At 45.6% G+C, this 131441-nt stretch overlaps 6 protein-coding genes and 1 non-coding gene across 12 annotated transcripts in view; 6 read left to right on the top strand and 1 right to left on the bottom strand.

The window, feature by feature from the left end:
• The first annotated feature begins 10492 nt into the window (after positions 1–10492).
• LOC137786461 (protein shisa-6) lies at positions 10493–72442 on the top strand. 5 transcript variants are annotated; one of them, XM_068578364.1, is made up of 9 exons: positions 10493–10528; positions 11013–11912; positions 17302–17459; positions 23817–23912; positions 24335–24403; positions 59697–59759; positions 61494–61514; positions 63035–63163; positions 69449–72442. In XM_068578364.1, exons 2-9 carry the CDS (start codon positions 11341–11343, stop codon positions 70114–70116), a joined length of 1776 nt encoding a protein of 591 aa, XP_068434465.1. In that variant the 5' UTR covers positions 10493–10528; positions 11013–11340; the 3' UTR covers positions 70117–72442. The 5 variants fall into 5 exon arrangements, with proteins under 5 accessions (XP_068434465.1, XP_068434463.1, XP_068434466.1 ...); XM_068578362.1 differs by having other exon boundaries at positions 63035–63193; XM_068578365.1 differs by lacking the exon at positions 61494–61514.
• A 24462-nt stretch (positions 72443–96904) lies between these two features.
• Positions 96905–98773, top strand: LOC137786986 (phosphoinositide-interacting protein-like). The gene is made up of 2 exons (XM_068579151.1): positions 96905–97114; positions 98279–98773. Exon 2 carries the CDS (start codon positions 98295–98297, stop codon positions 98694–98696), a length of 402 nt encoding a protein of 133 aa, XP_068435252.1. The 5' UTR covers positions 96905–97114; positions 98279–98294; the 3' UTR covers positions 98697–98773.
• Positions 98774–101974: 3201 nt separating this feature from the next.
• Positions 101975–102949, top strand: LOC137787174 (transmembrane protein 238-like). Its single transcript, XM_068579468.1, has one exon. It carries the CDS (start codon positions 101975–101977, stop codon positions 102488–102490), a length of 516 nt encoding a protein of 171 aa, XP_068435569.1. The 3' UTR covers positions 102491–102949.
• Positions 102950–111132: 8183 nt separating this feature from the next.
• Positions 111133–123698, top strand: LOC137786769 (forkhead box protein K2-like). Its single transcript, XM_068578863.1, has 9 exons — positions 111133–111739; positions 117172–117366; positions 118914–119067; positions 119153–119299; positions 119687–119880; positions 120239–120444; positions 120941–121183; positions 121260–121454; positions 121850–123698. Exons 1-9 carry the CDS (start codon positions 111444–111446, stop codon positions 122053–122055), a joined length of 1836 nt encoding a protein of 611 aa, XP_068434964.1. The 5' UTR covers positions 111133–111443; the 3' UTR covers positions 122056–123698.
• Positions 123699–124823: 1125 nt separating this feature from the next.
• On the top strand, positions 124824–126829 carry LOC137786749 (C-reactive protein-like). Its single transcript, XM_068578827.1, has 4 exons — positions 124824–124843; positions 125497–125557; positions 125964–126171; positions 126313–126829. The coding sequence occupies exons 2-4, from the start codon at positions 125512–125514 to the stop codon at positions 126716–126718; spliced, it is 660 nt and encodes a 219-aa protein (XP_068434928.1). The 5' UTR covers positions 124824–124843; positions 125497–125511; the 3' UTR covers positions 126719–126829.
• A 277-nt stretch (positions 126830–127106) lies between these two features.
• On the bottom strand, positions 127107–127178 carry trnat-cgu (transfer RNA threonine (anticodon CGU)). Its single transcript has one exon. It is a non-coding gene; the product is annotated as a tRNA-Thr (tRNA).
• A 3578-nt stretch (positions 127179–130756) lies between these two features.
• Positions 130757–131441, top strand: part of LOC137786605 (polycomb protein suz12-B-like) — a 10084-nt gene continuing 9399 nt past the window's right edge. For both annotated transcript variants that reach the window (XR_011077586.1, XM_068578596.1), the window contains exon 1: positions 130757–131441. This exon is cut by the window's right edge and continues 8 nt beyond it. Coding sequence is in view for 1 of the 2 variants with exons in the window: in XM_068578596.1 (XP_068434697.1) it covers positions 131257–131441 (185 nt within the window). In the remaining variant the exon portion in view is untranslated.

Raw genomic sequence — 131441 nt, 5'->3', positions numbered from 1 at the left:
GGCCCCTAAGAGGCCTTTATCTCTGTCCGAGTCAGAAACAATCTGCTCTGAACTGACCTCCCGCTCGTTAAATAAAGGTTACGGAGGAAATCAAAGAAAATGAAATGCAAAAAAAATAATGAAAGTGCTCAAGGTTGTTCTCTGGAGGCTGGACCGGAGCCAGAGAGACGAGGCCTCCAGGTCCAACTGGTCTGATGAGAGGGTCCCTGAAGGCAGCGCAGTGACTACATGGAGGGATGGAGGGATGGAGGGATGAAGTGATGGAGGGATGAAGGGATGGAGGGATGAAGGGATGGAGGGATGGAGGGATGGAGGCCGACTGGCGGGGCGTCTCCAGCCAGCCGGGTGCTCGGTCCTGGACTTCCTCCTCCGTGAGCAGCGAGATGCCACCGGATCGGTCCTGATGCTGCGGAGCAGACCGACGCCACGTGATGAAGAAAGAGCTTCACGCTCTCCTCCTCCGCCTTTCATCCCTCCTTCTTTTTCATTCCGCTGGTGTGTGTTCACGCTGCCGGACCCAGCGCCCTGCAATATGCACAATTCAATATTTGTACTATATATATATATATATATATATATATATATATATATATATATATATATATATATATATATATATATATACAGTAAGCCAATTAGATGTAATCTTCTTGTGTGTAAACACGGACAAGTGGAAATTCGGTTTAAAAACAATAACTGGTGAGAGAGGAGAAGCTCTGCAGGGCGAGTTTATAACTGAGTTAACGAAGCAGAGAACAGCAAGCTGCTCTTCTTCTTCTTCTTCTTCTTCTTCTTCTCTCGTCACCACGAAGAGGAAGAGGAGGAGGAGGAGGACAGCTTAAGAGATCTCTCTCCTCATAATACACGTCAAGTCCTTATTGCCTCCAGGTTATTAAAAGTAAATGCTATATTGACATTTCAATCACTCGGCCTTATTGCTTTCTGCGCGTGGCTGCTGCTCGTGGAGAGGACACTTCCTCTGGACTGACACTGTTTCAGCGCTCACGCTGCCAGAAGCTCGTCCAGAGGATCTTCACTGTCTTTGCTCTTCATAATGGTGTTGAGGTGTGTCGCTGCACACCTCAACACCTCAACACCTCAACACCTCAACATCTGACGAGGGCCGAGGCCGCTCGTCCTGGTTCCTCCTGCACGTCCAGGTGAAGGATGATGTTTTGATTGGAGATCTTTCTTGTTTAACGGCAGGAACGTGTTGACGAACCCTTCAGCATCCATCCTGAATGAAGCGGCTTCCTCTCGGCCCGGTGACAGTTTCCCAAAGCTGTGACATTTATTTCCAAATGGTAATTGATTCAGAGGAAGCTGTTAGTATGCAGCAGCAATTTAACAAGCGTCCTCTCGCTGGAGGGGAAGATTCATTTATTTTGTTTTGCTGTTTTCTGTGTTTTAGGTTCAGACCCTCGATATGGGAGAACAGATTAGAGGAAGACACACACACACACACACACACACACACACACACACACACACACACACACACACACACATACACACACACACACACACTGCGTTATAACAGACGAGGATCAGGACGACACACACGTGTATTCAGGTTGTTTGTGATAACGGGACTGTCGGTGAAAAAGCGAGGGGTGCTTAGTTGTGTGTGTGTGTGTGTGTGTGTGTGTGTGTGTGTGTGTGTGTGTGTGTGTGTGTGTGTGTATGTGTGAGTGTGTGTGTGTGTGTGCAGCGTGTCCTCACAGAGTCGGCATGTATTCAGGTTTAAGGTCCTCATAATCCGGCCGCACCAACGCACACACACTTATACACACACATACACTAAGACACACACACGATGACACACACACACACACACACTAAGACATACACACACACTCACACTCACTCACACACACATCCACACACACTCGCACACTCACACACACTCACACTGACACACACACACACACTGCAGAGGGCCTCTGTCACTATGGACTCTATCTCAGGCTGCTGTGTTTACTGGAGCGTTCTACCTGCCAACAACAACAACAACAACAACAACAACAACAACAACAACACGGTGGACTGACACTCATCAGTAATCTTCTCCCGGACGCCGTCGGGTCGGCTGGACAGAAATACCGGCGTCGCATGCCGGCGTGTCGACCGCGTGAAGACCCCCGGAACGATGTCCAGGGTTGTCACTCAGGATTAGCGCTCGCGGCGCGCGGCGGTCGCGACACACTGGAGGAGAACAAACGAAGCGCTGATTGGCCGCATGGCGTGACCTCTGGCTGCCACCGTCAGGGCGTCGCTGTGCGTCCTCACGACGAGGTTTTCTCCTCCAGCAGCTGCTCACGCCGCCGCCGCCGCCGCCGCCGCCGCCGCCGCCGCTAACCACTTAGCATGAAAGGCGCCATTAAGAAAGACCCGGCAGAAGGAGGAGAAGAAGAAAAGAGCAATCGCTGCTCTCTGACTCCAACATTCTCCCCGTTGTGTAATGTTGTAGTTGTGTAATGTTGTACTTGTGTTGTACTGGTGTTGTGTTGCAGGGGGTGAGATTTGTTTAGCGCCACAATCTCAAAGCTAAACAAGACAAATGTTCTGTTTTCTGCAGTTCGCTCCCTGTAATCGAGTCTCTTCCCCGACATCATTAGTGTGGCCAAGTGATGAAACGCGCTCTGAGATGTTCGGCCTCCCGCTTCACTGAAACACGGTGAAGCGTCTGCACGAGGCGAGTGGGAACTTCAAAATAAGAGCAAACTTCCGGTGAATGCAAACTGTATTCTAAAATCATTTTATTGTGTGAATACTTATGTAATACTAATACTGACAGCATGCCACCTTGGAAGGTATCTCTCCAACATCCGGACATTCTGATTTTGAATTTCAAAATAAGAGCTTGAGAGTCACATTCATGTGTCTATGTTCAGATGAATGAGCTGTTCCATAGTTACAAACTAAATCCCCTTCAGAGGAGCAGCAGACCTCCAGATGTCGCTCAGTAACTCGTCTCGTGAACTGATTTGAAGTTAGACCACAAAGAAAATTTTTGAAGGGCTTTTATTTTGAAATTCAACCTCAGAATGTTTTGATTGTCTCTGATGGACATCTTGAGCTGGTCTCCTGTGAATCTGGAGTGAAACTGGTTTGTGGCTCATTTCCTTCCACATCTAACCAGAAATTAGAGACACATTGGCTCATGAATGTCATTTTGTAGGGCTTTTATTTTGAAAGTCAAAATCGAAACGTCCTGATATTGGGAGAGGTACCTTTCAAGGTGGCATGTTGTCAGTATTAGTATTATAAAAGTGTTCACACAACAGAAACACAAAATGTTCTTGTAAAACAGTTTGCCTTCACCGGAAGTTTGCTCTTATTTTGAAGTTCTTGCACACTCGTACCATAATGCCAGTACACACACACACACACACACACACACACCTGGGCTTCTGTTTTAATATTTACTTTGCGATCATTGATCTCCTCTGAGAGGACTCTCTCCTCCATTCTTCTCTCCTCCTCTTCCTCTTCCTCTTTTCCTCAGAAACAGACGTTTGAACAAACAGATGTTTTACTTTCCCTCGGTCCTCCTTTTGGAACTCATCACGTATTCGTTCTTTAAGGTGCGACTGATCCGGTCACTGAGGTCCAAATTATGAATGTATTTCATAACCAGAGAGCAGTGAGGCGTGTCTCTTTGTTGTAAAGACGAGTGAAGTGTTGTTCCTCTTCTGGTCTGAGGGCTCTGATCCCTTCACACTGATCATCTTTAAGATGTTTATTATAACATAAAGTTTTTATATTTCATCCCTTTAATTGAAGTTTGTCCACATCATGAAAGAAAACTATTAACCCGAACATTGCAAGAATTATTACAAGTTCTGTGAAACTAAACCGGGAACAAACTAACAAAGACTGAGCATGTGTCATTTAGAAAAATAACCCACAATGCATTGCACAATACGGAGGTAAAAACACATGTGAACCTGTATCTTTTCAGCTTTGTGGCCTTCCAACATTGTAATGTGTCCTTTGGGCCCAAAGTCATTGCAATGATCAAAATTCCTAAAATTTATAAAATTCCTAAAATTTGTAAAATTCCTAAAATTTGTAAAAATTCCGAAAATTTGTAAAATTCCGAAAATTTGTAAGAAATTAATGAAATTGATGAAGTTCCTAAAATTTATGAAATCCCAAAAAATCAAAAAAAAATTCAAAAAGTTAAAAAAAAAAAAAGTTGAGAAAAAACAAAATTTGTGAAACATAAAAACAAACGTAAAATTTGTGAAATTTGTTAAAATCATGAAATTTGTAAAATTGTCAGCCAGTTCCTCCCTGAAGACACTGATCGGTTGTTCACACAAAGTTACAGAAAAGTAGGTTTGTTCTCAACGTAAAACAAATTCCCTTTTTTTCGCGAAGGAGGTTTAATGAGCTAACGTTGAGCTAACGTTGACTTGGACAAACGCAGCCGTCACCCGGGTGAAAGTCCTGTGTTTGTTTGAAACGACCCGGATGGGTTTTACATTGGAGGTAAACTGAAAGCCAAGCGCATACATTCTTTTTTAATTTTACGATGTAAAAGGTGAAGATGGATCATGAGAAGAACAGGTAAACAACAACAACAACAACAACAACAACAGGAGTATTGTCAGCAGTGTTTTGTGCACTGGACTGTGAAGCTCTTTACCCGTCGTCATATGTTCCAGCCCTCACATGTGGTCATGAGCTTTGGGTGGAGATCAAAAGAAAGAAAATGTATATTTGTGTACTGTAGTAAAAACAGCACATGCTTCATTTTCATGTTGATGCAGCACGAATGTGTGTATTTATGCATCGATACTAGAAAACTTCACCATTAGTTTCCTCAAACTCACATATTCCTCTCGGGTGTGAAGATCACTCTCCGTGAAAAAAAAGAGGCAACAAATCTGTGATTTTCCTCATTTCCATAACATTTGCTAAATAATTCATCAGCCATCATCTCCTCCACATGGGAATGGATCTGTGGTGACAGGTGAGCTGGGAGAGTTGAACAAGCGCAGTCAGAGTGCACTGGCGCCCTGTTATCACTTTACATTTCATCTACTCACTGAAATATTTAGTTCTGCCTCAAGAGAGTCTTGTAATTAATAAATAACATTTTGCAAGTAAAATTTGTCAATCAAAACCTTTTTTTTGCTCTAACGCCACTGAATAAAAAGATGTTGTAACTCTTGAATATTTCATGGAAGAATCCATCACTGAAATGTGTTCACAGGCCATTTTTACTGTAGAAAATAAATATAATGCAAATAATAAGTTGTGTGAAATTTAAGAAATATTTGAAAGTCATGTCAAGTTTTATTTATTTTTTATACTTTTCATTTGAAATAATTTCATAATGTCATGTTTTATGTCAAGTTTTACTCACTCTTCAAGTTGGACCCGCCCTCCTACCTCTCAGCCAATCACACGCTCCGTATGAGATAGCATGTGCAACAACTGCTACAAAATTTAGCTCGTTAGCTCTTATTACCCACAATGCTAAACATCCACTGAATGAACAAACTGTAAATAAACACAGCACACAAACACGGGAAGTAAACTTTAACTTTTAATCTGTTAGCTTAACAACGCTACCTACCGTTAGCCGGCTAACTAGCGAGGCCAGTGGGTAGAATGTTTAAAGCACACTGAACTGAACATTAGCTTAGCTTGACCTTCTACAAGCTGCAATCCTTTGGCCCTGTGCTTCATGGAAGTGTCTTGAGAAGTGGAGAAGCTTCACTTCTTCTGGCTGATTTTTATTTAAAACAGCTCTCAAAAACTTGAAGTTGACCCCAATAGACATTGATATGAACGGACAGTCCACATCAGCGCAGCACTAGTGCAGTTAATGCTAATAAGATGTGTTAGAAAACACCAGACTGACATTGTTTTAATGATTTGCATCACTTTGACCTTGAAATAGCTCATTTTAAAATAATTTTGACGTAATTTGAGTAAAACGTCTTCTTATCCGGTTCTCCCAAACATTTCGAAAGCTCTTATTAGAAGTGATGCATCTTGGGAGGAATCCAAAACCATCAATAATCTGACTGACTGGCAGAATTTCAGCCATCAGCAAAATAACTGCCTGGGACTCATTAGAAAAGTCAAATCAGATGTTTGCAAAATAACTCTTTGGAGTTTTGGAAAATCATCAAAACTCTGTCTTCCATATCAGCCAAAAAAAATCTAATGTGCGTGAAGCGTTTAATCATCATTTAATTTCAGTTCACTACTACTTTAAGTGCTGGCTGCCCATCTGCTGCTTCTGAAGCAAATATTTATCCCTCTGGAGAAACGATCTCCTTCAGCTGACGGGAGGCAGCAGTCAAGTGATCAATGAGGAGACGATATCTCTAAAATACAGTTATCTCTCATTTCATAATGTGAGGACTGCTATATCCTTTTCCTGTCAATGGTTATTTTCTTGTTATATGTACAATATGACACACATGAGACCAAATAATAAGTTGTTTTGGGAAGAAAAAGCTTCAACTTTGTTGTCAGAAACTAAACTTACGTTTGGTTTTGAGATGACCGATTAATTGTGACCTCGGGAAACTTTTTCATAATTGAAAAAGCTTTAAAAAAAGAAAAAGTACCTTAAATGATTACAAACAGTCCATCGTCGCATCTTTACTTGAATAAAAAGTAACCCAATTATGTGGAAAACCAGGACGCAGCGTGTGATTGTGTGGATTAAAAAGTGATATTACGAAAAACAAAGTGGAATAAATACAGTTTATTCAAGAGTTGTTATATTAACTGAGTTATTTACACTTTTGGGCTGCATGCCGTTCATCTTCCTCACTGCACATCCTCTTCATCCGCTCACACTTTCAACATCACAGTGTGCTTCACATCACTTTGTCTTCACGTCAAGATTTAAATGTTCCCATTGGAAGTCAACGGGGCCCTGAATGCATCGTCAGGGTCGACATGAGCGGCGTGGCCACTTCAGGGACTCCAGCTCCTCCGTCGCATGTGAGTGTGCAGCTCTTCTTGCAGCGCGAGCGCCTGGCTCATTAACAGAGGCGCCGGAGCGGACCCTGCGACCGGGCCGGTGTCAGAGGAGAGCTATTCCCCTCTGCGCCGGAACTGGGGCAGACATTTTGGTTGGAGCTCTGAGCTCAGCCCGATCCAGACCCACATAAAAACATCCCTGATTGAAACGACGAAATGTGGACCAGCGAGATGCTGGAGAGAGAGAATGTGGGGCAAAGACCCACGTTGCTAATCAACCTGACAATTACCAGGCGAGTGCTTGGGAGCGCTTCCCGCAGCGCGCGCAAAGCGCCGCATTACTTTTCCCCGTGTTATTGTTGCGCGCCGAAAACCCGCCTCCGCTCGGCGTGGTTCATTATTTCATTCCCCCGTCTCATTATTCCGTCGACTCCGTCGTCACCTGTCAGCGGCTTTTTGCTGAGGCCGGCTGTCTGCGCGCGCTCGGCGCCGCTAAGCGCTAACGGACCATCGCTCTTCCGCTTTGTGCTCGACGCGCCGGCCGACGTGTCGCTTTGACTGGCGAGAGGAACCGAGGGCCAATTTGCAAACGCTGACTTCCAGAGCGTCAGGCGTGGAAAGACATTCATCAAGGAAGGCGTCGCCGGCCTTTCTCTTTCTCTCCTTGTCTGCTTGTCATATTATCTGTACAGCGCTGTCAGCGGGCGGCGAGCAGCTGATCTCACTTTACTTCTAAGAGGCCGGGCCAGTGCGTCGTTAAAATGTGACGAAATACTACTTTTGACAATTACGCTTATTATGGAGAGAGAAGCAGGAAGCTGGCCATCATTGTGTAATAGTGTGTGTGTATATTGTGTTGTGTGATGTGTCAAGCTACTTGGACCTTGAATTTCCCTTTGGGGATCAATAAAGTAATTATCTATCAATCTATCATGGAGAGGGATTGGGGGGGGGGGGGGAGATGGGGTCAACATTTTGTAAAATAGCACATTCATAAAAGTCATAAAATTTATAAAATTCATTAAATCGTAAAAAAAAAAAAAATATTAAAATTTGTAAAAAAAAAAAAAAAAAAAATCGTAAAAATTTTCAAAATGTGAAAATTCGTGAAATTTGTAAAAATTTGTGAAATTTGTGAAAAATCATGAAATTTGCTGAAAATTGTGAAAAATTAGGAAATTTGTAAAAATTTGGGAAATTTGTAAAAAAATTGTGAAAATTCAAGAAATTTGTAAAAAAAAATCATGAAAATTCGTGAAATTTGTGGAAATTTGTGAAATTCATAAAATTTGCTAAATTTGTAAAATTAATCAAATTCATGGACTCCGTAAAATTTGTAATTTTTTTGGAAAGTTTTTCCTGGAGGACATTAAAGTCCACTTCCTCTCCAGTCGTTGGTGTTGAATTAGCAGCGCTGAGAAAAAGACTAGAAGTAAAAGTTTGAATTATTTCAAATGACTTTTGAATCCTCCTAAATAATGAAGAGCGACCGAGTGGCAGGAGAAACTGAAACAACATGTAACCGGACACGCTTTGCTTCAGACTCCATGTTGCACTCATGTTGGTCCCACATGGGACACGAGGGCCGGTCTCCTGGGTCAAAGTCCCAAACAACCAGAACTCCAGTATTGTGTCTCCAGTATTAGACGTGCAGAGACGCTTTGAGAAGGTGACTCTTTAACACAAAACAATGCGTATAAAATATGGTATTTTATGGATTGTTTTAATGGTTTCAGGGACCAGAGGAGCTGAAATGTGTTTTTGTCCTTTTCTTCTTTTCTAATTTATTCATCATCCACATGATTCATTTTTGTTGCACCTCTATCGTCTCGACTGTCGCCATCATCATCATCATCATCACCGTCCTCATCGTCGCCCGTCATCGCTGATATAAAAAAAAGCAGAACCGTCGTCTTTTATTCGAGCTCTTGAACGCACCTCGTTAGCAAATGAAGCCGCTCCATCTGGAGGCGTGGAGCTTCCTCTCCGGATAACAGGTGGTTGTTAAAGGGAATCAAACACGGTGTTTGCCATCAGGTTTAATATTTATCTTTGAAGCAGCAGGATACTCCTCTGCAGACAACCTGCTGGAGGGGAGAAGGAAAAAAGCCAGAATAAAAGGTGTGCTCTGAATCCTGACATCCTTCTGAATTATGGTGCAGATAAGAAAAAATGTCAGGCTCATTTTCTGTGTCTGAGACGACGCACGAGGCGTGTCGAACACGCCGGAAAGAAGCAGCCGTGAAAGAAACATGAAGTCTCCGTTTGAGTCTTTGGCTTTGTGTAAACATCACGGGCTGAAAGCAGATAAAACTGAATATATTTCATAGTTTCACGCAGTGGGGAGTTGAGAGAAAGATGTTTTTAACGCCTGTAAAAGCACCGGAGGGCAGACTGTTCCTGCTTCAGTGTGTTCAGGTGTCAAGCGGTGATGTCACTTCTTTTTTCTTTCGGCCAATCAGCGCTCGGCCTCTGGACTGAGCTCCAAAAGATAAAAACGATTAAAAGAAAGGTCGTTTGACTGGAAGGAGCAGCCGCCAGATAAAACTTTAAAATAAAGGACGAGAACCATAAACTAACGGAAATGTTCATTAAAGGTTTTGCAGTGTTGTTGTTATTGTGCAGATGTTTCCTGAATTATTACAAACAGCTTCAACAAAGTCATCACTCAAAGTTCTGCAGAGAAACATTTTACTGTTTTTATTCTTTTCTATTTAAAAAAATGAAATGTTAATGTAAGTATTATGCTAAAAAAATAACAGTTAGGTTGTGAATTTAGTTTTTTATATAATTGGAAAAAAAGTATCTACAGTTATTTTCTGTAAAATTAGGATTTTAGCAGTTAACCGCTAACTGCTAACAGTCTGTATCTGCAGTCTGCAGCATTGCGCTCTTTAAATAGACTGAACAGTTATTTACTGCAACAATTATGTTCTGCATGTTGTGTACACACACACACACACACACACACACACACACACACACACACACACACACACACACACACACACACACATCTCGTTTCATCCAGTAATAACACATTTCACTTCAGAAGTCAGAATAACAGCACGTTGTTCCTCCTCCTCGGCTCTCGGTGGCATTTCATTTATAATAAAGTAAACCAGCTCGGGCAGGTTTTCACATCTCCCTGAACACACACACACACACACACACACACACACACACACACACACACACACACACACACACACACACAGGACGTGACTGGTGACTTGTGAGTGGATGCAGCTTGTGTGCGCACTGATGCATGAATGTACACCAACAGCACCAACAGACAACTTCTGCACTCTTATCTTCCTCCTCCTCCTTCTCCTCTTCCTCCTTCTCCTCCTCATCATCTTCCTCCTCCTCTTATCGAGTGAAGCCTGGAGGCATAAGACTCAAGCAGAGGGAGAAGAGAGAGAGAGAGAGAGAGAGAGAGAGAGAGAGAGAGAGAGAGAGAGAGAGAGGGAGGCGGGCCTGAGAGGAGAGCGAGGTCTCGGTCTTGTCTCTCTGGCTCTTTGATTCAGTGGCAGAGAGAGAGACCTCGTCACCGGCCACCGTTTCCCCGGTAAGTCCTCCTCCTCCTCCTCTTCCTCCTTCTCCTCCTCTTCTCTCTGTCTCTTTATTCATTTTTAAATCCGTGTTCATTCATTCTCAGAGGAAAGTGAATGCTCCGTTTCCACAAGTCAGATGAAAGAAACTTAAAACAGAAGCGAACGAAGCCAAAAAAAACAAAAAAAAAACCTCGTTCATTCCTCTCAGGAACTCGCGTTGTGTCACTTCTGGAGTGAAAGATCCCGTGTTCGTGTTTAAGTGAAGTGTAAAGTGAATGTGCAGCAGAACCAGGTGCAGCAGGACCAGGTGCAGCAGAACCAGGTGCAGCAGGACCAGGTGCAGCAGGACCAGGTGCAGCAGGGCGCTGTCCGCGGTGCTGGAGCTCTCCTCGGGTCCTCGCAGAGCTCCAGAGCCGCTTCAGTCCTCATGCTTCGGGTTTCTCGTGGATACTGACGCGCAGCCACAGACCCGCTAACTCGCTGTGCTCCTCCTCACAGCTCCAGCACCTCCCTGGAGGACGCCGCGTGTCTGCACTCGGCACTAAAGAGGACATCAGTTGGGTCGAAAAGCAGAACTTTTTCTGAGAAGAAGAAAAAAGCCACAGTCGGAAGATGCGTCGCGTGTCCGCGGAGCGCCACACCTGCCTGCCACAGTCCGCCAGTGAGAGCCCGGCGCGCGCACAGGAGGAGCCTTCACCTGCCATGAGGAACCCCGCACGGAGCTCCACGCGGTGAAGAAGTGGAAGAGAGAGAGAGAGAAAGAGAGAGGGGGAACAAGTCAGACCGGAAGAGAGAAAAGGAACCAACAGAAGCAGCGCGTCCTCAAATGATGGGGATAAAGCACCTTCTGCTTCTCTTCATGTACTTCGACCCGCTGAACGTCCTGTGCGCCGCCGCCAACAGCACCAAGAAGAGCCGGAACCCGCCGCGCAGGAACCCGAAGCTGAAGGAGGTCAACGGCAGCAGCAGCACCGCGGACCCGCCGGCCGCCGCCGCCGTCCCGGGGAAGATCACCCAGCTGCCGGCCCCCGCGGTCCACCAGCACGACACGTGCCTGGGCTACTACGACGTGAGCGGCCAGTACGACAAAGAGTTCAGCTGCAACAACACGGACCACCGCTTCTGCTGCGGCAGCTGCTTCCTGCGCTTCTGCTGCGCGGACCGGGGGAAGCGGCTGGAGCAGCGCGGCTGCACCAACTACAACACGCCGGACTGGATCAAGACGCAGCCGCCGTCGCCGGCGCCCACCGGGGACACGTACGACCCGGAGCTGGACCAGACCAACGCCACCGTGTACATCAGCTGCGGGGTCGTGGCGCTCGTCATCGCCATCGGGATTTCTGTGAAAGTCGCTTACGACAAAGCGACCAAGCCGCCGCAGGAGATGAACGTGCACAGGTGAGGAACGTGTGTGTGTGCGTGTGTGTGTGTGTGTGTGCGTGTGTGTGTGTGTGTGTGTGTGTGTGTGTCAGAGTTAGCCTCGCGGAGCCCTGTTTCAGAAAACCAGAATAATACGCCTGCTTCATAAACCCGGATTAGATTCAGATTATCTCCTCAACCATGAGGGATATTTGAATAAGTTAAAAAGCTAAAATATGAAGAAACCTCTTGGGAACATAGCTGATAAGTTCATACATGTGTTACTGGGGTATTGGTTTATGATAATGCACAAAAAAGGAAAAAAATCAATACATTTTGCAAAATTAACATATAAAAGTTGTATTTTCTTTTCTTAACTATATTTGCTATATAATATTTAACACATAACATCTATGTTCAGAGTATCTGTGCAAAGTTTGTCTTTGACTGAGTGAAGTTGAGTGTTTTTAATCATTAAAGGGACAGTTCACCCCGTGATAGAGATTACTTCCTCTCATAAAATGTCTGGATTATCTCCGGTAACGAGGTCATGGCTTCTGGAAACAGATATTTTTATCAAACCTACTTACAAGCCGAGTGTTAAGGCACAGAGGGGCAGTTATCTGCTCACGCCAACACATAGACTGATGACATCACTTCAGGTAAGAACAGGGGTGTCCTGTCCCTTTAAGAGTCACGTGGAAGTGATCTCCAGTTTTCCCTGAAGCAGACGGTACAAGGTTCACAGGTATCCACCGGTCGGCTCTTTTCGGAGCATCGTGTCGAACGCGTAAAGTATAAAATATCAAATCTCGACCGACTCTACTGGCTCTTTACCGCGCAGCCTCCATGTGTTCAAACAAACCCGTGACCTTTAACACGCTACACGCTACACGCTACACGCCTCCCCGGAGCTTCCTCATGGCGCGAAAGAATAAAAATGTCAAGATTGTGTACTTCCCTGCGCTACACATGCCGCTCCGCGTCGCTCTCTGGAGACGAGCGAGCGGCTGGCGTCGGTCCGCTGGACCCCAGGGGCCCCACGGTGAATGTCACTGGAAACCATTAAGACGGGGTTCATCCTGATGGGAGCCGGTTCTCCTCCAGTCCCCGAGGCCCCGAACGGCTCCATGAGCGCTTTCAAACATCTCAACCTGTAGCTATAAATATATGTATAAACACTTTTATATGATATTTATTTAACCTCCCAGAGAGCCTTGTGGGTTTTTAATGAAGTCTCAATAGATTCACTTTGTTTCCCTCATGAAACGACTGAAATGATGAAGTCATGGGTTGTTTTTTCCATCTGAGAGCCTCCTGAGCTTCAGTCAGCTGAAGCAGACGTCGCTCATCGTTCCCTCGCGTTCATTTTCTTGTCGGCGTGAAATATTTGTGACGATCAAAGAGTCTTTTCGGACCTTCTGGCTGTCGGTTTGACCGACACCAACGTGAGCAAACAACCCGTGAACCCATTCTGATTGGTGCGCGGACGCGTGTGACATCATCCTTTCTGTCCCGCCGAGCCCCGCCCACTTTAAAGCAGCATTGTGTGCGTCCAGGGCCTTCAGGAGGGGTGAGTCCTGTGACTGCAGCCGAGAGGATTCAGGGGTTAATTGATCAGCCGTCATCCTGCCACCTGATCGTCCTCTCCGACATGAAGCCCTGACGCGTGCGCTCATCTTTCTGTGTCGGGAGCCGAATGCGTTTGTGTTGCCAGACGGCTCACGAGCCACCGGCGCTGCGTCGCTGTCCGTTGAGGGAAAGCTCTCCCAGCCGATGAAGAAAATACAAAAGAATGATTGTTCGCAGCTCAGCGTCGGCCACAGAGTCGTGTTGGTGGATTGTGAGGTTTTTAAACCCACAGTTCAAAGACATCCAGCTGCCTCTCGATGGCGTTCACTGCTTTATACACGCGCCCAGGCTGTATTGTATGTGATGCATGCTGGGATACGCTGCAGCCACACTGACATCAGGCGTAGAAAATCTATTTAAGATGAAAAAAGGAGTAGAAATGGGGTTTTAATTGGGGTTTGCATCTGACTAAAATTGCATGTTTTCCACCCACTCAATGAGAATGAAAAGCACTCAGTTCTTATTCTGAAGAGTCCCTCAAGTCACATGACGCCAAGCAGAGTCACATGACACCAAGCAGAGTCACATGACACCAAGCAGAGTCACATGACACCAAGTAGAGTCACATGACACCGATCAGTCACATGACACCAAGCAGAGTCACATGACACCAAAGCAGAGTCACATGACACCAAGCAGAGTCACATGACACCAAGTAGAGTCACATGACACCAAGCAGAGTCACATGACACCAAGCAGAGTCACATGACACCAAGTAGAGTCACATGACACCAAGCAGAGTCACATGACACCAAGTAGAGTCACATGACACCAAGCAGAGTCACATGACACCAAAGTAGAGTCACATGACACCGAGCAGAGTCACATGACACCGAGCAGAGTCACATGACACCAAAGCAGAGTCACATGACGCCAAGCAGAGTCACATAACACCAAGTAGAGTCACATGACGCCAAAGTAGAGTCACATGACACCAAGCAGAGTCACATGACACCAAGCAGAGTCACATGACACCGATCAGAGTCACATGACACCGATCAGAGTCACATGACACCGAGCAGAGTCACATGACACCGATCAGAGTCACATTGTGTAGACAGTTGACCATTGTTATCGCTCGCTGGTGAAACTTTGGCTCCCGCTGCTCAGAAGAAGGTCAAAGAGGATGAGTCAGCGTTCTGAAGGAACACAAAGTGAGAACTTCTTATTGACATACAAACAGGAAAAGTTCTCTCTGACAACAACACAAAGGAGCTCTGTTATAGATTAAAGTCAAGCTCCAGTGATTGCTGTAAGTGTCTTTTCAAAAAAAAGTTGGCACAGTCAGCTTTCTAATATCCAGATGGACTCGTGAGACTTTAGGATACAGCGTTTCATTTCAAACAACAAGGAAAAGAACAACAAAGCTCATGGCGCGCCCCCCCCCCCCCCTCCACCCTCCTCCACCCCCCCTCCCTTCCACCCCTCTCCCCTCCTCTCTGCTCGGAGTAGTGATGGCGATGGTGGGAGTCTGCGTCTCCTCGCGGCGCTTCCGTCCTCGCTGTCGAGTGGATCTGCTTAATGCCGCCACTCCAGCGTAAGCAGGCGCCGTGAGGGTGGAGAGAGAGAGAGCGGTGGATCCAATGAGCGGCCCTGCCCGGCGCTCAATGGCCTCATCTTCTTCTTTTTTTTTTTGTTTATGGTTTTATGATTTGTTTATTTCCACCGAGCGCTTGGCACGCGGCGGCGGCGGCGGCGGCGTAGTGACGTCTGCTGGAACGGACCCTCGGAGGCTGGCAGCAAGACGTTCACGCCACGACAGCCGTGACCGGAGAGAAGCGGTGGAACACGGGATTAGCTGCATATATTTGGCGCTGCTAAAAAAAAAGTGGGCGCTTTTCTGTAATGCAATTCGGTCTGTTACCTCTGCGACCGAGGCAGCAGGACTGTGAGCAGAATACTGAGCCGCTGGCAGACCTTTGCTGTTCGGCCCGTGACCTTCAACGAAACACAATAAATGCAGAGTGAGAGCTTAAAGCCATGTGGTCTGAACGGGCGGTATTGATCACATTCTGCAGGCTGAGCCGAGGCGCGGTGCAATGCACGCCGGCCCCGGTGGTGGGAATAAAAGACCCGAGCTGAAAGGGAAGACGACCGAATGGGCAGAAATAGCCGCAGGTGACTGGAAGTTCAATGCAAAAAGGGTCAAAGTGAAGTGTGAGGAGTCCGACCTGAGGATCGATCAGCCCACGCGTGAGCTTTATCACAGAAATACTGGCGTCAGCAAATATGCTGCACCGCGATAAATCTCATGAGATTGCAGAGCGACGTGTTCGAGACCGTCAACGGGCTTCAGTAGTCCGTCCACGAGAGAGAACGATGACATTTCTGTTCTGCCTCCGAGTAGATGGAGCGCTCTGCTCGGCCTTTTCTGGAAATAGTAATGCTGGAGGTGTTCACATCTCAAGGAAAGAACAAAACCATCAACGTGTCAGTCGAGTCCCTCAGGCTCCGACTGGAGATCTAAGTCTTTACAATGTGATTGATATGTTTAGTTTTTAGCCCACATTTGGTGCTCGAGTGAGTTTTTGTGGTCAAAATGGTGGTGAAGAAACCAAGTGAAGCAACATTGTGGCTCATTGACGAGTTCTTTATGGAGCTCTTATGGAGACTTTTGGCTTTGGAAGCACTCAGTACTTTGTTAGCTGGGTCACCTCGTTGCTAACTTTGGGTCTTTTCATTGCTTTGTTGAGCGCATGGAGACTGTTTCATGGTACTGCTTCAGCACTGCTGTGTGTTCATAGCTCTCAGAGGACAGAACTTGATGTTTTCTATCTCAGACTTCTGTTTCTCTGTGAATCTGTTAAATTGTGGCGTTCCCCAGGGGCCCGTTTTGGGCCCACTGGTGTTTTCGGCACAAAAAAAAAACAGGTTTTTTTACACACTTTTATTTTAAAGTGTGTAAAATAAAATAAAGTGGCTGTTATCGTTAACAGACGTTTTGAACTCCCAAATATTGATATTGGTATAAAACCCCCAAAATGCAGTATTGATCCGGCTCCATTCGGATTACCGCCACAGCGTTTCTGATCCATTCTGCTGCAGATTCCATGCGACATAAAAACAATCAAAAGTGTCTTTTCTAGAACAAACATGTTTATCTTTCTCATGAAAAACATTAAAAGTTCGTGCCGTTCTGCAAACTGCTGAAGCTCCGGCTGCACACGACACACAGCCGCCAACTGGGACAAACGCAAAATCAGGTCGCCTCTGTCTGCGAGAAAGAAACGGCTAAAGTGTTCTCATCCTGGAAGCGAAATGCTATTAATATACGATATATCTCTCTCTCTCTCCCAAAGTCACAGAGTTGTGGGAAAAGTGGAATGCGCGGTCGCTTTCGGTTGACATTGACACACTTAAATTGCCCTTTTCATTTCCTTTAAGGAGGGAAAAAGAAAGAGCCGGCGTTCCATCTCACCAGCTGCCAGCGCCTCCAAAAGTTGGAAATGGTGTTGGTGAAATATTGCTTTTTATTGTGCGACTTCAAAGAAGAGACACTGGCTTCCAACGCCTCATAAAATGTGCCTTGAGCTCGAGTCCGGCCAGTATAATAGGACTCGTCTGTACCTTGTGTTCCGCGCTATTGAAAATCCAACTCCCTTGTGACTGTGGGTGTAATTAGGATTTCCTCTCTGCCTTTGCCCCCCCCCCCCCAGTACCTCTATGATTCAGATTGGAGCGGTGGCTAAATAAATTAGGAAGACCTTCAGGGGGATGACGAGGAGCAAAGAAGGAGAAAAAAAGAAAAGAGAAAGCTGGTAATTGCTCTTTTCTCATGTGTGTGATTTCTTTGCAGAGCCCTGGCCGACATCCTGAGGCAGCAAGGACCGGTGCCCATATCTCAGTACGAGCACGAAAACATCGCGGCCATCGACGGATCGCCCAAAGACGACACGCCGGTCAGAACCTCCAAGAACCACTACACGCCCGTCCACGCCAAGCCGTCCAACCACGGTAGGCGACGCCCCCGCTCGGCTTTCACGGCGATCGATGGCTCTCGCTGTGAGAGCTTCTGCTTTGAAAGGCCAAATGATTTGTCTCGTGCAGCCTCCTGCTGCTAGATCATTAAAAAAATCCATCTTTGTGTTATTACGACGGTGAAGCTTAAGCACATCGTAAAGAAAGACCCTTCCTCGCTTTCGCGTCCCTTAATCTGCCGCAACATTCTTTGATTGACATCCACGGAAATAGACGGAACTTGAATCTTAAGCTTTTTCCCTCCTCAATCATTTTTTTCTAAAGACGAAACACGTAAGGAAATATATATAGAGAGAGAGTTAAAACCTTTACGCTGCGTCTCCCATAAGCCGACTCAGCACGGGCTGGAAATTGAGATGCAAATTATCGTCTTCTGCCGAAGAGACGCAAGCTTTTTTCCTCTCGTCCAGAGATAATTCGGCCGGCCCTCCTACTGTCACCCGGTCGGCCTCCAGATCCCGGCTCCGGGGGATCAGCTCGTTTGCTAAGTGCCCCGGTACGCTGTCCCACATTCACCAGTGTTGTGTTTCACTCCGGTGTCGCCCTCCTCCACCCTCCTCCACCATCCTCCACCATCCTCCACCCTCCTCCACCCTCCTCCACCATCCTCCACCATCCTCCACCCTCCTCTCCACCGACGTGGAGGCGACGTGTCACAAGAGAGCCGATACAGGACGTGAGCGGCGCTGTTTTCTTGTTTCGACCAAAGACGAGTAGATTACTCCACGCCTGGGCACCAATCCGGTTTTAAATAATCTGCTCTTTGTGTAATGTCTGCAGGAGTGTCATCATCTCCATGTGAACCACGTCTGCATTTCTACTCTTCATTAGTAGATCGGATGTTTTCAGACTTTGAACTTTGCACAACTGGGAGGACATTTTAGAAAACGTCTTCATCTTCAACAAACCACAGCGTCTCCATGAAGGTTCAGGTCACTTTTGGCATAAATCCATCACTCTTTCATACAATAGTAATCTAGCCTTGAATATATTCAGTGTTTATGGGATTAAAGATCAGGACTCCAGGAAGTTCATGTCTGTTTGCAGTGAACAGAAAGTAAATTGCTTTGTTTGGTGATCCTGCATGCGCCACTACAGCTCGTTCTACATTTAAATGATACGCGACAGCTGCAGTCATACTTGTTGTTGAGGTCATTAATGATTTGAAACGGACACACCGAGTGGAAATTGTGCGTCTTTCTAAATACGACGAGGTAACTCTCATCGGAAATGATGCAAAACTTCATCGAAATTCCAATATGGCGTCCTGGAATGTTCAAATCCCGTGAGTGCATCGACAGGTTTTATGTTTTAAACTCATCACGTGGCCGTTTTGATTTGTGTTCATCGAGCTTTGACCTGCTGATGTCGCCGTGAGCGTTACACACATCTCTGTGAGTCACAAAGCCGCCGGGTTATCGTCCTCGTAGCGCCACAGGAAAGACGTCTGGCGTGTCCAACCCGTCACGTCGGCAGGCCGCCGCCGCTCGCTGAGTGCGTCTGCATGGCGTCTGAATGCCGTCTGCGTGGGGTCTCTATGGCGTCTGCGTGGCGTCTGCATGGCGTCTGCGTGGCGTCTGCATGGCGTCTGCAAGACGTCTGCATGGCATCTGGATGGCGTCTGGATGGCGTCTGCATGGCGTCTGCATGGCGTCTGCGTGGTGTCTGCGTGGCATCTGCATGGCGTCTGCAAGACGTCTGCATGGCATCTGGATGGCGTCTGGATGGCGTCTGCATGGCGTCTGCGTGCCGTCTGCATGAGGTCTGCATGGCGTCTGCGTGGCGTCTGCGTGGCGTCTGCATGGCGTCTGCAAGGAGTCTGAATGGTGTCTGCATGGCGTCTGCATGGCGTCTGCATGGCGTCTGCGTGCCGTCTGCATGGCGTCTGCGTGGCGTCTGCATGGCGTCTGCATGGCGTCCGTCCTGCAGGGAAGACGTGACTCAGATTCTCGACACATCCGTGACAGTGATGCGAGTTTAAAAACAGACGGTGGCGGCTTTGTTCTTTTTCCAGCGTGGAAGTGGTCAAAGCTCATTATATTTTTAGTGCTACCTCGGGGTGTGCTTTATCTTTAGCTCATTGATGAGCTTCTCTTTTGTAGATTGTACTTCTGTCATGTTCCAGTAGGAACAAAGTGCGACTGTCAAAGAGCCGTGAGTGTGAATGTAAAGCTGCATGTGTGTTCCTCAAAGCTCTGGATTTATGAATTGTCGTATATTACAAGGTCGAGGATTTTGTCAAGTTCTGACTGCTTTAAACGATGTTGGAGGGGTTAAATGTTGGGTTTGGGGTTAAGGTTAGAATAGAGTCGAGGTTAAGGTTTAAAGTTGATGATAATTAAACAAAAAACAAGGTTTTTATCACACAGAAACATTCTATACTCAACCATCACAAGGAGTGACAATATGCAGATGATGGCTCAGTTTTTGTTGTAAAGCAGAAGAAAAAAGATGATTCGACAAATTTACACTTTTTTTGATTAAGTGCAAACCTTTTCTACTTTATTGTACTTGTTTATATAAAATATATTTAGTTTTCAGCTGACACACTATGAGCACAACATGGCAGCTGTACGTTATATAATCTATTAACTCCACACAACACTCACATGTTTAAGATTTAAAGCCTGAGATTAAACAGATTCAGTCCACATTAAAACAATAGATGACTATTTTGTTAACAAAACAGTTGAAAGTGTTGAAGTTAAATGTAGTTTTTCTCATTTCTGTGACACTTTCTGCTGATGAAGACATGAAACTCTGACTTTGTAGTGTGACTTGTTAATTGTAGGTTAATTCGAGGTTTCACCGGATTTCAATAAATACAAAGGTTAGCTCAGTGAAAGAGGTTACAACACGTTCAGATCAATAATGCATGTTCAATCTATTTGCGAGTTCTCTGCACTGGAAACAACTCGTGTTTTCTGCACAAAACCTCCTTTCATGATGTTCTTCCACGGCGCCGAGAGAGAGCGAGTCTCTCATCCTCTTCTGATTTATGAGAAGGTCTTTATGAGCGAAGACAGCAGCTGCAGAGGTTCTTTGGTCTGAAACCATCTCCTGGGTCACACTTCAGAGTTAATGGGTGAAGAAGATAATGATGGATTTGAATAGACTTTCTTTTTTTCTGTCCGTGTAGCAGCATTAATAAGGAGTATAAATAATTGGTGCTGTCAGAAGCCTCACTCAGCTGATGTGTCCTACATAATGTGTAGCTCGCTCCCTCTCTTACATCCTTCTCATCACTGTTTTTATACATGCACGCCTTTAGTAATAACACATTACTCCACACTTTTATGGCATTTCCTCCAAATGGGACGGCGTGAACCTGAAGGGGGAACAATAAAGAGAAGCCGATGACAATACAACAATGGATCTCTGGGTTTAATATCGAAAACATGAGCAATATACGACGTGAACTTCCACCGCTTGGTGTTCCAGTAAAGTTATTATCGGGAGATGAGACGCCGAGCGTCTCCGGGTGTCGATGGTGCTTCTCCGGGTCTGCCCTTGAGTGGGCATTATCACTTCAATTTCCCAGAGTTCTGTTCTCTCATTTTTTTTATGTTGTTCTGTTCTGCTCTAAAGTTTCTACGGTTGCTGTGAAAAATAGGCGACAAATGTCTTCCACACTTTGCAGACAGAAGGGACTCGTCTCCGTCGGACACTCGCAGCAGCAGCCGGGTTCATTTTGGAGGTTTATTACACTATAACATGACACCAGACAAACTGTGGAATGATATTTCATATTCATGATGACAGTGAGTCTGGATGAAGTGAGAAAGGTCCGTCGGTTTTGGGGTTAGGGTTTGGTTTTGGAAAGCAAACAGAAATAACAATAAAGAAAGTGAAGAAATATTCAAAAACAAAACAATAAAGCTGTGAAAACCATCTATTCATGAACGTGGCTTCATGCACGGATGCATTTACATATATTGAAACAGGAAAAGTATCTTCCCCCAAATTGTTGCCTCATTTTTGCACAGATGATGCATCGCAAACATTTGTTCACAGTCAGTAAACCTGAAGTTAACCTTCAAGTAATTCAGGATTAACCCACGATGAACACATGCAATGTGCACGCTTGAGTCACTGACTGACAATAGTTGTTCATTTTTCTCTAAATGCCAAGTCTATATATATATATATATATATATATATATATATATATATATATATATATATATATATATATATATATATGGGTTCATAAATTTCCCTTTCATAAATGTGTGATGAAAACTTAAATAAAACAGTTATTCCTGAGCAGAAAAGGTGAGCTCAGTTCTCATTATGCAGGATGGAAAAAGGCAATTTTGAGGAACATTTCCAGAGATAATAAGAGGCTATAGGTTTGCGCTGCCACACGGGAGCGATTCACATCTCAGCGTCTCCATCCTCCTGACTCCAGCTTCGCGGCGCCGTCCTTGGAGCATATGGAGGTTATGAATCATCAGCGCTTCACCCTGCAGGGCGACGACACAGATATATACTGCGGTGTATCGTCGGCGTAGAGGCGGACATTGAGGAAAGAACGACAAGACGCAGGGAAATGCATTCGTTCCTTCTCCTCTCCTGTTTTTGTATTTCTTCCGCCATTAGCAGGGAGCGCGTCGGCAACCAGTTAATAGTCTTCCTCCGGGTCGGAAAGAAAAGAAACCAACGAGCCGCGGCGTCTCGGCCTTGAGTGCCGAACGCCGGTGTGATGAAGGCCGGGCCTGAAGGTCCCAGGTGTTTCTTTTCATTATGATAATTTGAAATGCCGTTCGATATCGGCTTCCCGAAGGCGCAAAGGTCTGAGTGATGTTATTGACTTTGAAGTGGTTCCCTTTGGAGAAGGAGGCATTTAACTGCTCGCCAGTTAATGTAGAAAAAGGGGGAGGGGGGAGGGAAGAGAGGTTTGATGAAGCAACCCTTTTTTTTTTTGTCGGTAGGTTTTTTTTTCCGTTCTTGTTTGGCGTTTCCGTCGACACGCCACCTCCTTTTATTTCCTTCTCAGGACTTGTCTGTGATTGACGGGACAATTGAACGTTGTCGGTGTGCTAGCAGACGCTCGTCTGGCTGCTTCCTGTTCAGGCCGGACTCTCAATTACAGCACCGGAGCGGAGCAGAGTTACCGGCGCCGTGGCACAAATTGCATTACGGAGTGGTCTTTTAACACATGGGAAATCCAAAACAGGCTGTATGTACCTGAGGTGTGTCGGTAAATCCCTTCTAAAATCCAACTGTATCCAACGCCAATCATCCAGCTTTGCAGGTTTATTGTTCGATTAAATGTAAAGTTCCCTCACAGCGTTCTAGACGTGCAGAAGTGAATCTTTGGCATCTTTATTGACGAGCTGATGATCCACCCGAGAGTTGCTGTTTGTTTTTTTGTCAGTCGTGCCATTTCAGCCCTGTTTAGTATTCCCGTCATCGACAGCTCGTCCGTTATGAAATGGCAGATATATTTCTGGGGGATTGAGTAGAGATACTTGTCAGTATTAAGGCGACGATCGATGGACTCGCTCGAACGGAACGGCGCCCACGAACATCCATCTTCTCACAACGCGGTCGCTGCAATGAAACGAAACCGCAGATACGTTGAATAACCTCAAAGTTTCTGAACCAGAAGTCACATCAACATCTGAATGTATCGGTGATAAATCAAAGAGAAAAATAATCTGTCTGACTTTAACTTGAGTTCATCTTTGACTGTCTGAGTTGTTTGCTCTTTTTGTTTGAGCCCAATTCTCTGTTTCCATTCCGGGTTTTCCTTCAAACGATGTCCTAAACATGACCTCACATGGGAACACTGAACTTTTCCAGGTCATTATCTCATCACGTGCGATGGCAAATCAGTTACTTTCCTTCTTGAGGAAACCTGTTTTGTCCGTTATCTGAACACCATCATTAATGTGAAGAAAACGCCCAGAACCCAGAATCCAAAATCTAAATATTTTAAGCTGCGCGTCAAACCGCTTTTTTTTTTGATTTTTTTTTTTTCAACCGCCACAAAGCGTTGACTCACCGTTAGCTAAATGTCAAAGAATTTTAAACTCAGTGACTGGATGTGTTTGATCTGCTGAAATGCACCTTGGGAGTTGTAGTTAACATCTGGGAATAAACAGAGTTTCAAGGTTTTTCTGACGAATTAGCACCGACATGTTTTTATGTTGCTAGCTTGTTCGCCGTTAGCTCGCTAGCTAACGTCGTTCAGTGACCAGCCCCAGCGGTTGTTCTTTCTAGCAGCACCTATACTGAGGATGAATTTCAATGCACCACTTTCTAAACGTGACCTTCAGCCTCACTTCCTGCTGAAATATAAATGTGTGCCCGCCTTCTGCCCTCCAGGTCACTACGGGAAAGAAAACCTCCGCGGCGGAGGCCCGGACATGCACAACTTCATCTCTTCTGGGTTCGTGACGCTCGGGCGAGGCCACCTGAAAGGTAAAGTCCGTCCTCGTTGTCGACGCGCCGCCGTTCCCTTTCAGTTCAGAACAACAATCCTTTCACCCACAAGGCCGCTGTGTCATGCTGTCGCTCGCCTTCTGCCCGATAACAAAAGCGACTTTTGTTTCAGCTCGGCGGAAGTTGGACATGACAACACATAATTGGCTTGAAGTGACATCTTGCAAAAAGTCCACACACACACACACACACACACACACATTTATTATCTGTGATTAAATCCACACTTCCAATGACAAAGTAACACTTCCCGTCAGTGTGAACGCAGCACGGCACAGTAGTAGCTTTCCCGGCCATTGTCCTCCTTTTTCCAGAGTTTTAATGAATCCGACGCGACGTTGGGGCCAGAATGAGCTGTAAACAAGCGGCCTCGTTGTTGTTGTCGTTGTTGTTTTTTACAGCGCAGCACTCCATAGACGAATCGGGGCAGATGTCCTGGCAGGGAGATCTGGACATCCCCCTCTCCTACGGTACGTTCCACAAAATGTTCCGCTTCCAGAGAGCGGAGAACCGGCTCTCTGCTCGCACCTGATAGCAGAAGTCACTCACAGTCCAGCACACACGGCCGCCGCGTGTCCTCGGCTGATAACCGCAGAGCCGGCACGTGCTGCCAAACTGCACACAACATATATATATTTATATAGCTGAAATATTTCAGCTGGTGGTGCAGGTTTGCATGAGGGCTGTTAGTCTGTGTCGACGTGTCAGCTGCCTTCATGGACGACGTTAGCGCTCCATAGCGGTGTGAATCTTTGGCTGTTGATGAACTTTCATTTTGTCTCAAAGGTAAGTTGAACGTTTGATTTAAACACGACTTGACGCACAAAACTCTGATTGAGTGACCTTTTCATTATTTATTCATTCTGTGTTTTTGCACAAAAGCATCAATCACAGCGTCAGCGTGACGTCGATGTCTTTTCCCTGATGATACCTGATGAGCCCGAGACTAAAACTAGAACTCTTCTCTCTCGTCAGCCAGTTAGGATCTAATTTATGTAAAGTGTTAAAGTACTTTAACCCGTGTGAGAAGACACGTGACCGTTTACTTTCTTCTTCTTTTTTAAAGATTGTTATATTTGAATTATTCCGTAAGATCCTCAACATGACTAAGCGATTATAACGTTTCACAAAATCTCTCATTTAGGACTCCGAACAACAACGGATTTCACTTAAAGTACTGTGGTTGTAACCCAAAGAGAGCACTGTGGGTCTTCTATACAACCAGAGGAGTCGCCCCCTTGTGGTCAGGAGAGAGAATGCAGCTTTAACACATGAAGCATAGACTTCTATACAACCAGAGGAGTCGCCCCCTGGTGGTCAGGAGAGAGAATGCAGCTTTAACACATGAAGCATAGACTTCTATACAACCAGAGGAGTCGCCCCCTGGTGGTCAGGAGAGAGAATGCAGCTTTAACACATGAAGCATAGACTTCTATACAACCAGAGGAGTCGCCCCCTGGTGGTCAGGAGAGAGAATGCAGCTTTAACACATGAAGCATAGACTTCTATACAACCAGAGGAGTCGCCCCCTGGTGGTCAGGAGAGAGAATGCAGCTATTCATGTATTTTCTTCCGCGTGATAGAAAGTTTATAACCAGAGTACCGAAAATAAAATAAAAGATCACGCATCAAGGAAGAGGAGGGTGTGTTGTTAACTTTGTGTAATTAAGCGTTTGTGTAGCTGTGCCGTCGCTAAGTGGCCCTCTGAGGCTCATGAGAGGACACATCCTCCTAAAAATACTCTGCTGCTGCTGCCGGTGATGAGTTGACTGACATTTGCTGTTGATGTTAAAGTGACTCAACGCCTGCAGATGAAGTGACGATGTCGCTCTGAAGAACGGCAGCATTGCATCTCACCCGCTGAAAACGTTTACGCTGAGCGCACACAGCAGCTCTTCTGCCACTTCCAGGGTTTTTTTAAATGGCCGTGTTGTCGTCGCTGTGGTGAGAGTTGTGTGGCGGCGCGTTGTCGCGAGGACGAACCGGGGGTTCAAATCCGCCGCCGGCAAAGACAAACGTTTCAAAAAAGGCGCCCGAGGCGGCGACCCGCTCTTCTGACGGCGCCCGTCACCCTCGCTGCACCCGCTGGGTGTCACGCCTCAGAGGCTGACGGCTGTCACTGCAGAGAGGAGGTGCTGTCAGGGGCACGGGGCACACACACAGACACACACACAGACACACACAGACACACACACAAACATATTTCTCTTCTTCTCTTTTGTTCTTCCTTCATTCCTTTGAAATGGAATTTCGCTGCAGTTATCTGACGGACAATAACTTCCCATCTCGCATTCTTCCTTCCCATGCGTCCTCCTTTCCTTCCTTTGCATCCTCCTTTCCTTCCTTTGCGTCCTCCTTTCCTTCCTTTGCATCCTCCTTTCCTTCCTTTGCATCCTCCTTCCCTCCTTCGCGTCCTCCTTTCCTGCATCCCTTCTTCCTTCTGTCTCCCCTCACCCTCCTGCACGCTTCCTTCTATCTTTTCCTCCCTTCTTCTTTTTCCTGACATACTTTCCTTATTTTGTCTCTGCATTCCTCCTTCCCTTCCTTTCATCCTTCCTCCCTCCTGTCCTCTCCGCTTTCTTTATTGTCTTTCTTTCCTTTTTTCTTCTTCATCTGCTCAAAAGAATCCCCTCAACTGAAGATGTGCTTTCTTCTTCTTTTGTAACAGCGTAACCAGACTAAACTCTGAATAAATCAGCTCTTTAATTTGCAGCCGAAGTGCCTTTCACTTCTGACATTTGTTGATTAAATATTGGAATTCATGACCTGGATTTGTAAGAAGTGTATTTACATATCGAGCAACGCGTACGTACATTAAAAGCTGCTCTTATTTGCATTTTCAGAGGTTTGTGCCGCTTTAGACAAACAAAACATTTTCGCAATAACTCCTTGAAAAAAAAGCTTTAACCCCCTGGTGGTCAGGAGAGAGAATGCAGCTTTAACACATGAAGCATAGACTTCTATACAACCAGAGGAGTCGCCCCCTGGTGGTCAGGAGAGAGAATGCAGCTTTAACACATGAAGCATAGACTTCTATACAACCAGAGGAGTCGCCCCCTGGTGGTCAGGAGAGAGAATGGAGCTTTAACACATGAAGCATAGACTTCTATACAACCAGAGGAGTCGCCCCCTGGTGGTCAGGAGAGAGAATGCAGCTTTAACACATGAAGCATAGACTTCTATACAACCAGAGGAGTCGCCCCCTGGTGGTCAGGAGAGAGAATGCAGCTTTAACACATGAAGCATAGACTTCTATACAACCAGAGGAGTTGCCCCCTGGTGGTCAGGAGAGAGAATGCAGCTTTAACACATGAAGCATAGACTTCTATACAACCAGAGGAGTCGCCCCCTGGTGGTCAGGAGAGAGAATGCAGCTTTAACACATGAAGCATAGACTTCTATACAACCAGAGGAGTCGCCCCCTGGTGGTCAGGAGAGAGAATGCAGCTTTAACACATGAAGCATAGACTTCTATACAACCAGAGGAGTTGCCCCCTGGTGGTCAGGAGAGAGAATGGAGCTTTAACACATGAAGCATAGACTTCTATACAACCCAGAGTCATTTTCTTACAGACACTCTGACCTGCTCTACATTTCGTGAGAGGAAAACCAATAACTCACATTTCATATTTTGATATTGTGATATCAAAATATTGATGAGGGAACACGTCTTCGAGGTTACTCGATCCCGTTGTGCGTTTAGTGAACAACAACGCCCAGATTCCCACATAAATTGTGTGCAAACAAACAAACACCCCCCCCCCCCCCCTCCCTCGGGGGTTTACTCCCCCCTCCCCTCCCCCGCCTGTGGCCTCCACTGATGTGCATCCTGCTTAATTACTTTTTTCACGAGTTGCTTCATGTTTTTTATCCTGAGGGAATTGCCCCCCCACCCCCCCATCCCCTCTCCCTTCTCCTCCTCCCCCTCCTCTTCCTCCCCCTTCATCCCAATTCACTTAAGGTGACCTTGCCTTTTTTGGGACACATTGCTGCAGTGCTCCCGCCTCCCCGCAGGCCCTTAGTGAGTGTGTGTGTGTGTGTGTGTGTGTGTGTGTGTGTGTGTGTGTGTGTGTGTGTGTACGGCTGCGTAGCTGAGCGAGAGTGCAAATGGAGAGGGAGTCACAGCGCCAAGGAGGTATCACTCGCCCGGTTGGCCTCCATTACCGAGTCCTTATGTGCCCCCCCCCCCCTCCCCCCAGCCCCGCCCCCCCCCCCTCCCCCTAGCCCCGCCCCCCCTCTTGTTTTTTAAAAGTGTCTCTGAGCTCCAGCGGCCGCTAACTGGGAACTCAATGAAAGCGATGCGATGTGACATCACCGGCACGCCGCACGCTCGCGCTGCCCGAGCGGCGCTGTGACGCTTTCTATCGACTCCGAGAGGAATCGAGCTTCTCCTCTTTCCTGCTGATGAGATTTAAATATTCCTTTCATTGTCTCCTCCTCACATTGTCGCGCTTTAGTCTGAGTTCAGGTTCAGTTTGTAGTCCAGTTATCTCCGGTCCAGAGGAAATAAACTGTTTTACAGGAACGTGACCGGGTCAGTTTGCGTTAGCTAGTGAGGCTACGTGCTGCTAACTACAGGAACGTGACCGGGTCAGTTTAGGTTAGCTAGTGAGGCTACGTGCTGCTAGCTACAGGAACGTGACCGGGTCAGTTTAGGTTAGCTAGTGAGGCTACGTGCTGCTGGCTACAGGAACGTGACCGGGTCAGTTTAGGTTAGCTAGTGAGGCTACGTGCTGCTAGCTACAGGAACGTGACCGGGTCAGTTTGCGTTAGCTAGTGAGGCTATGTGCTGCTAGCTACAGGAACGTGACCGGGTCAGTTTGCGTTAGCTAGTGAGGCTACGTGCTGGTAGACCACGACGGGAAGTCTTCTAAAGCAGAGTTGTGAGGTTGCTGGAGGCGTGTCCTATTTAGAAAGCCCAGTTTCCTCCTGCAGCACAACAACAACAACAACAACAACAACAACTGAAAACAGCACGGAGACGTCTTCACGTCTGTTCTTTAGACGATCAAAGCGTCGTCGCGGCTCAACGTCAGACTGAGGGAACCGGCGGTGAAGGCTTCCCCCTCAGCGTGAACTCCTCATCCCGGTGATCTGTGTGACGGCTGGAAAGCTCGTCTCCGCCCACGCCGCCGCCAGACTCACAACGCCGCCGCCAGACTCACAACGCCGCCACCAGACTCACAACGCCGCCGCCAGACTCACAACGCCGCCGCCAGACTCACAACGCCGCCAGACTCACAACGCCGCCGCCAGACTCACAACGCCGCCGCCAGACTCACAACGCCGCCGCCAGACTCACAACGCCGCCAGACTCACAACGCCGCCGCCAGACTCACAACGCCGCCGCCAGACTCACAACGCCGCCGCCAGACTCACAACGCCGCCGCCAGACTCACAACGCCGCCGCCAGACTCACAACGCCGCCGCCAGACTCACAACGCCGCTACAAGACTCATGAATCTTGGAAAGCTGCAGCGTTCTGACCCAAAACGTGACGGCACTTTGCGACTTGAAGGGTTTCTCTCTCAAAGAAAAGAATCAGGAGGAGGAGGAAGAAGAGGAGGAAAAGGAGGAGGAAGAAGACGAGGAGGAGGAGGAGGAGGAGGTGACTCAGAGGTTAAACAAACCACTTTTTCAGCCTCTTTTACTAAAATCAATGTATATTTATTCCAAACGCTAATTGGCGGATTTGCATGAAGTTTTTCGGAGCAAACATGGAATCACATTTGCATAAAATAAAGCCATTAAAACAACATTCCTCTCTGAATTAGCGGCATTGAACCCGCGGCGCCGACGTTTAGCCAGAAAACGCTTTTTCAAAATTACATTTTCACAATCTTTCGTTTTATTCCGGAAGATATTTTAGTCTCCGTCGTCTTCTGTAGAGAAAAACAGTGAAGTTAAAAAAAAAAATGTTTTTGTTTGTTGATTAAAAACGTTTTAACATTTTTCTTTTTTCTTAATTTAGTTTTAGTTTAAAATGTCAAATGTCCTTTTAAATCAGATTATATTGAAGGTTTCAGTCGATGGAGTCTAAAAACAATCATGTTGTCATTAAAACCAACTTACTTGTATCTTAATATATAAAACACGGATGTTGAACATATTTTATCGTTTTCATTAACACCTTCATACGTTCATGGCCTCACACACCTGCACAGGTGTTCCCAGTTGCTGCGGCTGATTGGAGGTTTTCTTGTTCACAAACAGCTGTGAGGGTCGAACCGACGACGCGCTTTGAACACGAACATGTGAAGAAACACACACGAGGTGAAACCTTCAAAGAGAGAAGCTGGATTTGATTTTTTAACCATCAGGAGGCAAAAAGCATCTTTTCTTTATTTTTTAAAAGAGATTATTCTGATCCTGTACGATCGTTGTGTTAATATTTATGATTCCTGTGTTATGCATCAGACGGTGAAGACAAAACATTCGCTTTGTCTGATCCCTGGGAGATGGAAACCTTTCCCTTGTTGCCGGGCAGGTTCTAGTTCCCGGGCCGCACGCAGCCTCTGATTGGTCTTCATCAGGTCATTCTGAGTCAGCGCGGCGTTCGCTGCCGTGGTCATTTCCTGCTTCCTTCCTCAATAAGCGTGATTCAGAGCAGCGGGAGGGGAGGGGGGGGGCGGGGGAAGGAGAGGGGGTAAACGGGGGGGGGGGGGCTCCGATCGGCGGCCGCCAAATGCACAATATGAATTGATTCCTCTCCGTATCTCGCCCGTCCGTTAAATAGGAGGCTAATGAAGCTGATGAGGCTGGCGAGCTGCAGCTCACACACACACACACACACACACACACACACACACACACACACACACACACACACACACACACACACACGGCCTCCTCATGCATTATGGAGTGCGTGTTTGTACGCTGACATCACATCTGAGCGTCGGCCGGCGCTGTCCCGTCTCTTTAAAGCCCAACGTCCTTTATCTCAAATTGGAAATAAATCTCTCGCCCTGCTTCCATTTTCATATCTGGTCCAACCCCCATAAATACATTTTAATACACAGACACACTCTCTGTGTATATTTGCGTCAGCTGATTTGAATCTGGAAAAAAAAAAAAGAAATCCCGCTAAAATCCGTTTATGCGTTTTGAGATCTGGAGCGCGGAGCAGCATCCACGTGGTTTAGATCGCTTTAAAAAGATTTTTTTTACGTCCACGAGCCGGTGGAGAGGACAGGAAGTGGAGACGGTCACTAGATCTGATGGAGGCCGGAGACACAAGTTGACTCAGAGGAGTCGTAGTAGAAAGAGAAGCTACGTGGACTCAGCTAACTGAGCTAACTGAGCTAACTGAGCTAGCATTAGCGTGCTGCTTTGGTACCAGGCAGTAAACGTGTATTTCTGCACGACTACTAATGTCTGCAGGGAGTGAAGAGAAGAGAGAGAGGAGGCTTCCTCCCTCTAGAGCGAGGTGTGATGAGAAGGAGAGAATAATGCACGAAGAAGAAGAGGAAGAAGAAGAAGAAGAAGATGACGCCCAAGGACGAGGAAAGAAGAAGAAGAAGAAGAAGAAGAGGAAGAGGAAGAAGAAGAAGAAGATGACGCCCAAGGACGAGGAAAGAAGAAGAAGAAGAAGAAGAAGCCTTAGAGAGGAGCGTGAAGGACGAGCCGCTCATTTAGAAAGAAAAGGAGACGCAGAAGAGTCGATGATCGTTAGTGAGAGAAAGGTTACGACACGAGGAAGAGGAGGAGGAGGAGGAGGAGGAGGAGAAGAAGAAGAAGAAGAAGAAGAAGAAGAAGAAGAAGCAGCAAACGTTTTTTTGCTTTTGCCAAAATGTAGCTTTTTTGTTGGACGGACACACACAGACACACACACACACACACACACACACACAGACACACACACTCGTTCATAAAGCCCAGACGTGAACCGCCACAGCGCTCTGCGGTCCGGACGGCGTTCGCGGCGCTGTGAGCGAGACGTCGGTGTGAAGGCTGACGAGCACCTTCCCTCGTGAGTCGTCTCTCTAAAAGCTCCCAGCATGCATTGCGCCGCCTGACGGAGTGGCAAACAAGAGGCGGCGGTTGCGTTGTGAGCTTTTGGATCTTGTGATTCTCTCCTCCGGCCCGTGAAGCGCAGCATCCATCAGAGACGTTTCAACGAGCCGCGCGGCCGACGCTCCTCCGGCGCTCATTACGAGTCGACACCAGCTGAGCGCCCGCAGCAATGCATGATGGGTCATTAGAATATTTACTCGCCGTGCGCTCGTTCATCAGCGCTGTGCAGAGCGCCAGCAGCAGCAGCAGCAGCACGGCATCATGGGAGCTTCCCGTGCTCTTTCTGGGTTTCCTCTCCTGTGCTGTAGCTTCGGAGACGCCGGCCCACAATGCACCCTGCTGACCCGCCCGCTGCAGGCTGCCGGCTGCCGGCTGCCGGCTGCGGGCTGCCGGCTGCGGGCTGCCGGCTGCAGGCTGCAGGCTGCCGGCTGCAGGCTGCAGGCTGCAGCCTGCATGGTCATCAGGAAGGACAGAAGCAGTCGGACATGAATACCACACCTAATTATATTTAAAATCCTGAAATGCTAATTTAATCTGGTGAAATAAATTGCTTAAAGGAGCGAAACATGGAATCAGCGAAGAGAGGAACAATATGAATTATGATTAATCATATTGTCTAAATGTATCCAGACTGATCCTGGTGGTTTAAAGTCGGCTTTGTTGTGTTTTTCTTCATTTGTCGTCTCTTTTTGTGAGCTCACGTTGTGTTTGTGACGTGAATGATTGAAGCATTCAGTTAAAATCTGTAACAAGTAGAAACTCAGAGGTTCAATACGACAACTAGAGTGAAAAAGGTAAAAACAGAGATGAATACTTCGGTACGAGTGTGTTTGCTCACAGAGATCTTCATGTTTTGATGGTCATTGTAGCGATGACACGCCCTCAGGCTCCTCCCCCTCAGGCTCCTCCCCCTCAGGCTCCTCCCCCTCACCAGGTGCAGAGCGATCAGACCTCACACCTGCAGGAAGTTGTAATCAGAAGGAGAAGAAACACGTCGCGTCACAGCGAGCGGTGACGTCAGACAGGAAGCTGAGGCTGCAGGAGCAGCTCGTTTTTCACTGTTTTCATGTATCTGAACGTCTCGCAGCTGAAGTCCGGCCGAGAGAGAGGACGTGTCTACCACCGAACACTTTACAAAGTACACTATAACACAGAGCACTATAACACAAAGCACTAACACATGAAGTGCTCTGTGTCGCTGATCAGCGCTGCATCACATGGAACACTTACGTTAACCACTTGGAGGAAGTGACGTCCGCAAATCTGCTCGCGAAACTAAAACTGACAAAATGAACGCACTTCTCACCCTCTTCTAGTCCCTCGTGTTCCTCTTTCTCTATCCCATGTGGAAACTGCGACGCCTCCACAATCGCGGCAGGAGGATATAAATCAATTAATAAAAAGCTGGTGAAATGGCTCCTCTTCCGCTTCGGAGCCAAGATGGCGTCCGTTCAGTGCGAGTAGTGTCCATCGCTCTACACTACATTCTTTGACTGTTTGCAGAGCGTCATCCGGTTCTTTCAGAGCTCTGAATCCTGCTGGTTTCGTCAGAGCTCAGAGCTCAGTAGCGACACATCTTCAGTCTGCAGCCGCGCCGAGGCCGGACTTTGATTTATTGTCATTGGAGCCGATGCTGTTGTGGCAAAATGACGAGGAGAGACGCTGATCTGGAGTTGCAACCCAGCGGCAAGTGTTTTAATGTCAACGAGACCAGAGACCAGACCTTCCAGCAGCAGCTCTGCAGCGTAGTCCAGCTCTCCCAGGTCCCTCTGCATAGAGCGACCAGCAGGTTGAAACACAAAGAGCAGCAGGCTTTCAAGGCGCCGTGTTGTTTGTGTGTGACCTGCAGTCAGGGTCACACACACCCTGTACAAATGCAGTCTCAAGTCCGACGAAGACAAACTCAAGTCACAAGTCACAAGCCAAGTCCAATGAAGACTCAAGTCTTGTCCAGAAAAGTCTGAATCAAGTCTCAAGTCCTTAAAGAGGAGGAACAGACTCGAGTCTCGAGTCGAGTCTCGAGTCGAGTCCATTAAAACATTTGAACATTTTGCTTGTGAAGCTTTTGCAAACATCGACCAGTCAAAACTAAAATCTGACATTTAAACACACGAGTCTGACTCGACTTCGAGTCCTCCCCCTTTGACAGAGAGTCAAAGTATCTGGATGTTTAATTCCAACTCTTTGTCGTTGGAGACATCACAACCTTTCCATAAAACAAAACCTGCCTCTCCGTGGCGGCGCGTGATGGCCGCCCGCTCGCCGCCCGCTCGCCGCCCGCTCGCCGTAATCAATTAGCGGCGTGAGCTTTTAAGCTCATTCCTCTGGATGTGTGTGTGATACGCATCATAATGACCTCGTTACCGCGGGCGGACGCGTCGTGATGGAGGAGATTGGATGCAAACACACTGTGTGTGTGTGTGTGTGTTGTGTGTTTATCATTTGTAATGCATCCTTCAGAGGGCTGGAGGCCGCTGCAGAAACCCGTCGCCTCCGGACTCGAACACCCGGACCTGGAACCGTCTGCCAGCCGGAGACGGAAAAGTCACTTTTTCTTTTTTCTTTTCTGGTATAAAAACACGTTTCTGTCAAAGCCGGAGAGGAGAAAGAGAAAGCATGACCTTTGTTTGAGAGAGAGAGAGAGAGAGAGAGAGAGAGAAAGAGAGAGAGAGAGGTTTCCATTGTTTTGGCGTTCGGTCTCGAGCAGAACCTTCAACAGAAAGCGCAAAGAGCTTTTTCCTCTTTTGTTTGTTATTTTATTTGAGGAAAGCATCCAGATGTCGGCTTAATGATTCAAAGAAATCTGAATATTTTCATTACATAATGAGCTCCGTGTGTCATGAAATAATTACTTTTGTAAATCTATAGAGGGGGGAAGAGGCATTTTTTTCAGATAAATAATTCATGATTTGTTTCTCGTGCCAACCGAGCGTCTGAATGTCAAACAGGGTGTGAAAAGAGAACAGAGAGGAGGAGGAAGAGGAGGATAACTCTTCATCTTCACTTCACTTCAGTCCTCAAGCTGAAGAATAATGTTCAGACGTTGAAGTGTCCTGATGCGCAGCCGTGATTATTTAAGAGGAAAACACATGGTGATGACGAGTCGCTGTGTTTTTACCCCACAATGAACATTTTGTGGCTTAATTAGTGAGGAAGTGTCTTTATGGATGAAACGATGTTCACACTGATTACAACACACACACACACACACACACACACACACACACACACACACACACGCACACACATCAGAGGATGGATCACATGAAACACATCTTATATATTTATAGATGTATCAGAAAGTATAAGTTGTACTTTGTAATCTCCTCGTGAGGAAGATGTAAACAGACGCACATGCGGCGACAACAGGGATAGTTTGCATTGATTAACATGCAAATCACCTGTTTTCTTTCATAAAGAGTTGCAGTTAAAGCGACTTTTCATCTTGTTGTTTGAAGGTTTTCTGCATGATTTCTTTCCCGTGATCCGTCTCCATCGTTTCATCATCGTTTGACGCCTTTCTGTCGTTTCTGAGTCTGGATCCAGAACATTAGTCCCTCCTGAAGATGCTCTGGAGGAGGAAGTGGGCGCTTTGCGTTAAAAAGGTTGTGTTGTTTTTCATGTCTGCCGGGTCGACGTGTGGCTTCATGTTCTTCTCGTCGGGTCGTCGGCCTCCTCAGACGGTTATTCTGGGCGTTCATATTAATATGTCCACACAGGCCGAGTGGATTCTCTCTCTCTGTGATGTTTGTGTCCTGTCGCTCGCTGTGAACTCCAACGATGCCGCTCATAAACACTAGATACACAACAGGGTCCTCATACGTTCTCATGGAGAACCTGGAACCGTCATGCAGGTTTAAAATGGCCGTTCATGACCTTTATTTATGCTGAGTTATAAATAATGAATCTGCTTTTAAAAGAAAGAGTTTCAAAACATCAGCAGCATACATACAGACATCTATATAATGTTTATTCTTTTAATAAACTATTGTCTCTCATTCATTTGAGTCATTTAAGGTTTACTGTATGCTTTGAATCCTCATTGTTAGTTTAAATACTACATTTTATCACTTTGTACTGTTCACACACACATTTCACACAATGTTTGCTCATGAACATTTGGTTTAAAGTCATGAAAATATGGTTCAAAGTTATGGAAATTTGGTCAAAACTCATGAAAATTTGGTTAAAGGTCATTTAAATGTGGTCAGAAGTCGTGAAAATTTAGTTAAGTCATGAAAATTTGGTCAAAAGTCATTAAAATTTGGTTAAATGTCATGAAAATATGGTTCAACGTTATGAAAATTTGCTTAAGTCATGAAAATTTGGTCAAAAGTCATGAAAATTTGGTTAAAAGTCATTAAAATGTGGTTAAAAGTCATGAAAATATGGTTCAAAGTTATGACAATTTGGTTAAAAGTCATGAAAATTTGGTCAAAAGTCATTAAAATATGGTTAAAGGTCCTGACATCCTGGTCACACTGCATCATGTGTTCTCGCTCCAGGTCTTCCAGGTGCATCATGTGTTCTCGCTCCAGGTCTTCCAGGTGCATCATGTGTTCTCGCTCCAGGTCTTCCAGGTGCATCATGTGTTCTCGCTCCAGGTCTTCCAGGTGCAGCGGGTAGACTTTTGCGTCCTGGATGTTTGAACCGTGCGACGCGTCGCTCCAGCAGCTCTTTGTCGGCGTTTCCCTGGAAGAGCAGAACATAAAAGTCGCCGAGAGCAGAACTCAAACCAGCTGCTCGTATTTATGAACGTTCATTTGTCATCAGGCCTCTTCATCTATTTCCTGCACGTTGTTTTTTAAAGAAACACATTATTGTTGCGAGACAACGCGATCAATCCTGAAAGCTTTTCTGACACATTCCTGATGAAACTAATTTATCTAGAAAGCGTCCAGCAGCACATTAAATCAGATTTTCTTCAACAGCATAAATTACACCTTTAATATCTCAATCTGATGTGAAAAAATACCCTTTTAGTCTTTTGGTGTACCTTATTAAAAAAAAAAAAAAAGTTGCCTTGAGGAAAAGTACGAGTACGAGCTCCGCGGCGGCCATTTTTAAACTGCTGAACTACAGCAAAGCATTGTGGGAAGAGTTCTATCCCAACAGACCAGATTAAACTCACCGTAACGTTCCACTAGATGGTTAATAAATACTTACTGTGACGCTACGAGCTGGTAGGAGTCTCATGAAGTATGATGGATCCTTGTGGGTTGTATATAAGTACCATGTTGTATATAAATACCTGAAAGATCCAAATGCAAACGGACAGTTTTTTTCCCTCCTCTCCTTCGACTCTACGGGCGTCCGTCATCAGAGGATGTTTCATAAAACGCGTCACACGTCTTAAGCAGAAGTTTATGCGAATAATAATACCCAGCATGCCCTACGCCGAGCAGGTTTAGTCATAAACGTTATAACTTTTACATTTTTGAACCAAACGACACAGTTTTTTGACTGAAGCTGCTCAGCAACAGACCAAGTCTTTGTTTTATCGTGATTCTTTAGGTCTTGACCTCAACAAAGAGTCTGACAGATCTGCAGGTTGTTCAGGTCTTGAACCATCAAGCTGGAAAAACTAGGCGCGGCTCGAAAAGACATTTTTGGGAAATCTTGCTCAGGTCATGCTGGAAGTTCATAGTTATGATCAGGATAAGGTATAAAACAAGCAAAAAATGAAAAATCATTTGGGTTCCTGCGTCTACCTGAACCGCCTCACTGAGTGTAAAGACGAAATATCTCGAGGATCTTTCTTTCCGATCGCAGCAGAAACCCGACGAGCTCGACCGCTGAGCACAGATGTGTTTCCTCTCCTCGCTCATCAGGGATCCTTGTTCGCCTGAAACGAGTCAAACACACGAGTTCCACCTGCAGCCGGACGCGTTGGATCCTCTTCAGCGGAGGAGCTGAGAATAGAGGACTGATGAGGGCTGACGAGTTGGACCGCCGCCAACGCCGAGTTAAAACTATTATCACTGCTGCTGAACACTGAGGCCTGAACCCAAAACAATCGCGCTAATGAAGGCGATTTATGCGAGATTATCTTTCAGAAACTCGCCCGTCGGTTTGTGGACTGAAGATATGAAGCCTTGAGTTCCTCGATCTCACAGTCGCCATTTTGTTTTTTTGCAACCACCAATGAAGTGGCCGCATACGTCTCTCGTGGCAACCTGTCAATCAACTCTTAGCCCCGCCCCTAAAGTGTCCCCTGCTTTATGGTCTGTTTGACTCTAAATGACCACAAATTACTAAATTTAACACATGAAGCATAGACTTCTATACAACCAGAGGAGTCAGGAGAGAATGCAGCTTTAACACATGAAGGATATACTTCTATACAACCAGAGGAGTCAGGAGAGATAATGCAGCTTTAACACATGAAGCATAGACTTCTATACAACCAGAGGAGTCAGGAGAGAATGCAGCTTTAACACATGAAGCATAGACTTCTATACAGCCACAGGAGTCAGGAGAGAGAATGCAGCTTTATTACATGAAGGATATACTTCTATACAGCCACAGGAGTCAGGAGAGAGAATGCATCTTTATTACAAAAGCAAAGACTTCTATACAACCAGAGGAGTCACCCCCTGGTGGTCAGGAGAGAAAATGCAGCTTTAACACATGAAGCATAGACTTCTATACAGCCACAGGAGCCAGGAGAGAGAATGCAGCTTTATGACATGAAGGATAAACTTCTATACAGCCACAGGAGCCAGGAGAGAGAATGCAGCTTTATGACATGAAGGATAGACTTCTATACAGCCACAGGAGCCAGGAGAGAGGATGCAGCTTTATTACATGAAGCAAAGACTTCTATACAGCCACAGCAGAGAGGATGCATAGCCCTGACACTGAGCCCCTGAAGTGCCAGGTTTCCATTTTCAGTTATTAATCCATGAACTCACCAGATTTCTATGAAATGTGAAGTGACTTCCCTCTTTGTGATCACAGTATTTAAAAATATGAATTATACATTTTTTTTTATTTATCAGAGGTTTCTCTGAGAGATGCAGGAGCCGTGTTCATGGAGGGAAATGCAATTAGTGGAGGCAGTCAGCGGGGATCTGGAAGAAAAAAGTCACATTTTGTGATGAGTTCATTAGATTTCAGGGGGAGGAGGAACCGCTCGACAAACAACCGGCGTCGATGCAGCTTAACAAAACAAAACTGGCTCTTGAGTGATTAAAACATGTTGGAAGAGGGATTAGAGAAGGTTAACAGATGCTGCGCTGGCTTTCACAAGAGCCGCCAAACGCTTTGTCTTAAGAGACTCAGACGGGAGGAAAAAAAGTTTTTAATTTGGCTTTTGTTGTTTTGAGGACAAAAACTCTGCTGCTGTGACGTCACCACTCATTAATATTGAGTCTGCAGATGAGAGAGAATGCAGCTTCAACACATGAAGCATAGACTTCTATACAACCAGAGGAGTCGCCCCCTGGTGGTCAGGAGAGAGAATGCAGCTTCAACACATGAAGCATAGACTTCTATACAACCAGAGGAGTCGCCCCCTGGTGGTCAGGAGAGAGAATGCAGCTTCAACACATGAAGCATAGACTTCTATACAACCAGAGGAGTCGCCCCCTGGTGGTCAGGAGAGAGAATGCAGCTTCAACACATGAAGCATAGACTTCTATACAACCAGAGGAGTCGCCCCCTGGTGGTCAGGAGAGAGAATGCAGCTTTAACACATGGAGCATGGACTTCTATACAACCAGAGTCTCTTAGTGTGTAGGGGAGGGGCTGAATGAGCAAAAGCAGCTTTCTACTTACTCTTGGTGGTCTTCTGTATGCGGTAACCATGGCAACACAGCCTCTTTTTTTTTTTTTTTTGCAAGCGGCGCTGCCTGCAGCGTGCACGGCTGCATGGAGGTGAGATACGATGCACACACACACACACACACACACACACACACACACACACAGACTCTGGAGCCTCGTACTCGCTGCGCATGTCAATGTCCTCGCCGCCCGGCTGGAGACGGCGAGCCGGCCCCTCGGGCGCTTCTCACGACGGTCGGTTGACGAGCTTCCTGTCGGGAGGAGCGGCTGTCAGAGTCCTACAACGCCAAAGGGTGAGGGAGGGGGGGCGGGGGGGGGGGGGGGGGGGGAGGAAGGAAAATAAACAAAAACAAGAGGGAGGAGAAAATAAATCCTTCACGGTTCAGCTGGATTCACCTGAAGCGAGATATCACATGAAGAAATCAAATCTCTGAATCGCTGAGCGAGCGCCGTCCTCTGAGGAGCGAGCGGCGGCCGCAGAGCGCTCTCATTACATCGGAGGTTAAACGATGTCGACTTTTAAGACCCGAGTGCGTTTGATTTGGGCGCCGCGCCGGTGACGAATGACCGAAGAAAAGATCTGAAGCTGATCCGTATCTGGATGATGAAACCGGCTCGGACCCGGTGTGGCGCCGGTGGATAGCGGCTCCACGTGGCGTTTGGGTTATTATAAACAAATTACAGACCAGAAGGTCAACCACACGATGACCCTCAACCTCCAAAAAGTTCCCGAGCGTGAAGCTTCAGTGGAGCTCCCAGAGGGCTGCATGAGACGTGTGCAGCAGCTGTGGGCGCCATCTTGTTTTTGTGTAGCCTGTGTTTGTGCATGTTGCTGTGTAAGGAAGCAGCTAGTAGCTCTCAGCAGTGTACTCATGAATGTCCAGACAAAATATCACCAGAGTGAAAAAAAAACAAGTTCAGAAGTCACGTGGATCAAGCTCGGTCCTCACTCGGAGAACCTGAGGTTACAATGTAACCAGCCTAACGTCCTTTGATATAAATTTAACCTTTTTGAACCGAACGACTCAGTTTTTTGACTGAAACTCCTTCCTAACAGGACAAGACTTTGTTTTATTGTGATTTTTGTTGCAGGTTCTGATTCTTTAGGTCCTAATCTTTCCATAAAGGTGTCTTATTGACGCTCCAGGAGGCTTTTTTGGGAATCTGGTTCACATCATGCTGAATGTTCATAGTTACCATCAAAGTGATTTCTTTTTTTTGCAGATTGCATTTTTTTCCCAAGACTTTGCTGAACAAATACACACAATAAACACAAGTATTGGGACTAATGCAATGACTCAAACAGGGAAAAAGAGGTTTACTGTTGGAATAACGAGAAAATCGAGAGTTTAAAAGAAGTTAATTGCAGGCTAAGCTAATAGACATGAACACTGTTTGGTTTCCGTTGGCTGAACGAGGCTGTTGGCGGCTTTGGCGGCGGTTTCAGTTACTGGGAGAGAGAGAGAGAGAGAGAGAGAGAGAGAGAGAGAGAGAGAGAGAGAGAGAGAACATTTCCATTTAAAGTCTCCAGTTAGTTGAATTGATTCCACGTTAAGCTCAGTCACCAGAGACCGTCACACAAACAGGAAGTGGGGTCGGGGGTAGTGTGTAAATATTTGAGCTCGGTCAAACTCCAACTGCAACTATTGCCGGTGAACTGAATCCCATCGCAATCAAGTTTGTTTTTTTTGTGTGTATTGTTAAAAACCTTTTTTGCATTTTCACTCTGGAAGCAATATTGCCTCCAACACGAGGAGCGCGGCGGCGGCGGCGGCGGCGGCGGCGGCGGCGGCGGCGGCGGCGGTGGAGAATAGCTGGTGTTGCATTGTGCAACACAGACCATTACAGGAGCCGCGGAGACTATCATGACTCGCATTAGATTAGACCCGGCCTCCTCTCGCCGTCCCCGGGGCCACATTCGTCTTGTGGCAGTCACCAAATATTGACCGTAATGGTGACAAATGCGCTCTGCATAGTGCGACACTTTCCAGCGTACATATATTGTGCTTTCCCTCTCTTCCTGTACGCGGCCAGTTCATTACTGGAATTCATTATATGTGCAGGACGGCCTGCGGGGGGGGGGGGGGGGGTGACGCCGTGAGAATTGAAAGGCACCAATTTACTTTTAACAATATGCAAGGCTCCCCTAATCCCTCGCCGTGGACCTCATCAGTGAAAGGGATGGCTGCGTGAATATGCAGCCCATGAATCTTTAACCCAGCCGGCGCTCCACTTCCACTTCGCTCGTTTAAATAGAAGAGACCCACAAAAAAAAACAAAAAAACGCACCCACAGTTGTAGAAGTTTCTTCTTCTTCTTTTTCTTCTTTTGTGCTGAAATTCAAAAAGTGATCGATCCTGAGAAAAGCAAAAGGTTACGCGAGCTGCTCCAGGTTAGCGTCCCGGAGGCGCCACATGGCGGTTTATGTAACTCGTGGGCGGGTTTTCGCCCGTGCGGCGCGCGACACCCCGAGCCTGGTGTGCTGCCCTAGTTTAAGGGGTATTTTAAGAGTTCCCACACGGCTTCCTTTGCCCTCGTCTCCTCCTCCAGTTCAGCCTTTTTTAATGTTTTTTCTCCTCCTCTTGTAAAGCTTCCTCTCTTCGGCGTCGGGCCGGAGAGAAGCGGGACGATTGTTACGCCAACAAGTCGTCAGACGACCTCTTTTAGCTCACGCCGGCCGCCCGAACTCCCGTTTGAGTGCGAATCCTTTGGACCCGGTCGACGCGCGACCTTTTTTACTTTTTTATTATTCTCATTTAGTGATGCAGTGAATCAACTGCGGAGAGTCTTCTGCACATTAAAACCGACAAAGTGCGTCACAGACGCACAAAAAATGACATTATCCTGGAAATGATGAGGTGAAACGCCAAAAGCGTGATAGATTTAAAAGTATAAACGCAATTAAGGTCGCAATCGCCAGTGAGACATTGACCTCACCGTCCTCGTTCTGGACGCCCCGTTATTTAAATGGCGAGGAGCGCATCTGGTCCCACGACCGTTTCAGACTGGACCGGATCCACACGGCCCAAGGTCGACCACCTGCCGGCCGCACATTCGCTGTGTTTTAATGGGTTTAGGGGACGTTCGATGCCAGTTTCGGAGACGGAGACGATGAAAAACGTGTGTGGAAAGCGGCAAAGCGGCACGCGGGGAGCTTTATGAGCCGATCAGAGCAACCGGCCTGGAATGAAGAGTCGGATGTGGAATGAGGAGCGGGTCAGCTGGATGGACGGGTCAAACGAACACAGGACTTTCACCCAGGACGCCGCCGGTCGAGTGCGAAACCAAGTTTTTTATCCCACTTTTGCGATGTAACTTGTGCACTTATGGCGACTTCGAGGATCTTTCACCTGGCGGTGGTTGTGGCGCCCCGTGTGGACTAACGCGGTAGTGCCTTCGAGCACCAGGGTCCTTTTAGAAAACCTCTCATTTCACCGTCTGACAAGACGAGCGCGAACGGACGCCAGAGCGAGCGCCGGTGAGGGTTTTGGGAGTGAGAAAGGTCTCAGACTGCCGGCCTGAAGGTCACATTGTGGTTCATACATGTCGATCGAGCCGGTACTCACTCGGAGAACCGAGGTTACAATGTAACCTCACGTCCTTCAAAGACTTAAAGACAATTTACTGGGAGAATAACGAGAAAATCGAGAGTTTAAAGAAGTTAATTGCAGTCTATATGTATGTATGTGTCTGTGATTGCGTGTGAAGTCACGTGTGAAGACCTTTCCGTGTGAAAGAAGTTCTCCCTTCAGTCCTCTGGAGGAGAAGCAGCGACTCGTTGGTTTAATGATGCGGCCCAGCGGCGGCTCGCGGTTAATGTTTCTGCTCCCGTCGCCATTTTTATCTTCTGATGTGATTTTCGATGAATGCAACATTTCAACGGCGTCACGACGAGCGCCGGAGTCATTTCAATGACTTCACGCACACGTTTCAATCTTATTTTGAAAGAGTCTTTTTATGTGTTGTTTCTTCTTCTCTCTGCGACCTGAAGGACGTTTGTTCTTCTTTCAAACGGCGATCTCCAGTCTGGTTTCATCCGGAGATGAGTTACACGTTGGAGATGTCTGAGCTGGATTGTTTTAATCGGACGTGGCGCTCGGTGTTTCGCTTCGTCAGCAGTGGAGGCGGCGAGCCGGCCGGTTCATGGCTTCAGACTCCTGATCAGCATTTCTGGGAGGGAAGTTAGCGGAGACCTTTTTTTTTTTCTTCTCTTTTGCAATTAAATTTTAAATCTCCTCCTCCTTTCAATTATTTGAAGAGCTTCCATCTTGATGACTCGTCAACCAGATAATTTCAAAAAGTTAATCTACGACCTCCATCGACCTCCACGAGCAAACTGATGAGAACGCTTCACCGGCGCAGACGCAGGAATTAACTGTTTGATCCACAAGTATTCAAGCAGAGACCATAAACATCCACCATCTGAATCATCTCTGACTCTTTACACCGTGGACACTCAACGTGTCTTCCACACGGACTCGAACCACCGACCCTCCCATTGAAAGACCGGCATGCTAACCGCTCCCCTCACTTCGCTAGCTTACCTGCAACTCCAGAGCGACAGTGTTTTGTGAAAACTGCCTTCGATCTGCAAAAGAAAGCTTTACCAGAATGATACGGGGAGTATTTCATATTTCTTATGTCTACTTTCAGTGATGTGGTTTATCTTTACGGCTGGAATAAAGTGGCGCCGCTCGCTCGCGGCGGCGGCCTCCATCAGCGGAGCAACGGGAACGGCACAGGGCTTCATTAGCAGCAGATACACTTATTTACGGTCTATATACTTCTGCTCTGTGAAGCGGCTCATTGCTGCCTCCTGTCCAATTTTACACCCCCCCAAAAAAAAAGCTCATCTTCAGATTCCCTCTTCGCAATCCTCAAAGCTCCTTGTTTTGACACCGCCGCCCGCCGGAACGCCAGACAGCGAGCTCGCGTCGCTACATGGATTCCAATCACGCGCCGCCCGCCAGGATCCTCATCTCCAAAGCCGCCGTAACCCCACGAACCCGCAGACGGATGCGTCTGGCACCCTAAAATGAACCGAGGCGGCGGGGAGGCGGGCGCGCCAGGCGCTCTGAGGGCTTGTTAGTGCATCACTCCGTCTTGTGGATGTTGTTTTTGCTCCAGCACATCGCAGAGGTGTGTGTGTGTGTGTGTGTGTTTTTGTTTTTTCAACTCCCTCGCACACCGATTCCTCCGGCATTTTCATCTCTCACTCTTTTTTTTTGGCTCGGGCTCAGTTTTTATTTAGTTTTCATCTATCAGATCCAAGAAGTGCAATTTCCTGCTTCTCTTTCTTCAATATATATATAAAGTGCCGTCTGCGCGTGTTCGCAGTGTGTAGATGCGCTGCGGAAATCTTCAGCTCCGGTTAAATGCAATATCTCTCACATTGAATAATGCATTTCTGGGGTTTAAGTAAAAAAAGAGCAGAACAGGAGAAGCGGCGCCGCCTCTCTTTCCTGCGTGGAATTAAAGAGCGAGACGTTTGGTTGGAGGAGCGACACGAAGGCGTGAGATGGAGACGGTGAACGGGCGCCGAGGCCGGCGGCGGGAGTCTCCACGAGGTCGCCGGCGCTTCATTGGCTCCACGCCGCGAGGCGCCGGCGTCCCCGGAGCGATCGCCACTCGTTTGGTTTCTCCCTGTGTTCATGCGTAGAGAAGCGAAAGCACGAGTTTGCTTTTTCTTTCTGGTGCAGCTTTTATTTAATATGAGGGGCCTTTGTGGTTCCTGCAGGATGCCCGATGCCGTGCGGCGGCGGCGGCGGCGGTGGAGGGGGGAGGGGGGAGGCGAGCAATCGAGAGGTGTTGTTTGGGCTTTTTAAAAGGCTGGAGCTTTTTGCCTTTGAAGCAACACATCAGGTGCTTAAGTGGGAGAAAGAAAGCAGCTTTTCTTTTTTTCCTCTGGAGGTGGTAGCAGGAGTTGGTTAATGGTGTTACAAATGTCATCACAGCAGGAGGTGTAAATGCTGCCCAGGAAGAAACAAGCCTTCAGAGAGAGAGTTTTGGTGCCTTTGATCGATGGCGCAACGTCGGCAGCGGCTAAAAATGGAAAAATTTCATGGAGGCGGGTTTAGAGCGAGTCGCAGTTTTGCATTTGTTTGAAAGGAACAAAAACGTAAACAAGTCGACCGAACATGTCATGAGGATCATGGATTCACTGAAAGTCCTTCAAAACAAAACACTTTTCTATCTCGAGTCTCGAGTCAAAGACGAGCGGCCCGTCGGTGTCATCTCGTGGGATCTGGAAATCATCGGTTGTTTTAGGATTAACTGCTGCGTTTGGATGTGTTGAACACCATAAGTAATGTACGAGTGAAGTATATGGTTTGGTACATGAGAAAACTTAAATAGCATTCAAATAGCCCCAATGAACCCCAATGGCCCTAACAGGCCCCAATGAACCTATTTGGCCCCAATGAACCTCAATGGCCCCAATGAGCCCCAATGAACCTCTTTGGCCCCAATGAACCTATTTGGCCCCAATGGCTCCAATGAACATTATTGGCCCCAATGAACCTCAATGGCCCCAATGGCCCCAATAAGCCTCTTTGGCCCAAAGGCCTCAATGAGCCCCAATGAACCTCATTGGCCCCAATGGCCCCAATGAGCCTCTTTGGCCCCAATGAACCTATTTGGCCCCAATGGCTCCAATGAACATTATTGGCCCCAATGAACCCCAATGGCCCCAATGGCCCCAATAAGCCTCTTTGGCCCCAATGAGCCTATTTGGCCCCAATGGCTCCAATAAGCCTCTTTGGCCCCAATGAGCCTATTTGGCCCCAATGGCCCCAATGAACCTCAATGGCCCCAATAAGCCTCTTTGGCCCCAATGAGCCTATTTGGCCCCAATGGCCCCAATGAACCTCAATGGCCCCAATGAGCCTATTTGGCCCCAATGAGTGTTTTTTTTCTGGTTGGACCTGAAACCTTTTCATTCCTTTCTGTGTAATCTTCATTTCCTCTGAACCAGAAACATGTAGACTGACATTTACACACCTGAACAACATCTCACATGTGTTTTAACGGCCCTAGTGGCTGCAGAGATTCACACTTTTTAGTTTCGAGGGTGACATTTTCGAGCAGAGGCCTAGAAAACTGGTTGTTTTTTAAAAACGCGAGGAGAGGTTTGAGGGTTTTCCTCTTTGCCGTCGCTCCGGTCAGACCACGTCTTTGCGACTCCTCACCTGTGTTCCTGTCTCTTTGTTTGGCCGCTGAGGGGTTTCTTGGTGCGGCGCAGCACCTTTTCCCGCCCTTATCTCTTGGCTGACCTCCTTTTGTTCGAACCAGACGGCTCTTCAAAAGCCTGCGCGCACAAAAAAAGCCCGACAATCATTTTTACTGTTTCATACACATTCCCATTCTCTTTCAGTCCTCTCTTTCATCTCCAGCCTCTCACCTGCTTCTTATCGCCGGCGTGTTCCCTTTGAATCAGAAAGCTTTGGATCAGATAGGGAGCAGCTATACACATTTGGGTTTTATTTTCTACATTCAGAAACGTTTCTCTCACTCGCTGTGATCAGAAACAATCCCCTTTCTTTCCCGTGGTGGTAATCTGATCTCACATCGCTTCTTTGCCGGCGGGCGACGGGAAACAACACCGGCACCGGATCCTTTCTCTCACATCTGTAACACACACCTTTGGCCCGGAGCCAATGTGGTATTTCAAGCAGAGGATTGTAGAAGAAGAAAGGAAGACTAATTAGTGGTCAGTGACAATGATGGGACACGCGAAGACCTGAGAAACAGGTCAATTAACTCGCTTCCTACTCGCTGCATAGCTTCCTGTCACCATGACTGTACTCATTGTTACCTTCAGTACGGTGTATAGTTTGTGTAACAGCCTCATGATGAGAGTTCTCATCCTCTGGTCTGTGGACGTCCCGTCAGCGTTGGAGGTGGATGTGATCCTTAGAGGTCGTTGGACTCCACACATCGTCAGAAAGCTGAGCCGTGCCGGCGGTGCATACGAGCCCCCGAGGGCGCCCGCCGGACACACATCTCCTCGCACGGATGATGATGATGATGATGATGTAACCGCTGCCTCTGCTGCATCTTCCTCTGTCGGTGCATTTTGAAAAGCGTAGCAAGGAACTTCCTCGTCTTTGAGCGCCGTCTGGAGCCTCCGGCCGCCTCGAGGCGGCGGCTACCAATCTGGACTGAACCAGAAGCGTTTCAGCTCTTCCTCGTTTCTTTTTTTATCCGACCGCATCACCGATAGTTATGCCGCTGGACGCAGGAAGAACGGTTTTTTGGTGTGTGTGTTGCAGCTGCTCGACGATCGCGGCAATCGCCTGGACGTCAGAACGAAACACACTCGGACGCGTACCAAGGTCATTTCAGCTTCACTGATGAATACGTAGCATGCAGTTGGTGAGTGGAGACGTACCGCTGAAGAGTCCATGCTCTAAACATCTCTCCAGGTCGTGCGTCCTCGTCCCGACGTCTTTGGGCACAAACCCAGATCGTCGATGACGTTTGTTAAAGCGTCGTTAGCGTCGTTAGCGTCGTCGCTCCCCGGTGCCTCCTGTAACAAGCAGCGAGAGTGGAAGTGTGTCGGGGTTGTAGCGGCGTGTCGAAGGCGACGGAGGAGCTCGACCACACGCCTCCGTGGCTCTCGCTCCGCAGCCGGCCGGCGCGGCGGCGGCACGTCACCGGCTCAAAAGGAGGCGCCCGGAGGCTCTTTTTGGGCTGGAAGCCAGCAGCTTTTTAATGAGCTGCCCCCGCGACCGCGTACCTGTCGAGGCGTAACCTCCCGCAGGCCGCGTCGTGACACCGGGCGACTCGCGCTGATCTCAACATCCTTCAGGCACGGACGGTTAGACATTAAGAAAGCACAGCGGGATGGAGGGAGGGGGACGGAACAAACGCTTGATTGTATTCAGATTTCCTGAATCCACAATGAAGACATGTGTTGTTGTTGTTTGGCGAAACCATTCGGAGGGTTCCAGCCTTGACATTTGCAAAAAGCCCCACTGCGTCTCGAATTTTTAAACGAGCCGCCCGAGTCGTGCGTCTGAGATTCTCTCACGGAGGAGATCGAGGACGACGACGGCTAATCAATTAGACGCCACTGTGAGGAGCAGATCTTACACTCGGCGTTATTAATCTTAAAGTCTGCTAACAAACACCATTAAGACGTCTCTCGCCGCGCGCCGCCTCTCGGCGCTCGAGCCGTCGTTAATTAGCGCCGATTGTTTACTCGTGGCGGATGATCATTTAATTAGGTAACTTCAGATGGAGGATCCAAATATTTATGGATGGATCGTAACGAGATGAGCAGCGAGCGGCTCCTGCAGCGGCTTAAGGAAGCTTAACTCCGTGGGACAAGTATCAATCACATTTATATGTAAATAGATGTAATTATCTGTTCTAATCATCGCGCATTACTCACGAGAGAGAGAGAGAGAGAGAGAGAGAGAGAGAGAGAGAGAGAGAGAGAGAGAGAGGCCTCGCTGCTTTGATTCTGTGAAAGAGGCAGAAAGTGTGAAGGAGACAAAGCCACTCGAGCCGGGACGCGTTCCAAACTGTAAAATAACACCCGCTTATTAGAAAGTCCTCCTGAGAGAAGAGCCACTAAATGGCGAGACGTTGATGCCGTTTTTCCTTCGAGGAACAGCAAGGTTAGTCTGTTGTTGTTGTTGTTTTCAAACCTCCTGCTCGGGTTTCATGAGCTCACCCGGCAGCTTTCTGGTGTCGCGTTTCCAGGGTTGTTGTCAGCCGTGTAACCGATCTCCACGCGAACACATCGCCTCAACGGGGCTTTTGGTCGTGATCTAAAGGCCCTTTTCGGGTTTTTAAAGGTGCAGTGATTCGGTTCATTGGCGGCATCTAGTGGTGAGCTGGCAGATTGCAGCCAACGTGAACTTCTCCAGCGTGTCAATAGAGACCCCCCCCCCCCCCCAAAAAAGGCGTGAAAATACTATATTATCCGTCTTTGCGTCTTTGTGTAGCCTGTCCGTGCTTTTGGTTTGTCCCTTCTGGGCTACGGTAGGACACACAAAGTCAATGAAAACACATTTTTTAGGTGAAGAAAACTTGCATATTCCATTTCTACCAATATATTACCGTAAGGCTACACATGTTTTTTTGTACCACTATATCTTGGAACGAACATTTTGTGTTTTTTGGGGATTCAACATTCGTCTAATTTCACATTTATCTGTAACTTCCAGTCCGCCTTTCTTCTTCCTGTCTCAAATTTTGAATTCAGCTGATTTCTGTTGGAAACTGTTTAAAATATGATTTCATTTTGCAGGCTGCTAAAACCTGCACAAACAGCACACGCCGTGTCATTCCACAAAGACTGAAACCACGTTCATGGTGACACACGTTCATTTCTATGCAGACGATCCTCATCGCAGAACTCAGTCGGCTCACCGCGGCGCCGCCGTCCGGCTCCTCAAACTCCTTCTGGTTCGGGACGCAGTGGCGGGAGGCAAAGACGGGATGAAAAATAAACGAATAAAGCTCCCGTGCATGTCCAATTAATGGAGAATAAGCTTATTACACAAACAAATAAACTGATAAATGTTTTTGCCCCCCCCCCCGCAGAAAAAAATGGCAAATTGCTCTCAGCTGCAAAATTGCACGGCCGTATTTGCGCCGTTAATCTCATTAGTGCAAAGCTTTCTGGGAATAAGACGGGGCCGATATAACGAGACCCTGCACGTGTTTCACTGGAGGATATAACCTCCACCCTCCGGTCACTGAAACCCACCGCGAAATAAAAGGAGCTTGAGCTTGATAACGTGGAGATTTCTCAACAAAAAAACCCACCCCCTGGCTCTTTTATCGCCGCTGCAGGAATGTGGAGTCACAAGGTCAGCCTGAAGGAGGAAGAGGAGGAGGAGGAGGAGGAGGAGGAGGAAGAGATGGTGGCTCAGCCTGAAGGAGGAGGAGGAGGAGGAAGAGGAGGAGGAGGAAGAGATGGTGGCTCAGCCTCCTTTTGACTGGAAAAAAAGAAAGAAAGGAAAACATGTCAGAAGTGCACGCTGCACTCAGGAGCTGCGACACACGATCCCCAATCGATGAAGGAGAAACGAAGATCCTCGGCCCCCAGGGGCCGCCCGGCCCGAGCGGGAAGCCGTCATGCCGAGCCGGCGGAGAGGAGGGACAGACACACACTGACCCGTCAGAATTATAGATGGCGCTGGAAAGGACGGCACAGACGTGGCCTCCTCTCTCGCTCTCCAGCGGCTCTCGAGGTGTTGAAGTGCCCACCGGAGGAGAGAAACCCAACGAGTGTCCTTCACTGGTTTGCTCAGGGTGACTTTGCGGCTCACTGCGAGTACTTCACGGCGCAATCAAGTCCGCGAACTCGCCGCGGACTCAAGATTCGCCTTCGTCTCGCCCCCGAAGACGCTCCTCGAGAATTGAAGGAAGAGATCGAGACAAAGATCTCCGTGACAAAGCCAAGTCCGCCTCCGTTGAATCGTCTCCTCGGCGGTCGCTTTGTGCCAAACTCCGAAAACCTGGAGCGCGATTACGGAAAAATAACGTAGGTTCTAATTAATTTTGTTGAAATACTCCGCTGCCGTTTTCCTTTAAAAACCAAAACCTGATAAGAAAGTTTTGACTTAATTACTTCTGGCTCGTGTTATTGTCTCGTGTTTGTGCCACAAAACTCAGGAAAGTGTTTCAACCGAGAGGAAGTACAGAAGCTGAGAGCTAATTCCTCTCTCGCGCCGCGTCGGCGAAACCAAAAGAAAAGAAGCCGAATGACTTGAAGAAGCTCTGGAACTTGTCGCGCAGCAGCCGTACAGTTTATTTTACTAAAACATGGATTAATATGCAGGCAGGGAGGTCGATTCTGACTTCTACGCACCAATTTACGACGGAAATATCTTTATTTGTGAAAAGAAAAAACTAAAGATATTACATAACATGTCATGTTATTGCTGCTGAGGCCAACACACACACACACACACACACACACACACACACACACACACACACACACACAGCTGACTTTGAACTCCTCTTTGTTTTGATTAAATGTGCATGTGGCAACTATTCATTAATCTATTTTTAATTAAATTATAAACCGCTGGACTTTAATACATTTCTGCAATAATGTGTTTAATTTGTTTCAGCCGCTCACCTTCAAATCTTTCTGCACAGCGAGTTCTCTCGTTAAAGTTCAGGATGGAAGTCAAAATATTCAGAGAATAAAGATGTAATTTAAATGAGATTAAAGTCAGATTTTGAGTAAGACGTTTCTGGAATGTTACTAAAACAATTCACTAGCGTTCAAAGGTTTGGGGTCACTAAGAAAAGTCTTTTTTTTGTCAATGAAGATATTAAATGAATCATAAATACTCTCTTTACATTGTTAATGTGGTAAAAGACTATTCGAGGTGAAACGTCTGGTTCTTAATGAAATACCTACATCGTGTATAGAGGCTCATTTCCAGCAGCTATTGTGTTTGAGCATCGCCTTAGAAGACAAATGGATGAGGAGAAAACCCTTTAAAACTTTTGAAATCCCTTAAAAACATTTTTTCCAACCTTGAAAAGCCTTTTAAAACCTTGAAAATCATTGAAAACCTTTTTTTAAACCTTTAAAACCCCTTTTAAAAAACCTTTAAAATCCCTTAAAAACTTAAAATCCCTTAAAAAAAAAATTCCAACCTTGAAAAGCCTTTTTAACCTTGAAAACTCTTTAAAAAATATGGTTTCTAACCTTGAAAACCCTTGAAAAACATTTTTTTTAACTAAACCTTGAAACCCCTTAAAAACACTTTAAACCCATTTTTTTTAACCTTGAAAATCCTTGAAAAATATATTTTTTAAAACCCTTGAAAACATTTTTTTAAACCTTGAAAACCCTTAAAATGCTCTCAAAATGGCCAGAAAGAGAACTTTCATGTGAAACTCTCCAGTCTGCTCTGGTTAGAAATGGAGGATATTCTATGATAAAAAATATGTCCGAGTGACCCCAAACTTTTGAAAAAGTAGTGTAAATATAAATAAAAGTATATCGTAGGAACCATAAGGAAAGAAAATGGACTCCTCCTTTTATTTCAATACATGTTCAGCCTTTGTTGGGTCCGGGCCTCCAGTCCATCAGGTGTGTGACGTCCTAACAGCGGTCCATGTTGCAGCGCCAGCATCCAGACTGTGCATGTGCATATTTGTGTCATGTGTTGTGCAGGTTTCTCCCCTTCAGGAACCCACGGAGTCCCGTATTCCTCGGCAAGGATAACGGCAGCTTTGTATGATGTTACTTCTGACATATCGGAGAAGACATCAGATAAATCTGTGCTTATCCTTGTCAGTAAGTCACAGACTCCCTCCTCCCCACCTCCCCCCTCCCTCCCCCCACGACCCCCGGGGACGCCGGCGGTCCGGCTCGCCACACCGTGAGGGTAAGACATCGAGCAGCGAGGCGGCGGCGGCCGTCCGTCTGCAGCTTGTGAGAACCGGTTCATCAAAATAAGTTCACCTGTGGACAGAATCAAGACGCATTCAAGTGCAGAAAGAAAACACCAGAATTAGGTCGAGTGCACAAAGTGGAAGATGTTGTTTCATTGATGAAAACGAGGGCAGATGTGGTACCAGATGCGGTTGAAGACGAGCAGATGAAAGCACGAGCCGCATGCGTCACATACGCTCGCTTCTCTTTTGGTTTCGCTTCAGCACTGGAGCTTTTTGCAACAACACAATCTGCACTGAACAGCAGTGGAAATACAGAGAACTCTGGAAAAGACTGTAACCACATGAGACAAACATTAGAAACGATGCACTGCTAATAAAGTGTTTATTAGTTTGAGGTTTGGCTCGTCTTCCTCTGCAAACAGTTAACTGGAGGACTGGCTCCTCCCACATCTTTAGCTCCTCCCACTCCCATAACAGCCCAAAAGATTCACATTTTATATTTGCAGATTATCTAAAAAATTGTGCTTATCTTTGCATTAGAAACCTGGCTATAGATTGAGAGTTTGTGTCCGATTTCAGCAATACAATAAAAAAAAACCTCAATCACTTCTATAATGTTATGTATAATTACCGTAATGTTATGTATAATTACCGTAATGTTATGTATAATCACCATTTTGTTTCATTTCATTCATTAAAGCCAAGACGAGTCTGTTTCTACATCTTATCAAAACTTTTTTTCATAGATGTAACTTTAGTTGTTGTTTTTTTTGTTTTTATTTTAACAAAGATGACTTTCCTGTTCTCAATTCTGTGTGAACAAATACGACGTTAATCCATTTGAATAAAAGACAATGAAGCTTAAACCGGCGCCGGCCGTGACCGGAGGCGTCACGTCTTCCAGTTCGTCCATTCGCGTGATCGTGAACGAACGCCTGCGGGGAATTCTCTTCAAAAAATTTGGTACAAACGTCCACTTTGACCATCAAGCTAAATGCTAATGTAGCGTAACTAACTCATATGCTAATTGTGACATTTTGGACCGACGCAAATGTAACGAGGCGGACAGCTGCGAGGCGCTCATGCTTCCTCTAAACTATTTACCCTTGAGCTTGTAATGTCTCTTGTTTGTATTCACTGTGAGGAAGTTACTCATCAATGAGCTGAAAGGATCATCAACTGTGATGTTGGAAAGGAAAAAAACGTCCGGAGCAAAAAAACAACATGGCGGGTTCGTCCAAAAGTGAGAGGAGAATATTCTGCAACACCAGAAACGAGCAAAAAAAGACAAACTAACGAGTGAATTAGACAAAATACTGTAAAAGTTGGGTGACAAGCCGCTACTAACCTTTGATGGTTGTCACTGCTAGCTCCCCGCTGTAGTAAGCTAGCGCTGCTGCTAGCAGGAGAGCTAGCTGGCTGTAACCCAACTTTTCAATACACAAGAAACCAATTAAATCAAAGGACACGTGTGGACGGACTCGATAGCGAGCTGGAAGCTACACAACTTCTTTCTCATGTCCTGTTGTGTGCTTCCTCGCTTCCTCACTTCCTCAATTCCTCGCTCCTCCGACTTTGAGACCCTTGAAATTGACCTCGGCGCTCCGTCATGAAGGACGTCCCGATTCCTAAAAGGCGACGGCGAGGAGCGAGGAAACACCGGCGGATCCCTTTTGAGGAACCTAAACAGATAAAGGACTCAAGGAAAGGACTTAAGGAGGCACAAAATTAGAAAGACCCCCCCTCCCCTCTCCCAGGAACACAGCGAGGCCGACGAGACAAATGATGCTGGTTAAAAATGGATGGAAGACCACAAAGACAGGAAGTGAAACAAACAGGACCCGCAAGGCCGAGAACTACACAAAACCCGAGGTCATGACAACGTTTAGCAGATTAAACGGCCTCTTTGTCAGATAGCGACAACATTTCTTTCCATCTTTTGGATTCAGATTCTTTTGTAAACGTCTCCGTCGGAGGTTAAAGTTCTGAGTACCTGGAAGGTAAAAAACTGTCTTTTTCACAACCGCACATAATGTGCAGAAGGGCAAAGCGAGGTGATCCGACCCACCAGGTCCACATGGCGTCTCTCTCTCTCTCTCTCTCTCTCTCTCTCTCTCTCTCTCTCTCTCTCTCTCTTTCTCTCTCTCTCTCTCTCTCGCAGCCGGCATCTGTCCGTCAGCTTCCCCCAGAGCGAGCCGTTTAAAATGGATCTGGGTCACAGCGGGATCCCCCTCCGTCCGCCCGCTGGGACCCGGAGGCGCTCGCTTCGCTTGTGACGGCGCCGCCGGCGCCGCTACGGCCGATCCGTGTGACACACTTCAGCCAGAGCGCTGCTGCGTTACGTATTAAATGTGAGCCGGTTTACGTCCTCTGCACACCTCGCTCATGGAGAGGAGGAATGAATCCTCCACGACGTCTGTTCCACTTCGCTCGGACTTTAGCTCCAGATGAGTCTTCTTTTTTTTAACATTCGTCTCGTACTGGATGATGATTTTTTATTTAAAGATGGCAACATTTAGATTCCACCGGAAAGTTTAAAACACCATTAAAAACACATCAGTGCTTCATCACCATGGACACACTTGGTTGTATAGAAGTCTATGCTTCATGTGTTAAAGCTGCATTCTTTTTAATGACCTCTGGTTGTATAGAAGTCTATGCTTCATGTGTTAAAGCTGCATTCTCTTTCCTGACCACCAGAGGGCGACTCCTCTGGTTGTATAGAAGTCTATGCTTCATGTGTTAAAGCTGAATTCTCTCTCCTGACCACCAGGGGGCGACTCCTTTGGTTGTATAGAAGTCTATGCTTCATGTGTCAAAGCTGCATTCTCTCTCCTGACCAGAAGGGGCGACGCCTTTGGTTGTATAGAAGTCTATGCTTCATGTCTTAAAGCTGCATTCTCTCTCCTGACCACCAGAGGGCGACTCCTCTGGTTGTATAGAAGTCTATATAAATGACTCTCTTGATGTATGTGTGTGCTACAAGGTGATTGACAGGTCCATAGAGACATAGTTTCTCCAGGTCGCTGCATGTCAGTCCTCCCTCCCCCGTCCCTGTGTGCCTCTCTTCTGTCAACCAATAAAAGGTGAAAATAGCACCATAAAAAAAAAGAGAAATACACATTTTTCAGCCTGAAATTGCTTGGCTTGCCCAGAGCTCAACCCAATCCAACACCTCTGGGATGAACTGCATCGCCCACTGAGAGCCAGAGACCCGATCGGCCAGCGTCAGTGTTGGACCTCGCTGGCTCTTCTCTCGTCTCTCTTTGGCTGAACGGGAAAGCCAAAACATCTGGTGGAGGAGAACAATGAAAGCAGCAAAGCAGAACCTTTTGGTTCTGGAACCGATCAACGACGGCCGTGAGCTTTCAGTTTGTCAACGCCGTTGAAAACGTTGGTCAGAATGTTTGCACACGTCACGCGTGTTCGGAGAGAAATAAAAGACTGAATGTCATGAACTGAAACCAAATCATTTCTGCTGGAAGAGGAAGTCAGAACAGATCACATTCTGGTGCCGGAGACATTCGGACATTTCCTTTTTCTCGGCAGTTATAATCCTGATATTGCAGTTGAAGCATCAGCAATAACAGCGACTGGTCGCAGCAGTCAGATGGGTGAGGGATAAAAAGCCTCATACCCTCCCTCATAAACAAAATAAAACATCCTTTTATACAATGTGTGCTCAGTTTAGAGGCAGAGTTGCTGCACAATAGTAGCAATAACAGTGGTATTCCTCATAAAGGGGGATAATTGGATCGCGCACGTGTGAAAGCCCGAGCTGGAGATTATCTCGAAGAAAAAATAAACATCCTCGCCGGGTGATAAACTCTTGAACCTTGCTCAAACACTCGCTGTACATTTTAATGTGCGGGATTTTAATGTGGCAGCTTCTCAGCTGTGAAAAATAAATAGAGAGAGAGAAAAAAAAGAGAGAGTTTCTGCAATTACACAGATAGTAAAAAGGTTGTTATTTATTTGGTGCCGCTTTCATTTCATAGCAGAGTAAATTAGCTGAGCCTTTCGTTAGCCGCTATAATTGGTCCCTTGATCAAACCTGTGTGATTGGAACGAACAGCTGCGGGGGGAAAACGGACCAAAGCCGTGTTTTATAATTACGGTACAAGGCTACTTAAATCCATTTAACCAGCCTGTTACAATCCTCCTTTTTTCCCCCCCCGAACTGAGTATCGCTTTCAGTCGAGATCGGCAAACAATTTTAAAACTAGAATATTTGTCTTGACGCTGGCTTTGCGTCTCAGCAAAAGTCGGATAGCATTTGTCAGAAATGTCACATCCGCTCTGCCGGGAGTCTTTTATCACTGAAACACAGACGCTGATCTTTAACAGAGGCAAAACACAACCCTGTAGTCAGTTGAAAAGCTCGCTAAAGAGCTTGTGTGTAGGTTTAAGCTATCAGAGATGTTTTATTTATTTTTTTATCATCTTTAGCTCCCTCATCGGATGATAAATGATCATATTTAAATGCAAATAAGCCACGGCTATATCGCATATCCGTGTTTTGTTTGCTCCGCTTGTTCAGAAACACAAAAAGCTTAATTGAATTAAGGCAATATTTTCACTGTGGAAATTATTCAAACTCCCGGAGCTGCGTGGCGTCTCTTTGTTCTTTAACCACTCAAAACAACGGGTAACGATATTAGCGCAGCATCAAATGACTCACTTAAGAGCCCAAAGATGGATCACCGCGAGGACTCGTGTGTTACCGGATAAGGAGGCCGTGATCAATCACTTTGGGGGGTAGAAGCGGCGGCGGCGCTCTGTGGATTCTGTCAAATGAAGAAACGCTTGGCGATGCCACAACTGAGCCGTGACAGGTTTACCCGCTCACTCGAGACGCTCGCGGCCAATTAAATATCTCGTATCTGGCAAAAAACACCGACACCGACTGGACGGAGAAGCCTCTTGACTCGCACGTCAGACTGCTTGTTGACGAGATTTTTACTGGAGGAAAAAAAAAAAAGGTTCTATACAGCCCCAGAAAAAAAGGTGTTAAAGTCACGGCACGTCCGTTATATAACGCACATATTGCACCACCCAGCAACAGCGCATCGATCGCAGAATCGGCGCTCACGTGCCGACGTGTCCTTGGCCAAGACATGTATGTATGTCTCAGTGCATGAACGGCTGTGTGCATGGCGTGTGTTGTGAGAGCGTGTTGCGTGGTTTAAGACTAGAAAAGCGTTACACAAGTACAAATCTCCATTTGTTGTGCTAAAGTCCTTTGAAAAGGTCTTTTTTTTTTTTATCAAATCCCAGAATGTGTTTTTCTTGACACTGTATCTGGATCATCGGGCGTCTGACCTCCTTCATTAAAGATTCCTACAAAGAGTGAAAAACAGCTTGGGGGAAGGTTGAAGCGTTCATATTTATCCTTGTAACCTGCAAACGTTACAACATATATCCCATTTTCAAGCCAGGAAGAATCTAGCAGTCCGGTTTCAGACGCCCTTAAATTGAATAGGATGGTCCCAATGTTAAAGACGTATTGTATTCCCCAATGAAACAGAGATACAAGAGGGATTAGAATAAAACCCTTAGCATTTGATTGGACCACTAGAAAGCGGGGGGCTTAGGAGCTACAAAGGGCCGTTTGACCGTTTCCTCGAATGAATTAAACCCGCAGTCACATTGTTTTGGAACTATGGAAATAAAAAACCGTTTGTCTCCTGATGTCCAACCACACGTCTTCCTCATTTCGCTCCGTCTAGCTCACACGAACGATTTGTGTCGAGCTCGTCGCCCCAAAGTCTCATTTGACTGAATGACTTCCTCGTGAACGCCTCTCGGAGCAGAAAGACTCGTCACACGTTTGGCGAATAAAAAGAGATGAATGAACACTTAACACAGGGACGCAGGATTAAAAAGTGGAAATTGTATTTTTCATTTCACTGCGACTCGACCTTGGTGTCGGATGAAGTGGCGCCCAAACAATGGAGACGATGCACTTCAACTACGGCGTTACCTTCAGAGTTCCTGAACGCAATTTCATTCATCATCGTCTCCAGACAGAAGACCTCCGGTCGAACAAGCAAAGTGCCGCAGGATGGTTGAGGCCTTTCTCGTTAGCTAGTCAGTACAGGGTCCATACACATTTTGACCAATGGATTTCCAGGACTTTAGACCAGATGTCCATGACCAAACCATGAAAAATAGGGAAAATTGTAGCATTTAAACTGACAACGAGAATTTCAAAGCGTACAGTGACTTTTCCAGATTTTACATGACCGTAAGAACCTAGTTTGGATACATCCTTGTTTCCTTTCCTCACAAGGAAAGAGGAGTCAAGGCAACTGCCTCTCTTTTGCATCACAGCAGCCTCCTCATTCCTTGAGATGCATTTTCTTTTGAAAAGGGGAAACCTTTTAAGATCAATCGACGATGAAATCTTAAAGACAAATGGTTAGCTAACGGAGAAGTTAAAGGTGCAAAATATATACTTTTCTCATTATATTTTCTTCGGCATCAACCACAGTCTGATGACACAGCTGATTGTCTTCTCGTCACCTGAAACCATTGTCTTAAAGTGAAGTATTAACTCTGTTCTTCTTCTCACAATAGGAAACCATCACCACGAGTACCAGCACAGCCACCTGGACCTGACGGCGCTCACACCTAAACTGGGTAAGAAACCGTGTCGTCGACATGTTGCTGCGTAGACCTGAAATAACAGAAACGGTGTGGGACGCATGTGGAAAAGTTTTAAATGCTAAAAATAAAACTCCTGGATACCTGTGAGTCCGTAATTAGGGGACCCTAGGGCGCACATGACCTTGATATGAATACCAGACCCTATTGTCCTTGGTCTCTAAAGAATCCACAACTCCTTGCCTTTACAAAAAATATATATGTAATTTTACTTATTTTTTGCATGAATATGATTAAAAGTTAAGAGTCTGAGCAAGAAATGACTCCTCGATCGCTCCCAGAGTTTTTTAATTGTTTTGTTCGGTGCCTTCCCATCGTGGTACAGAGTAACACTGCACATCTTTAGAAAGATTACGACCTCAGGCATACAAATCTGCAATAAACACAAGTAATGACAAGCATTTTCAAAAAAGTTTCAGTTCAGAAATAAAAAATAAAATGACCTTCGAGCTTTTCCTTGGTTCCAACATGACAAACAACTTCCATAACTGACCGTCTCCTTCGGCGTGTGTCATGTGACGAGCTCTCAGACGAGTCTGAGGACCAATGAGATCGCAGAACCTTGAAAACTTACTCTGGTTTAAACGTACGTGTATCTTCTCACGAGGGTTTCAGTACTTTAGTACTTTAAATCAATTAGATTGGAACGGTGGATGATGAGATAGAAGAGTTTTAGTTTTGAAAAAGCACACTTCCTCATGTGAGGATATGGCAGAGATTGACCCGACTTCACTTTTCCCCAAATGACTCGAAGTGAAAGTGAGCCAAACAATTGTTTTGATAAACTTTAGTTTTCCCCAATTTCAAGGACATAAAGTATATATTTCACGGGGAAATTAAAATCTAAAGGAGCTGATAAAGAAGTCCTGGTGTTTGGGGGGGGAAATGAAAAGCTAAACGTATTTGATAATCAAAGGATCGTCTGCACGATTTGCTGCAGTTATTGAAAACTCAATTACTGTTATTGCGTCCCATCTATTTCTCTGAATGTGATTTTGTGTGAAGGGGAGATCGGCTTTCAGTGCGACGCCACCGAACGCCGCCGCACCCAAATGAACCGCAGGAAGAAAAGAGGGAGTCTGGCGTGACTTCATATTCAGTATTCATACATTTAAAGATCTTCCTTTGTGATATTCTAAAAAAAAAAACAACGCAGAGGCCGTTGAGTCACAAGAGCAACTTTTTCCCCGCCGTTAATGGAGCGTCCACTTCCTGCCTCTTAAAACATCGCGCGCCCCTTTCACAGAGAAAATGGGTTTCAAAAGTACTTTCAGCTCCAAATAAAACTCTTCAAACCGCACTTTTGAAGTCTCTCTTAGCTCCTGATGAGAGACGGTCGCTTGTTCTGCATAATTTAAAATTTTTGCTGGTTTTGGACTCGTGTGTTTTAAGTTTGAACCCTCGCCAACGTTGGCTTTGAACCTCCGGTACACGGGCGGTTGAGGTTGAACCTCCGGTACACGGGCAGTTTAGATTCAACCTCCGGTACGCGGGCGGTTTAGCTTGAACCTCCGGTACACGGGCAGTTTAGATTCAACCTCCGGTACACGGGCAGTTTAGGCTGAACCTCCGGTACACGGGCAGTTTAGGCTGAACCTCCGGTACACGGGTAGTTTAGATTCAACCTCCGGTACACGGGCGGTTGAGCTTGAACCTTTGTGTGCAAAGTGATTGTTTTTGATCCTTTCTTTTCTCACTTGGATTTGTTAGCCCACCGACAAATGAGACACGGTAAGTAATACACATACGCACAGTGTTTATGTGTATTTTCTTTTTTTTTCATTAGACATATATATATATATATATCGTAGAGATAAAACATATTAAAAAAAAGTCTTAACCTGCCACACTGGGGTTCTTTTTTTCTTGTTTTTATTCTCTGTTTAAGTGCATGTGTATCTTGTGTATCTTATTGTCGCTGTCACAACAATTCACGCTGCTCCCATGACCTTTTTAGTCCGATGTCAAATAACCTTCACACAGTCTTTACTCTTTCACTCCGACTAACCTCTCCATCTTCCACGCACGGACACACACACAGACAGACACACACGGACAGACACATGGACAGACACACACGGACAGACACACACTGACATGCTCAGTGGACGTCTCCCCTCTGCACCATATGTTCCTCGGTGTTGTGTGTCCCTGTCCTCCTTGCTGTCGTCACCCTCCTCGTCCTATTTTTAAATCCAGCACCAGAGTCCCGGCCCGTTTCCCTCCCTCCTACCTCCGAAACCCGCTACCCCTCCTGACCCGCCACACGGCTGGGCGTCCCACATAACCACCGGCGCCCGAACACAACGCTTAAACAGCACGACGGACCAGAATCGAGCCGCTCAAGACGCCGTGAACGGTCGCAGCTTCCAGCTCAGAACGCGTGAAGGCAAAGAGATTAGCGGGTTTTATTGACGCAGCGACTCGGGACACTTTCAGCCGACAACAACCTTGAAGCGCTCAAAGGTCCCCGACCCTTTCAGAAATGAAAGGGTTTAGTTTTCCTGACGAGGAGAAAGCCGACACAGCTTCTAAAACGCGTGTTTGTAAGCGGTTCTCTCCTCCTTCACCGCGTCACGCTGCCTTTCATTTATCATCCTGTAAAAGCGGTTAACAGGCGGCCGGCCGACCTGAAGCCGTACATCTCGTCCTTTACTGGCTTGTTGAACATTACAGGTTGTTGAAAGGAGCGCACATCACACAAAGTACATGGCGTGTTATCATGCAAAATGACTTCTTTTTGTGCAGTATAAGCTTTTGTCTACTCGGAGTGAAACTGCTTGAAGATAGCGAAGTAAAAAAGGACGGCGTCTGCAGGAAAGTGGCAGGAAAAACAAGATGTCCCTATTTTGTTTAAGTACTTAAAGGAGTCACAGATTGTAGCGTACAGTCACTGCTACGCTCAGCCAGCGTCTGGTGTGAGAGCAGGAAAGCGAGGCTTGACCTCCCCTTCGCGTCCGGCTCTGAAAGAACCTTTTTAAAAGCGAACGCAGACAATACCGAGAGCCTGCCGACCTTTCGGCCGTCGCGCAATTACCCGACTGCTGAGCTAACGGCGCTAACAGGGACGAGATCAAAAGCCGTCGTTTCCCCAATTCCCCCCCCCCAAAAAAAAGCACAAGTCCTTCCCGACCCCATCACACTTCGCCCTCCGCCTCCTGTTCCTGTCCTTCCTCCCCAGTGTGTGACCCATCTCTCTGACTGACTGCTCTGACGGCGGCGCGCCGCTTCCTCCCTCCTGTCCCCTGTAGAGAGACCCCAGCGGATGAACAACATCCTGACCTCGGCCACGGAGCCCTACGACCTGTCCCTGTCCAGATCCTTCCAGAACCTCAGCCATCTGCCGCCCTCCTACGAGCTGGCCCTCAAGTCTGACTTAAGTAAATACTCCTCCTCTCTGCACAGATTAAGTAGGTGGTCCTTCATTCGTCCTTCGTCGCCGTGTTTTTCTTTTTTTTTTTTGCTTGATGCACACACTGTTTATTTTGGAAGCAGACGGGGGAATGACGTCACCCTCGTGCCCCCCCCCCTCCCGCCTCCACCTACGTAGCATCAAAGGGTCGCCACATTCTCCGGTCTGGCTCGACAGAACAACCATCTGAATGTCCATTTACGGAGACGCGTCTCCAGATGTTCGGCAAGGCATCGTCATGCGGATCATCTTCCCACCTATTTTTTAAAGGGAAAATCAACTCCTTTAAAATGCATGACGGAGCCTCCGCTCTCATTCCCATCCACTCATCTATCGGCCCATCCACCGACTCCTAAATTGCCGTGTAATTTGGCTCCATCTGCAGCCCCGTGTCATGTTGCTAATGTCTCTTAATGACGCATTAAGAGCCGAATCGCTTCTATTCGCCAACGAGACGGCGCTTTAATGCTACGCTTCATTATCTTCGCTGCCACATTTTCTGCTGGATGACGACGCCGATGCGACCCTCAGTGCACGGCCATGTTCAACTGTGCAAGTGTTGGTCGCATGTTGTTTATCTGCCTTCTTTCTTTCCAACGACTCTTCTTCGGTGAAAGCAGGGAGTCTCTCCAGATGCATTTCCTCTCGTTCAAAACAACGAGAACAACCATCACACTTAACTTACAACATTAAAACAGGGCAGAGTATGATGGGACATAAGAGGCATGAACGAGAGACCAACCACGCCAAGGATTCAATGATATTAGAGATGAGATCTCGCAATATCCAATGTATCGCAGCATCGTGATAATAGTGTAGATTGTGATAATATCGCAATATCGTGATAATATTGTATTGGGACCCAAGTATCGGGATTTAGGTATTGTGATAATATAGTATTGGGACCCAAGTATCGTGATATCGTATTGGGACCCAAGTATCGGGATAATATCGTATTGGGACCCAAGTATCGGGACTTAAGTATTGTGATAATATAGTATTGGGACCCAAGTATCGTGATAATATCGTATTGGGACCCAAGTATCGGGACTTAAGTATCGTGATAATATCGTATTGGGACCCAAGTATCGGGACTTGAGTATCGTGAATATCGTGATTTTCACCCTATAGGTCAGTAACTGTAACCAGTTCAGTCTAGTGGAGTGAAAGTGGAGTGCAGAAAGTGAAACTCATTTCTTTAAGCTGAATGTTCTCAGTGATGTTTATAAAAAGCTGAATTGTGGGTGTGTTTGTTTATCTCTTCTGCTTCAAACTGATGCAAAGCTCTGGAGGCTTCAGAACGAGCCTTCAGAGCACCGTGAACAAAGACATTTCATAAACTCTCACTATTTTTAGTCGACCACTTGCGCTCCGGCTCCTGCACTGGAGACCGATGTATTTTTCACGCGTCCGTTTTTGGAGATGAACCGCTTTTTAATTTAGATTTAGTGTGCTTTTCACCGTCACACTTCCCGCTCACCACACTCGAGTAAACCGACGTGGAGCGACTCGTGGAGTTATCGATTCCTCGACGGAAAATCAATTCTTAAATAAAGAACTTTTCCCGTTCAGTGTTCACGGCGATCCGTCAGTGTGAAACCACCTGCGGGGTTTCCTTCAACGCATTATTTATGCAATAAAGAAAGAAGAATTCAATGCATAGCAGATTTTTCCAAATTGCTCCGCCCGGTTCAACCGAGCGCGCCTGAACGCACCGCTCACTGTCCTTGAATCTTAAGCGACGTTACGGGTCCGAGAGAGAGACATTTAAATGCGTCGTGGCGGTTGTGCGACGGGAAAAAACGTCGGCGCAATCTCCCCTCAACGCATTCAACATCCGTCTTTTTATACGTCCTCTCTCTCTCTCTCTCTCTCTCTCTCTCGCTCTCTCTCTCTCTCTCCCTCTTATCAACTCTGGGCTTTGCTCTTATCTCGCTGGAGCCTTGTACACACACAGAAAAACCACAGAGATGAATCGCGCTGAACTACAAAGAGGCTTTTCGAATTTGAGACAGGAGCCCCGCAGAATTTGTCAAACGAGCGAGCAAAGTCGTCCCCTGAACAAAGCACTTCCACACGGGGGGGAAAGGAAAGGGAGAGGGGGGTTCAAGCATGAGTGAAGCCTTTGGAAACAGGCCTAAAAAGTAATATAATTAGTCGTTATTTTAATTAAACCATCGGGGGAAATGATGATGACTAAATTAAATTGGCACGGTTTGTTTGTGCGACTTCTCTTCCGTCCTCGCTCGTCAACGAGGCCGCGAAGAAACATCTTGTTCACCTCAAATCACCCTCAGAGGGATTAAAACACCTTTTAAAAAACAAACAAGCCACCGTTTAATCCTCCCAGAAAGAAAAAAACATTAAATGAAATTGCTGAATTTCCCCTTTTTCTTTTTTTCTTTTTTTTTTTTATTCCACCGCTCTAAAACCTCTCTAAAGATCACTTTATAATTGATGTTCACCCAGTTTCACGAGTGTTGGTGCATTACATGATTACAGTCTTGTGTGATCAATAGCTGACACATAAATACACTGCTTATATTGAATGTAATCTAGCAGAGTGGGAGCCGGGGGTTTAATTAGCCGTTTCCTGTGTTTGCAGCGCCGCCCCCGCGTTCGGGACCTTTGGGCCGCTCGCAATCACATTAATTGTAAAGTGCTGCCTTTTTTTTTTTATCGGCGCCGCAGAGATGAAACGGAGCATTATGCGTCGGCCCTCCTAAATCTCCCCAGTCACTTAAAGTGTAAACGGTGTAACATGTGTTCACTCATAAAAAGATGCTCTTAAAATCAAGTGGCGGAAAGAAGAAAAAGGTAGTAAACATTTGTAGTTCAGGTACCTTCAAATAGTGAGCAAAGTGTTGAGTAAGAAAGGCCTGATTTCTAATTAATGAATATGATTTTATTGGTTTATAAGACGTCAAATATACAGCTCAATTTCTCCGTTTGGTCCTTTATCTAAATCTCATTTTAACGTTCAGTTTCTGAGGCCTTTTTCTGGATTTTACATAATTTCTTAAATTCCCCTTTTAAAGGTTCTTGCATATGTGATGTATAGCCAGGTGTTACATCCAATTGCGCAACAATCTCAGCTCAGGTGGACGGATAGTTTCGGTGATGGAAATTAGGTTCAGAAAAGCAGTGGAACATATGAATCAAATGGTAGATACGTGTAAATAAATGTCTAAAACTTGTCTTAAATTAAATATCCCACCTTCTCTGACAGACTTAAATATAATCTGCTTCAACAAAAGGTTCATTTTCTGCACTCAAGTGGTTCATAGTCATCCAGCCAAAAGAAATCCACATAAACGGAGGTCGTCCCGCAGAGAAGACGGCGAAACAGCTTGTTCTCAATTTTGGTAATAATGGTGATTATGGTTCCTGTGCACAGAGATGTTTGTCTTTAGTTGAAGTTCTACTTCAACTAAAGTTCTGCTCTCTAGTTATTCTTATGTTTCATATATAAGTACATTTATTTTAGTATGAAACTTCCACTCCCTCAGGGTTCAATGACAGTCTATGTCGTTGTTTTCTCCTCAGTTTCTTTTCAAAATAAACTTCCATGTTCACAAGAAAAGTTGTTTCATGACATGCACACAGGTTACTCTGGAGAAGAGGACTCTAATGTGGGTTTACTTGCACAAAACCTCAAAAGGTCGTGGTTTGGGCTCAAGAAGAGTCGGTTTCTCATGTAAAATAACGACGTTTGTTATGTAGATACCGAAATTGTGTCATAAAACTAAGATTTAAATGACTTAGATTCATACTGGACATGAACAGCAGCTTCCTGGGTTAAAGTCCTGTGTTTGTTTGACCCGTGTTTCTTGCTCTTTATACTCCGCCGGTTGCTCTGAAGGTCTATTAATGACACTGAAGGGTTTACAAACAACCGCATCCCACTAAAGGGTCCGGAAAGACGCCGAGGACCAGCGAACAGGTCGACGAGTTTTCTCCGTTTAGCAGAAATACCTTTTTTCATTCGGCAATTATTTCCAGGTGCTTCTGTTTTGCAGCCGCTGGAACGTTGCCATTAATGGAAGCGAACGCTATCAGCACCGACTGGTTTGCATTAAAAGTTTTCCAGGGAATCAATAAAGTGTATTCCCTCCTGCTCCTGGTAAACTTTCCACATTCGCTTTGCCCTTCTTTGACCTGCGGTTTTGAACTCCATCACACCTTCTAAATGTTGAGGGGGGAAATTATTAAATTACAGCTAAAAAGAGTCATGACCCACCTCCCCGTTGTCATCCAAGACTTTCTTATTTGAGATGCGAGGTGTCTTTTCTTATCACATCAGGACTTGATACCGTCCTGTCGCATCAACATGTGAGCGCACATAATCAGCACAGATCTCTGCCACTGACTGGAGGTTGACCTATCTACGGCGCTTTGGGCCACGGCGTCTCCATTGTCTGAATGCTTGTAGCCTCCGGTTGAGTTCGGTTGACATTTCCTGCCATAATGTCACATCTAAACGAAGCCCTCGGGGGGATGAGACGCCGCCACGGGCCAAAAGTTGGACGCTCTTCATTAGGAATGCACAGAGCGGCGGACATCAAACCCCTCGTGGACGGACAATGGGGGTGACCTTCTGTGTCCGTCCAGACGCGACTTCTCTCCCAGAGGGCCGAGCGGCCGCGTCCCTCGTCTCCACAACGCGTTGACGCACATTTAAAAAAACAGCCGCTCAACCTCTGTGTTGTGCAATAATTAACTTCTGCAGAGGATAACGACCCCTCCGCCGCAAACAGTTAATCACAGAGCTTCTGTGGTCGCGTCCCCCACTTTGTGTGCTGGCGCTGCCAAAAAAACAGGTAGATAAACGTCTGCTGAGAGCTGATTGCCGCCTGTGGTTCCATGCCGACGTAAATGACTTTAACCATTCGGAGCGCCCAGCGGAGAGGCCGGCCCGGCGTTCTGGCAGAGGAAGAAAACGACTGGTTTGACCGTTCAGGCACAACAGGAAGTGTCCTCTTGACGCTGAAGGACAGCGACACAGAGGAAACTATTGAAAACAGTTTGGACGGGACAGTACAGTTGTCACCTCGTCCACTACCACAGCAGACGGAAAGTGCAGGACAGACATAACGGGGTCAGATATTTCCTCCCTCGCGCTTTTCAACCACTCGTGCTCCAAAGGGGATTCGTGAGCACTGCTTACATGCAGATTTTAAATACTGGAAGCTTGTAGATTTCCTGCAGGGCTCTTGCGTGCACATGCATGACTTGCACTAATTATTAGAGTGCCTCCGATACCGGTGCTGCAAACGCATCCGATGCGGCCTAAAATGGCAGATCAGCTATCAGCGAGCACACGAGTCTCTACGCGTCGATCCGATATCCACGTCGACATCTTATTTATCAGCTAATTCACGCCGCACAAGAACTACAACACGTGTCACTTGCTAATTGATCCGTAGATCCTGAGAGCACGAGAGCCTAATCGGGTCTGCAAATGTGCAAACGCTCAACACACCCGTCTCTCGCGGATAAGCTAGTTAACGTTAGCTGCTAATTGTTAGCGGACGATGAGCAGCACGGTCCTGCCTGGCTGAGTAACGGAGCTAACGGCTAATGTGAAACGGAGGTTGCATTCTGATGCGTTCAAGCTCCGTTCAATAAGAATGTGTATTGAGTAAAATATAACTTCATCATGATGTGTTTGAATGTTTAATCTAGTTGTTGTCGAGAACCTTGAATACATTTGAGAAGAACATGTTTTACCGGCACTATGAAATTGATATTAGAAGCAATTATGTCCGGTTTCACTTTAGCTCGAAGAAGCTTATCATAGATAATCAAAACTAATATAAAATATATTTGTATTGTATCAGTACTCCACATTGGCCGATCAGGAAGGAATAAATAGCTTATTATCACATTTTGATTTCTGAAATGTGGTCAAAATGTTACACCAGAGGGACTTATCTCCAACTTGCATGTTGTAAAAGTTGGTGAAATGGGCCTCAGGGTGTTGTTTCATGACTCAGATATGTTGTGGTCTTGCTGCCCCCGCCGTGACAAAAATACTTCCCCGAGTGTGCATGATACTGAATACTGTAAGTATGGATTAAAGTCTTGAATGCCGCGTGGTCGTGAGTGTTCTTGGATGGCCTTCTCGGAAATGTAGGACTCCGTAGAGGAGAATGCATTTCATATCGTCAAGTGTTCGTATTTATTCCTCGCGAGGCCGGCGGTCTTGATACTGTCATTACCCCGCGATGACCTCCGTCTTCTTGCTCTCCAGGTGATAAGGACGTGGACGAGTACTACGCGAGGAAGCATCTCCACCCAGACTTTGGCGGCCGTGGTCCGACCCACATGGTGAAGCTGAACGTAGACCCGCCGCAGCACCAGCAGCACCAACAACAGCACCAGCAGCAGCAGCAGCACCACCAGCAGCAGCAGCAGCAGAGGCAGCGGCCCCGCCGAGTCCAGAGGGCCATGTCCCAGGACCACGTCCTGTCCCCTCCCAGGACGCCGCGCCGCGGGGACTACGGCCTGTCCTCGTACGGCGTCATGGCGGCCAACGCGTACAGCAGCAGCCGCCACCTGTCGGAGGAGCAGCTGCTGTCCGCCGACCGCCTCCACTCCCAGGATCCCCTGCTGCTGTCGCCGGCCATGCGGCGCGACAAGTTCCGGGAGAAGGCCATGGCGCGCGCCATGTCGCACGCCGACATGCTGATGCCGGTCACGCCCGTCATGGACCGCCACAAGATGACCAAGATGCACTCTCAGCCCACCTCCGCCTCGAACGACTCCTACAACACGCTGACGGTCAACCACCAGGCGCCCACGTCGAAGAGGCAGCAGTTTGCCAACCGACGAACACACACGGTGGACCACCTACAGTACATTCCCGGCGGCCACCACCACACATACCGCACTGCCAGTAAGAACGAGGTAACTGTTTAGACCGCGGAGCGGTTCGCCGAAGGGTTCTTGAGACACACCGAGGACGTCAAGAGAAGTCTCCTCGGCAGATACGGTCCGTCTTCGTATGAAAAACAACCTCCTAGATTTAAAATACCGTAACAGTCAGGTTACAAGCCGCTACTACCTTTCGGTGGGTGTCCTCGCTGTAGCAAGCTAGTGCTGCTGCTGCTAGCTGCCCGATGTAGCAAGCTCGCGCTGCTTGCTAGCTCCCCGCTAGCTGCTGCTGCCCACCTCCCCCCTCCATGAGTCGGGGCTGGTCCCGCTACCTTCGGTAAGTTAACGGGGAACTAGCGCAAGCTAGCGGGGAACCAGTGGAAAAACTAGCAGCAGTGCTAGCTTGCTGCAGCGGGGAGCTAATGGGGACACCCACCAATGGTACTAGCGGCTTGTAACTCGACTTTCACGGTAAACTCTTCCTGCTTTTTAGCACAAGCTTCCTGTGTCATCCAGAATCAACCCCGGCAAAGACTTCTCTCTCTTAGAGCATCATAAGGGCTTTGCGCGTTGACACAAAGACGGATCCTTCATGTCAGACGTTTGACAGCCTGAAGAAAATATTTTTTAAACTCGACATGGGGACTGGCAGGGAATTCTATCAACTTTATAAATATATAAATATACTATATTTACTATTTGTATTTTCAGTCCTTGTTATAGCTTTAGAGATTGACTGATGTAAGCACTTCAAGGAGGTGCCCCTTAAAATTGCCTCATTTCAGCGATGAAGTGGATTTGTGGGTTAAAAAGCACAATTAATGAATTCCCTTCTTTTGTTTGGTTTATTTTTCTCTTCATTGGTAAACGGCCAGAAACTATCAGCTTATTAGTGAGAAACAGTGATTATTTCTGTTGCATACAATAGGAGATTGTAAATAGGCTAAATTAGCAGCATTTAAAGAAGAAAAGCTGGCCTTTTTTTGACATGTTTTTTTTTTTTGGTTTTCTGCCACCTGGAATCTTATCGTGGATTCCCAATTACTCATTTTAATTTTAGATAAGGCAAAAATCAACTATTATTTCCACAGATGTCTGCGAAATATGTGGATGTAATATTTATGTGGGGAGTATTTTTTCCAGTATGTTTTACCTGTGCTTGTAGCATAGAATGATGTGTATGAAGAAAACACGGGAATAGAATGAAAGTAGAACGGACATTGAAGTTATTTTAGCGGCCATTCGACAAAATAAAATGGTTGTTACGCTAACGACACCGATGAAAACAAGACAAGCGGCTAGCTCGTTGGCTAGTTAGCTGGTTAGCTCGTCTTTAGAGCACCGGGCAGAAAGGCAAACAACAACCCCGCCGTGTAAAGTGTAGCATTAAATCATGGTGGAATTAGCACGGCTATCTAACTAGCTACCTTGCTGTTAGCTTGGTTCCACCATGCTTTATTTAATGCTACCCCTTGTTACAGGAAATAAACTGGAACAAAGTTGTCACTCAACTGCTTTCCATTTTACTCACGTATTCTCTAAGTGTTGTTTACTTTACTCCTCCTTTGCTGGCGATGACACACATCAAAATGGCCGCCGGCGGGAATGTCTGTTCTACTCTAATTCTATTTCTATGGAAACAAGCTTTTCACCACTGCCGACTAGCAGCTTCAGTCTGCAGACGTAACTCCACATACATGTGAAAAATCGAGCCCGGAAATGTTTTTGGGGATTAGATCAATTTCTGTTTCACGCGTTCCCTTTGCTTCGTCCGCCACGAGGATGCCCCGCCCCCTTTCACCCCCAGTTCCCGCCAACTCTGCTGGGTTTGTGATTGGCCAGCTGCTTCCATCCCTACGGATCAGGTACCCGTTGTGTCGGAGCTGAGGAGCTCGTAGCTCGTCGTGTTGTGTGACGCTGTGTTGACTGAAACAATCAAGAGGACGTCATAATCGCTCGTCAGTCAAAGCATTAATTAAAACTGTGAACCGTTTGTCCAGATGTTTTCATTAAAGCAATGCCTTATTGTATGGAATCTCACGTGCTCTTAATTGAACAATCAAGCTTTCATCGCACATCTCGTTGTCTTAGTTTTTTTCTGACTATAAACAACCTGTCCGCTGATGGATGGCACAGTACTTACATACCTTAAAGAACACTAAATTATATTAAAAGGAGTCTCAAACTTTAAGAGGAAAACAATCAATATGTACTCCAGGGTATTTCTATTTGAAATGTGTCGCATTAATCACATGAACTCAATCAGCTGTGTTGTAGGTTCATGGGCTCCGAGGTGTTTTAATTGGACCCTCCAACCCGACCTGAAGCTGAGTGGATCCAAACGGACTCTGTGGGCTCTGATTGAGCTCATAATCACGTTTATTTTTTAAGGCCGATGAGTGTGTGTGAAGGGTGAGAAAAATGACACATCGCTGCTATTTTCATGCGCAACAGCAAGATAATTGGTTTAATGTGAGACAAGTAAGGGCATTAAATCCAGATTTAATGCTAGGGGAGGTGATGTATTGTAGAAACATTTGTTATATTTGTCAAAATTCATATTGCATCTTTACAGAAATCCAAAAATCAAATGCTCTGACGAAGAAGAAAAAAGGAGAGTCCTACCTGCTTGTTAACTACGTCCGTTGTTTGTGTTCTTAATGATCATTTTGGGGGCGTGGCTTCAGGAGGAAGCCTTGAGGGGGCGGAGTCAGTGAAAAGCCTCAGACTTTAATGGAAATTTGACGTACTAGCCAAACGGTGGAATTTGCGAAGCCATTGTGACCCAAAAAAGTACTTTGACGTTTGGAAAATCTTCTGTGAATCAGATTAGATGAATCCAGGTGAATCCAGGTGAATCCAGGGCTGGGAGGCGGAGCTTGCTCCACGATGATCGCCGGAAGGTCACCTGAGGAGATCCGACCTATTGCATTCCTGCAAGTCAATCGTTTTTCTAGCAATGAGCGTGACTCCGCCTCCAACTCTGTCTCAAGTTCTCTTCATGCGTCTGTGATTCTCGCTAGAATGAAAAACAATTGTAGCTACTTTCATTTAAAGAGTCGCCGTTTAAAAAGCTAGCGTGCTCTTCAACACCGCTACCGACAAGCTTTTAGGTCCCAAATCCAGAAAGTGGACCCGTGAGGACCTTTAAAGAGTCCAAAGGCCTCCATCATATCTTTCTTCATCGTCCAACAGTATTTTTTTATCTCCGCAGACTTGCAGAGGTGAACATGCATCGGATGAAAAGAGCTTAAAGAACCAGTGGAACAGGAACATTTCGGTTTCTGTGGTCAGATATTGAAGTTGTACGCGGCTGTAGTCAAAGACTTGATTATGAAACGGGTGGTTCAAATCAAGCATTCTGATTGGTTGAGAGCGAGTCACGGGGTGTAGTTTATTCAGCCATGAAGTTCTGTACAACCTGTTTACATTAACCAGCCTTACATGTCAGTGCACACTCACAATAACAGGTAGATTTAAATTGCGCGATCGTTAGCTTGACCGTTACCAAACGTGTAGCCGAGGTTTCTCTTGCGCCTGTACTCACAACATCGGGTGTTACATGAACTGTTCATCACCTTTGAAGGTGCTTCAAAGGTGATGCTTAAATACGACGTGTTGTTGCACATGAATCTGAGTTTCTTCACATTCATTCTCAATGTGTCTGTGTTGTGTTTGATGACTTCATTAAAGGGATGTGAAAGTTTGGCCAAATTAATTCAACAGATTGAAGTTTTCTTTAATTCTAAATCTTTTTTTCCAGATGTTTTATGCCAGGACTGTTTTAAATGATGTCAATTAGAGATTTCCCCAAATTATCGTCTTTGTACATATAGCGTGTTCTTGCTCCTAACTTCTCAAACTTCTGTTCCCTTAATTAATAATGATGTCATCCCGAAAGGCTTTTTTTTTAATGTACGTGCAAAGTTCACAGTTTCACAGTCCCAGAGGAGGTTTCATAAAGCAGCTCACTGTGGAACCGGACACTCATTCAAAGACTTCACCACAACAAACTACGACTGTTCTTCTGCATTTTATGTTTGTTTACAAACTATTAAAGCACTTCATGTGTGTCGTATACATTCATTTAATCGCTTGCATATTCATAAGGAATCCACGTTGTGTGCAACGTTAATGCAAAAATCCAGTTCTGAGTCGTGAATCCTGGAGGCGAGCTGACGGACTCGGTCGACCAAATTAATTACATTTTGGACAAGAGTCTGGTTAAAAGTTAGAGCGTTTCATCCGCAGCAGGCGAGCTGTATTAGTATTCAAGCCCCTTGCTCTGCACTATACATTTCTTGTACTTTTTAAACAATCTAAATTAGCTGTCAGCCGCATCGAGAGCTTAAAGTTACAGCGTTCTGCTCCTGTGAGGAAACACTGCAAAGAAAACTTCACTTTTTATAACACAAGAGAACTGCAGCAGGAAATACAACCTCCAATGATTTAACTAAACATGGACGGCTGGATTGGTTATTAGTTAGCTTGAAATGCTAATCGGCTATTGGCGAGTGACCAAGCCTCTGCACTGATCCGCCATTGTTGTCAGATTATTCATCAGCACATTTAAACTACACAACAACAACAACACAACAGGGTTTTCTGCCCATCCGTTAGTCTTCTAAGGTGATGATCAAACTCGTCTTTACCACTTTAACAATGTAGAGAGGGTATTTATGATCATTTCATGTTACCTTCATTGACAAAAACACTGCTTTTCTTTGAAAAATAAGGATATTTCTGAGTGAGCACAAACTTTTGAACGGCAGTGTAAATACTTCAGCTTTTAACACACAGGTATCAGATCGTTATCGTGATATTTGTTGTTTGGATTGTGTGGTTTTAACTCGTTTCTGCAGGAAGGGAAGACGTCTCTACTCGTCTCTCTCTCCCGTCGCTCTGCCGCCTCCATCACAGGTTTCTCTTTTGTACTTCATCAAAAGAGGAGCGCAGATGTTTGCTCTTTGTTGCCGGTTCGGCGCTGCGAGCCGTAACCGTAACGCAACGAGACGCTTTTCACTCCTCGCGCTGTCAGAAGGAGCGCGGAGTTAAAGCAATCTCGGGGATGTGATTGAACAACCGTTTACTTCAAGGCGGTCTTTGTGAGGTTTTATCTCCGATCCCTTTATCCTCCCGCGGGTTAAAAGACGTGGTCAAAGGGCCAGTCCTGTTTGCTGGTGCGTTGTTGTTGTTGTTCCTGACACACACACACAGCTCCATCTGTGATGATTATGTCCAAGGTCGCGAGTCGATACTTGCGACCTTGTGGACAAAGCCCCCCCCCCTCCTCCACGTCCAAGTCTCTTTGCAGAGAGACGACTTTCTAACCGTTTTTAGGGCGACTGTGTGTTTGACTTTGTGCTGGATCGATAGCGACACGGCTCTTTAGTTTCCTAGACGGCCACAACGGAACCGTTCCCAAAGGAAAAGTCATCCGCGTGGTGAATATTAAGACCTCACTCGCTGTTTTTGAGGTGTTTGTTTTTAAGGCAGCATATTTTATGGATTGCGTGGAGCATTAAAGGAGCTTTAATGTGCATCCAGGTCCGAAAGGCAACCTGTAACCTTCAAAGAAAACCCAAACGGAGAACCAGGGAACACGTTTAAACCGTCAGAAAAGACTTCGACTGCAGACTTTGTTTAGTGGAAAGGAAATCACATTATTTTCAACCAACACTTTGCTAGAAATACAAAAAAATTCATCCAGCATCCGACTGCAAAAGTGAACTAAAATCAATAGCGGCAGTCTGTAAAAGTCCTCAGAGCCCTGAAGCTCCGCCCCCTCCCGATGCTCACCGAACCCCGCTCGCTTATTCAGTCAAAACGAACATTCAGTGGGTCCAAATTGCACCGAATTCGGCACGGCACTCCGTGGGATCTCCAGCAAAACACCCAACAAATTTGACGCAGATCGGACGGGCGGTGCTCGAGGTACGCGAAGGACACGCACACACACATTCCTTGTTTTATTGTCAGACATCCAAACCTCCATTTTGTCTCACGAGCGAAACATTTTGTTGTACAACTGGTCACCGACAACAACAACAAAGCATCGAGACTCCATTTCATCCAAGACACATGTATTATTACCCACTGTTCCCAATCCGGCCCTGCAACATCTGAAAAACCTTGAAATTCACGGAGTGAGCGGCCGATGCGTTCCTCACAATACCAGACAATAAGAAAACGTCTGGTAACAACAGAGCGCGGAGACAAATGGCCAGATGGCAAATGGAGGTGGTTTCCACTTCCTTCAACACCCGTCTATTTGCATTTAGATGGAAAAAAGGGGAACAAGGCTATTTGGACAACTGTGGCCCAAATGGAGGAGCAACGGTCAAACGTTTTGGCCGTTGAACAGTTGAGTGTGTAGTTGTCCGGGGGATTAATTCACTGCGATGATCCATTCTTTATCTATCTAGCATCCAAAAGAGGGGCTCTTGTGTGCATTGTAAGCGCTCTTATTATGAGTATTTTAACCCGTCAGAGGGGTTCGTCTGCGCCTCCAGGAAAAAGACTATTCAAACTAAATGCCACCGCCAACAATGAAAAATATCCACATTTGTCCATAAATCTTCCCGCTCAGTCGTTGTGTACCGCTGGAGTCTCTGATGGGATGACCTTTCTGTTTCTGTTGGGAAGAAAACACACGCAGAGCTCCGGGATGAAGTCTGAACTTTACGCCTTTTATTTCACTTTATTCTATTATTCTGAGCGTTTGGTGGCGGAACGATGAAAGATTTTTTTTTTTAAAGAAAAAGATGAATAAAAAGAAGGCTGCAGTTTGACCTTTATACATATATATATATATATATATATATATATATATATATATATATATATATATATATATGATCGTTTGATCACCGCCGACCTGATTGGATCAGAAGCTCGCCGACGAGTTCTGCTCCTAGTGATTGATTTGCCAAACTAAGGACTGAAGGAAGCTGAACCGCTTCAACGCTAACAAACAGTCCGGCCGCCAACCAAAAAAGCTGTAACCCACCAAAAGTCAGGCTACAACCAGCTGTAGCGAGCTAGCACTGCTGTTAGCTTCCCGCTGCTACTGCTGCTAGCGCCCCGCTGCTGCTGCTGCCCTTTTTCCCGCTGCCCGAGTCGGGCGTCGAGCCGCGGCTGGTCCCGCTACCTTCGGTGGTTGACGGGGAGCTAGCAGGCAGCTAGCGGAGAGCTAGCATGTCATAAACACTGGCTTGGAAAGTTTCAAGCCATAACAATGCATTCTGTGTAAACGGATCCCAGGAATGTAGAATAAAAAGTATACAGCGGCACCTATTACCTTCCTCTTGTGTTAGCTTTCTGTGAGCATCTCTTGTGTTAGCTTTCTGTTAGCATCTCTTGTGTTAACGGGTGGGTTTTGACCCATGTCTTAAATCAGCTGTAAGCACACTAAAAGCCGACCCTAACAGCACAAAGATCATCATTTCAACCAGAGCAGTTTATCATTTAGTAAAAAACGTTTTGTTTAATTATATTTAGTTGAAATAGAGCTTTTATGCATTAAAAGCCTAAAGCGTGTCGGTACTGACTAACACAGGAGGAAGAATAAACCTACACCACGGTCTGAAAAGAGGAACATTTTCCGCATTAAAAAGGGAAACGCTCAGGTAATATATGGACTTGTTTGCTCCCCAACTGCTGACCGACCACCTGGGCAGGAACAGAGACCATTAACTGAGCCTCAATTAAAACCAACAAGCGTCCGAGCCGAGCAGAAATGGACCGGTTCCCGTTAGTTATGGTCCCACCGCCCGAGCTCCTTCCCCCTGGGGAGCAAGCGGTGGATGTGGGCATCATGGAGATGCAGCGCGCTAATAGAGCCGCTCGCTTATGGGGACAGCGAGGCATTCACCTCCATGGGAGCCTGATGATGGATGCAGCTAATAGGCCGAGGCAGTTCTACCCACACACACACACACACACACACATGCCTGGTGCTCATAGGCGGCTGGTATCGATCCACACACACACACACACACACACACACACCGCTCCACCGCTGCTTAAATGAGAGCAGTCAATAGCAGAGCTGTCTGTGAGTCGGCCCGAGTGTCTCTGCAGTGGAATGGATAGTTGTTGATCGAGGAAGGAAAGATTTATCAAAACTACCTAAAGAGGAAAAATCCACAAAAAATAAATCTATATCCGTCTTTTCTGCAAACGCAGACAATCTGAATGTTTTTCCCTCCTCCGGGTTTCACCAGCTCCTCAAACTGTGTACGAGTGTTTGAAACGGAGGCGCTGACCTTCGTCGCGGTCGCGGTAGAGATCGTTTCAGGTCCCGTAAAAGTTGGGTTTCAAGCCGCTAGCTCCTCGCTGTAGCTAGCTAGCGCTGCTGCTAGCTCTCCACTAACGCTGCTGCTAGCGCTCCACTAACGCTGCTGCTAGCTCTCCACTAACGCTGCTGCTAGCCCTCTGCTAGATGCCTGCTAGCTCCCCGACAACCAGCGAAGGTAGCGACTCGACGCCCGACTCAGCTAGCAGCAGCGCTAGCTTGCTACAGCGAGGAGCTACCGCTGAAGGCAGTAGCGGCTTGTAATCCAACTTTCACGGTAATTTAGAGAGATTCATGTTTCTCTGGCTGAAGGAAAACGTCTCCACCGTTTCTCCAGAATGAATCAAACGTCAAGTTTTCTCTTGAGAGATTCTCCTCCCCAATATAAATGGTAAAAAGTGGAAATTGTAGTTTGCCTTTATTTTATTTCTAACTGGAAACCTTAAACGCATCATCGCCTCCAGAAGAGAGGTCTGACCAGTGAATCCTCCAGATGCCAAAAAACTTGACATGAATACTTCAACTTGTACTCCTTTAAAACGGCTAATTGCAGCGGCTGAGCCTCACATTGACACTGATCTCTCTTTATTTATTTTTAAAACCCAGATCTTCTACAAATGAAGACGTTAATGACGATGAAGGTGATGATAATCTAAGCCTTGGATGGGATTTTTGAGCGGTTTCCTAATGAGGCAAAGCACCGCCGGCTCCTCCTGGATGTGCTCGGCCTTCATCAGCTCGGTCAGTTTTTAGCCACCGGGGGAAAGTTACCGGGGAGGAGGATCCTGACCGCAAAACGATGATGAAGATGATGATGATTAGCAGCATAATTGCAATCACAACAATTATGGGAATTCATTAGAAAATCCCTCCTCAAATATCATGAAAATATCCTCTTCAGTGTACAAAAAAAAGCAGCTGCCGGGTTTCTAATAAAACCTTCACGTCTGGTAAAACTGAAAGGAGAAATAATGAGTGGATTCGAGCACATTTGTTCCACTAATGCCGAGATATTAAAGAAAGTTCCTGGGAAAAGAAAGGTTGGGCCTTTTACGCCCACAAAACGTCCAAAGTCACGCTTTCTGTTATAAAACAATAAAAACACTTTGTTCTGTTTGATTCAATCATAAAAACAAAAGAACCAATGTGAACACAAAAATGTCTATGTTGTAAAAAGTAAATGTGAGTCACTTTGGGGAAAAGCATCAAATTAATAATACGTGTGAGATACTGGATACTTTAAAAAAAACTGTTTTTAAGTCCTTTCCTCTAAAACTACAAGTGTGTGTCTCTGCAGCCACGAGAGCTGTTTAATAATGTTGTGTTATTATAAAAGGAACACGTGTGAGATGTTGTTCAGGTGTGTAAATATCAGTCTACATGTTTCTGGTTAAGAGGAAATGAAGATGACACACAAAGAAATGAAAAGGTTTCAGGTCCAACTCTAAAAAAAAAGACTTTCAGGATGATGATTAGTTTGAAATGATGCAGCTGTGAAGTCCAACTCTAATAAATCATAACACAACATGTGAACATTCAACATGCAAAGGTTTGATAAAGTGAAGCAGAACAAAGTCACAGAGGGTTTAGAACAGAGAACATTCAGGCGAGGAACCAATGGCCCCAATGGCCCCAATGGCCCCATTGGGGCCATTGGGGCCATTGGCGCTATTTGAATTTTCTCATGTACCAAACCATATATTTCACTTGTGTATTACTTATGGTGTTCAAGACATCCAAATACAGCAGTTTGGGGCTTTTATTTTTTAAAAATCATTTTCAAAAAATTAATGAGTTACAGTTTCATTTAACAATCGCTCAGTTTTTAAAAGGTTAATCTAATAACTGTATTCATGGACGAACAGACACAGGCCCATCGTTGGAAGCAGGACTGTCAGCCAGCAGACTGGTGTCAGTCACACAAAGTGTGTTTCCATGCTCACGTTGTGTTGTTGTTTTGTAAACACTTATCTTCACTCGGACGTGGAGGAGAGTTCGGGACGTGACCCCGAACACAACTCTCTTCCATATGAAGTCATATTTCCACGCGCTCCACATGCAGAGAAAAACAATCTTTAATTGTCTCCAGCGCCTCCTGCCAGACTGATGAATTAATATCCCGCCCGCTTCGTCTTATTGACAAGCGGCGCCATTAATCACAGAGCGAGCGCGCGGCTCGGCCTCCATCTGCTGCCGAGATAACGACGGCGGCGGTTTGCTGGATCCTCCACACACACCGGCTTCCTGCTCCTCTCTGACATTCTGCACCTCCTTCCTTCCTTCCTTCCTTCCTTCCTTCCTCTCTTCACTTTGAAGTTAATTCTCCTCTCCTGGTCAATGTCACTTTGAGGTTGTTTTTTTTTTTTTTCCTTTCTGGACTTGAAGCCGCGAAGCCGAGCAGAGATCCCAGACTTCAGACGGGTCCGAGCCACAGAGCGGATCAATGTGCAGCGCGGCGGAGATCAGGAACCTCTCCAGAGGCCGAGCCGACTCGTATGGAGCTCACACGGCCATTTGATGAAATGCCAGCAGAATATAGAAATATATATATATAAATACATGGAGCAATCTGAGAGAACACCTTGTGAGAATAAGAAAGAGCTCAGAGGTTTATCAACTGCTCAGTTTACTGAAAAAACACCAGCCGGCTGCTCGGCTCACACCGGAGCGTCTACCTGTGGAACTTTTATTCTGTGAGGTGAAAAATGCAACTGAACTAAAGTTGTTCAGGACTTCTTGTTCCTGAAGCTGCAGCTGGTTCGGCTCAGACTCAGAGCTCCTCCAGCAGCTGGTGGAGACCAAAGCGGAGCGAATGGCGGACGTCCGTTCATGGGCGATGATGTCAGCCTCCATCACAAGCTCCGCCCGTCGGCTGGTGGACCGCCGCGTTGGAGCATGGAGCTCTGCCGTTCGGTCGTCGCCATCTTGGATTACGGAGCAGTTAAAGGAAGTGACGCAGAGACGTCGTATAGGTCTCTGGTGTCGACCTGTCAATCACCTTGTAGCCCCGCCCTTAAGAATAATTTGATGGATGGATGGGCGGGTAGGTAACTAGATGGATGGATGGATAAATGGATGGATAGATGGATAGATGGATGGATGGATGGACTTCTACGGTACCTGATAGAGTTGCTGACAACATATTTAATCTTCCATATATATATATATATATATATATATATTATATAACCTTTCTGTTTCTCAGTCGACATGTTTACATTTTACTCCTCTTACCGTCTCCTGGCGCTGACACAGGAACATGGCGGGGCGCCTCCTGTTTCCTCTGTGTGTGTGTGTGTGTGTGTGTGTGTGTGTGTGTGTGTGTGTGTGTGTGTGTGATGGTGTGAGGCTTCCTGCTGTTCCAACATGATGAAACGAGGATGTTCGCGACGAGATGCTGCTGATCAGCCGGCGTCCCGCTGGGCGCTATCTGACGGAGGCGCCACCAGCAGAGAGTTCGCCTTTTCTGACACAAAGTGTCTCGGAGCGAGTTCCTGTTCCTCCACTGTTTGGATGTTTGGAAGTGAAGTTAAAGCATCTTCATACGCCGCCTGGACGAGGGGGGCATTTATTTTGCAGTGAGGGGCAAACCCGCCGTAGTGAGCTGCATGCCGGCTGCAAAGAGAGCAGCTTACAGGCAGAAGATATTTAATCTGGGCAACTAGGCTGAAGTCTCTCAGAGGGACGGACTGCAGGGCCGCCAGCACGAGCTCACCAAAGGAAAGAAAACGCTCGCTTCTGGGCGGTAAGCGGCGCCGAGAGGCCTCCGGCGGGCAGGCTGGCGGTTCACGTCACAGATCCGTCCATCGCCGGCGGCCCGCCGGTCCGGTCGGTGGTTTCACACCAGAACCAGAGGACCGGAGTGAGCCGCCGCGCAGCCGGAGCGACGAACGCTCGCCGCGGCCATTTCCTCTCCGGCGCCGCTTCGTTCGCCTCCCCGACGCGAGACGGATGAGCAGCTCGTCTCATGAGGAGAACTGTCCCAGATTTTTAAAAAAGACACGGCGTGACCTCGATTTCTCCAGGAGGGAAACCTAACGGAGCGCCGCTTTATTTCCGTCTGGTCGCAGGGCGGCCGGGTACGCGAGAGCGTTGCCGCCCCCGAGGCCGGCCCTCCCCTCCCAGAGAGGTCACGACGCCTTCTCCCAGCTCCCATTTCACCAGGTGCAACGCCAGCGACGCTCCAGATGAGCGGCGAGTTGTTGACCTGGTCATGTGATCAGCGACGCGTCGACACAGGACACATTACAGGCCGCCGAAGAGCCACAATCATGAGCCTCTGAAACCATTTCCACCACAGACACACAAAAATAAATAAATAAATCAGGACCAAAAAATAAATAAAAATTAGGACCAAAAAGAAAAGGACCAAATAAAGAAATAAGGAAAATAATTTTATTTTTTCTATTTTATTTTTTTTTGTTGACATTTTTATTTTTTATTTTATTTTATTTATTTTTTATTTTAATAAAGGCCAAAAAGTACTTTAAGGAAAAAAAGGAAAAAAAGTACGGAAGCCCATTTCGCCACACACAAAAAAAATTTGGACCAAAAAAAATTAAAAAAATAAATCAGGACCAAAGAAAAAAAATGAGGACCAAAAAAAAAATTAAAAAAGGACCAAATAAAAAAATAAAGAAATTAGGACAATAATTTAAAAAATTTTTTTTTTTTTTTTTCATTGACAACTTTTTTTAAATTTTTTTTGGTGTTGTGGAAATGGGCTTCAATAAAAAAAAGTACTTCAAGAAAAAAAAAGGTTAAAAAGTACTTTAAGGGGGAAAAAAGGCTAAAAAGTATTTTTTTTCAGCAATAAAACTTTAATAAAAACACAAAATAAAAAGCAGAACAAGTCATAACACAACATATAGATTTACAAGGTCAAACAAACAACAACCAATCAAATCTCATGTTTATTACGAACAACACAAAGGTCACTTCAAACAGAGCCAAACATGTTTTTGTTTCATTTAGTTGAAAGAGTTGTGACGAAGTCAACAAGCCTTGATAATAAACACATTTAAGTGCTTCTGGCGTGCATTAAAACCTCCAGCGGCTCGGCGCTCTAACAAGAGGAAGGTTCAATGAGCCACATCAAAATCAGAATGTTGACATTTGGGTATTCATGACGGGCAACGTTTGAGTTTCCACTGCTCGTGAGGAGGAAGAAGTTCAAGTCTTGTTGGGTTCGTTTCCAGCGTACAGGAGGAAGTTTCTTTGCCGTCTTCCTCGTGGAGCTCGTTGCATGAACTGTTGGAGGAAGAAGACGTGAGGCGTCTGTGATGTCATCAGCATGTTTACAGGGCCGTGAAAGCTGCGTTTCCATCCACGACTTCATGGAATGAACGATGAAAAAAAAAGCGCCACAATGGATTCCTGGGACGTGTGAAACCGAGCTAACCGCTAACCGCTAACCTCATTAACATGCCTTCCCTCCTGTGAGTGCTAATTTCACCCGGCGCTGCACAAGCGCCCGAAAGCCGAGCGGGAACGCCAGAGCGTCTTTGTTTGTTATCCGGTAACCGCCGACTGCAAAAGAAACGAGATTAGAGATAAGAGTTCATTTCAGGGGTGTAAAGTTTTATTATTTTTTTAATCCGGAGACAAGAGAACATAAAGCTTTTAAAGACTGTTTCACGTGCAGCTCAGTGAGAAACAATCTGCCTTTTAAATCCTGGAGGATTGTATAGAAGTCTATGCTTCATGTGTTAAAGCTGCATTCTCCCTCCTGACCACCAGGGGGCGACTCCTCTGGTTGTATAGAAGTCTATGCTTCATGTGTTAAAGCTGCATTCTCTCTCCTGACCACCAGGGGGCGACTCCTCTGGTTGTATAGAAGTCTATGCTTCATGTGTTAAAGCTGCATTCTCTCTCCTGACCACCAGGGGGCGACTCCTCCGGTTGTAAAGAAGTCTATGCTTCATGTGTTAAAGCTGCATTCTCTCTCCTGACCACCAGGGGGCGACTCCTCTGGTTGTATAGAAGTCTATGCTTCATGTGTTGAAGCTGCATTCTCTCTCCTGACCACCAGGGGGCGACTCCTCTGGTTGTATAGAAGTCTATGCTTCATGTGTTGAAGCTGCATTCTCTCTCCTGACCACCAGGGGGCGACTCCTCTGGTTGTATAGAAGTCTATGCTTCATGTGTTAAAGCTGCATTCTCTCTCCTGACCACCAGGGGGCGACTCCTCTGGTTGTATAGAAGTCTATGCTTCATGTGTTAAAGCTGCATTCTCTCTCCTGACCACCAGGGGGCGACTCCTCTGGTTGTATAGAAGTCTATGCTTCATGTGTTAAAGCTGCATTCTCTCTCCTGACCACCAGGGGTGACTCCTCTGGTTGTATAGAAGTCTATAAAAAAGAGTTCTAATGACAGGACAACACGATTTCAAATATATTGATCACAAAACACTGATTGTGGTGAATTTGTCGCACCGTGTGTCACATTAAAAGTATCAAGTTCATATCAACTCTTTTGTGACTTTTCTTCTTCTTCTGCTTCATTCTTTTGTTGCGTCGTCAGCTGCTCTCTCACATCTGTGGAGGATCACCTGCAGCTCCTCGCTCACCTCCTCTCCACCTGTTGTAATGTCGGGTGGTGGTCGGCTGCAGCCTCCACCCGATCACATCTGCTTCCTGGCTTTTTCCTTCTCAGTCACACGTATTGATTTTGAGCGTAAACGAGATCGCGAGAAGATCAGAGAAGTTCTTAAATGTGGATTTATGGGCCAGCTCTCACTGAGCCAGATAAAAAAGAGAAAGAAGTATCTTAACAGGTCTGAACTCTCCAGTGAGAAAATGAGTTTAAAATCTATTTTTTTGTATTAACTTCTGGCTTTTCAACTGTCCCGTCGGATTAATCCGCAAAAGAGAAAAAAAACCTCATAAACGTTTCGATCTCCAAAAGATTTCCTCCGTTAAGGTCAGAAGCCGCTCTGTGTTTCCTCCAGAAGTCGGAGGAAAGGCGGCGGGATGATAATTAAAATGCGGCGTGACAGTTAGGAGCAAACAACAACAAAAAAAAACAGATCCGGGAGAAAAAGAGAGTACACGCTCATGAATAATTCAAAGCGCTCGTCTTTCAGCAAACAGCACTTTATAATGAACTGCGAGGAGAGAAAGCTGCCGAGCGACGTGTTGATACTCACAATGTTCCAGACAATTAGGAGGCGGAGGATACAATCAGACGTACAGTTTGAGAGCATCTTTGCATGAAAAAAACATTTTTCAACCCGTTTGTTTTTGGAATCTTCAGACGCGGAGAAGCCGCTGTAATCATGTCAAGTGAAAGAAAAGAGAAGGGGAAAAAAAAATCCATGTTTTCGTCTGGATGGAGGGATGAAAATGGAGGAGAGGAGTCGATTGTTTCGACGTGACGTACGAGGTTACAGCCTCCGGACCAAAGTCTTTAAACCTGAATGAAATCTTTGAAAACGGTGCCGAGGAAGTGAGACTTCCATCTGCAGCGAGGAAGTCCGTCAATAAGTTGCATCATCATCATCATCATCATCATCATCATCATCAGAGGCTCATTGATGAAGCGTCTCAGTGACGTCATCGACCGCTCCGATCGGTTTAGAAGTGGACAAAAAGTCCATTGAAGTTTTCTTGTGAAGACGTTTAAGCAGCGAGACGCAAATGTGACAAAAAAACTCTGAAGTTCGTTTGATTCATTTTCTCTGAACGTTTACGGGTTCAGTTCCACTCGTCTGCTGCAGGAACTTTACTCTGCTACTTGACTTTGATACCCAGTAAACAATAGATATATAAACAATAGATATATAAACAATAGATATCCCGTAAACGATAGATATCCTGGAAATAATAGAGATTTTGTAACAGTAGACAGCCTAAACAATAGAGATCCTGTAAACAATAGAGATCTTGTAAACAATAGAGATCTTGTAAACAATAGAGATCTTGTAAACAATAGAGATCCTGTAAACAATAAAGATCTTGTAAACAATAGAGATCCTGTAAACAATAGAGATCTTGTAAACAATAGAGATCTTGTAAACAATAGACAACCTGTAAACAATAGAGATCCTGTAAACAATAGAGATCTTGTAAACAATAGAGATCTTGTAAACAATAGAGATCCTGTAAACAATAGAGATCCTGTAAACAATAGAGATCTTGTAAACAATAGACAACCTGTAAACAATAGAGATCCTGTAAACAATAGAGATCTTGTAAACAATAGAGATCTTGTAAACAATAGACAACCTGTAAACAATAGAGATCCTGTAAACAGCTTCACTGGTTTGGTTTCTATCTTTCAGCTTTATTAAATCAATAAAAGGGGCGTGACGCTTCAGAGAATTTTTACTGATTGATATATTTCTGAGGCCCAACAGGAACATTCAGAAGCCTCATGACATTTTATTTTTCCTCCAGTCGCATTTAAAGCGAAGCTCACATGAATCTCATAAATGCATCTTTCATGAGTCCTTGATGGGAGTTGTAGACTTTATTTTACGACCTCTCTGGAGAGAAAACAGGGTTTCCTTTAACTCCGTACTTGTGATTCAGACGCTGCCGGACTCCTCAAAGCCGCCGAGCTGCTCTCTGCTTTGTCTGAACGCTCGCTGCATGACGAGCGCCGCACACGCACACAACACAATCAGCAAAAGAGCATAAAATCAATGCGCGTTTTCCTCGGACTGACACACAATCGGAGCGATGTGAAGGGGAGGCCGCATCCGAACGACCAGCCGTCTCCTCGCCGAGGAGGAAGCAAGGAGACGACCTCGCGGCGGCACGAGAGGCCGAGAAGCCGCCGCTCGTCGCGCTGAGCGACCGTGAGCGGCGGCTAGCGGTGATCCCAACGTGAGGGATGAACGGATCCAAAGAAAACAGTAATATTCTGTCAAAAACATCCTGTTTCTCTGTCGGTCTCCGGTTTAAAAACTGTTGAAATCGGCGAAAAGTAGCATTCTAAGCTACCAACAAGTAGCGTGCAAAGCTACCGACAAGTAGCGTGCCAAGCTACCGACAAGTAGCGTGCCAAACTACCAACAAGTAGCGTGTGAAGCTACCGACAAGTAGCGTGCGAAGCTACCGACAGGTAGCGTGCCAAGCTACCGACAAGTAGCGTGCGAAGCTACCGACAAGTAGCGTGCCAAGCTACCAGCAAGTAGCGTGCCAAGCTACCAACAAGTAGTGTGCCAAGCTACCAACAAGTAGCGTGCAAAGCTACCGACAAGTAGCGTGCATAGCTACCAACAAGTAGCGTGCAAAGCTACCAACAAGTAGCGTGCCAAACTACCAACAAGTAGCGTGTAAAGCTACCAACAAGTAGCGTGTAAAGCTACCAACAAGTAGCGTGTAAAGCTACCAACAAGTACCGTTTAAAGCTACCAACAAGTAGCGTGTAAAGCTACCAACAAGTAGCGTGTAAAGCTACCAACAAGTAGCGTGTAAAGCTACCAACAAGTAGCGTGTAAAGCTACCGACAAGTATCGCTTAAAGCTACCGACAAGTAGCATGCAAAGCTACCAACAAGTAGCGTGCCAAGCTACCGACATGTATCCTGCAAAGCTACCAACAAGTAGCGTGCATAACTACCAACAAGTAGCGTGTAAAGCTACCAAGAAGTATCGCGTAAAGCTACCAAGAAGTAGCGTGCCAAGCTACCGACATGTATCGCGTAAAGCTACCAAGAAGTAGCGTGCCAAGCTACCAACAAGTATCGCGTAAAGCTACCAACAAGTATCGCGTAAAGCTACCAACAAGTAGCGTGTCAAGCTACCAACAAGTATCGCGTAAAGCTACCAAGAAGTAGCGTGCCAAGCTACCGACATGTATCGCGTAAAGCTACCAAGAAGTAGCGTGCCAAGCTACCAACAAGTAGCGTGTAAAGCTACCAAGAAGTAGCGTGTCAAGCTACCAACAAGTATCGCGTAAAGCTACCAAGAAGTAGCGTGCCAAGCTACCGACATGTATCCTGCAAAGCTACCAACAAATGGCGTCACGCAAATCCGACAGCATTCGAGGGAACTCTGTAATTGCTGATCTGTTTCCTGGGGGCGGCGTCACGCCGGCCGGCCCTCGGCGCTCCGCAGAGCGCTGCAGGTCATCGCTCGGTGGGAACGCCGCATCGACTCGCGCGGCGTGCGGCCTGAACGGCTCCGAACATCCGCGCGGCCTCGGCCACCGGGGCGCCATCGAGCGCTACTCTACTCCTGCGTACGCACAAAAACACTCCACGGGATCCTCTCCGTCTCCGCCGATGGGCGCGTGGATCAATACGCATCGATCGGTCGCCGCTGCTCTCGGGAGGCGAGGATGTGAAGTGGCATCGACCGCTGGGTTTCTTCATCAGAAGCCGTCCACATCCCGGCCGGCGGAGCCTCCGTCGAGGACACGCCGCCTTCGTCCCTCCGACCCCGCACAGATTGCTCTTATTTCCCACGGTTCAGGAAGCACTTGATATCTGAAATTAGATGTCAGAGTCTCTCTCGTGAAGCCGAGCCATAACTCGCCGTTATATTGCTTCACTCTGGAGTTCGTAACCTCGACCTGAGAGCTCTGCGCTCCGTCCGAGGGGCCGACACCGTGAGAGCTTTATTGCTTCCGAGAGGATCGCGCAGAAGCGGAGAGATTTTTATAGTTTGAGAGCTTTTATTCCTCACTTTCTTTGTGTTTAGTCACTAAATCTTCCACGGTGGGCGATTTTAAACCCGTTAGCTGCTCAAAGATCACACCATCACTACGTTGAGTGAACTTCACCCGACATAATGCACCTGATAAAATCTACCTATCATCGAATTATATTCAAATACAACAATATTTGAAGTACTCTTCTTTTATTTTACCCTATAGAACTTCTCATAAAACCTTAAACAGCTATCAAATTAGCCGATGATGTCGCTTAGCGACTTCTGCACGGTAAAACAGGGACATATCTGTCTCTTCAGCCTCTTATTCTCCACCAGTGAGTGTTTCTGTTGACGAGCGCAGAGAGTTTTACCTTCATTTACAGCTTTTTATTCCACTTCTTGCAGCGAGATCTCGTGCATATTTCGAGGTACATTTTTAACCCTTTGGTGGACGCGATTGCACATTTGACCTTAATGCAGATAATTCTGAGACTTCAATTAATTTCAAGTATGAGATTCATAACTATATATATATAATTCATACCAGTATGTCTGTTTTAAGCCTTCATGCAGAGCAGCAACACCATTCAAACCACACTTGTGCTCTCTTAGACGTCGTTCAGGCCGTATATATTAGCCGGAGCACCAGAGGAACCCTTTCACGTGGCTCTTATTCCCCTTAAGTGCTCTGTACGCCGCTCAGTCTTTTCTGTATTTCTGACTCGTACTTTAAGTGTGCGGTCCTTCAAACATAAAACACCTCTGATGCTCTTTGATGAAAGTTGTACGGTGATCATTATTAAAGCCAGAATAGAGACGCAGGCTGTTCCAAGAAAGTTTTTCATCATTAAGTCATCTGTTGGCTGCAGTTACAATCAAACTGAGTTGATGCCTTCAATAAAAAAAAAGCCTTTAGTAATTAACGTGTCGTATGACCGTGATATGAATACCAGATCCTTTTGTCCTTGATCTCTAAAGAAATATGATTTTACTTATTTTCTGCATGAATATGATCAAAAGGACTCCTCGATTGCGCCCCGAGTTTTTTTTAATTGCATTGTTCGGTGCCTTCCCATCATGCCACAGAGTAATACTGCACATCTTTAGAAAGATTGAGACCTAAAGCGTCCAAATCTGAAATAATAATCACAATCAACACAAGTATTGAGATGTTTCAAGCATTTTCAGTCCAAAAAAACTGTTTTGGGGTTCAGAAATTGTAAAATGAGCTACTTTAAGCTTTGCCTTGTTCACACGATGACAAACAACCAACGTAAATGACCGTTTCCTTCAGCATGTGTCACTTAACGCACATTCAGATGAGTTTGAGGACCAATGAGATGGCAGGACCTCGAAAAGCCCCAAAAATCCACGATGAAAACCCACTTCTCATGTCCGTGAGATGAGGTTAATGCACAAAAACACTTTTCCCTCGATGTTTAAACAACGTCACGTCAGAAAATATAGGAAACCAAACTCCTCTGGAAGCATAAAACATGGACGCCAGGTGAGCAGCAGCAGCCGGCTTCCCAAAGACACTTTACATAAATCACAACATGTAGAAATCAAACTGGACAAGTTCCCCAAATCAAGGTTTTCCTCTCCGCTGTGTTTCTGTCAAAAGGCGGCATGACTCACCACAGACTCATTATTAGATAACGTTGTAGAAAAAAAGGCATCAAATTATTCATATTAAGTGTGAAAACGGTCCTTTTGAGACTCCGTCATCACAGGCCGCTTCATTCTGGCTGATTTCTCACCGACTCCTCCGGGTCACCTGCCCCGACGTTTAAGAGGTTGTGTTTAAGAAACGATCGTTTATTCCTGACGTCTCTTCTTCTGTCTCGATGCAAACTGACTATTTTGAAGCTTCCTCTTCGTGGTCTTCATTAGGATTCACGTCTCTGCTGCGGTGTGGACACAATACAAAAAACTCAGTCCAGTGGGTCGGATATGGAGGAAAATGTTAATGCACTTTGTTTAAAAGCTGCATCGCTGCACCTCGGAGGCCACAGGTGATCGCTAGATTTATGTTCCTGAGTTATTCTAAAGTCAAGGCCTCCAGACGCTGCTCAGCTGGGAGACGAGGATTTTTGGGAAATAAGCTTTCTTCCGTACAGTATACAAAAAATACTGACTCAAAAACAAACAGAATATCTACTTTGGCTAACGGAGAATCTCTACTTTAGCTAACGGTGAATCTCTACTTTAGCTAATAGTGAATCTCTACTTTAGCTAACGGTGAATCTCTACTTTAGCTAATAGTGAATCTCTACTTTAGCTAACGGTGAATCTCTACTTTAGCTAATTGTGAATCTCTACTTTAGCTGATAGTGAATCTCTACTTTAGCTAACGGTGAATCTTTACTTTGGCTAACGGTGAATCTCTACTTTAGCTAACGGAGAATCTCTACTTTAGCTAATAGTGAATCTCTACTTTAGCTAACGGTGAATCTCTACTTTAGCTAACGGTGAATCTCTACTTTAGCGAACGGTGAATCTTTACTTTGGCTAACGGTGAATCTCTACTTTAGCTAACGGAGAATCTCTACTTTAGCTAACGGAGAATCTCTACTTTAGCTAACGGAGAATCTCTACTTTAGCTAACGGTGTTTGTTTCCCGTGTTTTGATGTAAAAAATCAAAACAGGAAAACTGCAACTACAAAACTAAACTACACAAGCTTTCAATAAAGAAAACAAAACAACCGCATAACTAACCGAGGAGCCACAACAAGCAGATGAAGACGAAGAGCGGAGGAAGAGATTCACCTCACGTACAACATTTGGGCGTCGAGCGCAACGCTACCTTGACCCCGTGGTCAGACGGCCGCAATTAAGAGCCTAAAAATAGAACAAATTGGGGGGAAAAGAAACAACAATGTGCCTTTTTCTGTGAATAAATGTGTGTTTTTAGGATAATAAATGTGCGTATTCAATTGTTTTTGTCCACACATGATGTATTTTCTGACTGATGTTGTGTGACAACAGTCAAGCGTCACATTTAGAAAGTACCCTGCCTGTGTGTGTGTGTGTGTGTGTGTGTGTGTGTGTGTGTGTGTGTGTGTGTCCTGGTCAGTTCCAGTCTATCATCCCCACCTTGACCAAAAATACAGCAGCGAGTCCCAGACGATCCATCAGACCCACAGGAGTGTGGCCCACTTTGTTATTTGCCCAATTATCAGACCGGGGGAAAGGCAAATCTGTCAGAAGTGAGATGTGGCTGAGCTATTTATTGATCTGTTTATACAATCCACATCGTTTCCTCCGCAGCGCATCTATTAGCGCCGCCTTTCCTCCGCCGTATCAGAGGGTGGAGCAGCGCCGCCCGCCGATGACGTCGCCGGCGTTTCCTCCTCACGGCGTCCATGATGTGCTCCACTTTCACTCCAGTGTGGCCGCGTATGCAAATATATGATCTTCAAAGCCGGGAAATGCAGCGACCGCCACTGTTTCCTCCCCTGAAAAAAATTAAAAAGCCAGAACACAAACACTTGACTTCATGCGGAGAATCTAACATCGTCTCACTGCGACCTCGAAACGTCAGAACCAACGAGTCTACTGTGTCATTGTTACGCAACACCATGTTACAAAGAAGTCCATATTTCATGTGTTGAAGCTGCATTCTCTCTCCTGACCACCAGGGGGCGACTCCTCTGGTGGTATAGAAGTCTATGCTTCATGTGTTAAAGCTGCATTCTCTCTCCTGACCACCAGGGGGCGACTCCTCTGGTTGTATAGAAGTCTATGCTTCATGTGTTAAAGCTGCATGCTCTCTCCTGACCACCAGGAGGCGACTCCTCTGGTTGTATAGAAGTCTATGCTTCATGTGTTGAAGCTGCATTCTCTCTCCTGACCACCAGGGGGCGGCTCCTCTGGTTGTATAGAAGTCTATGCTTCATGTGTTACAGCTGCATTCTCTCTCCTGACCACCAGGGGGCGACTCCTCTGGTTGTATAGAAGTCTATGCTTCATGTGTTAAAGCTGCATTCTCTCTCCTGACCACCAGGGGGCGACTCCTCTGGTTGTATAGAAGTCTATGCTTCATGTGTTAAAGCTGCATTCTCTCTCCTGACCACCATGGGGCGGCTCCTCTGGTTGTATAGAAGTCTATGCTTCATGTGTTAAAGCTGCATTCTCTCTCCTGACCACCATGGGGCGGCTCCTCTGGTTGTATAGAAGCTCATGCTTCTCTCCAATAAGCAGGAACCTCTGTGCTGTAGGAGACGAGGTCGCCCTTCATGTCCACCAGTGTGTGTTCTGCTTGTTGCACAGCTGAGAGACACAAACACAACTTAACATAACTGAATGCGTTCCTTTCTCTTTATTTTTATTTTTCAAAGTCACTTTATTACAAATGCGGAGCGAGTTTGGTGAAATGCATTATTCTGCTGCGCAATTAGAATTAATCAGAAAAACAAATCTTGTGATTTATTCTGAAAGGTCAGCGCTCCTCTGTGAGTCAACATCAGCAGCTCTCACCTGGTCAACCCAAAAATGCAAATAAACACGTCAGGTTTGTGTTTTTTAATGATTATTAATTCATGATTAAAGAGCTGAATGCTAAAAGTAACTTTCAAGGTGGAAGATTTTCTTCCCAACTTTTTATTTTAAGTCATGAAAAAAGTGCTTTCGCTGCTTCTGTCCTGTCTTTTCTCCGCCATTTTTTTCCAATCTCTCGCTGGAAATCATCACTATTTTGGGATAAAACCCTTTTTATTCCTCATCTTAGTTTCCTGTTTACACACAACCGCCGTAAGCTGCAAAAAACACTGCAGTTTGCAGAAATTCCCCAAAAATCGAGCTTACATTTTTCAGCTTTCGGGCCAGATTACCTCTTTACACTGCGCCTTAAAACAATGATGTCGAGAGCTGAGATTGTGCTGCAAGTTTTGCTGTAACATGAGTATGTATCATAAAGTCTCCTCATGAAGTATGGAAGTGGAAACGCCCACGAAGAGCATCCGAACACCAACTAAAAGAGTGAAAGCATCCACGTCTTCCTCTCAGTGAGTTTGACGGCTGGAAAGAGAACTCATCCCTCTCTCTCGCTGCGTTTCCTCGGGTGAAAGAACCTTTCTGCTCCGGTTGTTCGCCGGTGCCTCTTCCCCTGGGATTACGCAACAAAAAAAGCTGCAAATATGCAGAGCAGATTAATTACGTTTCCCAAGGTCACCTGTACAAGAAGAGCTGACATGCGTCTGCAGACGAGTGGATATCTGCAGATGAGCCGCCGCCGCCGCCGCGCAGGGTTTCATTGATATTTGCTCGGGGAGTTAACGAGACTCCATTTGGTTCAAAAAAAGTATTTTTTTTAATCCTGCAGCCTTGAAAAACCACAAGAGTTGGAGTTGTTAGAGCATCTTAGTTCTGGTAGCTTTAACCGGAGGGCGAGCGGCGCGCGCCTCAAAGTCCACAGTTCATTTGAATCCAGTCCTAAACCCGAAGAACTCGGCGTGCTGACTCAAGACCGGGCTTATTAGCTCTAATCCCCGGCAACCCTCTGTGTTTGTGTTATCCAATGGGATTAAGCGGATACCTGTGTGTGGGTTTCACCGGAATATTGGCTCAACTTTTAACTTTATAACACCAACAAGTCAAATAATCCTGTGATGCGACGAAACTCGACCACTATGTTTTAATTTAACATTGTTTTGTATCTTTTAGAGTCATTTATATCGACTTCTATACAGCCAGAGGAGTCGCCCCCTGGTGGTCAGGAGAGAGAATGCAGCTTTAACACATGAAGCATAGACTTCTATACAACCAGAGGAGTCGCCCCCTGGTGGTCAGGAGAGAGAATGCAGCTTTAGCACATGAAGCATAGACTTCTATACAACCAGAGGAGTCGCCCCCTGGTGGTCAGGAGAGAGAATGCAGCTTCAACACATGAAGCATAGACTTCTATACAACCAGAGGAGTCGCCCCCTGGTGGTCAGGAGAGAGAATGCAGCTTTAACACATGAAGCATAGACTTCTATACAACCAGAGGAGTCGCCCCCTGGTGGTCAGGAGAGAGAATGCAGCTTTAACACATGAAGCATAGACTTCTATACAACCAGAGGAGTCGCCCTCTGATGGTCAGGAGAGAGAACGCAGCTTTAACACATGAAGCATAGACTTCTATACAACCAGAGGAGTCGCCCCCTGGTGGTCAGGAGAGAATATGGTCGATTTTACACAGTTGAGCTAATTTCAACTGTGTAAACATTTTTGGGAAACAGGTCAATATTAACAGCAGCGTTCATGTATTTCATCACAGTACAGTTTAAATATTTAACGTACGTCTTCTTGGAAAACTGTCCAAAACCTACAAATATTCTATTTATGATCACATAAAAAAAGAAACACATAAAAAGTCCAGTTGTGCAGCGCAACACTTCCTGATGTGTTCAGCACATTTATCTCATCCAGTCTCCATCAGCGGTCCATTAAATGGACCATTAAAGAGAACCAGCCCCATTAAAACATCCAGATACTGGAGCACATCACATGGAAAGGTTAATTAATTTATCTTAAGTGGCTGCAAAATAAAAAATAAAATATAATTGCATCCATAAGTCGCGTCAGAATGAAATAGAAGCTAAAAGGTAATTACAAAAATACGTAAAAAAGCGAGACACAAGAGGTGAAAACACAGTTTTTCATGCACGGGTCGAGTTTAAGATTCTTTTTAAGAAGTTTTTTTTTAGACTAATGGAAAGAAAATACACACTGAAGTGTTTATTTGACTACTTACAGTTATAAATTGCCTCATTTGCATATTGAAACATAACATTTCAGAAAGTAATACAAAGTAATAGTGTTAATGTCAGTGATGAAGTGGTGAAGTTTCATAGTGATATATATATACATATATATATATATATATATATATATATATATATATATATATATATATATATATATATATGAGTTTTTTTTACCTTTTCACCTGTAAAGTCTTCAGAAGGTGTCTAACGTAACTAATATCATGAAGTGTAGACACAGCATTCAGAGCCTCATTCATACATCATATATTCATGAAAAGATGGAGAAAATGTATTTTAATGTAGTTTTATTCATATATTATCAACTGGCTGAGGTTTTAAGGTGTTTAAAGTTGTTCATAAACTAATCATCTCCAGATATTTCCCCTAAAAGTTGAAGACACAAAACTCTTCCATCTGAACTCGACACACATGCTGGTGCCGCCCTCTGCTGGCCGGAGCGGCTCGTTGCAGCGTCCCGACACCGGATCCCTCGGCCCGGTGTCGCCCCGCAGGACTCCAAACCCATCAGCAGGAAGTGAAGGCGTCCCCGCAGGAGCGGCGCCGGCGCTTCATTAAGTGCGTACAAGTGTGCGACCTGAAGAGCTCACCGCTGTGTAACCGCGTTACCGAGCTCATGTTCAGATCAATGGTCTTCCCCCTGAAGAGCAACACCAGCAACAAACGCACAATCGTGATGTAGAGGGGAAGCCCGGTGGAGGCCGGAGCGCCGGGCTGCAGGAGCGCCGCCCATCGGCCCGCGGGACCCTTCAGAACCGCGAACCCGTGTTTCTATTTGACTTCTTGTCTTTTTTTCTGATACGTGGGTTCGCTGCAACGCCGACGCCATCGATCCACAAAACTGTACAACTTGCAGATAATTGCTTCAGGGTACTTTGGGATCAATACGCTGCCATCGCATCGGGGCCGCGTTGGAAAGAGTCTGCTGATCGCTCGCCGCGTCGATCCGCTTCCTGCTCCTCTTTGTGCAGCAGACGATCGAGGCGGATCTCGTCCCCTTTTCCTTCATTGTTCCCTTCCAGGCTTTTCAAAGTAAAGTTTGTGGTCTGGAGGGCGTCGGGCGTCCTCTGGGGACCCAGAGGCTCCTCGTGGTGGACGGCGATGGTGAGGGGATGTTGGTGGTTTCTCTTGAGGAGGTGGAGATACATAAAGAGAGGGAGGGAGGGAGGAAGGGAGGATGGTTGCTGGGAATCTGGAGCGCTGCATTTGTGTTACTGGTTTCTCTGGTCGAGACGCCGGGCGGACATTTTTATTCCGTTTGTCAGCGTCCTGCCTTCACGTCTCTGGATGTTTTTTTGACGGTGAGGAGATTCAAAATTGTTGTTGATTCTTCGACAACACAAACACAGAGGAAAGAGAGACTCCATCCAGAGTGACAGGTGGGTGTTCGCCTCCTGGCTTTCTTCTGCTCGTCTGTCTGAACTGTTGAAGAAATGCTTCATGACATAGATTGTGTGTCTTTGTGCGGGAAAAGTCAACATTTAGACTTCAACTTGTAACATTTGTCTTTCTTTGTGCAATTAGATTGTGCATTTATTATTATGCAAAAAAAGGCTATTTTTATATTATATATATATTTATATTTGCTTTCAATCCGAGACCAGACGGCGTGAAGTACCTTTCACAATAAAAGCATAAAGCTCAAATTCCCGCAGATCAATTCTCTCAAAGGAAACTCAATGAAACGCATCGCAGCCGTTTCCTCTCAAACAGAAAGGTTTAATGAAAAATAATGATGTATATGTGAAGCCGAGGAGGATTTTGTGTCTTTCATAGGCCACGCCCCCGACGTGTAAAGGTTTTAAGACGCTACTTTTAAAATATTTGCGTCTGGTTTCAAAGCGTCACCATTATCTGCGCTTTTTATGACGCATATCACTCTTAAAATAGCTTAAAAATATAAATCGGCACATTCCTAAAATGTTGGCCCAAGTCACTTTTTTCAGGTTTTTCAGAAAACAACAAAAAAAACTTGACTCAATGTAAGAAAAGTGCAGGAGCTGCTTCTGGACACGCTGCACACTGTGATACCGGTTTTACGTTATGGTTACTAATATTGTGTTCGAATGATCGCAAAAATGCTAACTAAACTGCTAGCTTAAATGCTAGCTTCAAAATGGCATCTTGAAAAGCTTGTAAAAAGGCTTAAGTCACATTGTGTTGTGACTTAAGCCAAATAAAAAAGCTTAAGTCACATTGTGTTGTGACTTAAGCCAAATAAAAAGGCTTAAGTCACATTGTGTTGTGACTTAAGCCAAATAAAAAAGCTTAAGTCACATTGTGTTGTGACTTAAGCCAAATCAAAAGGCTTAAGTCACATTGTGTTGTGACTTAAGCCAAATCAAAAGGCTTAAGTCACATTGTGTTGTGACTTAAGCCAAATCAAAAGGCTTAAGTCACACTCTGGACGTAATGCTGGTGGAATCACATGATCGGCTCCACTGAGGGTGCAGGAGGTTTTACCAGAGCTCCCATTATTTGAGGAAGAAGGCGTGTCTGTGTGTTGGGAGCGCCAGGCCTCAGGTGTGTGGTTCTGGTTGCAGAGTCCTCCAGGAGGCCATGCCGGGCAGCCCGGAGAACATCCCCCTGGGAGTCTGCACCCTCTCCCAGTCCCGGGACCAGCTGACGCCCACGGAGAGCACGGTGTTCAGCCTGTCGCGCAGCGAGTCCGTCTGGACGGCGGCGGAGGCGCCGCCCAGCCGGTGCGAGGAGTTCTGGTTCGCCATCCACCTCATGACCACCGGGGGCAGCTTCCTGGCGTGCGGCATCATCATCAGCGGCTTGTGGTTCGCCGGACACTGCCGGAAGGTCACCAACATCCTGGGGCCGGCGCTGCTGTCCATCGGCATGATGGTGTTCGTGGTGGGCGTGGTCCTGATCCCCATCACCAAGAAGAACAGGAAGCGGCCGGGCGCCAAGAAGCCGCTCAGCTACTACCGGCCGCCGGTGTTCAAACTGTGACGTGCCGCTCGGACGCCGGGCGACGCCGGAGACTTCTTAAGAGCGCCGGATCCAAATAAACCTTTTGGAAACTCGTATTCAAGAGACTCCTCGTGGCGACGGTTATGTGTTTATTTCTCTGGGATTCAACAACGGCAAGCGTGTGCATGAAAACGTTTTTTGCATTAATAACCACGAGGCTGTGGGAAAAGAGCCGCCGCCGCCAACGCGCCGCAGGGTTCATACACATTGTGAGCAAAAGGTTTGCATGACTTTAAACCAAATTTTTATGACTTTTAACCAAATTTCTATGACTTTTAACCATATTTTCATGACTTTAAACCAAATTTCTATAACTTTTAATCAAATTTCATGACTTTAAATCATATTTTCATGACTTCAAACCAAATTTTTATGACTTTTAACCGTAATTTCATGACTTTAAACCATATTTTTATGACTTTAAACCAAATTTCTAAGACTTTAAACCATATTTTCATGACTTAAAACCATATTTTTATGACTTTAAACCAAATTTCTAAGACTTTAAACCATATTTTTATGACTTTAAACCAAATTTCCATGACGTGAAACCATATTTTTATGACTTTAAACCATATTTTTTATTACTTTTAACCATATTTCCTTGACTTTTAACCATATTTTGTAAGACTTTAAACCCCGTGTGGTGGGGGCGTGGTTACGCTCAGCTGCAGAGGGGTGTGGTCGGGCTGATCAGGTGACGAAGACGAGGACTGATTGCTCTCAGCTGATTGAGGCTCCAACATGAAGAGCAGGAGGCAAGATGTGGAGGACGGAGGCGACGGCTGCCAGGCGGCGCATACGAGTGGTTACCAATAAAGTTTGTTACCAACTGAACATCCAGAATCCTGAGTTGTTGTGCAGAGGGGACAGGAGGATGTTACACCAAGTGTCATGACTTTCAACCCAATTTCTATGACTTTCAACCAAATTTTAATGACTTTAACCAAATTTAATTGACATTTAACCAAATTTTCATGACTTTTAACCAAATTTTTATGACTTTAAACCAAATTTTCATGACTTAAAACCATATTTTCATGACTTTAAACCAAATTTCTGACTTTCAACCCAATTTTAATGACTTTAACCAAATTTAATTGACATTTAACCATATTTTCATGACTTTAAACTAAATGTTCATGATCAAACATTGTGTGAAATGTGTGTGTGAACAGTAAAAAGTGATAAAATGTAGTATTTAAACTAACAATGAGGATTCAAAGCATACAGTAAACCTTAAATGACTCAAATGAATGAGAGACAATAGTTTGATTAAAATAATAAACATTTATATTGATGTCTGTATGTATGCTGCTGATATTTTGAGCCTCTTTCTTTCAAAAGCAGATTCATTACTTTTCCAGGCCTTGAAATGACCATTTTAAACCTCCAGGACTGTTCCAGGTTCTCCATGAGAGCGTAGAAGAACTCTGGCGCTCGTGCAAAATGCAACTGTTCAACAATTTAATAGCGAGAAAGATGCTAGAAAGCAAACGGTTTCACGAGGGCGAAGTGGGCCGGGGGGATTTCCTAATGCTCGCGTGGTGCAGAAAATATGCTGAGTCATGAATTATTAAAGGCTGCGAGAGCTTCTAATTGTCACTTCCCGGTTTGTGTGTCCGGCTGCGTGATGCGGCGACGCCCTGCGTCTGCCTGCGCTCGTCCTGCGCTCGTCCTGCGCTCGCCCTGCACTGTATGTAAAGGATTAACATTTGACTGCAGTGACATGGACGCACATTTTCATAACATTTAAATATGAAATTCTGTTTCTCCTCTTCTGACCTCGAAAACACGCATCCCCGTTTAAAATGCACTTAAAGTTCAGGCCGAGCCGCTGAGGGGCTTGTATTTAAGAGCAGCTGTGATCGATGTGCAACAGATCACATGACTGCTGCTGTCCCAAGTTCAAATGAGCTGTAACCTCAGCTCCTTACTCTATCTTTAAGGCCGAGCCCTACAGAGAAAACTCATCTCCTTACTCTATCTTTAAGGCCGAGCCCTACAGAGAAAACTCATCTCCTTACTCTATCTCTAAGGCTGAGCCCTACAGAGAAAACTCATCTCCTTACTCTATCTTTAAGGCCGAGCCCTACAGAGCAACCTCATCTCCTTACTCTATCTTTAAGGCCGAGCCCTAAGAGGAACCTCATCTCCTTACTCTATCTTTAAGGCCGAGCCCTAAGAGGAACCTCATCTCCTTACTCTATCTTTAAGGCCGAGCCCTAAGAGGAACCTCACCTCCTTACTGTATCTTTAAGGCCGAGCCCTAAGAGGAACCTCACCTCCTTACTGTATCTTTAAGGCCGAGCCCTACAGAGCAACCTCATCTCCTTACTCTATCTTTAAGGCCGAGCCTCATTTGTTTATAAGAGGAATTAAACTAATAGCAGTATTCTGCAGCTCACGAACCAGAAGTTTCCCGAGCGTGTTGGAGAACTACGGTGGCCTGGAAGGGACGAGAAACACAAACAAACAACAATAGTGTTTGTGTGTTCTGGGCTATGAACACGTGGGCCTGCAACACAAAGGACAAACACACACACAACAATAACACACTAATGAAAATGTAATATGAATAGTATATTAAATATCTGTAAATAGATTTGCATTAATGCTGCACACTGGCCCTCACAAGAGTATTAAGTGCTTTATTATTCTGCACAAAGTGTGTGTGTACACACACTCACACACACACACACACACACACACACACACACACACACACACACACACACACACACACACACACACACACACACACACACTCAGTCCTGATGCATCTAAACCCTGAATATCAATTTGAATGTCAAATCACATGTTAAAAAGTCCTTTCGCATTAATGACGACATTTAGACCTGTTTTTAATAAAGAGCAACACTGTGTGTGTGTGTGTGTGTGTGTGTGTGTGTGTGTGTGTGTGTCTGTGTGTGTGATTGTACTCACAAGATGTCTTATGAGTTTTCAGATGCACTTTTTAATGGAATGACGTTACGCAAAGTAAACAGTTACACAACATGTGACCAGCATCATGGAAGTGTGTGTGTGTGTGTGTGTGTGTGTGTGTGTGTGTGTGTGTGTGTGTGTGTGTGTGTGTGCCTTGTGTGTGTCTCTCTGTGTGTGTGTTTGTGTGCACCAGCCCGAGGAAACACCTTCTTTACCTTCCCTTTAGGGGCGGGGCGTGTCCCTCCAGGTGCGCGCGCCTCCTCCCTCGCCATCCTTCCCGTTACACGCGCTGCGGCCGTCATGAGCCCACCATGGTGCGCGTGAGGTGCGTCGGGCTCTGCCTGGCTCCGTTCCTCGGCGCCGTGTTCTGCGACGTCCTGGGCCTGGTGCTGCTCTTCGTGGGCATCTTCGGCGACGTGCGCGTCTCGGGCCGCTTCTACGGGGACTTCTTGATCTACACCGGCGCCCTGGTGCTCTTCACCAGCCTGGCCTTCTGGTTCATGTGGTACGTGGGCAACGTCCGCGTGCCGGAGCACGACGGCGGCTGGACGGGGAAGAGGAGCGGCGGCGTGGCGCGGCTGGCGAGGAAGCTGACGGAGCGGCTGAGCCAGAAGCTGAAGGCCGAGCCCCGCGTCAAGCACGCGCAGGACGCGCAGGAGCGCTTCGGGGACAGCCGCGAGGAGGAGGGGGGCACCACGGCGGCGCCGCGCGAGGCCAGCCGGGTCACGTGGGGCCGCTCCACGGCGTACCACAACGAGGGCTACGAGGAGTCCGTGGACGCCCCTTCTCTGGCGGGCTCCGACCCCGAAGAAAAGACCCAGATCTGAACCACGTGACGCAACTTGATGGGTAGTTTCATGAAGAATTATCTTCATCATCATGACGTCATGCAGCCCCAGAGCTGAGGTACTTCAGTGTATGTGAGTTCCACTGTCAGATAAGGAGGTAATTTCACTGTGAGTCACTCTTTATCTCACAGACTTTCATACTGATAAAGAACATGAAGAGAATATTTATGGTTCACATGAAGATTACATTCACAACCATTAACCCGTGAATAAATACCAATATGTAAAGTTTGATTTACGTTATATTATAACCAACTTTCATAGTTTTTTTCCACGAAACCTTCGAAATTGTGACCCTAATTTTTTTTTATTATTCCTTTGTATTTAATTTGACTTATTTCACTATTTATTTCACCTTATTTGTACATTTCATTTCCAAACATCGAGGTCCAAATGACATTTCAAAGCTTTCTTTACACTGTCATGCAAAGCAGGATTGGCAACTAGTAATTGTAAATGTTTATATATATATATATATATATATATATATATATATATATATATATATATATATATATATATATATATATATATATATATAATGTATGTGTGTATATACGTATGTATGTGTACACCGCTGCAGCACATAATACATGTAAATGATGGAACATTTCATTCAGGTTTTATTTTGAAAGTAAAATCCAGTTATACTTCACTTCATATCGTCCTGACGAGGCTCATTTCACTTCAACAAGTTTCTCAACAGCGACCGGAGCGCGCGGGTTCAGAGCTCAGCATCCTTATTGAATAAAACCACAACGCAAAACCCTTTAAGTGGTACCGACGCCACTTGATCCGCATCGCGTGAGAGGGAGCCGTGTGCGCGTCCCGCTAGGCGAGCCAGAACCTAGAACCTAGAACCTCCTGATGACGCCATCTGACTTCTACGCAGCCACCTATATTTCCATCAGACGGGCGACAAAAGGTCACGTGTGTGTGGCTGTCACGCCGCCGCAGGTCGGCATTTAATTGATAAAACGCCGCGACAAAAACACACAAAAAGTCGTTTTTTGGTCAATATCTTGGCCCAAAAGGATCGGTTGGCGTCATTGTGATTCTAGTTGGTGCTGGTTGTCTCGGGTGGAAGTAAACACAACAGAATGTGGGTCAACGGCTCCTTGTAGGTCAACCCAACCTCCTTTTTGTGCTGAAATACATAGTTATTAATGTTTGTCCGTTCAACACGGTCACATGTCCCCGTGTTGTGTCTCCATGGGTTCCGGCCCCGGCGAGGCTTCAGCCCAACGCGGCTGCCGGCCGTGTGAACCGACGCCGTGTTTGTTCCCTCGACTGGTTTGTGAAAGCGGCGCAAACACACTGGTCCGACTGGTTGGCCTCGGTGGTTTTGGGTGTTGGGTAAACACACCTGGGAAGTCCTCAAGAGAGGGTCATGTGACACGCAGGGCGACGAACCCTGAGGCGCACGGAGCGCCTCCACTTCTTTCATTTAGAGACTGGAGAACGACACGCCTTATGTAAATGTCACGGTTTAGTTTATTGCAAGTGAAACTGGCCTTGAACACACACACACACACACACACACAGACACACACACACACACACACACAGACTTCACCTGACTGACAGCCTCGCGCGCTTTAAATCAAACACATGACAACGTTACAGTAAATAAAGCATAACTCATGAGCTCCGGTCGGGGGGGCGGCGAGGGAAAGACAAACAGCGGCGGCTCGACTGGTCAAACAAGACGCTTCAGAGGAGTTTCCATTGCGTGTGTTTCCTCTTTGTGACAGTCGCTACACAATAGACGCCATTAGTGTGATGCATGAACCGTGAACAGTCAAATATTTAAAGGGAAGGCGTTTGGCGCCGTGTCCGTCCTGCAGAGCTGCTCTTTAGTCGTGGTGATGCTCTATGACCTGCTTTTTATGTTTTTATTGTGTTTTTTAATGCTCCATTTTTTAATGTGTACCTTCTGTTTTCTTAACTGTTGTCAATCTGGTTTTAACACGTTTATTTTACTCCTGAACAGCACTTTGTGACCTCTTGTCTGTGAAAAGTGCAATTAAAATAAACCTTACTTAGTTACTTTAGTTGGATATAAAAGGGGGAGGGGCTTATATTTCTTTAAATCCCAACGTGGGGGCAAGTCCAGAAGGAGCCCATTAAAAAGATGCAAGTCATTGTGTCACTAGCGGCAACAAAAAGCTCATTAATTATCAGTTTCTCTGTGTAAACACGATGCGTCTGCTACTGTCTCCTGATGCTAAAAATACACCTGAGCATGAATCTGTCGTGAGGTGTGTGGGCGGAGGTTTCGGGGACAATGGGCCGATAATGTGTCGCATTACGATGGCACCGAAAGGTGCCAAACGAGTCGCCCCAGCAAAGGAATGAAGCCGGACCGAGCGGCGGCATTCCAGGGGTGTTGTTGCTCTGTGAGGAAGAGTGAGGCGGGCTGAGAGGCAGAACGCTTCAGACGACGGGTGAAGCACTTTCCCGGAGAGACCCGACGAGACGACAGCGGCCTCATGGAGCAGAGGAAGTACCCCACCGTGTTCCTGTCGCTGGCCGTGATCCTGGACGTCGTCGGCCTCGTCCTCTTCTTCGTGGGGATCTTCGCCCCGCTGAATTTCTGGGACTTCTTCGTGCTGTCGGGGCCCCTGCTGATCTTCATCAGCCTCGTCTTCTGGATATTCTGGTACTTGGGGAACCTCATGGTGCCCAAGGACGAGCTCGACCTCAAGTCCAACATACTGTGACCTCCAGCGGCCGGAGGGAAGCGGGACGGAGTCGGCGCTGAGCTTCCAAGCCGATGGACTCCTTCGGCTTAGCAGGATGAGGAGGACGAGGAGGACGAGGAGGATGAGGAGGATGAGGAGAAGGGCCGGCTGGACAGATTGTAGCAGAAGCTTCCTCGGGGGAGGGAATAAATCATGAGTTTGTGACGCCTGAAGTTTTGCTTTTCGTGAAGGATGTGTGATAAAAAGCAAACCCGGTAAGGAAGGAACACATTTGACTAATCCCAGCAGATAAAAAAACAACAACCTCTCTCCCGCCCTTTGACTTCAGGGTGAAAACATGTTTAATATGGACAGCAGGGAGTCCTGGACTTGTTGGAGTGGACATTTTATTTCTCAGCACTTTCATTGGGAGGAGGCTTCTTCTTTTGTTTGTTGTGTTGTTAATGCACCATCATGACACTTTATGCGTTATTTATGCCATTATTATCACATGTGCATGTCGCGAGTTGATGTATTTATATGTTTTCAATGAGATGGAACAAGCTTGTGAGATGATGTGGCATTTAAACATTTAAAATGACGTGTTTCTGTGTCGTTTGTGAGGCCGCTTCATCAAAAAAAACAAAAAAAAACCGGCCAAACCGGCCCAGTGGGTTTTCTCTCCAGTCAAGAGTTAAACAGGAAGAACTAAACTATTGAGCTCTGCAGAGAGAGACAGACGGGAAACCGGCAGATTCACAAAGCGACGACGCTCCGGTGCCGAGGAACACGTGTGCCGCCGGTTTCAGCCAATGAGCGAACGAAGAAGAAGAAGAAGAAGAAGAAGAAGAAGAAGAAGAAGAAAGCGACGCAGTGCGATGTGTAGTTTGTTCACAGCAGCCGGGCGAGGGCGGTGAAAGTGATACTGCTCCACGCCCGGCTCTTCAGCCTTAATCAGCACTCAAGGATCCATTAGCTCCTCAGACATGGAGCGTTATTAATGTGTCCATCTGGGCCCGGCCCCTGAGAGAGGAAATGGAGGCAGAGGCGTAATGGGTCTCTCTCTCTTTCTCTTTCTCTCTCTCTCTTTCTCTGCAGGACACCGCCTTCTCTGTTGTGTTCAAATCCCTCCGGTCTTCTCGATGCCGTGTCATAACAATCGTAATCACAGCCGCACTCGTCTAATGCACCACGACGTCTCCTGAGAGACGGACGCCGATGACGAGAGCGTCTACGAGGACACGAGGCTCAGATACACATCGTAACAGTAATGACGACAATAACTCTATTACAACAATTACTTGAAAGAACTTGTAAGAAGTACAAATACAGAAAAAGTGATGACTAAAATAAAATTAAGAAAAGAAATTGAAGAATTACCAATATTAATAATGCTAATAATAAGTGATAATAAACTAGAAAAAGGTCATTTCAAAATATAATTTAAAAAGAAAGAAATTTCGGTGTTTTTTGTGTTTCAGTTGAAAAACTATCTGCCGATAGAAGTGAAAATTGCTTAAGATTAATTTGAAATCATATGTAATATTTCGGCCTTTCGAGATGAAAAAATACCTTAAAATTATCTGTGAAAACTTGTTCACTAGTATTAGGAAGCCTTATATCACAATTAGCCAATTAATGCTCCAAATGTTATTTTGTTAACAAGATGCATTGTCTAACAACTCACTAAAATGTTCAATGTTAAGTGATTTGGTCTCATATTTGGCTGTAGGAGGTTTTATGATTTAGTAATTAGACAAACATACTTGCTAATGTTTGTGCAGATGTACTAATAATCTTTATTGTCCACGAATGTAGTTATTAGTTAACCCTGGGCTTCACCGGTTGGTTGAAGTACATCAGAGTAAATCACACTATCAACAATACCGGACAGTGAGATTCTGTTTCCATACTTATGACCTTTTGTATAAAACACTTTTTACCATCCATGTGTGTAACGGCGCTTTTGTGGCGTCATGGTTGGTTCCAGCTCAAAACAAGTAAGGAAGCGCGATGCAGCGCGTCCTCGTTTTGTATCACACTGACTGTGAATCCCACCGTGTGGTTTCAGAGAGCTTTGGCTATTTCCCATCAGCTGGACCGCAGCACTCCTCACAAGTTCACCACACAAACACACAAAGTACAACAAGAAACAGACACATAGTCTGGACATAAACGTTAGGATAGTACAAGAAACCCAGATAGTCTGGATATGAATATTAAACTACTACTAGGAACACAGATGTGTGTATACATAAACGTTAAACTACTACTAGAAACACAGATGTGTGTATACATAAACGTTAAACTACTACTAGGAACACAGATGTGTGTATACATACACGTTAAACTACTACTAGAAACACAGATGTGTGTATACATAAACGTTAAACTACTACTAGGAACACAGATGTGTGTATACATAAACGTTAAACTACTACTAGGAACACAGATGTGTGTATACATACATGTTAAACTACTACTAGAAACACAGATGTGTGTATACATAAACGTTAAACTACTACTAGGAACACAGATGTGTGTATACATACATGTTAAACTACTACTAGAAACACAGATGTGTGTATACATAAACGTTAAACTACTACTAGGAACACAGATGTGTGTATACATACATGTTAAACTACTACTAGAAACACAGATGTGTGTATACATAAACGTTAAACTACTACTAGAAATACAGATGTGTGTATACATACATGTTAAACTACTACTAGAAACACAGATGTGTGTATACATAAACGTTAAACTACTACTAGAAACACAGATGTGTGTATACATACACGTTAAACTACTACTAGAAACACAGATGTGTATGTGCATAAACGTTAAACTACTACAAGTCAGACAGTCTATATGTAAACATGAAAATATTACAAGAAGCACACAAAGTCTATAAACTAACATACAATAAAGACAGATAACCTATTTATAATAAATAAATACCTCTTTATCTTTAAGAGACATCAAATTATTGTTAATGTTTCAGACGTGACTTCATTATATAATCTTGATAGGAAATATCATCTGATGATCAGATCGATCAGTTAACTAAAGCAATCAATCAGAAGTAGTAAATGTATTCCATTATGCAGCTCATATTGATATCAGATAAGAGATATAACAATAATGTATTTGTCCCACAGCAGAGGAAAAAGCAACAAAAGGCCTCAGGAGAAAATAGAAAGATATGTCATAAATAAGTAAATATACATATAATATATAAGTAGAAAGCCATTTTACATATAGTGCACCTGTTATGTATGAATGCTGGTAGACTTCAGGTGAGAACGTGTTTATTATTATTCTGTTTGTGAACATGACTTCCCCTCTATGAGCTTAAAATGGCTGTGATCCATGATGTCATCTTGTGGAGGCGTGTGACGGTGCATGTCTCCCTCCAGTGGTCGGCAGCGTCGAAGTTAAAGGTTAACGTGACTTGTTCTCATGACCCTTCAACTGGCATCAGAATGAGATACATGTATGCTTTTTATGTGTGGATAGCATTTCACTAACTATTTATGTTGAGTTTACCAGTAATTTGTGTGGAACTTGATGACAAACTAGAATTATGTTAAACTCACAAGAAAAGAATTGGTGATTAGCGTCTGAATTTTTTTTTTTTTTAAAGTGTGACGCATGTCGAAAAAAAGTTTATCAAAAAGGTTATAGTGTATAGCATGTGAAAAAAAGTCATATTATATGGAAAAAAATATACAAAAGTCATAATTATGTAGACATTTTTAATTATAGCATGTTGAAAAAAAGTTATGGAAAAGTGATAGTATGTTGTAAATAAGAATATATAAACTTAATAGTATAAAGCATTTGAGAAAAGTATGAAGAAAGTCATACTATGTAGAAAAAAATATAAAAAAGCAAAATATGTTTTTTTAAGTCATAGTATGTTCAAAAAGTCCTATGTTGAAAAAGTATAAAGTCATAGTTTGTCAAAAAAGTATAAAAAGTCATAGTTTGTCAAAAAAAGTATAAAAAGTCATAGTTTGTCAAAAAAGTATAAAAAGTCATTTGTCAAAAAAAGTATAAAAAGTCATAGTTTGTCAAAAAAGTATAAAAAGTCATAGTTTGTCAAAAAAAGTATAAAAAGTCAAAGTTTGTCAAAAAAGTATAAAAAGTCAGTTTGTCAAAAAAAGTATAAAAAGTCAAAGTTTGTCAAAAAAAGTATAAAAAGTCATAGTTTGTGAAAAAAGTATAAAAAGTCATAATTTCTCGGAAAAGTATAAAAAGTCAAAATTTGTCGAAAAAAGTATAAAAAATCATAGTTTGTCAAAAAAAGTATAAAAAGTCATAATTTATCAAAAAAAGTATAAAAAGTCATAGTTTGTCAAAAAAAAGTATAAAAAGTCAGTTTGTCAAAAAAAAGTATAAAAAGTCATAGTTTGTGAAAAAAGTATAAAAAGTCAGTTTGTCAAAAAAAGTACAAAAAGTCATAATTTCTCCGAAAAGTATAAAAAGTCATAATTTGTCGAAAAATGGACAAAAAGTCATAGTTTGTCAAAAAAAGTATAAAAAGTCATAGTTCGTGAAAAAAGTATAAAAAGTCAAAGTTTGTCAAAAAAAGTATAAAAAGTCATAGTTTGTGAAAAAGTATAAAAAGTCATAGTTTGTCAAAAAAAGTATTTTAAAAAAGTCTGATAAAAATCATGTATGTCAGAAAAGGTCATGCAAAAGACCATAAAAAGCATGTGAAAAAAGTATAAAAAGTCATACTATATATATAAAAAAGCATTTTAAAAAATCTGAGTATAGCATGTCGAAAGAAATATAAAAAGTAATGCATGTCAAGGAGTCATAGTATATTAAAAAATAAAATAAAGTCAGAGTATACACCTCACAAAAGTTTAAACAAATAAGTTAAAACATTTTTTATTATCAATTATTTTTCCAATAGCTGATCATTTCAACTGTATAACTGATGGGTTTTTTAACCTGAGAGATACATTGACTCGCAAACGTAAAACAAAACTAATAATTCTTCTGTTAACCAATCTTGTTTTTGTATTTTATTTACCTCAACGTCACATTCGGTTAAAGATCATGACGTCACATCTTGTCAGCGCCGTTGACACCTGATGGAAGGCCCTCAACTACACACACACACACACACACACACACACACACACACACACACACACACACACACACACACACACACACACACACACACACACACACTGTTTACAAATAAGTGGCCTACAGATGGCAGGGTCACTCACCCGGATGGTAACGAGGTCTGCATACGGGACACTACAGGATTAGACCCTGCAGCGTCATATGAACAGATCTGTCTGTCATGGCAGAACACAAATAAAACAAATACGTGTTTGCACTGATTACCGACTGTAACGAAGATAAATAAAAAACATAGCGAACTCATCATTACACAGCGACAAGATGCTGCAAAGGGGGACACGTGCAAAACCAGGCATGGAGTCCGTAGTGGAGCAGGAAGACCATCATGCACTCTGGCTGTGTTTTTTTTTTACGCCGCTTCGACGTGGAGAAAGCTGAAAGGGGAGATGGATCCTGCAAAAAAAAAAAGAAATAACCCCATATATGTGTCAGTTTCTTAGTTGTGAATGCATGAATAGTTGGAAACATCGATGCATCATCATAGTTGATCGATTCCATTTCGCTGTAGTGATTATTGTGACGGATTGCACGTGTAAACCGGTTGCTCCACTCCTTTCCTATGTGTGTGTGTAAGTGTGTGTGTAAAAAAAAAAAAAAAAAAGCATATGCGCGTATTGCTACCCACCAACCGACCTTGAATCTGTCCTCAGATTAGTTCTCGCTTGTGATTGGTCGAGGGCGCGGCGCCGCATCGGCTCCCGTGCTTCCCATTGGCGGAGCGCGCCCGTCACTCAAACCGCGTCCGCCTCTCGCTCCGTGTGGTTGGCTCTCTCCACTCCCCTTTCTCTCCGGCGGTGGGTCGGAGCCGCTGTCCCTTCGGCCTCTCGCATGTTTCCCCTCTAAAAAATTCCTGTTTTGAATTCGATGCCCCCTCTTGTAGATTTTTGATCCCGTTTCACACCGCCCTCCGTTCGGCCACAGTCGGGGCGTGCAAACACGCCGACCGGTGTCTTTTTTTTTCATTTACCCCCAAATATTTTTGGCGTTTTTAAGAGACCTCGAACCTCCCCCACACACACACACGCCACCACCACCACCGCCGCCGCCACTCGCTCCTCATCTTCCCCCAGAACATGGCCGTGTCGAGCGGATCGTCCGGGCCGGTTGCCCGGCTCGAGGGCCGTGAATTCGAGTACATGATGAAGAAGCGCTCGGTGACCATCGGCCGGAACTCGTCCCAGGGCTCCGTGGACGTTAGCATGGGCCACTCGAGCTTCATCTCCCGCAGGCACCTGGAGATATTCACCGCCAGCGACGACGGCACCAACGGCAGCGGGGATTTCTACCTGCGGTGTCTCGGTAAAAACGGGGTGTTTGTAGACGGAGTGTTCCTCCGGCGGGGCGCCCCTCCTCTGCAGCTACCGCGAATGTAAGTGTGCCCCCCACCCCCTACACACACAACACACACACACAACACACACACCAGACCCCGGTGGACATGTGCATGCAAGCAGGAGGTGAAGCAGTCAACAACATTTTTGGCTTTTTTATTGCCCAGCGGGCTCGAGAGGACCACGTGTTTTAGCATGTTAGCAAGAACTCCACATCCTGTTCCCTAATGCCGTTTTCTTTGTTGACATGTTTTGTTCGCAAACAGTGTGAATGACCCGCCGCCCCCCCTCCTTCCTTCCCTTCACACCCTTAACACGTCAAGTTATGCCCCGCGAGAGTGTAAACATTCCTCCTTGTTGTCATGCAAACATGCTAGCTAGCCGTTAGCCGCGGCGGCGTTCGCCTGCAGTTGTGAATGGAGGCTCCCTCTCTCGACCCCTAAACGTAAACAAACCAGCCCGTCCCCGCCCTGCCGGCTCACAGCGGCGCAGCCTGCGGCACCTTAAGCCTCATTGCGGCCGGCCGAAGTCATGCTAGCCGGCGTGTGTCACTAACTATATGCTCAGGTTAACGCTTGAGTAAGAATTAAATCCTAAAAAGTCAATACAATGATTAAATGACGCGTTTTTCACACGGAGATTGGTGTAGCGCCGAGAAGAGTAGTTTTTAAAGCTGCGCCGTGCAGGTCGCAGCCTGCACCTGGAGGTGTGTTGTGACACAATCTGCTTTTTAAACAAACATTCACCACGCAGGTGACTAACTTAACTTCAGTAATGGGTTTTAAACACTCACAAAGTAATAAGTCAGGTTCCACCAACCATTCTGATGAAATAATCACTAATTTCTAAAATGGCAACTTTTCAAATGGGAAGATTTGTTTTTATTCCACTGTGAACTAAATTATACTTTGTTTTTAATGTTGGTTGGAATATATTAAGCAGCTCAAGTAGAACTAACATTATTCTATTAATTACTATGCTGAAGGGCAGGAAGTTCATTCACAACTATGCTAACTATTTTCGCTTATCTGCTCATTTCCTCTCCTACACCGGTGCACATTAAGTGTGTTTGTGTTTTGGTCCTACAGAAAAAGCTATTTAACGATGTCAACGTGTCCTTTTGGGGAAATATCTGTAAAGTGTTTATCATTTCACTGAATAGTTGACAGATGAATTGACAATACGAATGAGAAGATTGAACCAAAACCGTCCGGTTTCCGTTTAGTTTTCATCTAAACGGATTTATTTGACATTTTTATCTTTTTAAAAAAAGGTGTGTTCAGTCCATGCACTGTTGTGATGAAGACAAACCTGCCAGCACGGCTCTCAAGTGATTGTGCAACTTCTCAATGTGCAACCACTTGTTTGTTCTGCACGACGGGGAGAAAAGACTTGTTTTGACTTGGTGCCGTTTCTGAACCACCAACTTTTTTTGCCTTTTTCGCTGCCGTTTTTTTGTTGTCTGCAGCTGAACACGTGTGTGTTTTTCTCGTGGTTGCTGGTTAAATTTAATTCATCATGCACACACACGCATGCATGCATCACATCACACCACGGTGGGAGCGTTGGTCTCGTATTGATCCGCCGATATAAAGAGCTTTTAATCAGCGGCGCTCTTCCTTCCCATAAGTACGACCCCGGCGCTCGGGCTCACGCTCACGCTCCTCGCTGTAATCCCAAAAGCTAGAGACGACTCTTAGACGACCCTCCACGTCCGAGTGACAGCTTGAGGCCGGCGGGTTGTATTCCAGGGATTCCTCTCTGGTGATGTAAACAGAAAGGAACGGCCTTCACCTCCCCTCCTCCCTCCCCACCTCCTCTCCCCTCTCCCACACCCTGCAAATCCTCTCCCAAGTTGGTGCTCTTCCTGTCTTGCCGTCTCCTTTTGTTTACATTCTTCTTCTTTTTGCATTGCATTGTGGGTAAAGGGGGTAAATCAACGGGAACGTTTTCTCCTTTTTTTTTCTTCCTCCCACTCCAACAAGCTTTGTTTGTTGCCGTCCTCGCAGCTTAGCAGCATAGCAACTGTGTGTTTTGTGCTCTTTTTTTGTAGTTCAGGGGCCTCATTGTTCACACGGAGAGAAATAGGGTCAATAAAGAGGCTTCAGTGAATGCATGCTTTGAGGTGGACGCTCCACAACACGCACTCTGAGCCCCACTCGCACCATCAGAAAGGTCTACTTATCTTTCAAAAGTGAAGCTTCATAGTCTCTTAAATGAAGCTCAGCTGACTCGACTTCATGTGGCCGTTCCCTCGATACTTAAATATACGATGCATAAATAAAAAGTTTGAAACAAGACTCTTCCAGCGGATCAAATGTGCAAAAATGCAGAAGATCGCTGCTGCGAGTTTGTTCCATATCGTCGTGAATTTCTTTGCGTTTGACGTCTGCAGCCTGAACATGGAGCCTGGAGAGGAGCTGCAGCCTCGCTTGCGTTCAGACGGGTGAACAGTTTGCATTTATCTGCACTTAAACAACGGCGGCAAAGCTTTGTGAGAGCAGTTAACGTGCTTCTCTCTGCCTCAAAAACTGCATGAAACAACAAATATGTATTCTTGGCGACGTCGTCCAGGATGTTTCACAGCGGGAAGTAAATAATAAAATAAAAGACTATTGAAAGCTGAGCTCTGAACTCCAGCTTCATCCCTTTAGTTCACTATTTTGTTTAATTGTGCAACACAGATGCATTTGAGAGAGAACATGCATATAAATCATCTTTATATTTATATATTGAGAAAAGTCTTGTTTTTTTTGCATTCTACCAAAACTAATGAAACATAAACTCTACAATCCTTTAGTGAATATGTAAATCCTTGATCATGAAGCTCCTTTCCACCAGTCTGACACTCTGATCTTCTTTTAAATACTTTTAAAATCTTCTATTGAAATTTTTTGAAAGAAGCTTTGAACGTCGTCATATTTTATGACGTTATCACATTTTGGAAAAAAAAGCAAGTAAAATATTTTTTGTGCCATTTAACAACCAGGAGACCACAGACAAGGTTTAGTGTTTTTTAAAGTCTTAACGCCAAGAAATACGGGTCGACGCAGAGTTTTCATTATGATAAAAAACATAGAAATGATTCCATCTTTTCCTCATTAATTTTGACTTTTCAATTTATTTCTTGTAGCCCCAAATCACACATTTCCATGACAGTTACAACACATTCAATGCACAAGACCTTTGGCTATAATAAATACACAATACATCCTGTACACGCTGCCTATTGTTCTCTATTCCCTTCACTAAAGATGCTCTCTGTCGTAAGACAACGTTTTATATTTAAACATTCGGTGTCGTCGTCTGCGAGACCGAAAAACAGCCGAAAACCTAACGGAGCGGCTCCCTGTGATCTTTTATTATTTATTGATTATATTTAGCCGCCGCCGTCCCCACGCTGTCAGCTTTGAGAAGCCGAGCGGCGTGTGATGTTATTTTAGGGAACGTCTCCGTCGCATCCAGGCGGAGAGAAGAGCGTCTCTGAGAGGAACGACATGCGCGACGCCGACAGGAAGCGCTCTCAGGCTCATGGTGATGTGAAGGTGTCGGGGAAACGGTTTCTCTGAGCGGAGGCCAACTGTGTGAGGAGAGAAAGAAAGAGAGAGAGAGAGAGCTGTCCCTGCATTCGTAACGAGATGAAACCCAATGTGCTCCTGAGTTTCCTTCAGTTCAAACCGAACATGGACAAAAGTGTCCCTCACAGGGACCCTTACTACTGAACACACTGTTTATGTTCTGTGATAAAAGACAAATGTTTCTTCTGGTACCTGTTTATGAAGGAAAATAGATTTATAAACTATATATGTATGTTTTTTTAACATTACTACTGAACATGGACCAAAGAAGGAGTGGTTTGTCCCTCACAGGGACCCTTACTACTGAACATGGACCAAAGAAGGAGTGGTTTGTCCCTCACAGGGACCCTTACTACTGAACATGGACCAAAGAAGGAGTGGTTTGTCCCTCACAGGGACCCTTACTACTGAACACGGACCAAAGAAGGAGTGGTTTGTCCCTCACAGGGACCCTTACTACTGAACATGGACCAAAGAAGGAGTGGTTTGTCCCTCACAGGGACCCTTACTACTGAACATGGACCAAAGAAGGAGTGGTTTGTCCCTCACAGGGACCCTTACTACTGAACATGGACCAGAGAAGGAGTGGTTTGTCCCTCACAGGGACCCTTACTACTGAACATGGACCAAAGAAGGAGTGGTTTGTCCCTCACAGGGACCCTTACTACTGAACACACTGTTCATGTCGTTCCCTGACAAAAGACAAATGTTTCTTCTAGTACCGGTTCATAAAAAAACAAAACAATGATAACTTGCTGTTATGTTCGGCTAAATCTGTGAGTGTTGATTTCCCTGGACGGTTTCCCCCGTTTCTCCATCACATATATGTGTAAACACACGTCTACATGACATGTGCAGCGATGCGTTCGTGGAGCTCACCAGCAGCTCGCTGGGTTTCTGTTGGCAGCGTCTTCGCATTCCTGAGTCCTTTTTAATGGTTGTTGTGGTTTTTCTTAGTTCCACGAGATATCTGACGGAGAAGCAACAACAGAAATGTCTCCAAGTAACATGTGATCCTAAAAGATGGAGCTCACACCTTTAAAAAAACATATATATATATTGAATGTGATGCATTGTGGACGTAGTTATCGTGGTTTGTGGATTTTTCGCTGTCGCCATCTTGGTTTATGGCTGACGCCATGTTTTTTGTTTTTTTTGCAACCAGTGAACAGGAAGTGACGTAGAGATGCGGTACACGTCTCTGGTGTCGACTTGTCAATCACCTTGTAGCCCCGCCCCTAAAGTGTCCCCTGCTTTATGGTCTGTTTGACTGTAAATGACCATAATGTAGTGAATGAACACCCTCGTCATCGAAAATGTTGATTTAAGTCAACAGATCTTTGATGCTGAGTTTTTCTGCCAAGAATTCAACAGAATCTTGTTTTTACCCGAGAATGTGCTCAGAAGTTTCTCACAAATATGTAATTTGCCTTGAAAAAGCACAAAGAAATGTACTAATCGACTAAAATAAACCTTTGACTGATGGACTGAAGGAGCCGGATTCAGTGAATATTAACCGTCCCGTTGGATGCATGTTTGTTGTAGCGGTGCCGAGGCGAGTTAACGGCGCTAATCTGCCGCTTTTCAACAAAGACGTGCAGCGGAGGAGAGAGAGCCTCGTTCAGTATTCACATTTTAATTAACTCACTTTGTGTCTCTCTGCTAATTAAAGTCAGCCACCGCACGCTGGGTAACGCGGCGCTAATGAAGCGCTCGCTGGTCTGATTGGTTTCCTGACGGTCCTTGAACTCATCGTGTGTGTCGAAGGCTTCCGTCAGGAAAAGAAAGCAGCACCCGTTCACACGTCTCACTTAAACTGAATACTTCAATGTACATGTGCTTTTTTCCTGCTTTTTCATTGTGTTAAATGTTTGTTTGTCTGCGGTCTGCAGGTGCACGTTCAGGTTCCCCAGCACAAACATCAAGATCACGTTCACGGCTCTGTCCACCGGCAAGAAGGTGAAGCGCGAAGCTCCGGAGTCGCCAGTGAAACCAGTCCAGCCCCAGATCTCCCCGCTGACCATCAACATTCCAGACAACATCGCTCACTTCATGAGCCCGCTGCCGTCGCCCACCGACACCATCAGGTACTCTGCTCCTGAAGGGACGCCGCTGTGTGTGAGCGTCCAGCCGGTACTCCGTCAGCCGTGCTGCTAACGTTGCTAGCTCTCCTCCTATTGGTTCTCCGTTAGCCGTGCTGCTAACGTTGCTAGCTCTCCTCCTATTGGTTCTCCGTTAGCCGTGCTGCTAACGTTACTAGCTCTCCTCCTGTTGGTTCTCCGTTAGCCGTGCTGCTAACATACTAGAATATGCTTAAAAACATAATTAAACACATTACATTATTAAAAAGCTAATTCATTAGAAGTTTTAAAGCATCACCGATAGGACAAATACAAAATAAAGCATACATAAGTAAATACAAAAAATGACAACATAGTGAGTTTTTTTTCCCACATAATATCATTTTTTAAATCTCTAGCTTGATATTATCCCTTAACGGCTTCTTTAAACTCACAAATGTGACAATAATACCGTAATTATAATATTATTATAATGCCCCTAGACCAGGACAATGTTGTCTATCTTGTAATTTATATATTTAACCAAACATCAACGTAGTTCTGTGTTGCTTTCACCCGTCAACACTGACGTGGTCGTCGGCTCTCGGCCCGGCCCCTCCCTCTCGGTGACCTTGAGGTGGCTGCTGACCTTGACATGGTCCCTGCGCGGTGAGCAGCTTAGGCTTAGTTCAGAGGCTGCAGGGCTCAGGGAGGGAGGCGCCTCCATCTCGGGTGCTTAGATCCTCTCAACTCCCCTGATCTCCAGCCAGATGGTTTCTTCTGGCGTGAAGCGTGAAGGTCACGGGTCCCTTGTGAAGGTCACGGGGACGGAAAGCGTGGCGGCGTGATGGCGGCGAGGCGGCAGGTGTAGCGCTAACGCCTCGTTTGTTTTGGGTTCACCGACGTCTTCCCAGGGTCACGTTAAACATGGAAATCCTCACCGTTAAGTCTCCCCCCTCTTAAAGCAGAGCGGATCATGAAAGTCACGGGTCGGATCAGCGGCAAATATAACTTTTACACACTTTATTGTTTTTTTAATATAACAGTCCCCCCAAAATAATTATATTTACAACCGCTCTAAAGTCTGTAAACATCAAAAGATTGTACATTTTTTGATTTTTGTCTTTGTATAAACACACAATTTAAACAAGAATGAAATAAAAGTATAATAAAAAGTATAATAATGACTTTAAAGTGTGTTTAATCTCCAATATTTATGTTATGTTCATGTGAAAACATTTGTTCGAGTTTATCACCAACGTTACATCACCATGTAACTGAAGTGAACTTCCTGTTGGTTAGCGGTGCTGCTAATGCTGCTGCTAACGCTACTAGCTCTCCTCCTACTGGTTCTCTGTTAGCGGTGCGGCTAACGCTACTAGCTCTCCTCCTGTTGGTTCTCTGTTAGCGGTGCTGCTAACGCTGCTCGCTCTCCTTCTGTTGGTTCAAACACTGATTGGTTAGAGGAACATCCGCGATGTCCCGATCACATGTTCTACTGTGAAATGACATGTTCATCACCTGGTTTATTGTAAACATTCCTTCTTGACCGTCTTGTTGTTGTTGTGTTCCAGTGCTGCTAACTCGTGCCCTTCCAGCCCGCGGGGCGCCGGCTCGTCGGGCTACCGGATGGGCGGCCGCATGGTGAGCTCCGCGGAGCTGCAGCTCATGAACGACAACTCGCAGCCGGAGAACGACAAAGACGCCTCCGGAGGCGACAGTCCCAAGGTGAGAGGAGGACGCGCTGGAGTTGAAATAACTGTTGAGACCAGAGTGTCTTCTGCGATCCATAACACCTGCGTTCCCTCCGCAGGACGACTCCAAACCTCCGTACTCCTATGCACAGCTGATCGTCCAGGCCATAACGCTGGCTCAGGACAAGCAGCTCACCCTAAATGGAATCTACAATCACATCACAAAGAACTACCCCTACTACAGGACCGCCGACAAGGGCTGGCAGGTGAGTCTGAGGCGCCGCACCGAGGCCCTGCGTTTGAGTTGCAGAGAAACCGCCATGAAGAAAAGCATGTGCCCTAAAAGTCGGGGTTAGGAGCCGCTCCTACCTGCGGTGGGTGTCCCCGCTGTAGCAAGCTAGCGCTGCTGCTAGAACCCTGCTGTAGCAAGCTAGTGCTGCTGCGAGAACCCCGCAGTAGCAAGCTAGCGCTGCTACTAGAACCCCGCTGTAGCAAGTTAGTGCTGCTGCTAGCTAACTGCTAGCTGCTGCTGCTGCTGCCCGAGTCGAGCATCGAGTCGGGACTGGTTCCGCTACCATCGGCGGTTGTTGGATCGAGCGTGAGCTAGCTAGCTTTGTGTCTCGCTGTAACTCGTCGTCTCCTCCTCTCCTCAGAACTCGATCCGTCACAACCTGTCGCTGAACCGCTACTTCATCAAGGTGGCGCGGTCGCAGGAGGAGCCGGGCAAAGGCTCCTTCTGGAGGATAGACCCGTCCTCGGAGGGCAAGCTCATCGAGCAGGCCTTCAGGAAACGAAGGCCCCGTGGCGTGCCCTGCTTCAGGACGCCACACGGACCCCTCTCCTCCAGGTCAGGGTGCCGCTCTAGTTTCATGTGAATAACGACAGATAAATGACTCGCATGAGAACGAGATGGAAACGAGATGTTTGAGATGCATCGTTGAAAAAAATATTTTAAAGATATATTTAAAAAAACATTAAGATTCAGAACTCCATTTAAAGGTACAGTACACATCAGGAAAATTAAAGTACAACTTTTTGGCTTTTGACCAAATTTAAAAGTCGTGAGAATTTGGTTAAAAGTCGTGAGAACTTGGTTAAAAGTCATATAAATTTGGTTAAAAGTCATGAAATCATTGGTCAAAAGGTGTATGAACCCGCTCGGTCTCTTCTCGGCGTTAACCCCAGCTCCTCTTTCCGACCCTCAGGAGCGCTCCGGTGTCTCCCAATCACTCGGGGGTTCTCTCCGCTCACTCCAGCGGCGTCCAGACCCCCGACAGCCTTTCGCGAGAGGGCTCCCCGGTTCCCCTGGAGCTGGAGACGACCTCGACCCCGACCCCGACCACCACCACCACGGCGGTCCAGCCCAAACTGGCGGTCATCCAGGAAGCACGCTTTGCACAAAACACAACAGGTATGAGTCTATCCTGCTGCATTCTCTCTCCTGACCACCAGGGGGAGACTCCTCTGGTTGTATAGAAGTTTATGCTTCATGTGTTAAAGATGCATTCTCTCTCCTGACCACCAGGGGGCGACTCCTCTGGTTGTATAGAAGTCTATGCTTCATGTGTTAAAGCTGCATTCTCTCTCCTGACCACCAGGGGGCGACTCCTCTGGTTGTATAGAAGTCTATGCTTCATGTGTTAAAGTTGCATTCTCTCTCCTGACCACCAGAGGGCGAGTCCTCCAATTGTTTATAAGTATATAAATTCAATACAGCATTATGTTCATTGAGTAAATTATGGTAATTTAGAATCAAATGGACCATAAAGCAGGGGATGCCTTTGGGGGCGGGGCTACAAGGTGATTGACAGGTCGACATCAGAGAAGTATATGTTATGTATAATAATAATGAACAAAGCTGCACGTCTCTTAGCATCCTAACGTACGAACCTCCCCGTGTCTCTCAGGCTCGCCTGTTAACAACCAGCCGGTACTCATAGCAGTCCAGCGTCAGTTACCTCAAACCATTAAGCCAGTGACCTACACCATGGCCTCCCCAGTGAGCACCAGCAACTCCCAGCCGACCATCCAGACGGTCCACGTCCTGCAGCAGATCCCGGCCGGCTCCCTCGGCGCCGCCGTCCTCGCCCAGCAGGCCGCCATCATCAAGGGCGAGCCGCACGAGAACGGAGCGCACGCGGGGCTCAAAGGTGAGGCAGGGGGCATGCTGGGAAATGTCGGTGTCTTTTTAGACTCGGGCTCTGAACGTTGTTGTCCTCCTCTCAGTCAAAGTGGAGGCGGTTCCCACCATCACCTCTATAGGCGGCTCCAGCCGCATCATCCAGAGCTCGCAGGCCGGCGGCGCCATGCAGACGGTCACCATCCTGCAGCAGGCGCCCATCGGCCAGCACCAGCTGCCCATCAAGGCCATCACGCAGAACGGCACCCACAGCATCACCACTGCCATCCACGGAGGCTCCGGTGAGACCACACGCAGTTCGTTGTAAAATACTACCTCCTCTGGTTGTATAGAAGTCTATGCTTCATGTGTTAAAGCTGCATTCTCTCTAATTCCCATCAGGGGTGACTCCTCTGGTTGTATAGAAGTCTCTGGTTCATTTGATAAAGCTGCATTCTTTCTCCTGGCCACCAGGGGGCGACTCCCCTGTGGTTGTATAGAAGTCTATGTCTATCTAGGGGGCGGGCTACAAGGTGATGAAGGGCGTGTAATGGTTTGCGTCCTGTAAAGACCTTTTAGCTCCATCGTTTTACGTCGTATCTTCATTGGTGTTACTTGAAGATGTTTAGTCGCCCGCTAGCTAGCTAACTAGCTAACTAGCTAACCCTTGGTCCTGGTTTTTTCCCTCCGGTTCCAGCCGTGGCGAGCCCGCTCCACCTGCTGGCGGCGCACGCCTCGGCCTCGGCCTCGCTCCCCACCAAGCGGCAGAACGGGGACCAGCAGCAGCAGCCGGCCGGCGAGCAGCCGGACGCCAAACGCCTCAAAGCGGAGGACGAGGCGGCGGCCCGAGTCCCCGTCGACTCGGACTCGGCGGCGGCGGCGAACGGCCCGGGGCTCAACTAGTTCTGCACCGCCACGCACCACACAAACCTCCCCCGCCCTCCCTCTCACTCCCCCACCACCTTCTCTCTCTCTCTCTCTCTCGCTCTCTCTCTCTCGCTCTCTCTCTCTCGCTCTCTCTCTCTCTCTCTCTCTCTCTCTCTCTCTCTCTCTCTCTCTCTCTCTCTCTCCCCCGTCGTTCCCTTCTTCCCGCCGCTGACTCCCCGAGGTGCCAAACAGGAGAGGATTCTTTTTTCTTTTTTTTTTCATTTTCACTTTTTTGTCTGTTTTCTTAGAGCGTCACGAGAAGGAAAAAATAATAAATAACATCCAACCCCCCCTTCAAAGACTGGAATGTGGGTCAAGAACAAATTAAAAAGAAATGGGACAAAGATGAACTCAAAAAAAGGTCCCGCCTCCTCCTCCTCTTCCTCTTTCTCCTCGAGCCACTGAAACAGGAAAAGTGACTTAAAACCCGAGACCACAGGAAGCCTTAACAACGATTTAACCCCTTAAGAGCTGACCTTTTGACCCTCAAAGCGGTCCAGCAGGAGGGGGGAGGGGCCTGACGCGGCTCTCGGCTGGACGCCATCTTTTTTTTTCTGTCGCATCTACCTCGTGAGCAGACGGGGGGTCGGAGGAGGAAGAGGAGGGGGAGGAGCCTCCACCGGCCGGCGTCGACGAGCACGAAGAAGCAAAAAAAAAAAAAAGACAAAAAAAATTAACGATACCAAGAAGAAAAAAACCCGGAAACCGGTCGACGCGTCCAGAAGAGACTCTGAGCCGGCGCTCGCGACCCTCTTGGCAGCTAGCCGCTCACAGCGCCGACTTCCTCTCGCCGCCGGCCGTACGTAGAAGCAGAGCGTCGTCGTTATAGGATCTATTCACTTATCTAGAGAAATAATTTAATTATAATAAAAAAAAAATTAAAAAAGGAAGCGTACAAAAATAATGAGGTCGGTGACATTTCGGTAACAAAGTTTAGAGAAATCTCACTTTCTGTTTTTCTTGTTTTTCTTTATTTCAAATGTGGACTTCCTTTTTTTTCTTCTCTGTTCGGTGAAAACAGTGTGATAGTTTTTATTTCGTAACATATTTGTTCCCCTCCTCCTCTTCCGTCGTTCTGACATATCCGTATGAAATTTGCTTAGTTATTCCTACATATTTTAATACTTGCACAGATAACCGATATAAGCATATGAAATCTCCATGTGTAGTTCCAGATGTTGACCTTTTTGACCTTGCATGTGTCCGACAGCAGAGGAGTCCTTAACTGTAAATTGAAACGGAGGAAGAAGAAGAAGAAAAAAAAAAAGAAGACCTGCTTTGTCCAAAACCAGACCTGCACTTGATTAAATGTTTGTGTTACATTATTATTGTTTGTTTATTTCCCTCTCTTCCTCCTCCTCTTCCTCCTCTTCGGCTGTGTTGACGTTGTGGTGTTGGCAGACCCCCCCCCCCCCCCCCTCTCGCCCCCCTTCCTCCAGTCCCACGACCTTTTTTGCTTGATTATTTTTACTGTCCCGGCGACCTGGCGAGTCTGTTTTTTTTTCTGATTGTACACGTTCCAAAACAATAGTAAAGGAAAAAAAATTTGATGTTTGTTCTGCTTCAGTGGAGAAATGCTTTTTTTTTTTTTTTTTTAATAAATTAATTTAAAGCCCCTTTTTTCTGCATCTTTTTGCTTTAGTTTCAGGATTGTGTCGACAGCAGATTTATTATTCTATCCTTTATTAACCTTTTGGGGTGATTCGTATCTGATGAGTCTGTTTTTCTGATTGTACATTTTACAAAACAATAGTAACGGAAAAAAAGATGTTCTTTCTCAGTGGAAAAATGCTTTTTAAATTAATTTAAAGAGCTTTTTAACATCTTTTGCTTCAGTTTAAAAATGGTGTTGTAGTTCCCCTTCGTCTCCACAGGGGGGCGACGTGGGCCGGTTATTCAGACTGTCGACTGGTGAGAAAAACCAGCAAATATAATAATAATGTATTTGGCTGAATGTAAATGATAACGGTCTTATGATGCGTTCAGGCTCTGCTCTGTAAACATGAGTACTGGCTGAACATTATCATGATGCATTCACTTGTAATCTAGTGAAATGCAGCGCAGGTGATAAACTAGAACAAATCCAGATGTTTCACATGAATATAAAATCGAGATTATGATTATATAGATTACATATAATAATATGTTTAACTTCCTAAGAGCTCTGAGCTCATCGTTACACTTCATAAGAAAAAATATATCATCTTTGAATTTTGTATTTTCATGACGAAAAGAAAACACTAAATTACTATACCAGTTAAAAAGAAAACGTGTTGAAGGTTTACATGGTGAACTTATGGAAGCCAATTTCTGCCCCTAAAAAAAGGAGAAAGCCACAATTATGACTTTTTTGTGTAAGGCAGAAATGAGCTTTTAAATAAGTTTACCTGTTTAAATAACGTAAGATGACAAATTGGGCCTCTCGTATGACGTGTGTGTGTGTGTGTGTATATATATATATATATATATATATATATATATATATATATATATATATATATATATATATATTAAAGTTGGTTCCAAGAAAAACCCAAAAGTTGAGGCAGACCTTTTCCAGCAGTTTTAACATCCGTGTGCGTGACCTGGACTGTGTGTTCGCCTTCAGGCAGAGCGGCGTGACCTCTGAATGCCGGCGTGACCCTGAAGAGGTCACCGCGACCTCAAACATGTCAACGCGCCACCCAGTGACGAGTTCAGGGACACGCGTACAAAAGCCCTCCGAGTGCAAGTCGCCGGCAGCAGAAGCCTCCGCAGCTGCACGGTATGTAAACCTTTATATTATTTACTAATATTAACCAATATCATACCAACTAATGCATCACCAAAACTAAGACTTTGTGCTTTTATAACCTTTATATTATGAACTAATATTAACTAGTGTATTATTATATACTAATATAATACTAAATTGTATTAGACATTCTACTTTTATAACCTGTATATTTTATACGAACAAACTAGTGCTTTATTATTAAAAACTAATATATTAAATTGTATAAGGACATTATACTTTTATAACCTTTATATTATATACTAATATAAACTAATGTATTGTTATAAAAACTTATATAATGCTAAATTGTATTAAGACATTTTACTTTAATAACCTTTATATTATATACTAATGTAATACTAACGTGTATTAATACATTGTACTTTTAAACCTTTTTATTATATAAACTAATATAATAGTTAATTGTAAAAAGACGTTGTACTTTTAAACCTTTATATTATAAACTAATATAATAGTTAATTGTATAAAGACATTGTACTTTCATAACCTTGTTGTTTTAACTTTGGAAGCTTATTCCTGCCACAAAAAAAAGAAATAAATCATAATTATGACTTTTTTGTGACGGTCATGGTCTTCCGTACCTGACGCTGTTTTCACTGAGAGCTTTTCCTTCTCTGCAGGTTTGTTGAGACAACATGAGAGTTTCCGTCGTCCTCCTCCTCATCTCCGCGCTGGTGGGCGGTAAGCCTCCGTGTCTTTCTGTGAATACTTATATAGATTATTTTATCAAAAACGCAACGGCAGGAAAACAATAATCTCTACGGGTGATTTTCTTTCAAGGAAAAAAAAAATCCAAAAAATGCTCCTGAAATGAGAAACGTTTCTGTCTGAGTGTCTTTGAAAAATAATAAACTGAATATATTTGGGTTTAGTACTTTTGGGTCTGCTGTTTTCTTGACAAAACAATCCTCTTTTTGGTTGTTACAGCGCCACCATCTGGCCAAAAATGCACAATAGCTCAAAGGATGAAGCCACATGAAGAACTTATCACATTATGACACTTGTTGTAAAGCTCTCTCTCTCTCTCTCTCTCTCTCTCTCTCTCTCTCTCTCTCTCTCTCTCTCTCTCTCTCTCTCGGCCCCTCAGGGAGCGTGGCCTATAGGTCCCTGGTGTTCCCCCAGGAGACCAGCACCAGCTACGTGGAGATGATCCCCCAGAAGCCCCTGAGCCTGAAGGCCTTCACTCTGTGCTTCCGCGTGGCGACGGAGCTCAAGGGCGAGCGCGAGGTCATCCTGTTCGCCTACCGGACGCCGGACTTCGACGAGCTGAACGTGTGGCGCGAGCTGGACGGAAGGTGACTTCCTCCGCCGCTGCACCAGACTCCCTTTAAAAAACTTACAATTTAACTGCAGCAGCTTTTTGAAGCAGAGCATTTCACTACAATTGTGATACGATGTTGATACATTAACGCTGCGTTCCCTCGCCGTGTGCGCAGGTTGTCCCTCTACATGAGCGGAGACGGCGTCTTCTTCGACCTGCCCCACATCAACGCCCTGGAGACCCACATTTGCGTCACCTGGGACTCCCTCTCCGGCGCGGCCACCGTCTACATCGACGGCAAGAAGAGCTTGACAAAGATCTACCGCAAGAACCACAAGGTGCGCCCCGGCGGCAAGGTCATCATCGGACAGGATCCCGACAATTTCGTGGGGAACTTCGACCCCAAGCAGAGCCTCGTCGGGGAGATCAGCGACATCAACATGTGGGACGTCGTCCTGTGGCCCATCGGCATCCAGGAGTTGTTCGACGGGAAGAGGGTGGTGCGAGGAAACATCTTCGACTGGGATACCGCTGAGCTTCAAATGCACGGAGATGTGCATGTTATGGACACCGTGCTGTAGAACGACACACACACACACACGTGTGACATGTCGGATTAGAGAAGCGACATGAAGTTCTATACATTTACCTGCAATTCTGCTCAGTTACAATAAAAATGTATTGTGACAATGCTGTGGTGGCAAATAGTACGTTATTCATGTGTTAAAGCTGCATTCCCTCTCCTGACCACCAGGGGGTGACTCCTCTGGTTGTATAGAAGTCTCTATAAATGACTACTTTTGAGGGGTTTTTTTGTGGCGTAATGATCAATAATAATTTTATTACGTTAAACACAATGTATGTGTTTTCACAATTATACAGTAAAGCCATGTGTGTATGCGATTGAATCTGTAAGTATAGGTCCAGCTTAGTCCTAAAAATTCAGGTTAATTGGATATCACAGATGGTAGGCACGGACGGGGTTCGAACCCGCGATCTTCGGTTTACGAGACCGACGCCTTACCACTTGGCCACCGCGCCTGGCAGTGTAGGCGGGACGCTTTGAGGCTTGAAGAAGGTACAACGCCTGGCCTCTGGGACGGCTTTCCAAACTCCATTGCAAATACACACTATTTTGAGTTTCTTCGCAGCAAACGGGCAAATAGCACTTTCACATCCAATTCAACACAGTTATATTTTCTCCAAAAACACTCTTGAGAAAATCGGCATAACACAATACACCAAACAAACACGGTTTAGTAAACTTTTTGAGAGGTCTCACTATTATGGAAGCCCATAATTATGACAAAAAAAGGTCTGTGAGGGGATGCAGAGACATGTGAAGACAGCGCAAGCAGCGCATGAACACCTACTATCTCATAATTTAGACTTTTGATCTCATAATTTCGATTTTCTTTTGTTGACTTTTCTTTTTGTTGACTTTTTTGTCGATTTTTTTTGGTCATACTTTTTTTTGTTGTCATAATTAAGATTTTTTTTTCGTGTGGCAGAAAAAGTCGACGAAAAAAGGAGTCATAGTTATGAAAAAAATCTATACAATATGTAATTATTTTCCAATGTAACTTTACACCACAAGATGTGAACACATAACAACAAAACCCCGCCGTCGATGGGTTCCTGCCACGAAGCCGAATGACCCAGCAGATGCCTTTAGTGATCAAACAATACCGTAATGTGTTATTTATTATGTGTTTAACCTTCAGAAAAGCAAACTAAAAAAAAGCCGAATTGAGGTTCGGCGCACACGTCATGAGACGTCACGCGTCCGACGCACCCCGGAAGTACCTGAAGCGGCTGACTGCGGATAATATGTTTTCGGTCTATCCTCCTGAAACATGTTAACAACAAATAGCACACCAATGACGTGAGTGCCGCATGTTCACTCGTCGGCTGGTGCAAATATTGCACCACCCTTTTAAATGAAATAAGTATCTCGCGCTGTGAGTAACATGATTTTGTTAAACAAAGCAATCTGTAAGTCAGCTAACGCGTTAGCTTGCTCGCAGAAGACTGCTGCTCGGTTACTTCATGCGTAAGATACGTTGTTTGTCCGTACGTATTAAACTGCTTCAGCTATTGCAAGTGCTGACGGTCACACGGATTTACACATATGTCATTCGGGCCAAATTACATTAAAAAAACCTAGAATTTAATAAACTTGTGCTCATTTGCAAAATATCGGATAACGCCAAACTTAAATTGATCATTTCTTACGTGACATTGTGAGCCATTCTTCAATTCGGCGTATCAGAGAATATTACTTTGTAAAGTTTAAACTTCACATGCCCGATAATTCAATCTTGATAACTTAATGGGCCTTTTGCTTCACAAAACGCCAGTTCAAAGGATTTCAGAGGGTTCGTTTTACATATTTTGTACATGTTTTTGCCCACTTATTGTGTCATGGAAATCTGATGAATGTATATCATCCATCTCCCAGCACACTGGTTGAAAACTGTGTTGTGTTCCAGTCTTTGACCTTCTGACCTGCTGCTGCTGAGCCGCCTCCACCCGTCCACCCCGCCATGCCGCTGGTGTTGGACGCCGTGTGGGCGCTGTGGAGCATCGGGGTCGGCGTCTACGACTACTTCCACACCAACGCCATGGAGAAGAGGATCCACACGCTGGAGAACGTCCTCTCCATCCACCAGTTTGTGATCGCGGGCCTGTCGGCGGGCCTCGTGCTGCTCGTCACCTACATCCTGTGGAGAAAACACTGAAGCGTAGCTCTCCTCTATCCCGATGCCGACAGCCGGGGATCGCGTTCAGGACGTCCCGAGTGAGGCCGGGGAGCACGAGGACTCTGGGAAAAAGCGGTCCGGGCCTCTCTCGTGGTTCTGGCCCGCGTGGGTCTGTGTTCTCGTCTCCGTGTTTTGGATGTTAAACTAACAGGAAACACTTTTGCACTTTGACGGCTGTGAGGCGCCGCTCATCTAAACATCTTCCTTTTGGATTTGTTACAGAACCGCACTACGTTTGTTTAACCCAGATCAACTGTTTCCACATTTACACAAAATTCATCATCTATCTTTTCTTTATTAACGTGTAGCAGAGCGTTAAGCTAAGCTACTCGAGCTGACCGCCTCGTTATCTGGACCGCGTGATTGTCTCCATCTCGAGGTCACATGATGCGGAAAAAACAGAAGAAAAATAGATAAATTTCCAGCTTTTTTGGTTATGATTTCTACCAATTACCTTTTTTTTGTGGAAGCACATCATTTTAAAGATAAAGTAGTTTCTTCTCTGATAAATTTCAACATTTTACTCGTGAATAAATGTGCTTTTCTTCGGTTAAAGATGGCGTCGGATGCTCGTCCAACATCCCCCTGAGCCGTGAGACGAGCAGACAGATGGTGCAGAATATTCTAATTATTATTATTAATCATTATTATTATTGTTATCCTGGTGTGAGGAGGTTTAAACACTGGGAAATGAATTCATGATTTGGTGGTTTTGTTGAGTTTGTTTATGTTCCAGGGTGAGGGGGCGGAGCTTATCTGGGCTTATTGTTTGTGTGTTTAATTTGTTTCTTGTGTCGTATTGTTTTTAATTAATGTTCTAATGATTGAACCCAGAAGCCGCTCACTGAGCTCCTCCTGTACGTCCTGCTTCCTGTCTGCAGTTCTGTCGCTCTGGAGAACCTCTGTGGTTCTGTTGGAGGGAACGTGTGTGAAGAATAAAACCTAACTGAAATACAACCTGTGTGTGTGTGTGTGTTCGTCTGTCTGTGTGTGTGTGTGTCTATGTCTGTGTTCCTGTGTGTCTCAACTGGAACATTTAAATTTGTTATGCTTTCATATTTAAGCAATATAATCTCTGATAGAAAATTAGAGCAGAAACAAACATGATGGAGTGAAACGTGTCATTGGATGATACACACATTCATTTAGTGCTGGACAAAGCACGAATATGTCATGATTCTGAACACTATTAGACTCAATCCATCACTGGCTTTAGATGCCTCAGTTTAACTGGTGGATTTCTCAAAATTAATACATTATTTTCAAAGAAATTGAAAAGCCAGATAACAGTCATATTTATTCACATTAAACCGGGTGTAACTTGAAACATTATTGTTCATTTTTTACCAGCTTGATGACTTTACTTGAGTCATAAAGATACACGTGTGTATTTTTAACTGAGCGTCTGCCCTTATTTAGACCTGGCTCGCCATGCTGCGGGCGGCAAACGTGACTCTGCCGAGACTGGCCAATATTCCAACCAATGAGCGCCCAGGATTTCACAAACAAGCGGTGTGATTGGCTGGGGCTGTTGGAAGGCGGGATCTTTCAACGCATTAGAACCTCCAACGTATATTTCACAAGCTGGCAAAGTTAGGGGTAAAATAGCCGGAACTCGTGTAGAATGTATCTTCAAAATAAAATAAAATGCTCGATCAAGATTACTTTGTTTGGATAACACATGTTTAATATAGTAGTATTTCCATTGGTATGTATTTTTTGATATCGATATATGCATCTGTTTTAAACACAAACGAAATAAATCACGTATTTCATATTTTTTATTTGAACTAGAATTTATTTTGAAAATACCGGACCGGATAGCCGCTCGGCTTGTTTAGTACTTGCTCTCCCGTACCGCCGACCCAACTCGCCAACAGGCGCTAGGCGAGAAATAACGCGATTTCTTTGGGTGAAATTATGGCATCGAACTGGCTGAAAACGTGCGTCGCCGCTGCGTTTGATCGCTCACCGCTCGGCAGCGGCCTGCGAATTATCGACCAGTGAAGCCGAGCGCGCGCCGGACAATGCTATCCAGTTAGCTTGGGGGTTAGCTGCTACTTGGCTACGGAAGTTAGCCGCGTCAGCTCGCAGGAGGCAGATTTTCTCGTTTCGCGCATTTGAAGCCTGTTCGCCGACCTCTGTTGCCGTTTAACCGGCAGATTCACGGTCACACTGGGTTGCAAAGTGTGGAGCTTCACTCATGTCACTTAGGAAAAGACTTAAACTTAAATAATTCGCTTTTAAAATGGAGAGTCGGCTTATTTTTTCAGCAAACACCGCTCTTTTGTTTTGACAAAGGAACCTGAGTTTTTTTTTTTTTGGACAGTTACTTTGGTCGTTTTGTTTTTTGCAAAATGGCTCCACAGAAGCAGGGTTCCTCGGGGGGAAGCCAGCCGGCGGCGGGTTTTGGTTCTGGAGGTAAAGCCAACGGGTTTTACCAGTCCTCCTCCTCCTCCTCCTCTTCCTCCTCTGCCATGGCTGCAGCCAAGAAGCCCAACATGCAACTCATTCAAGCCGACCACGAGTTGTTCCTGCAGGC

The sequence above is a fragment of the Clinocottus analis genome, unplaced genomic scaffold (assembly GCF_023055335.1).
Source record: "Clinocottus analis isolate CAN_PGR_092001 unplaced genomic scaffold, fCliAna1.0.p SCAF_16, whole genome shotgun sequence".
Lineage (NCBI taxonomy): Eukaryota > Metazoa > Chordata > Actinopteri > Perciformes > Cottidae > Clinocottus > Clinocottus analis.
This window is presented reverse-complemented; position numbering and strand designations above follow the sequence as displayed.

Coding starts and splice junctions, on each gene's coding strand:
- LOC137786461 (XM_068578362.1), top strand. CDS start 11,341: ATGATGGGGATAAAGCACCTTCTGCTTCTCTTCATGTACTTCGACCCG. Junction 23,913..24,334: donor CGGGCGAGGCCACCTGAAAG/GTAAAGTCCGTC, acceptor TGTTTTTTACAG/CGCAGCACTCCATAGACGAA. Junction 63,194..69,448: donor CTCCTCTCTGCACAGATTAA/GTAGGTGGTCCT, acceptor CTTGCTCTCCAG/GTGATAAGGACGTGGACGAG.
- LOC137786986 (XM_068579151.1), top strand. CDS start 98,295: ATGCCGGGCAGCCCGGAGAACATCCCCCTGGGAGTCTGCACCCTCTCC.
- LOC137787174 (XM_068579468.1), top strand. CDS start 101,975: ATGGTGCGCGTGAGGTGCGTCGGGCTCTGCCTGGCTCCGTTCCTCGGC.
- LOC137786769 (XM_068578863.1), top strand. CDS start 111,444: ATGGCCGTGTCGAGCGGATCGTCCGGGCCGGTTGCCCGGCTCGAGGGC. Junction 111,740..117,171: donor CCTCTGCAGCTACCGCGAAT/GTAAGTGTGCCC, acceptor TGCGGTCTGCAG/GTGCACGTTCAGGTTCCCCA. Junction 120,445..120,940: donor CTTTGCACAAAACACAACAG/GTATGAGTCTAT, acceptor CGTGTCTCTCAG/GCTCGCCTGTTAACAACCAG.
- LOC137786749 (XM_068578827.1), top strand. CDS start 125,512: ATGAGAGTTTCCGTCGTCCTCCTCCTCATCTCCGCGCTGGTGGGCG. Junction 125,558..125,963: donor CATCTCCGCGCTGGTGGGCG/GTAAGCCTCCGT, acceptor TCGGCCCCTCAG/GGAGCGTGGCCTATAGGTCC. Junction 126,172..126,312: donor TGGCGCGAGCTGGACGGAAG/GTGACTTCCTCC, acceptor CCGTGTGCGCAG/GTTGTCCCTCTACATGAGCG.